The sequence below is a fragment of the Gymnoscopelus braueri genome (genome assembly GCF_963280865.1).
Source record: "Gymnoscopelus braueri genome assembly, chromosome: 12".
Classification (NCBI taxonomy): Eukaryota; Metazoa; Chordata; class Actinopteri; order Myctophiformes; family Myctophidae; genus Gymnoscopelus; species Gymnoscopelus braueri.
In genome coordinates this window covers 3,748,609-3,877,617 of record NC_137614.1, presented here as the reverse complement: position 1 = coordinate 3,877,617, position 129,009 = coordinate 3,748,609, and the positions used below count along the sequence as shown (strand labels likewise).

The window sequence follows — 129,009 nt, the reverse complement described above, 5'->3', positions numbered from 1 at the left end:
CTTCAGAGGAAACCTCCTCTTTACACACAGGGAGGTGCAGGACGTCTGGGGAAAAGATACAATGAACACATCTTTTCTTTTATTTTTCTTTGTGTTACCTCTGGTGTGATAGTTGGAGTAACTTCCGCTGTAAATTAATGCTCCTAAACCATAGATCTATCCTCATTTATCTAAGATATTTGTATATATATCGGCTGCAACCATTCCATTCCACCAATACACTTTGTGGTGGAAATTGAACAGTTTTGTACTGTAATCAAATGTTTTAATCTTTGTGTACACTGCAGCTGTCTATATGTTACGGCCAGTGGACGTAATTATTGTTATTATTGTATTTGATAGGCTATGTTATTATTTGTATTATTGTATTACGCTGTTGCTTTTGTTTGTTAATTCAGCTGGAGTGTTGGTCCATTCTATGAATGGGAGAGGAGAGTGGGGCGTAGGCTTGATTGCCTGATTGAAGTAATTCATTCATGATTCAACACGGAGGCGTTGACCGTCGACTGATCCACACGTGGGGATTGATAAACCCCACGGAAAGGTTGCTTCACTCCGTCTCCATGGCGACAGGGGGCATATGCCCGGTGGGCCGACCAGTAATGGTCAAAAACAATTGCCCCGGTTTTAGGATATTTACGGTAATTTCTGGCCGCGCGGCTGGCGCTCGCCACTGGAAATTACGGTAACCGACGACCGTGGGCTGGGCGGCCCAGAAAGTGAAAGGATCTCATGTCATTGGCCCACTAGCTTGTCTCTCAACTTAATACCTGGCCCAGTGGCCCAATCATATGGGCTACAATGGCCCAGGGGTACCACCCCCACATGTTGCTACACCCCCCCCCCCCCCCCCCCCTCGTCTTTGAGGAGAGATGGTGATGTGAGGAGAAGAGAGAGAGAAAAAAAGAGTTACAAAAATGTAAGAGTTACAAAAATGGAGAAGGAGAAAGGAAAAAAAAGCCCTAGAGGCAGAGGCTGCAACAAGTAAAAAGATCACACAGATAATTTCTGCAGGGCCAGCAGCAGGGGAAGCTGGGCTGAGCACCACGGCTGCAGGTCCATCGCAGCAACAGGTGTTGGTGTCGGGTTACAGCAGCCTGCCGACTCAGTGCGTGTCTGACTCAGAGAGCGAGGCTCCTACCGAGCCCCAGGCCCAGGGGCCCGTGGTGGTACATGATGAGGAGATTGTATTTGTAGTGGAGGAGGATCAGATGATACTTGTTGAGGAAGGCTTGCCACCATCACGTGAAGGAGGAGATGGCGATGTGGTAAGCATGGAGGGGCCTGTTGTATGGCCCTCCAGCAACATCAAGCATGGTGTGTAATAATAATAAATAACATAATCGCGACGCATGATGATTAAAAAAAAATCAATTTTTTGACCGTCACGGTCGAAAAAGTGCATTTTTTTATCAACAAAATGGTTCCGAAATGGTTGCTTAGCTCTATCTATGAACGCAATTGACTCAATAAATACATAGAGAACTGGAAACTCTGTTCTCTGCATGGTGTGGTGTGTGTTGTTGCAACTATGTAGTTATCTAATGTATTAGAAAACAATAATCATATTCATATACAATCCTGATTCATTGATTAGCTGCTTTTAAGCCCCATTTTATACTTTAATCATACAATGTCTCACAACTCGCATGTGTTGTGAACTTGTAGATCTGCTACTTTCACTTTTTTAAATATATATTCTACCTATAATGACATCCTCAGAATCAGGATACCAGTTGTAGCGCTGCCAAATATGTCTAAAAGAGGATTTAGTTTTATAATCTCATTTAAAAGATTATGCCTATATTAAAATAGTCCTTAAAATAACGCCATCTTTAAGGGTAAGGTCCTATCTTTTGTGATGTTATGTTTTGATTTTGTTATTGCTTGGGGGGTTCAAATGTTTATGTTTTCATTTGATGTATTGTGATTGATTGATTGACATTGATTAACGGGTCGGTGAATGACTGTGCGGAAGTTGCCGGCCCTCAGGGGGAAAAAAACTACAGACAAACCGACAGGGAGTCCACGGGAGACCTGGTCCAGTTTCTATTTCTCTAAGCTATAAGTGGAAAATAGCAAAGGGCACACTACTGTCAATAATCACCGTTTTTCTGACGTTTATATTTTGTTTATATCCAGCGTGGATATGTTTGTTCTCTCCGTGGAGATCTGAACGTTTCTTTGGATTATTCCGCTTCTGGAGAGGATTACGTTTTCTTTTGGATTTCTATTGGATTTACTTTTTTCGTGCTGTTTTGGGGGAGCATTTGGGAGACGCTACACGGACCGATATTGGAACAATAGGAGCGTGCGTGCGGCCGTGCACGAGACGCGGACTTTACCGTCGGCCGCTTCACGATCTGCTACATTTGTACAATGCATGTATTATTTTCCTGTCAATGATTTAAGTAGTAGATAAAGGGGTTAAACTTGACCACTACTTTCGTGCTTTATTTCTGGCTGTGTTTATTTGCTGTTTATTTATTGAAGTGCACTGCTTTCAGCCTAATCAATTGTATCTTTAAAGAGATCATTCAGAACCCGTGATTTAAAAAATAGTAATAGTCAAATATATAATATCTGACCGTTACACAGTGTTTAAGTGCCATCATGCACCTTTCTTGATGCCCACAGCCCATATGGGCTTAAAGGACATTGATCAAACAAATTAAATACTGTATGTACAGTACTAGGCTACACATATTGTTTCAATCACAGTGTATTGTTTATTGGCCTTTCAGTTTCAGCATTATCACAGGTTATAGGCCTACAGTTATTAAAACACTGAATTATTCTGCTGTTAGAATAAAACAGCACAAGCATTTCCTCTTATGTCATGTCGCTCTATATAACCTATACAGTATACTGCATATTGAGCTATCAAATACTTTCTAAAATATAACCCAAGTGTTTGTCCAATTCTCAGATCGTTATGTTCTTCTTTTCCATTCATTAGCTAACTAACCAAAGTCCTGATTGCATGCAGACACATTAGTGCATGTAATCATGTTCATACTTCACCCATTCATAACAGTCCTCTACTTCTCATGTCTAGGTTTGTGATAGACCCAGTACATCATCTCCAGTGGAGATGATCTCCTCAGAGTCCCCAACTAACATAATCATCCCAAGCAGCCCAGGGCCAGGCCCAGCACCCGTCCCAACCCAAACACCATTCAGCTGTTTTTTAACTCTCACCCTCGACAAAAGGCAAAGAACCCAGTGGTACAGAGAGCTTTCTCCTGCCAAGATGGCACCAATAGAAAGTGGCTAACATATGATGAAGAAAGTAATAAAGCCTGTTGCTTCGTTTGTTTGGCCTTTGCAAAGCCCACTGACCCCAGCATTTGTATTAGTGGTATGACAGATTGGAGGCGTCCACACCAGCGTGCAAGGGAGCATGAGCAGAGCCATGCACATAGGAGTTGTGCAGAAGCATATTTCTTGCAGGCTTCCAAAGCCAACATAAAGAGTTTGTTGAGTGGGAACCAGATGTCTGCTCACAGAGACCAGGTCAGAAAAAAACGACAGGTTATGGAGTGTATAGTGGATGTAGTGAAGGTTATAGGCAAGAGGGGGCTTAGCTACAGGGGGGCAGAGAATGAGGCAGCCTATGCCCTAGAAGACATTACTAAAGACCTTTTTTTTTAGAGCTCATTTTTCTCCTGGGAAAGTATGATGTGATCCTGAAAGACCATCTCACTAATTGAATTGAGCATCAGTCAGTCTGGGGTAAAACTGTTTGTATGTTTTTTTCACGCAACTCCACAGATAATGTTTATCCTGACATTATCGTCAATGGAAACATTATTAAGGTAGTATCTGAATTTAAATATCTTGGAATCACACTAGACTCAAACTTGACATTTAAAAAACATATTAAAAAAGTAGCCAACACAATCAAATTCAATCTGTCTAATTTCAGGCACATAGGACCATACCTAACAACAGACGCAGCCAAACTCTTCATGCATGCTATGATTTTCTCACACATAACATACTGCTTCACAACCTGGTCACAGACAAATCTAACAACTTTCAAACCCATAGAATCACTTTACAAACAGACATTAAAAACACTTGATCAAAAACCCAACCGTTACCACCATTGCCGTATAGTTCAAAAGTATAATTTATTTAATTTTGATAGCTTTAAACATTTTGCAGATGCTTGTCTCATTTTTAAGGTTTTAAATGGGCTTGCACCTCCACCACTTACACAGTTCATAGAGCAAAGAGAAAGTGGTGACAGAACAACAAGGGCAACTACCAGAGGAGACTGTGAGGTACCATTCAGACAGAGTGTGTTTGGTAAAACAGTCTTCTCTGTCTTCCTACCGAAGTAAGAGAAACCACCAACTATCTAACCTTCAAATTCAACCTTAAAAGATGGCTTAAAGCTAACCAAATTTGTAATCATAGAGTAAATTTCGGCTCCATTAATCACTGTGTCTTCTCATATTTTACTGTAGTTTTGTCTTCTGTACTATGCCTACTTGTTTTGTATTGTTGACGATGTCACCTTTTGTATGGATAACTATACCACTTTTAACAGCCTGCTCAGGGACTACAGATGAAAATTAGCCAACTCTGGCTAACTCTGGCTCATTTACATGGACGTGAATAACTGACATGATCAATGTGCATTGTCCCTGTTAAATAAATAAATAAATAAATAAATAAAGGCAGAGTTTCCCTGTTACATTTATTTAAAAAACAACACAATTCTGTTATAGATACAGTTAAGCAACTGATTCAAGAATTAATTTCCAGTGACATTCAGGATGCTGGGAGGTTCTCAGTCCAAATTGACACAACACAGGACATCACCTCTCCTCTCAGGATCAATGCTCAGTTATTCTGAGACATGTAACTACTGTGGTTAATGAGAGGCTTATTGCAGTGGTCAAGTGCAAGGAGTATACTGGACAGTACTTTGTCCATGCTGACAGAGGTCATCGCCAAGCTGAACATGAACAAGTGTATAGGAAGTGCGACAGATAGAGCATCTGTAATATGCAAGGTCAATACAAAGGCTTCTCTACCCTGTTGTCCGCACAGTCCCCAAATAAGGTACATGTATGGTGCTATGTCCTGAATCTGGTATTGGCCGACACAACCCAGACAGTCATTGAAGGTGTCTCACTGCTTACTCTCCTCAATGACACTGCAGTGTTCATCAGAGAGTCATACAAAAGGATGACTATGTGGGAGAATGAAAGCCAGGACAAGCAACACAGACGGCTTTCTCCATTTGGAGAGACACGGTGGTGGGCCAAGCACGAGGCCCTGAAGAAGGTTTTTGGTTTCTTTGCCAAACTAAAAGTGGTCTCTTAGATGTGATGCTCACATTGTCAGCCATACAGGAACAGGCAACCATGAAGACGACAGTCCGGGTCAAAGCAAGGGGATACATAGAGGCCCTGCTCAGGTATGAGACCAGCACAGGTATTCCTGCAAATATTTGAGGAAACGTCAGCACTGTCAAAGTATCTGCAAACAAAAGGGATGGACATCCTCTTGGCCCATAGAATGGTTCTGACAACACAGGACAAGTTGAAAAAGATGGCAAGAGACTACAAGACAGTCAGGGCAGCTGCAGACACATTTGTGGGATGGGCAAATAAGACATTGCAGGAGCAGGATAAGGAACCTGAATTTGAAGTGGAGGCCACACTGCCGGAGAAAAGGCAAAGAAAGAAAAACATCTTAGCTGGAGAGACGGCTCATGATGAGACACTGTCTGATGCAGACCGAGCATATGAAGTCAATGTGCATAATATAATCAAGTGATGGACACAGCACTTGAGACCATCTACAGAAGGTTTCTGTCTCATGGTACCCTGTATGCTGACTGTATGCCGGACCCAAGCAAATTCTCTAAGCTCAAGACCAGTGCTCTTCCTCAGTCTGCTCTCCAAGAGCTCAGCAAATGTTTGCTGAAGTTTGACAGCAGGGCAACAGTGGAGAACTTACAGAGTGAGCTGAAAAGGTTAGCAGGACAGTGGGATAGATTTAAAGCTTCTCCACTGGCTGAGTACATGTCCAGGGCAGTGGAGGATGGATCTGGTGAAGAGGAAGAGGTTGAAATAGTCAACAAAAAAATATACTTCCTGCGAAGACTGTCCACTGTGCTGCTACCAGCTCCTCAAGGAGTTCAACCTCCTATCGGATGCATACCGTATAATTGGCCTCGCATACAATTTCCTTCTCACTCTGTCCATCACCCAGGTGGCCTGTGAACGGTCATTTTCCACCCTGAAGTTCATTAAAAGCAGACTCAGGAGCTCACTCTCACAGGACCACTTGGAGGCGTTTATGTTGATGGCTACTGAGAAGGACGTCCTTATGAACCTGGACATAGACACTGTGATTGACAGAGTTGCAGAGAAGAGTTCAACGATGACAAACATGCTCATCTGATTGGTTAAGAACATTTTTGTGGTAGTAGTAGTAATAATTAGAGATGGTCCTGGATCGGCCATGGATCGGATAGGCCCGATATCAATGAAAATAATTTGATCGGTCATTCCGATAAATAGGTCAATTAACCGATCCGATCATGACTTATATATGTCAAGAGTTTGATATCACTCCGGATCCGAAGGTGGCGGTGAAACGCTGGCTGAATAACAGCCGCCTTAAAAGAAGGAAGAAGTGTTTGTTATGATCTCGCTGCACTGCTCTGCTGCACGCACGCAGGTTTGAAATGTCCGCGGTGTGGAACTTCTTTACAGTGTGAGACCGATGCGACACACGCTATGAAAAAAACAACGCTGAAATCTGTTGCGCACAGAAAAAAACATTCACTCAGTCTGTGTGTGTGTGTGTGTGTGTGTGTGTGTGTGTGTGTGTGTGTGTGTGTGTGTGTGTGTGTGTGTGTGTGTGTGTGTGTGTGTGTGTGTGTGTGTGTGTGTGTGTGTGCACGCGCGCCCGCTCGTTGTGCCTCGTTAAAAAAAATAATCCAGCAAACACAGCCCAAATAAAGTAGTCCATCGAAGTAGATAGGGACAACACTTATTGTCGAGTTAAGCACAACATTTTAGATCCCTTTAAAGTTTAAAACTATCAATTCCAGCGGAGTTTGGTGTTAGCAGCTAGCACAACGCAATGACATATGGTACTTTTTTGCCTTGAATATTCATGAAAGGCAGAGTGACATGCGTTTTATTTTTGCCTTGAAAACAATGAAAGGCATACAATGTTGCTATACTCAGTATGCCAAAATGGTATGGCTTTCATTCAGACAGTATGGCATACTCCTGGGTCCTGGCACCCACTAACTACATTGAAAACCTAACATCACTGTTACTGCTTAGATCAGGAGTTATTTTGTTGCATTGGAATTGCTGAGGTTTTAGCCATATTTTAGTTTGTTCAAGACAGTATATTTAAATGTAATATTTTGTGGATTTAGTTTACTCGTTTTGAACCAATGCTGCACTCATTTGACTTGTGATTTAAAAAAGCCGTATAAAAAAATAGAAATGTACTTTTACTTTTACTTTTTTAAAAGCATGTACTCTTGAATACTTAAGTACATTTAACAGGGTCCCCACACATTTTTAGCAATGAATTTCCAAAACTTTTCCAAAACCTTTCCAGAATATTTAGCCCAATTTCCAGGCCTATATAACAATCATTCAGCGCAATAATGTGTCTCTTACTCCTATGTAGAATGCCCAAAAATAGGCAGTGTAGCAAAAATAAAGCATAGAATATAGAATAGTACAATTTCATTCAAAATTTCGTGCAAAATCAGGGCATAGCTCACTGGAAGACTCATTATGGCATCCGTATGACTTATTTTATTTAAATAATATATGCCATCACACAGCCCGTTCGGCGAAAAACTACTTATGTTACATATTTCGTGTAATGTTATACATGTTTATGAAAATGTTTTGTATTAACAAAATCAATAGCCAAAAACAATGCATAGCCAAATATTTTTCCAGGACCCTTGATAAATTCCAGGACCTTTGATCAATTCCCAAACTTTTCCAGTACTGGATTATTTTTTTTTCAATTTCAAAATATTTCCAGGAATTTCATGACCGTGGGGACCCTGATTTAAAAGCAAGTACTTTTTTACTCTTACTTGAGTAACATTTTGACTGAGCTACTTTTAGTTGTAGTGGAGTAAATGTAACCAGGAGTACTCTGTACTCTTACTCAAGTACTGGGGTCGAGTACTCTGTCCACCTCTGGGCCTGGACGACCAGCCAATACATGCATGAGTGAATGAATTAATAAATAAAAAAGTTAAATAAAATACAAAAAGTTAAAAAATATATAAAAGATAATATTGCGCAACATGATCGGATCGGTATCGGATGATCAGATTTGAAAATGATCGGAGATCGGTTTCAAAAAACCTGATCGGACCATCTCTATAATAATAATACATGATTATTACTATTAGTAGTACTAGTAGCAGTAGTAGTCTTTTTATCGTGTCCACAAGACAGTCAGTTACAATCTTTTGTCGTTTTGTAGCTTTGTATCTGCAGTTGAAGCTCAGCTCAACTTGGAGCTTTGTAGCTTTGTAGATTTTGCAGCAGCTACAAACGTCAGGTGTAGCTTTGTAACTTCATGTCACTGGCTTCCATTGAAATGAATGGTGGACTGTAGCTTTGTATTTGACAGAGTGAACACAGCATAAATGTTGGTTTCATTTTTGGTTAATTGTCCAGTCCTAGTAGGTAGAGATCTCTGATCTAATGTGAGACCAGCCACCACCTGTCTGTCTGTCTGACTGAATGAACAGTGCGCCAACAGGTGGCTGAACTTGACTTGGCAACATAATAAAATATGAGCACAACCCAAGTGTCAACAAGCAGTTTCTTTAAATGCAAGGTTCAGAGGAGTTCATACAGACATTCATTAAAATGTCCTTAAATTAGGTACCTGTTATTTAAGGAGGCACAGGCATACGTTTGCGTTCAATAACCATCTTGACACTTTACTTGTGTTTCTGAACATACACCCATCTGACGTAGCAACATATATGGGCTGATTGTAGGGCTTTTAGCCTTATTAGATTAGCATGTATAACGTTTTTTTTTATATACCTGAGAGAGTGTTGCAACTGGTCTTCCTATGTAGTAATGTCAATGTTGACACATCAGCCTCTTCCTGTTCCTGTTTAATCTGTGGAGGTAGTGGTTCCTCCTGGACGAGACTGGGGCTCATTTTCTCCTCATGTTCAGATGAAACCTCTTTACACACAGACAGAAGGAGGACAGAAGAGGTAGAATCAGCACCACAACTCAATGTGGGTTACCTGGGTTTCATTTTATAGGCAAATCTTTCCAGATTGGCAACTAAAGTAATCAAAAAAGTCAACCAAAGAACAAAACTTTTGTACAGGATCTCCTCTCTGGTCAGTAAGAATACATTGAGGACTCTAACAGGAGCACTCATCCAAAGTCACTTCGACTATGCATGCACCTCATGGTACCAAAACACCACAAAGACCTTAAAAACAAGGCTCCAGACATCCCGAAACAAACTGGTAAGGCTACTTCTTGGCCTCACATCTAACTCATTTAACCCCTGCTCATTTTTGCTAGGGTGGGATGGCTCAGGGTAGAGGACAGAGTACAGTAATTTGCAATGAGCCTGGTCTACAAGATACACTACACCACAAAGACACCAATGTACCTGTAAAACTACTTCACAAACGTCAATGACGTCCACTATCACAACACCAGAGGGAGCTCCACTAATCACATTTTTTTTTTAAAACACAGATTTAGCCAAACAAGGGGTTAAATTCGTTCTCCTGCTATTCCACAAAAATGTGGAACGTCCTACCAACAGTCATAAGGGAGTGTAAATCCCTACTCTCCTTCAAAACCGCTCTAAAAGAGCAGTTACAGGTGGCTGCAATACGAAACTACCCCCTTACGCACCCCCCCCCCCTCCCTGAACTGTTTACTGTACATATGTTTCTAGTACTGTACTTTTCTTTTTCATTTCTAACTTTTTATATGATGTTTTGCATCGAAGTGTATATTTGTCTGCCATTAAATGTTTTGATGAATTGAGTACAAAAGACCCCAATAGAAACAAGCTATAAGCTGTTTTTTGTTTTGTTTTTTGCGAACTGCTAGTAAAGTATTCAATCAATCAATCAAGTGTAGTTAAACTAGCAGCTTAGCTACTTGTATTGCTTGTGTTGAACGTATGTAAACATGTGTTTGACATGGAGCATGAACCAACCTGCTCTGTGTAGTTTGATGTGTGGCTGTAGCATCACGTCCAGCAGTTTGTTTGTCTCCAGCAGAGTTTCTAGTGTCTCTATCTCTCTCTGGAAGAGGTTGCACATGAACTCTGCAGCCGCACTGAGGCGCTCCAACACAAACACTCTGACATTAAGCTTCACACTACAAACATCAACACCACGCTGTTTTTCCAAAACACACGATATCTCCTCTCCCACCGACGTCATGTGTTCATTTATCTTCAGCCGTACAGACTCCATTTGACTAATTTTACCTCCTTTATGAGACATTTTTACCAAGCTCTCTGTTCCTACTGTAATATACTTATATAATGTGTAAAGCTCTCTGTTCCTACTGTAATATACTTATATAATGTGTAAAGCTCTCTGTTCCTACTGTAATATACTTATATAATGTGTAAAGCTCTCTGTTCCTACTGTAATATACTTATATAATGTGTAAAGCTCCGAAATCCGCCATTACGCTGAAAATAAAAGCTGATTTCCGTGAACAGAGTTCCGTGAGTGGAGACTTCCAGTACTTCCTGGTCAAAGTCAAGATATATCTTATCTTGGTCAAAGTGGGGGGAGCGCTTGAGTCTACAGTACACCCCCTCACGGTAGGTGGATGACTGACAGGGGGCGGGCACGTGAAGTTTTAGCCCTGTCTATAATAATGAAAGTTGAACAACTACGTGTGTTGACGCAGCAGCCATACCAGCAAAGGTCTAGATAGCCTATGGATTAAATACGGAGGAATAAAAGACGCCACACACGCTGCATGTAGTTCACATGACACTAATCTGAGTTCCCAGAAGTTTTTCGCCTCGCATACACTGACTGGATCTCACAAGTGAGCGAGCCGTGATCTCTTCATTAGCACCAGCTGTGTTAGTACAACCCCTACTGATTGTGATTGACAGATGACATTGATATGACGTCAGCATAAGAGCATTCAAGATAACAATGGTTCACAACAGTTCAACACCCCCACTTGATCTTATTCTGACTAAAACCTTTTGACATACATTTACAACTTTTATTATTATTTTTTTTAATTATTTTTTTCATTTTAACCTTCAACACCAAAAATAAAATACACAAACTTTTCAATCATGACCTTTTTTACAGGTTTGGTTAAAATATCAGCCATCATTTCTGTTGTTGGACAGTATTCAATAATAATGTTTCCATCACTAACTGCAGATCGAACAAAATGATATTTGATGTCAACATGTTTACACCTTTGGCAGTGCAATTGCCCCTTGGTTGTCCTCAAAGATTGTTCCTGGTGCATAATCATTTCAGTTCAGTTCAGTTCAGTTTTTTTTATTTTCGGATAATGGGCACAAACACAGTGCCGGCTACAGACAGTAATCAGCAGGGGGGCATTAATTATTCTAAGGGGGGCCACCTGGCACTCATGCACGCGCGCGCAGCGCGTGTGCATGAGTGCCCCGTGCGATTTTTTTTGGTTATTGGGTGGATATTTTACTTTACTTACTTACTTCAAAAACACCCGTCCTTGGTTCTGGTGACTCACCCTGCCCTCCTAATACGCGAGGGGGCCGTGTTTTTTTCGATTACTTTTTTAATTTATTTTTCATATTTTTGGGGGAAAATGAAAAAAAATTCAGTACAATAAAAGTGAGTCACCAGAACCAAGGACGGGTGTTTTTGATGAATCTAACATGTTAAAAATTGAGTTTGAAGTTATAATGGGTTTGTATAGGAAGGGGACGTGTCTGATAAAATGAATATCAAATATCTAAATACTGAATCAAGCAACTTAAAAACGGTCTAGGGGGCTCTCAAAAGCCTGAGTAGACAATAAAATTACCCAAAGTTTTTTTTAAAGTGAAATATCCCTTTAAGTACATTTTGACACCAATCCTTTTGTACTTTTACTCAAGTTAATTTTTTATTCCAGACTTTTACTTATTATTATTTCTACATTGCAGTATTGGTACTTTTACTTAAGTAAAACATTTGAGTACTTTTTCCACCACTGGTGTCTAAAGTGCAAAGGGAATGTAGTGTCTGATGTGTGTACGCACGCATGCAGGTTTTTGTTTGTGTCTAAAGTGCGACAGAGACAGAGTGTGTGTGTGTGTGTGTGTGTGTGTGTGTGTGTGTGTGTGTGTGTGTGTGTGTGTGTGTGTGTGTGTGTGTGTGTGCGTGCGTGCGTGCGTGCGTGCGTGCGTGCGTGCGTGCGTGCGTGCGTGTGTGTGTGTGTGTTCGTGTTCGTGTTCATGCGCGCGCGCGCGCGTGCGTGTGTGTGTGTGTGTGTGTGTGTGTGTGTGTGTGTGTGTTCTTGTGCGTGTGTGTATTCTTGTGTGTGTGTGTGTGTGTGTGTGTGTGTGTGTGTGTGTGTGTGTGTGTGTGTGTGTGTGTGTATGGTGTGTGGTCTTGTGCGTGTGCTTATTTGTGTGTTTTGCTCAGAGCGCTGCAGGGTGATGGAGGTGAACTTCGCTCTGGTGTTCAGTAATGGAGTCTCTCAGCACAGCAGATAGACGCACAGACACACTGACAGCCGTGCAGACCCTCCTATGGCTCCTCTTGTGTATCCCATACTGCACCGGGGCTCCTACAGGTAGGCTTATGAGGAACACGTCGTCTTCTTCATCTTCTTCTTCTTCTTCTTCTTCTTCCAGTTGCCACACTTCGTAGAGGGGTTCAAAGTCCAAGGCTCTATACAGGGGGAAAAAACTAAAAAACAATACCACCCATTGGCTCCCTGGTGGTATTGCCCACTTTGCTTTTTGACCTGTAACTCCTGAACTGTAGGTTCCGGGGATTATAATGGGAAATATTAATATTCCACTCAGGGTGAAGTGTAGACAATTTATTGAAGAAGATTCGAGCATAAAAAAACAGCATTACAGCAGCATAGACCAGCAGGCCTCCTGGCCTGGGCTCCACTCCACTGGAACCCCAGCAGGTTCAAAAGCACCCTGAGGTGTAATCTTGGGCATCTCTTATCAGTGGTGGAAAAAGTACTCAAATATTTTACTTAAGTAAAAGTATCAATGTTACAAGTAAAAGTCCGGAATAAAAAATTTACTTGAGTAAAAGTACAAAAGTATTGGTATCAAAATGTACTTAAAGTACCAAAAGTAAAAGTACTGAAATGTTTGAAAATAGCAGATCTACAAGCTCGCAGCGAAGCGTTGTGAGCTTGTAGATCGGCTATTTTCAAATAGCCTATGTATAAAATAGGGCTAAAGTGGTTAATGTATGTTTTATAATATAATAATGTACAGTATATCTGCAAAGTATCTAGTAACTAAAAGTTTTCAAATAATTGTAGTGGAGTAAAAGGAAATTGGAAATACTCAAGTGAAGTACAAATACCTAAAAATTAGGTAGTTACAGTACTTAAGTAAATGTACTTAGTTACTTTACACCACTGTCTCTTACTGTATACACAGAGATGTTATCTGAATGGTCATTAGGGCTGTGTCACGATTATGAAATATACTTGACGATTAATTGTCATACAAATAATTGCGATTAACGATTTAATTGTGTGGCTTTTGTAAACAAATAGAATACTTGTAACAGAGTATTTCTATATTGCAGTTTACTTATTTAAAAAAAAAATGTGCTAGAGTGTGGGAATTTGGACTGAGAAGGGTGAGCGTGGGAGCCGACGTTTTCTGTTGGCCGCAAAAGTCTCACGTTTAGTCTATATTAGTTTGCTGGGAACTGTTGTAACTTCTGTGTGTTTGTGGAATAAATGGTCAAACTAACTCAAGGATTGGAGTGGACCTGGATTCTTGTGTGTGCGTTGCGTGTCATTACAGCATCTAACTCAAATGTTTAGCAGCTCCTCGCGGCTTTTTTGAACTGCCCAGATTAGAATACAGCCACAATAATGTATTAATGGGTTATTTCATTATTCCTTTCCATCTGTAATTGTTTTAAAAATGTGTATTGACTTCAAATACTAGGCCTCTATGGTGAGCCGCCGGGCAGTGGTGTAAAGTAACTAAGAACATTTACTCAAGTACTGTATTTACTGTAAGTGCAATTTTGAGGTACTTTTACTTTAGTACGTTTTTCCAATGTTCAGTACTTTTACTTCTACTCCACTATATCTCAGAGGCAAATATTGTACTTTTACTCCACTACAATTATTTGAAAACTTTAGTTACTAGTTACTTATTATAAAACATGCATTATCCACTTTAGCCCTATTTTATACCTAGGCTATTTTCCAGCATTTTATTACTTTTACTTTTGGTACTTTAAGTACATTTTGATACCAATACTTTTGTCCAATACTTACATTCTCAAGTTGGAGCTTCACGAGAAACTCTGGGGGAAGTAAGGGAAAAGAGTCAACAGTATCAAAACGTGGAAATACTACAGGGTATAAAAAGACAATAAAAAAAAGACTAAGAACCAGCACAAGATCATACATAAGTAGGCCATGTCTAAGAGGAATCTGGATGGGGCACTCATAACACAATAATGAGACAGACAAGAATTCAGTTTCCTAAGTATGAGAGAGTTTAAAGGTATTAATACAGTGAAGCCAACGTTCACGGCATCAATGGGACATACAAGCTGACTCACTGAGGTCATGTTTTACCTCAGGTGGCCTGTTTCAGACCCACCCCCCCAACACCAAACAACCTTGTTTTTCACATAGAGGTGTTAATTTAATCAACAAGCATGATAACAAAACAAAATAATTTTAATGTTGCATAGGTGCCATCTTCTCTCAAGGAGCAGGGTGGAGTCACACAGACTAAGGGAAACTTAAAAAGCAATACAATTATACATTGGTTTGTTCTTGGAATGTTTACTTTATACATTTCTATGACAGCCCATAAAACAGAATTGTTATGAGTCTAAAATGTGTTTTTTCACCAGTAACCAATAGTTGTACCATGTAAGTGACCTTTCCCATTTGATTCCTGGTGTCAAAAGTATCTGAAAAAGTGGGTTAATTTGTTCATGTCCACATTATGCCCATATACGGAGAACAGGTTTGTGTGCCGCTGCGTGACGTCAGCCCAGAGCTCGATCAGCGAGAGAGAAAAGAGAGACAGATGCCGCGCAGCTCCTCACAATCACCCGGACGCTTCGTCGAGGTCTATCCCCCCTCATGGCCCGTCCTCTGCTCAGGCTTCCCCTCGCTCATCTGACCGTGGGGACGGCTCTGTTGGCTCTGGCCGGCCTACTCTCCTGTCTGCTCCTGTCTCTGCTGTTTCACAAGCAGGAGTCCACGCACACACAATGCACCGCGCGGAACACAACGGTGTCCAACTACCTCCCGTCCGTCAGCGCGTCCGTCCGCCTCGTGCCGGAGCGCTACGTGTGGAGGACGTGCGTCGGCTTCCACTCTGCTCACCGCTACCTCGCCAGCGCCTGTTACTTCGCGCTCTACCGCCGGCGCGTGGCCACTCCGACAGGCAGAGCGCTGGCCGGACTGGCCCTCGTCTGCAGCCTGGCGGAGAACACCGCGTTGCTACTGCTGGCATACGTCTCCTCCGCCGCCGAGACGTACGCCGTCCACGAGAAGTTGGTCGTCGCGTTTAATTTGTACTCTCTGCTCTACATGTCATCGACGTGCGCGCTGTGGCGCTCGATCAGTAGACGGCGCCCCCGTCGACGTCGCGAGGAGGAGGTGACGTCGTACCGCTGGAAGCTGTGTCTCTTCCTGTTCAACGTGTCTTGTTGCCTGGCGGCGGCATACTGGTTCAGACGGCACGCCGTGCTCTGTGAAGCAGGAAGCTACTCCGTCTTTGCCTTGTTCCAGTACATGGTCGTCGTGTCCAACGTGGCCTTCCACATGACGGCATTCTGGGACTTCGGTAAACGAGAAGTACTGGTCGTCTAGAACAGGGGTCTTCAATCCTATCACACATAGATTTTGCGGCCCCCCTGTCGTAACTCTGAGGATCCCCTAGGGGTCCCGGACCCCCTATTGAAGACCCCTGGTCTAGAAGAAGTGGTTTCCAAACGTTCTAGTTGAAGCACAAACAAGAAATGCGATGTCTCTCCGGGACCCAAACTAGTGAAAATAGCCGATCTACAAGTGTTTTTTTGCACACTCGAATTTGTTTTTACTTCATGAAAAACATTTTAATTTAATGATTAAAAAATAAAGGGATATTTACCCACGACCAGGCGGCAAGGAAGCTCTGCCTGGATTTGAAGCCCAGGAAGTGATTATTTTAAGCGTGCAGTTCCCATTAATGGCCCAGTGTAGCAGAGTGGTTCACAACCTCAGCCTGATGGCCTGAAAGTCTAATATCTCCCCCGAGCTATAGGGAATTCCCTTTGGCTTAGATGTTGGCTGCACAACAGGGGCGGCCATAGCTGAGCCAGAGCCCCTGGTTCGATTCCAGGCCAGCAATGTGTCGATGTGTGTCCCTGAGCAGCACTCTTAACCCCTTAATTGCTCCTTGAGCGCCGTAGAATAGTATAGTTTATAGGATGGGTAAATGCAGAGGACAAATTTCACGTAATTATACAGCAAATATACATACAGTGCCAAAAGAAACACCCCAAGGAGTAGGGTCTATTCTAGAAGCATTTACACTCTATTCAAGTGAATGATGTTTTGCCAGACTTTACACTTTATTACCGTAGTAAACATTTTCACGAATACTTTATGTTTTCGATCGCTAGTTTAAAAATTTCAATTATCATGATATGCGTTTAGTTAATTATGGTCTCATATTTTTTTTTATTAATGATAAAGTAGTAGGGTATGTTTCTATGGCTTCTACTGAGTGAAGACCCGCCCTCGCTGCAGTTGCAGCCAATAGCAGACGTTTCTGGTTGCTTTTCGGGAAGGGAAGTTCCACGATGGCGCATTCGAATTGGCTTCAAAACGGGTCTGTAGAAACCAATGGGTGATCACATTTCCCTTTGTCCATAGTTTTTACAGTCTATGCTCGTGTCGTGTATGCTCGTGACCCATAAAGAGTGGTCTGCGAACCAAAAATGGGTCTAGATTGTTTGGGAAACACTGGTCTAGAACAGTGGTTCTCAATGTTTTCCGGATCAGAGGCCACTTGGAAAACTTGAAAGCGGTCCACCCATCTGACCACTTCACAGAAGTGGACAGATGGGTTGGCCCCGCGGGCATTCTAAGAGCATGTTCCTATTTATAGGTGTCACAAGGAAAACACGTTTTTCAAGGTTTTAAAGAAGAAAAAACATGTACTTTTTTTACATTAAATTTTTCTATCATATACTATCATAAAAATCTAGGCTAGAAATATGTTTGCATGCACCTGGCACTTGGAGGAACCAGGCTCTGTGGAGGGCCTCCTGTCCGGGCCCCTCCTTCGTCTCACCATGTAAACTAATTTCCCATGGGATTCGTTTGGCAGCCATCTTGAATTGATGTACATGGCAGTGGCGGAAGCGCAGATGTTCAAAACCTATAAAGACATTTACTAACTTACTACTTTTGACGCCAGGAATCAAATGGAAAGATCACTAGTAACATGGTACAACTATTGATTACTGGTGAAAAAAACATAATTTTAGATTTTCTATAGTCATACTTTAGTGTTATCTTATGCTAGTTCTTAGTCTTTTTTGTTGTCTTTTTATACCCAGTAGTATTTCCATATTTTGATACTGTTGACTCTTCCCTTACTTCCCCCAGAGTGTCTTGTGTAGCTCCAACCCTTTTTTTATATATTGCCTTTGTTATGGAACTAGACCAGGAGACCTGTATGTGCCAGACCCCTAGTGGTTAAATACTCGAGGTGACGTCGAGGTGACGTCATGCCGACATCTGATTGGCTGGGTAGGAAAAGAGGGACAGACTGACAAAGCCTCATGTTCATTTATATATTAGAAGAGCATCGAGCAAGCAGGCCTTCAGTCTGTCTCGTCTCTCCCTACTCTTCCAAAGACCCTTCCACCTGTTACAGAGTCCCCCTTCTAAAGAGAAGTCATACCCCTTGATCCCCTTTAAGGCCCGCATGCTACCAAATGAGGTGATCACCCTATCACGTAAAAGGTGATAGGGTGATCACCTAAATGGTGGTTTTGATACTAGGCGCTTTGATACATAGTCGGGGTGATATCCTTTGGGATTGACCCCGCCTCCCTCTGGTTCAGATGCGCCACCCGTTGGCCTGGGGAGCAACTCACGGACCCGGGGAGGGCACCGCCGACCCGGATCCAATGAGCCCTCCGCTGGCCCTCTGCGACCCACGGTCCCGGATCGGCGGCTGTATTTCGGTCTAAAAACGCAGATCTACAAGGCCGAAAAAGGTTGTTGTTTTTTTCGGCTGGGGGTCCTTTCGGGTGGTCCCCGCGGACCCCGGAGGACCCAACCACCCTCCTGGATACCCGATGGCAACAGTTCCCCGTCTTTCACCGGGGGTAAGATTTCCATGATGGGAGAGGAGAAACAGCAAAACCAAGGGGACCGCCCACCCAACTTCTAGGCCAATCACACTGCCTGGAATTCCGCTCAAGCGAGCCAGCGGTGATAGGGTGATGTCTCGGTCAGTAAAAGCAGAGGGATGTGTCAGGGTGAGTGGTGACGCCGGTGAGTCGCTTATCACCGTGGCTCAGTGACGTCATGTTATAGTTTTCAATCCACCGCCATGATAGGGTGACCACCGAACACTTAACACTCGCGTGACGGCAAAAAGTCCACCTACCACACAGACAGAGTTTCGGTCAAATTGACCTTTTTTTCTGCAATATCATTGGCTACTGTCTCCCCTCTGGGCTCAACACGTCCTAACACCTTCTCCCCCACGCAGCGGGGTTACCGTTGCCTTTTAAATATCGATTGGCTTTAGGCTACACAACATTTCAATCCCACTCACATCTCTCAGGTAGTACGCTTCATTTGGCATAGAGGCAGACAACTAACTCTAATATACAACTTAAGTTACACAGATTAACTTTTCAAAGTTAAATGTATGCCTGCAGAATGTTATATTAAAAACAACATAAAATATATATATAAATGTCACTTGCGCCCTTTGCGCTCCAAGACCCCCCTCACTTGACTTTGTGAAATCTCTCTGTCATAAGCAGGCCTACTATATAAATAACATGTACTTATTCCGCAGATTTGTTTTGGATGTCTGAATGTTATATGTTAAGTTGGCTGTTCAATAAGGACGTTTTTGTTTTAGGAAACTTCATAGAGAAAGCCTGGCAGTTGCGTTGGAGGACGATGTATCCGTAACCCACAGCTTGGACAATCAATATGTTTATGTATTCTGTTTGTGGTGTATCTTGGTGTATGTACATTATTGTGTGAGTGTCTTATAAGCCCGTGCGGGCTGGGCATCTTGTGGTGCAGGACACTATAATAAAAATCTATCTATCTATCTATCTATCTGTCTGTCTGTCTGTCTGTCTGTCTGTCTGTCTGTCTGTCTGTCTGTCTGTCTGTCTGTCTGTCTGTCTATCTATCTATCTATCTATCTATCTATCTATCTATCTATCTATCTATCTGTACTTACCGTACTTAATGATCTGTCCGTGTCTCTCCTCTGTCATTCAGCTCCTGTGTTCGTGAGCAGGGAGGAGGCCAGCAGGGTTCTCCTGCGCTCCCGTCGGGCCAACTACTTCCTGGAGGAGCTGAAGGTAGGAAACCTGGAGAGAGAATGTCTGGAGGAGAAATGCTCCTACGAGGAGGCCAGAGAGATCTTCCTCTTCCCTAAACAACTGGTGAGTATCTTCTGCTGCTACTACTACTATTACTACAGTACAGTGGTGTAAAGTAACTAAGTACATTTACTCAAGTACTGTACTTATTTATGCCTTAAGTACAATTTTGAGGTATTTTTACTTTACTGGAGTATTTCCAATTTCCAGTACTTTTACTTGTCCACTACATCTCAGAGGCACATATTGTACTTTTACTCCACTACTACTACTACTACTTTTACTCCACTATTATTTGAAAACTTTAGTTACTAGTTACTTTGTAGATTGTACTTATTATTACAAAACATATATTAACTACTTCAGCCCTATCTACATTTCGGCTATCTGAAAATAGCAGATCTACAAGCATTGTGGGCTTGTAGATCTGCTATTTTGAAAAGATGTTTACACATTTTATACATTTGAGTACTTTTACTTTTGTACTATATTTTGATACCAATACTTATTGCTTACTTTTACTCAAGTCAATTTTTAATTCCGGACTTTTGCTTTTACGTACTTCTACATTGCAGTATTGATACTTTTACTTAAGTAAAATAATTGAGTCCTTTTTACACCACTGCTACAGTACTACTACTACTACTACTACTACTACTACTACTACTACTACTACTATTACTACTACTAATAATAATAATAATAAAAAAAAGGGGGACACGGCAGTCGGTAGCGTTGTCGCCTCACAGCAAGAAGGTCCTGGGTTCGATTCCCGCCAGGGAAGCTGTGGGCGCTGGGGGCGTGTTCTCTCCTCCGCGTCATCAGTGCCCATACCCTAGGTGGGGTTGGCGAAAGGGCCTACTCTGTGTGGAGTTTGCATGTTCTCCCCGTGTCCCCTAAGGTAGGTACCCTCACAAAAACATGCAGTGTTCCTGGTCTCTATACTGCCTCCCCCTGGTCAGCCGGGGCGCCTGATGGAGGGGAAAGAAACTGGTTGGAATAACGTGTTCCTTCCACGCGCTACGTCTAACCAGGGAAACTCCCCCCTGTCAGGTGAAAAGAAGCGGCTTGCTAGCTCTCATGCATTGAAGGAGGCATGAGCTCGGCTCTCCCTAGGCTGGCAGAGGGAGTGTAGCGCCCAGGATTACATAGGCAATTGGCACTGGGTGAAAAAATGGGTTACAAAAATCGTTAATAATAATAACAATATAACAATAATAAAAATGTATTGTTTAACTGCATAGTTATTTTGATAATGGATTTAGAAAAAGGAATGAATATTCATGAAATTTGAATTAAAGGAGTAGTGCACCCAAACAATGACTTATTTTCTATCAATTTCACACCCCATGAAGCCTTGAATTCATGGATTTTTTTTGTTTTTTGTCGCATTCCTAAGACTCTGCAAGCCTCCTACCGGAGTCCTACTGAAGACTCCGCCAGGTCGTCAAATGATTGGCTCAGGAATGCGACAAACGCAAAACAATCTCCATGAATTCAAGGCTTCATGGGGTGTGTAATTGATAGAAAATAAGTAAATTTTTTTGGGTGAACTACTCCTTTAAACAGTTCAATAACAGTTGGCTATTATGTTTGTCTCTCTCCTACAGAAGGAGTTTTGGAAAACATACTCAGGTAAACAGAGCAATCTACATGTGTGAGTGATGTGTAGATTAGAGCAGGGGTTCTCAACATGTGGGTCGCGAACCCCCGGGGGGTCCCCACATGATTATTGCATCACAAGTAATCGACAATATACAGTAAAAACTGGTCAAACATTGGCCAAATTGTCCAATACTATAAGACAGAGGCACAATTTATGAAAACAGCAGATCTACAAGCACACAACGCGTTAACAACAGTTCATATGATTATTTTTGGGGGGTTGCGGTTTGAGAACCCCTGGATTAGAGGGTAGCATGGGTAAAAAAGAAAGAAAGATTGACCCGTTCAGAAACGGAACTGAGGATAGATCTACGGTCCAAAACGGAACTTGATGGGACCCGTTACTGGACCTGATGCAAAGCCTACATAATAACTATATTTTCAGCAAGGCTTTGTGTAAAACAATGCTCATTTAACCCATTAAGACCGAGAACGCATCTGTTTTGATTTGAGCAAAAAAATAAAAAAGCATTATTTTACACTTTGGCTTTTAAAGAATAGCAGATATATCTTGTATAGCTTCTATTTTTTTAATTAAAAAAACATTGTGCAAATCTGTGAATATATATTATTTTAAAGCGAACATTTTTAACTCAAATCTTTGCTTCTGGGGGGGGGGGGGTCCCTGTAACAAAATATTTTGAGATGGGGGGTCCGTGGCCAAATACATATCATTTTGGGGGTCCTTGACAAGAAAACTGTTAGGATTTAGAAGACATTTGTAGAATCGGCTTCAGGTCTTAATGGGTAAACCATTGAGGGCCCTATTTTCGCCAGTGCCTTACCCATTATCCCTAAACTGCTTTGCCATTTTTTACTATTTTTAAGAACATTTTCAAATAGTTAAAATAGACAATCTACAAGCTCACAACGTGTCGATGTAGATTGGCTAGTTGAACTATTTGAAAATAGTTTTTCAAAGTAGTAAAAAAAAAATGGCAAAGAAGTTTAGGGATAATGGGTAAAAATAGGGCCCTGAGACTACTATCCGTCTGTGACTGTCACCTCCCCCTCCAAGCTACAGCTGAGCCAGGCATACGCCAATGCACCTGGGAGGCAAACTGAAGCAAGTTGCCCAGTTTAAATGTCTACATTTCAATACAGCATTGCATTGATGTATATATATGTTTTTTGTTTTTTTTAAATGACTTTGTAATGTGAACTTTTGAATACTTAAATAGGCCTATTTTAGGCCTATTTTTATAAGCAAGTACTACTCCAGTACTTTAACTCAATTACAAATTTGACAAAACCTTTTCGGTAACAGTTTGCTCATGTTATAATGCTTTAAAATCACCCTCATGATGCATCGTAACCACTGTTAAAATGCATTATAAGTCACTATAAGGGGTCATTTGTTGCTTTAATAGATCATAGAGCAATTATAATAATTGACCTTATAAGTCATTATAGAATGCTTTGTAATTTCTTCCTGTGTTGTGTACTAGTGGACCGGTCGGTGTGAGGGATTATGGGTAATGTAGTTTTCTTCCTGTGTTGCGTAGCAGTGGACCGGTCGGTGTGAAGGATTATCGGTAATGTAGTTTTCTTCCTGTGTCGCGTAGTAGTCGACCCGTGTGCATCCAGACCCTGTAAGAACGGAGCCACCTGCATGCCTCAGGTCAAAGTTTACACCTGTATCTGCCGTCAGGGCTACCAGGGACGCAACTGCGACAAAGGTGATCTGTTTACAAAAATGTTATTTAAAACTGCTATTGTGTATATTATAACAGTGGGCCCGATTCACTAAGCTGTTTACACCCATATTTTCTTCCTCTGACCTTCAGGCAAAAATGAGGAACAACTGTGATCCGCACATATCAGGGATTTACACACCCCTTTGCGAATTGCAAGTAGGTTTTTGCTTAGAGAAAAAGCCTCCTTTAGTCATTTTATTTACACGTTATTTACACTGACATTTACGACCAGCTTAGTGAATCGGGCCCAGTGGTTCCTAAACTGGGGGTCGCCAAATTATTTTGGGGCGTCCCCAGATGATTAGCTTAATGTGCAACATTGTTTTCTCACTCAACAGTAAACAAACCAACATACAGAATAAGTGTATACAGAGTATAGCACATTTATAAAGTGACAATTTAATGTCATTTCATGACTTTTAAGACCTTTTTAACACCAAATTGTCAAATATTACGCAAGAAAGCGGCAAATATTGTGAAAATAGCCGAACTACAAGCTCACAAGGCCTTGCAATGTGAGGCGTTGTGAGCTTGTAGTTCGGCTATTTTCACAATATTTATCTGTGGAACCGACAAACGAGTCAAACTATATGCCTACAATAATAAATAGTCTTATTTTTCTTACTCAATGTCCACTTCATAGTAAAGTTTTCACTACTGTCGTTGTTGCTCTCTTTCTGTATCTCCCCCCGTGTAGCTGTGAGAAGCTCCTACGGTTGTCTCTATAGGAACGGAGGCTGTGAACATTTCTGTAGCAACGTCCTGGAAGCATCAAAGTGTCACTGTGCTCCTGGCTACAGCCTGGCTGATGACAACTCCAGCTGTCTCCCTCAAGGTCTGTTTACTCTGCATACCGTACGGCAGGGGTGGGCAACTTGGATGATGGAGAGGGCCACGATATCTCCACACTCACTCCAGAGGGCCACATTGCATACTGTAGGACACCTCTTACTGTATCTCTGTGTTTTAACTTTTTTCGTAAATTTATGCCGTACTTTGTCACTCAAAAGTAGCAAAAATAGCCGATCTACAAGCTCAAAACGTGTCACAGACAGTGAGACACGTTTTGAGCTTGTAGATCTGTTATTTTTTGCTATTTTTGAATTGGAATCCAGATTTTTTTTTTACTTTTTTTTTATTGGAAACCTGAAAAGTGACATTTGTATTTAATTTCAAATGCCTTTAGTTATACTTATGTTAACTTTATTAACTTAAATACAAATACATTGGACATAAAAAAGACAATAGAATTGTATTACTAGTCAGACTGAAGTAATTGAAGTGGGTCATGTTAATGTTTGGAATTGTAACAGCTGAAATCAATGATATATCAGTATACCGATATTAACCTGCGGGCCGCATTAAGTGAAGGGCCGCATGTTGCCCATGTATGCCGTACGGTTACCAGTAGGCTACACCTCCCGGTTTGTCTACATACTGTACGGTTACCACTGGAATCGCTGGATATAGAAAATTACGTAGATGACTGTACCTTCTTTTATAAAATACCTTGAATTGGCTAGTGACAGCGGCAGACAATTTGATGAATTGAATACAACATGGACCACAACATAAACAAGCCCTTAGGATTTTTTTGTGTTGTCCTTTTAACATCATCGTATAATTGTACCGCTGTACTATTTTGCAAACTGTCAATAGTATTGACAAGTATCCAATCAATCAAAAACAGACAGGATGTTGACTTCCTGTTTCCTCCGGTCCAGTGGCGGTGCCGTGTGGGAGGACAGTCCTACAGCTCCCACCCAGGGTGGTCAACGGAGAGGCCTGTCCCAAAGGACAATCATGTCCCCGGCAGGTAGGACGTACACGCAAACGCAGGGTCGTCAATGGATACATCTGTCCCAAAGGACAATGCCCCTGGCAGGTAGGACACACACGCACACACACACGCACACGCACACGCACACACACACACACACACACACACACACACACACACACACACACACACACACACACACAGACCATCACTGTGGACATAGTCACTCGAGACATACTGTTGGTTCACATGTTCAAATCAAGGGCCCAGCTTCTGAGTTGTAAATTGAGGCTGTATAGGAAGTAACCGTTCATATTTGGCCAGCAGTCTTGCTGTTTCACCCCTGCTGGTGTCAGAAAAAATTACTCTCCATTCAAGCGAATGGGTTTTTGCCGAACTTTACACTTGATTTTTTTACCTTAATAAACAGCTAGTTTAAAGTCTTCTTTCAATCACCATGATATGCGTTTTGGTCAATTATGGTCCCATTTATTTTAAAATCAATGATAAAGCAGGGTATGCTATAGGCGGGGCGTGGCTACCTTGTGATGATTTGATTGGCAAGCTACAAAACCAATAGCATTAATTCCCCACCCCCGCTCTGGTCCCAACCAATAGCATTCATTTCCGTGTTCCAGATATAGAAAGAAGGCGGATTAGAAATTGCTGAAAAATAGGCTTCACTTACGGTCTGTAGAGTCTATGGGCGTAACTTTGTCCATCCTTTTTACTGTCTATGGTTCAAATGCTTCCTAGACTGTCTGTGCGATGGGAGCGCTGAAAAGAAGTGTGAAGCTGATCCCCCCCCCCCCCCCCCCCCCAATGTTTTGCCTCTTTCTTATATTATTTGACAATTTGGCCAATGTTTGACCAGTTTTTATACTATAGTTTGTTGATAACTTTTGATGCAGTCATTTCTTTTAGGTATTAAAAAGGTCTTGAAAGTCCTTAAATTGTCACTTCACTGTCATCTGCCCGGCAGCGAAAATTTGAAGATTGTGGAACAGTCGTTTTACTTGAAATGCTTTTTGGACACTTCCTTCTATCTCTATAGGGCATAGTAGTGGCGGCCATTTTGTGGTTCCACAGATAGAAACCCCATTATTTTTCCCCATAGAGATTTCCGAAAATATGTATATTAATTATTTTAAGCCTGGAACCGAGCCGGTTCCTGGTGAATCCTGACCATAAAACATTGGATTCTGGGTCAATAAATATTTGAATATCTAACTATGTTATATACTATATTTAATAAAAAACCTTTTTTGGGGCGGTTTTAAAATGTTATGGTCATGATTCACTATAGGAGCCTGGATGGCTTGGTTCCAGGCTTAAAATCTCTATGGGAAAAAAAATTGGGGTTTCTATTTGTGGAACCACACAATGGCCGCCACTGCTATGCCCTTTATTCTCTGTCTGTCTGTCTGTCTGTCTGTCTGTCTGTCTGTCTGTCTGTCTGTCTGTCTGTCTGTCTGTCTGTCTGTCTGTCTCTCCAGGCCATGTTATCAGAGCGTGGTAGAAGCACATTGAAGCATGGTAAGCAGCCGGTAAACACCAAAGAAGAAGCACCGTTGAAGTATGTGTGTGGAGCCATCGTTCTGTCCCCCTGGTGGATCCTGACGGCAGCGCACTGCGTCTGGAACAAACCCCCCTCTAGCCTCTACATCACCGTGGGTGAGACCCCCCAACACACAACCAACCCCCTAACACACACACTGTGCGGCCACCCTTTCCAGTCGGTTTACACTAGGTAGTCAGCTTGCATAACGTCTACAGAAGGCTGAACCTTCTTCCATGTGAAGGTCTCTGGACTGAATTTCCACAGACCACTTAAAGGACGACTTCACCCATTTTCAACCTATCTTCATATAATAGGTCCTCACTAATGCTCATGATAAAATGGTACCATTTTTTTCTACTCACTCTGTGTCTCAGAGGAGGGCTGTGGACAGTTCAGAAACCTGGCTACCAGTGACCTCATCGATGGTGAATCCAAGCTAATAGAAACTGCAGGCCTTGTATTCCTGGAAAGTTGCAATGCAATAATAGATTGTTCTCGCGTTAATAAAAAACGAAATAAAAAATTGAAATATTGTTGGGCAAAAAAATCCTGCTTAACGATGATGTCCTTACGTGCTTCTGGAAGAAGATATGCAGAAGGCGTGTTCAGCCAGCAGTTGGTCTCTGCGTCAAACACTCTGGTGTTGTATAGTAAAATCTTGTTGCAGCTCCCAAATACAAACCCATTTGTCCCGATAACGGTGGCAGAGTGAAGTTCTGAAACAGCTGGTGGAGTGCCTCTGGTGTTATTTAAAGACCAGACCATTGTGGTGGTGTCCAACCTGTAGATGTAGTTAGTGTATCCAGCCTGATGGATACAGCCTCAATGTATAAACATGACCGTACCCAAGACACAGCCTGAGTGGCTGATCCTCGCCTCTGGAACAGTCCCAGAAATCCTGGGATTGAACCATCCGTGGGTGTCGAAATCAAATACATAAAGCACGTTGCAGTAACGGACACTCTCCCCAGAAGTAGACAATATCTTCTATCAGCACAGCTGTGTGGCCCCAGCGCCTGGAAGGAGCCTCAAGGGGAAGTTCTCCACTTCCAGTTGTCCCTGGGGGTCAACTTCCCCCAGCGTAAAGACACTGTGTTGAAGATACGCACATCAATCCTATAGCCACTTTGAGGACCACCCCAAAGGAGTACACCTTGTGCTCCACTGCAACATGCAGCATGATCCAATCTCCTAGTTCCTCCATTCAGATGCAGCGTCCAGCAGAGCATTTCTCACACCATAGTTTAATTCTGGCTCTATGAAAGTACTGTCCTGACTAGGGGGCTGTCACAATTACAAATTTAAGTTGACGATTAATTGTCACTCAAATAATTGAGATTAACTATATAAGTGTGTTTGGTGGTTGCACAGGGCAGATTTGACAAGTGGCTGAAATTTACAAAGAAAATATTGACATATTATTCGTAACACGTTGTAAGCTTATAGATCAGCTATTCCTGCTTTTTTAATATTTGAAAATATGTGAAAATCTTTGAACATGGAAACGATTATGACGATTATGCAAAAAATAGTTGTTATTATCTCATATAATTGCGATTAGATGATTATGTAATAATTGTGACAGGCCTAGTCCTGACGTGTGCGCTACCGCTTATATTGGTTCAGTGTCACAAATGTCTCACAACGTTTGACAAATCCACATAATCAGACAAAGTTGGGTTGGCCAATCAAGGAAGCCTATGACTGTTGGATTATAGACCAGACCACTGCCCCGGGGCCGTTGACTACCAGGGGCCCATGGGCAGACTTATGGGCCGCAAGGTTCAATGACATCATCATCATTCTATACGCCACCAAATCTCTGCGAGCAGAATCTCTGTCCGGAACATAACTCAGGGAGCGATAGACCAAATGGTCCCAGATTTGGGGTGTGAGCATCAGATGACTCCCTTGATGGAACGTGCCAAATGGGGGAGGCACAGGATTCAAAACGCAGGTCTGGGAGGAGGCACCGGTCACATCTTGAGTGATAGGCAGGGCTGCGCATGATGTTAGTGAACAGGCCTAATTTGAAGATGGATGTTTATGTGGTTGGCAACACGTGTGTGCCGTGGGTTCATTATTAGCTGAGCTAAGCTTATTGGCTGGATCACAGATATGGCCAATATACATAAATGGCCCGGGGCCACTGTGAGTCTTAATCCATCCCTGTTGATAGTGAATCGATGGTCAGAGTAAATCCCAGTCCAAGCAAGTAGAGGTAATTCTCCTCCAGCACTTTCGAAACATTTATTTGAGCACATGACTTTCACTCCCAGCTATTTCAAATACAATTATTTTACATTTGACTACATTTCTAGGAAGGGACTCTTGGGACCCAAACTTACTTAGTTTGTACATGCTATTGTGCTATTTTCACTATTTTTTACAATTTCAGAATTTCTTCTTTTTTACCTTTACCTGTTTATTGTCTTCATAAACATTGAGTTCATGTTTACCCTGCGTATGCCAATCCGTGTTTACTCTGCTTACGCTGATCTCTCACTTGTACGTCGTTCTATAGTGTCTGCTAAATACATGCATTGTAATTGTAAATGCAATAATAAATGCAACTATATAATATCCAATGTACTAGACAAGTATAACAATCTAACAACTAAAATAAATCCTCTCCTCTCCTCTCCTCTCCTCTCCTCTCCCCTCCCCTCCCCTCCCCTCTCCTCTCCTCTCCTCTCCTCCCCTCCCCTCCCCTCCCCTCCCCTCTCCTCTCCTCTCCTCTACTCTCCTCTCCTCTTTTCCAAGGAGAACACGATCGCACCGTTGACGAGCGCACAGAGAACACCAGTCTGGTTTCCACGGTGTTCGTCCATCCGTCGTATAACGTCTCCACGTCCGACGGCGACCTGGCCCTCCTGAGGCTCGGCCACGCCGTGCCGCTAGGCCCCTACGTGGTGCCCGTCTGTCTGCCCTCCTCCAACGGCACCTTCGCCCGCACGCTGGCCGCCATGCGCCTGTCCACGGTGAGCGGGTGGGGTCGCCTGGCGCAGGTGGGACCCCCCGCCAACATCCTCCAACGCCTGGAGATCCCCAGGGTCCCCATGCAGGTAGGGATGGGGGATCGAACCCCGGGTTTCTGCCCATGGTTTAGTTTCGAACGGAATTCTGGGAACTCACAGTTCTAACTGTCACACTACTAACCGTCTGTGTCCCCCAAAAATCTTCTCAAACATGGGTAAAATGCATTCTACTATGCTGCCCCTGTAGCAATCACACGCCGAGATCATAACTTCAGCATGGTACAGGACGTAATATTCCATAAATCATATAAATATAATTTATGAATTATTACAATATATATATTGATATATATACTGAAACTTACGTCACTGTAACAGTAACGTGAGTTCTTGTCAGACTTGCAATAAATATCCCAATAGTATTACTGTAAACAGAGAAAAATGAATGACACACGCCTTCTTAATAAAAATAGTCTCAGAAATTTATTAATGAAAATAAATGCACACAAATGATCAGAAATGCCACTGCATTTCGTTGTACGTCATAACTAGGTGATCTTTCATTCAACGTTTAATGACAGGCTGGTGCTGTCCTCAAAGGTCATGACTTAGACCTATGTAGGTTTCCATCGTAGGCCATATTTTGAGGGAGGCCGGCATGTAACGCCATGCTCTCCATCAATATATGCTAACTACTAGGGCACCAGTTAAATAACTTAGAACCAAAAGGAATGTATTAGTTCCCCCACTCAAATGAGGGCTTAAATGTTAGTAGATAAGGTAAAACATAGGATATCGTGTGTGGAAAGAAATGAACAGATACTTAAATGACCCAACGCTATCTGGACATGAGAAAGGGGGAAAGAATGGATCATGAAGCCTTAGGGAGGAAGAGACCGAACCATACATACAGCATATCGTTAGATGTTGCCACAATTCACATGTTCTAGACTCATACGACCTGGTTGAGAGGCTTTTCATGACAGTCCTTTTTTTCAAAGTCCAGAGAGCGGTCAGAGTTCTGTCAGGGTACGGTGGGAGAGATAGAGTGCAAGGGGGCTGCGCCCCTCACCCCTTCTCCCACCCCCCCTTTGGTCCTTTGGGATCAGAGAAGAGAAGAGCTGGTGGTCTGGTGTTCTGGTGCAGGAAGAGAGTGAGTGCGGGGGTCTCTCTGTCTTTATAGAAAGGGGGCCGGTTGACCGACGGTGAGGGAGGCCCCCCACCTTCCTAGGGAGGCGGCCTCCAGTTCTTAGTGTAGATCTCATGTTGACACACATCATCCAGTGAATGATATTGACATATTGTTCGTTCCTTGATGACGCATCGTCACTGAGTCTTTTTGGGCTTCTTATTGTACGTGAAATCACAAATGCAATTCAGGCATATCTTTGCATCATATACATTTAGGTTAGGTTTGTTAGTAAATGACTCAAAACAGTGTGGGCTCTATTCCCATTTATAGGTGACACACACAACATATTCAATAGTTCCTTTCTTCACCCGACTGGGGCTAGGCTTGTAGGCATTTGATTTAAGGACATAATATTTGTAATACAATGTCTTTGTCCCATTGTCCTAGTGGGAATGAGAGGGAGAGAGAGTGGGTGTGTGTGTGTGTGTGTGTGTGTGTGTGTGTGTGTGTGTGTGTGTGTGTGTGTGTGTGTGTGTGTGTGTGTGTGTGTGTGAGAGTGTGATGTCATCTCTCTCTTTCTTGAGTCCATTTCCTGCATGTCATAAATAACTTTGGGCTCCCCCCATTCACTTCCAAAGAGTGGAGGGAAGCTGGAGACAGGGAGAGAGTGGCTTGGTGTGTAATCGGAGCTCAAGCTGGCAGAGGCAAACTGCATTCCTTCTTTATCCTTATCTTTATGGCCCTGCAAGGGCCTCGCCTCAGAGTCCCGGGGGTCGCCAGAACCAGATTTCTCTTTAATATCCAAAAATGCACGTATAAGTCCAATTTTGGGGATGGCCTTGCGTTCATATCACTACAGACCCCCCTGTTCATGGTTGAGGGATCCTTGATGTCATCAAGGGTTCATCAGTCTATGAAGAAAAAGAGAAACAGCAGGGCAAAAACCCAAAAATTGGACACGGCCCAGAGACTTTCCGGCCTCTGTGATCGGTAATCATCTTAACATGTCATTATGGCAACACTACTAAAGCCACACATTCGAGACATACACACCAAGGTTGAAAAGTGCAGAGGTGAAAAGAAAGAGGGTGCCTAGACCAGAGTATAGGGGTCTCTATACCCATTTATGGTATACCTTTCTACTTTCTTTATTCAGAGTACAGGCTGCTTTGAGTGGTGAGCAGCTGGTTTAAGGGCCATGATAATAGGGGACACACACAAGGGGGCATGCATAGTACTCGTGTCTATGGTGTTGCTTCTGAGAGCAACATCAAAACTTGTAGTGGAGGGATGAAGCAAAACAGATGTCTACGCCTATCACTTCTACACTCGAGGACCAAATGACCTTTCCTGACTTTAAGGGAAAAGGGCAGGGGGTAGCATGCCGTCAGAGTGGCTCTTTGTGAAAGTGAGCCTACTTCTATGAGTTTTTTCTTAAGGAAAACAAATAAAAACAAACACAAACAAAACGGCTCTTATCCCATTCCTAATATTGTGTGGGAGAGAGTTTTTGGTTTTTAATACCCTATTGGTATTTGTCTTGGATCTATGTAAAAAAAACAGACAAGCAACAAAATAAAACAAAACAAAAGAAACCTTGAAAGTATTATTGAACTCATCAAATGAGTCCTAACACTTGACTTGTCATGCAAGGATGGTCTTCTCTGAATGTCTAAATGACGTTGTTAGTTTCCGATCCGATTAGTGTTCAGCAACCTTTGTTAGGTTTGTCTTAACCAATGGCCTAGCTGGGGCAGGGCACTAAGTAGCTGTGACTTATATAGCACATTTTCACTTGTTTAGGGAGAGGTCGGAGATTTTGTTTCAGTGTGTTAACTGCCACTTTACCACAGCAAAGAACTACAAACATGGTGACCTCTACTTAGTTACCTAAAGTCAATATGTCTATTTGGGCACCATGCTGTCATGGCTTTTGAGCCTTGGTCCATTGTCAAATAGGTTTAGTTAGATAATAACTTACACGTGTTCTTGGGGTCACCCTGGGGTTACCTCAAGCTATCATTAGATAGGCTGGAATGAGCACCTGGTGCCAGCATTCGGCACTGCTGTCCCTGAATTGTGTCTAACAGACTTGGTCAACAGTTGGCAATCTTAGGGTGATATCATTGTTTATGACTGACCCCCCTTATGAGGAGTTGATTAGTCAACAAGGCTTGTCGCAGTGATTGATCAGCGCCGCATTATAATGTCACACCTGAAATTGCCAAGTTTTGTATCACATAAGGGTTGGGGTCTGTGAAGTGGCTTAGCATAGCGAGCCACGAGGTAGACTATATGGGCGGGAAATCGAGTTCCAGCGGTCAGGGTGTCTGTGTAGACATGGTGGGTCCATTGAGGGCCCCAAGTGTAGTTAGTAATAGCAAATGGCACGGGCTTCAGGAGCCACGTGGAAAATGTCAAATGTGCCTAATCTATTCGAGCTGCAACCATTCATTAAGCTTTTGACCCATAAGGAGAAGAGCTTTATTGACAGGAGCCACAAAACATTATAGTAGCACTAATGCATGGGTCCAATCTTAATTGGACATAGTAACACTTTGATTACACCTGGTACCCTTAGCATAGGTCGTCAGTATCATTGACAGCGCCTAATCCTAGGAAAAACAGTGTGTAACAGTGTATATAGTAGATTATAGGTACGTTCTTAGTTACAATTGATTATGAAAATAATTTCAATACATTGTAAAACTACATAGCCGAGAGTTTCTTACAACCGTCAACTTATTGTGTCGTTTTAAAGGAGAAAGAAAAACTTTTCAACACCGCATGGGCCTGAAGTTGAATCAAGCAGTTAACTATTAACACCTATGGGGTTTGGGTGATTACTATATTGGTTTGTATGGGGCGGTTTCATACACGTTCGAAGTGTGCTTTCTCATACTACGCGTGCAAACCATATGCCCGCCCTACAATTACAAGATATAGCAGACCACATAAGTTATTGATTTTTAGGCAGTGCCCAAAAATATATCACACAACTCCAACACTTATAAGTTCCGTCCGGGGACTTGCATAAACCAAAAGGTAATAGGAATTGTTTAAACGACCCTGATGATCATGGTTAGTTCAGCCGCAGTGGTTTACATGAGTTTAAAGAATACGCCCATCATTAAATGACCCAGAGGTGTGTCTTGGTTAGATAGCCATCATGGGGCGGTAGGCTTACGTCACTTCTGTGTGAAAATATACTACAAGCGTCAACCTCATGTCTGTTGCTATGACTACTAGTCATGCGTCATGGGCAGGACTGGTTTCTGGGAGGGTGCATTGCGCGCCTCACACAGAAACATGGCCCATACGTCTCATGACATGACCTTTTGAAATAGACAAAAAATGTTTCGCACAGGTTGCTTGTAATGCACACAAAATTAAGGGTCCCCCCTACAGCATTTGGCTAGGGTAGGACACAAAACTAGAAGGAGTGGTACATGCAGCAAAAACTGGTGAAGTACTAGTGGAATTGTACTTGGTAGGCCGTGTGGAAATGAGACAAGGTTTCCCTGATAATTATTTTGAGGTGTTTCAGCTTTGTTCGAGACCAAAAAAAATTTAAGAGGGATTATTAGTCCCAGGTTCCTTAGTTTAGTTTATTTATTTTTCAAATAAACGTTTATTTGATTCGGATAGTAAAGTATCTTTGATTAAAAGAAAAGTCTTTGAAGGTTCCTTTGGGTTTTCCCAAAATAACTGAGATTCAAAAGAGGAAACAAAATGTTTAAATTTGGAAAAACTAATCAGAGAGAAGTGAACAAAAATGTATGCGAAAAAAAAAAAATCTAATTTGAAAAATTAATTCCAAATATATATATATATTTTTTTTTTTTAAACCTTAACTAAATTCAATCTCCAAAAATTAATCCCAAAAAAAAAATTAATTAAAAAGAATTTCTTTTTCAATTTTTTTTTTTTTTTTAAATTAAACTTTTAATAATTTTAACCAATTATAAGAACCTCAGAATAAACGTGAACAATCTGCAAAGTATCTTTGGCGACCGAAACGTTGAAAAACTGACGGTATTATAACCGAAAATACTTTGCAACTGTCAAGATTTATTGTGTTTGTTTCACAAAAGGAAAAAATAATCTGTTTTCAAATTTGAACTAAGATTAACTTTCCGAATTAAGCAGTTAACTTATTAACCCTTTACTTTAAAATGAGTTCAAACAAAAATTAGCTAAAAACCTCTTAAGTACAATCCTGGATCCTAGTCTGTCTCCACACAACTCGCCACCTACAGATCTTTATCTCAAGTGAATGTCTCACTGGAGCTCAACTGTAGTGGGGGGAGGAGTTCTTAGCTCCACAAAGCCGTTGCACGTGCTGTGACGTTATAAACGGGAGGGGCGTGTTGACGTAATTCAAAATGGCGCTAACTGAAATGTCACGGAAGGACCAGACCGCAGTCGCCAGGCTGTACGTGCCTGCTGGGTTTGTGTTGAAAACACGGCTTTCCTTCCGGACAGCAATTTCGCACTCAAAGTTAGATTACGGGTCAGTTTGAAGAGGACAGCATTTGGCTAGGGTAGGACGCGCATTGGTTTTCCATGCGGTCTGTCTATCAAACCGTGACGCGACCTTGATTGTGGGGAATCTGACTATACTGCTGTGTAGGGAGGTGCTAAGATACGGTTAGCGCTAACCATATGAGACCTCATACACTCACAAAGTATAGTAGGTCACCGTTATGTAATTTGTAAATTTTGTTGTGATTTTTGGCGGAGACAAAACCAATGTCTATATATATAGCTCCCACAACTGTATCACCATCATCTGTCCGGGGGAAACTAGCAGATCAAAACTGCTCGTCCCCCCCATAGGAAAGCACAGAGGAGACACATGTAGCGTTGGGGCCAGGGTCTGTAGACGCTTTGAAGACATTTGTTTCACGTAAGAGCATGCAACCTTGCAGCTACTCTTTAGTTACTCACAGAGTATCATTCTTGACTGATACACAAACACAGGTAAACTACGTCCCTTGAACTATGGCTGCTTATAAAAATCGCCATACCAACTGTTCTGGCTGTTACAGAGTATAGGGCATGACTCTATTTCTCTTGTGACAGGAGGGGACTTCTTATAGCTCCAGTTGTACAGGTCTGTTGAAGCAACCTGATCTCTACACCTTTTTGAAACGGTGGAGTCATGGCTCTCAACTCAACTCAATACAGCCCACCTAGTCTTTTCTCAGTGCATTAATCACCTCGTGCTGGACAAAATGTCTTTGTTTGGGCACTCTCCTTTTTTTTCGGAGTGGTCAAAACAAACAAAATTGATGCCTCAATATATACTGCATGGGCCGGCAACGTAAACACTGTATCACTGAGAGGATACTCTAGTGTATACGGAATTCTATTGAATGATCGTGATACTGTTATTGGATTTTTAACACTTGAGCGCTTGGTGAGTATGACTAGATTGCAAAAATTGCGTACGAGTGGCATACAATCAAATACTTTTAGTTAATTTCAGTATGCAGTAGCAGTGTGCAGTGACATCGTTTTCTCATTTAACTGGGAGTAAACAGGATTGAAGTGAAATGCAATTTCAGTCCAATCTTCCCAGAGAAATCGGAGGCCCGGATTAACCGGAACAAATAGCATGGAACTACTCTCATACACACTTAGGACTATGGGCCTAGTTCCGAATGGTAGTATAAAAGAAACTGGGTTTCTTAGGGAAAAAGGCAAAATGTTCGAGCTTACTCAAAACAAGCACTATTTTGATCAGGATTTTGCCAAACTTTGACCTATACCATTGTTTTGTCCTTAATTTGAATTGAGGCGGAAACCTTAAACCAATTATACTTAGGCTCCCATCAAATCATGGTGAAATTAGCAGTGGTCACCTACATTCCTTTCTTTAAAGTCCCTTTTGAACTTGCAAGGCCTCACAGCATGGCACTGGAGGTAAAATAATAGGTGCTGTAATTTCTCAAACCGGGTTACATCCGGTACGTATAGTTATTCTGTCTCTTCTTCGTAATATACCTACATATGGGATAACATATGCCAGTATACCACTTTGAAGATAAGAAAACTGGGCTTACATATGTACCCTCTAGTCATCCTGTCTCCTCTTCGTAATACCCTTACATATGTTATCCCATATGCAAGTACATTACGCTGAAGACAAGAAAACTGGGGCCACACACGTAACCTTTAGTTTTAATCGTCTGGTAACAGACTCTCATCATTTAATAGCCTAAGATTGTTTCCTAAATAGACGAACATAACTTTGAAATCATCAGGATAAAAATTTGAGGACTTAAAGTACATTAAAATTTGAATCCTTATTTGAAAAGTTAAAAATGTTAACAGCAATTTAGCATGTAATTGTTTAAAATCTTCAAAAAAAAAATAATTATCACCATAAAATGATGACTTCACGTTGAAATCCAATTCGATTCAGTCAGAGTTTTGTCATAATTAAACCATCGTATGTAGTTGTTCTCTTAACAATCAACAAATCATGGCTTTGGATCGACAGAATAAGAATCATGAATTCAAAATCAAATTAAGTGAACTCATAGGTAAAATTTGGAATAATCAAACAATCACACCAAGTATTTGCATGTCATTCATTTCAGAATTTTGGCTCATTTGAAAGCCATGTAGCCACAGTAGGCTAGTATAAATCCAAGTTTGTCCTGATCAACGTTTATTAACTCAGCTGTGTTGGGACCAGCGGCTGAGATTAATTGAGATAAATTGGGAACTTGAATAGAATTTATTCAATAAAAGTTCCTATGCTTGTCTTAAATTTAGGAGTAAGTCAACAACATTTAAACTGACCGGTACACCTCTCAGTCTTAGTACTCTACAAACAAGTATCACAGTATCACAATATTCAACAGACATGCCCACGTCGAGCACAAGCTGTGAGGAGGAGGAGGGGTGATTTCTTGTCACTCTTTCCACGCCTGAATAAACATTTGGGTTGGAAGCCACAAAAGCTGAGTGGCAGGGCCCTCACATGAAGGTTGTAAAACTTCCCCCCCAATCCATGTTGGATTCAGTTAGAAACAACACCAGAGCAAGATATTTTGAGTGGGACAACAAACACCCGCTACCTCCTAAAATAGTAGCCTAATGCTACCCAAATGCACTTTGCTGGAAAATATCTCATGACGGAGGGAGCCTTGTAGTTCCCTCAGGTTAAAAGAGGGGGGCCTCCCTCACCGTCCAAAGTGCTTACGTCACAGGGGCTTACCTATTAGTCCATAAAATTCAAGAGGGCTGTTTACTCTTTGTCTTGAACTTTTATGAATGAATAGGTGTTTTATTGGAGCCATGTGACAGTGTCTGAGATTTCACCCTGTAGGCTCTTGTTAGCCGGTCAAGATGAAATCTTGCAGACACGCTCTGCAAGACATAGACAAGCCAAAACATCTCTAACGTCTAGTCTCACAGAGCCCTATGGTTTTCAGCTGTCTGGTTTAGTCAGAACCAGGCTACTGTCCTTTTTCTCAGAGAGAGAGGATACAACCCCCACCTCCAGTAATCAAGTTACTCAGGGAAACGAAGACCCATAAACTTAGTTTCCTGGTTCAGTGGTCAGAACAGAATTTCCATTCCGCTCTGTACCACTGGGGTTTGAAATTGGGAATCTGAGGATAGGAATAAAATAAAACCATTCCAAATCAAAAGTTTCAACCTGTTATTTTTTTCAAACACGGTCTGTAAGCTTTTAATGGGATTCTGCGAGGAGGAAGCGTCACAGTTGCTATCCTTTCAGTAATCCCCTCCTTTTAAGGTAGTTAAAACTATCTAAAAGGTTTCCTAGAGACCATAACAGCTTTACTAAAGTTATAAATCTCAGTCCAGTTTAGACGTCATTTACACTTGGTTTTGCTTAGATTTTTGTTATCCAATAACTATCTTTCTCTTTTCATTCATAAAAAAAAAAACCATTGTAAATTAGTCAGGATTTAAAAGGGAAAGGCTCTTTCTAAGTAGCTAGTTTAAAAAGAATATTTTTCAACCTTTTGAGTGCCGGACTCACATTAAAACATTTCTTAATTTGTTTCCCGGGGGGGAGACAAAAACTCTTTTTACTGTGTCTCCTTCGTTCTGCCGAACGCTTTTGAAACAGTTTTAAAAGGGCGGATCAACTTGCATTCAGCGGTTATCAGCAGCAACCCCTTTTATGCTTTTTTTAAACTCAATATTTCCAACAACTGCTTAAAAACAGTTCTTAAAAATCTTGAGGCTCTTACTTCTGCTCTTTACTCACACACTTATGGGCAACAAAAGTGCTACTGTCTATTCAACTCAGCTGTCGTCCGTCCACTGGGGACAGCAGACAGAATTGCTTCAGCACAGATATCCACAGTTATGATCAACTTAATTCACTAAAATTGATTACGAGAAAAAAATAAAGAAAACAACAACAATAATTGGCCTATTATTATTCTTATTTTTACCAGAAAAAAAATTTTTTTTTTCTTTTATCAAAAATATGATTTTTGATATCTCGGTGTTTACAGTACGTACAGTATTGGGATAAGAGTCTGCCGAAACGCGGGGCACCACCTGTAGCAATCACACGCCGAGATCATAACTTCAGCATGGTACAGGACGTAATATTCCATAAATCATATAAATATAATTTATGAATTATTACAATATATATATTGATATATATACTGAAACTTACGTCACTGTAACAGTAACGTGAGTTCTTGTCAGACTTGCAATAAATATCCCAATAGTATTACTGTAAACAGAGAAAAATGAATGACACACGCCTTCTTAATAAAAATAGTCTCAGAAATGTATTAATGAAAATAAATGCACACAAATGATCAGAAATGCCACTGCATTTCGTTGTACGTCATAACTAGGTGATCTTTCATTCAACGTTTAATGACAGGCTGGTGCTGTCCTCAAAGGTCATGACTTAGACCTATGTAGGTTTCCATCGTAGGCCATATTTTGAGGGAGGCCGGCATGTAACGCCATGCTCTCCATCAATATATGCTAACTACTAGGGCACCAGTTAAATAACTTAGAACCAAAAGGAATGTATTAGTTCCCCCACTCAAATGAGGGCTTAAATGTTAGTAGATAAGGTAAAACATAGGATATCGTGTGTGGAAAGAAATGAACAGATACTTAAATGACCCAACGCTATCTGGACATGAGAAAGGGGGAAAGAATGGATCATGAAGCCTTAGGGAGGAAGAGACCGAACCATACATACAGCATATCGTTAGATGTTGCCACAATTCACATGTTCTAGACTCATACGACCTGGTTGGGAGGCTTTTCACGACAGTCCTTTTTTTCAAAGTCCAGAGAGCGGTCAGAGTTCTGTCAGGGTACGGTGGGAGAGATAGAGTGCAAGGGGGCTGCGCCCCTCATGTCATCTCTCTCTTTCTTGAGTCCATTTCCTGCATGTCATAAATAACTTTGGGCTCCCCCCATTCACTTCCAAAGAGTGGAGGGAAGCTGGAGACAGGGAGAGAGTGGCTTGGTGTGTAATCGGAGCTCAAGCTGGCAGAGGCAAACTGCATTCCTTCTTTATCCTTATCTTTATGGCCCTGCAAGGGCCTCGCCTCAGAGTCCCGGGGGTCGCCAGAACCAGATTTCTCTTTAATATCCAAAAATGCACGTATAAGTCCAATTTTGGGGATGGCCTTGCGTTCATATCACTACACCACCAACATGTGGAACGACCAAGCCCCCAGAACCCAGGGGTTGCATTGCAGCGCATTGGACATGCTGGCCATTCATAGGTACTGCAGCTCAAAACGACTGCAGCTCAAAACGACTGGGGTTTCGAATGGGCTCGACTCACGAGCTTGCGCACGAGCTTGCGCACAAGCTTGCGCACAAGCTTGCGCACGGGGCTGCGCATCGAGGTGATGCAAAACTTGTCACTGATGTGACGCAAAACGTGTCACAGTGGCCCCAAAACGCCCATCACACTTCACAACCCCGAAGAAGGGGTGAATTTGCCTCATGCGCTGGGTGAGCAACTCAATGCAAGTGGATGGGAGGCGATATCTGGTGCCCTCTCTATTATTTTTAACTCTATGGGAATGAGCTACCAAAAGACATAAAGGTTCTCGACTCCTATACCCAAACTCAAAACTGATCTTAACTCCTTGAACATCTTATTTTTTTAATATAATGTTTTGACTTTTCTGCCTTTATTTTTGATAATATACAGTAGACTGACAGGAAATGGGAAGAGAGAGAGAGAGAAGTGGGAGCGACACGCAGCCGACACAATGCGTCGCATCGCGACACATTGTGAGCTTGCAGATCTGCTATTTTCAAAAGATTGTTATACATTTTATACATTTGAAGACTTGTGAAACGAGACATTCTGTATAATGAGTACTTTCTACATTTGGTGCTTTAAGTACATTTTGATACCAATACTTTTGTTGTGAAATGGGACATTCTGCATAACAAGTCATGGTTATGCTTACATTTAGATTTCCAGACTTTTACTTGTAACAGAGTATTTCTATATTGCAGTATTGATACTTTTACTTAAAGGTAGCATTTTCGTTTCAGTTTCAGTTTCATTTCCAATTTTATCCAATCAGGATAGAGAACTCAATCAGGATATAGATTAAACAAGTGAAATTGGAAGTGATGACACTAAGAAATTAGACAAAATTAGAACTGGAACACTATAAAAACTAGACGGGTCGCAATTCTGGGAAATTGCAAAGTGTGGTTGCGCCGTCGCCGGTCGCAGGTTGCCGCCGCCCGGACTTGAGGAATATGCTTGGAGGAATACCGTCGGAGGTCGCGTGACGTGCCATTCGAATTTGGTGCTGATTGGATCCTGTGTTCGTGATACATGGCGTTTTGATTTGAAGAAATAGGCCCCTCCCACTAAAATAAATAAGCCCCTCCCACAAATGTAGCGGGCCAATGACATCGTCATCGTCATGTAAAATGATGCGGTTTTCATTGAACAAACAAAAAGACATTGAAGTATTAACCAAAAATAGATATATCTGTTTTCAATACAAACGTCATTTTACTAATTTAAAAAGAAGAAGTTAGCGAAATATATAACAGCAATAATAATAATAATAATAATAATAATAAACAAAACAAAAAAAAAACACAGAAGCCAGTTACATTACAAATTTTGTTTTCATAGACATATATTGTAATATGTATTTAACAATGAATATCAATTAATCAATTATATCAATATTGCAATTGTAGAAACACACAAATATACTTAAAGTACCAGAAGTAAAAGTAGTAATTATTTTAAGTTTTCAAATGCATAAAATGCATAAAAAATTTATCATTAGAAAATAGCAGATCTACAAGCACACAACGCATCAGGCACTAGGGATAGCTGGGCACCAAAACCAGCTTGGCACTAGGGACATGAGGGCACTAGCGACACGTGGGCAGTGGGTACTAGGGAAAAGTGGGCACCCATGGTCAACTGGGAACTGGGCACTTGGGACATGTGGGCACCTGGACGGGTGGACACCTGAATTAGGATTTATTTATTTTTTACTTTATTTTACATGTGGTTTTTGCACCCTGTCTGTCTGTCTTGTCTGTCTGTCTGTCCGTCCGTCCGTCCGTCCGTCCGTGTGTCCTTCACCCCCTCCGTCTGTGAACAGCTGTTAGCACTGTTAGCTTGATCATAGCGAAAGTGTGCACACACACTCCCTGGATGCCAATTCTGAACCCCAAATCACATAGGCCTGTTTTAGCGCCACCAGGAGGCAGCTTTTTGCAAAACCATTTTTTATGACAGTACTCCTACAGATTTGATCCAAACATCACATAAATTGGGACACAGTATCTCTATAGTCATTAAACGAAACAGGTCTTTCAGATTTTTCATAATTCCATCGTGATTGGCTAAGAATGGCTTCCAAAGTCTCTGTTTTGAACAAAATGCCTCAAATCATTGACACAGCATGCAATCATAACGTAACCTCACTCCTGAGATCACTTGCTATTAGTTTTGAGAGAACTGATCCCCTCAAAAATCATGTTTTTGCATCGAACGGTTACGTTTTGCGCAAAAGTAAAAGTACTAAAATGTTTGAAAACAGCAGATCTACAGGCTCACAACGCGTCGCATTTGATTTGAGGAAATAGGCCCCTCCCATTAAAGAAACAGGCCCCTGCCAAAAATGTAACGGCCCAATTATATAGTCACGTCACTCCTGAGATCACTTGCGTTTTCTTTGTGAGAGGATTGATCCCCCCCAAAAGCATGTTTTTGCATCAAACGGTTACATTTAGCGCATTTGTGGCGCCCCCTATGGATCAAAGTGGAAATGCTTTTGGGGATTCCTTGAGTAAACCACCCTCGACATGTGATTCAAATTTGGGATTGATTGGACGTTTCGTTCGGGATTTCTGGCATTTTTCGTAAAACGGGCCCCTCCCACTAACTTTGGAAGCCATTTACGGACGAACGGTAAGGACTATCAAAATGCCGTTTGGATATGTTTATCGCATGGGTCCAGAGATCATGTGTACCGATTTTTGTTAGATTTGGACAAAATATATGGGAGGAGGAGCTAAAAGTGTGTTTTGAAGAAAATTCAAAATGGCGGAAAATCTATCCTGACGCAAATGGGCGTGGCCTATATGGGGAGATGCGTCGTGACCCAAGGAATCCAGGGGAAAAGAAATTTTGATTTTACAACCTACGGTTCAAGAGTTATAGGCCAAAACGTAAAGGGGGCTGTTATAGCGCCACCATGTGGCCGATTAGTGTAATTATTATATCAATAATTTCCGACTAAATTAGGAACCTCCCCTCCAAATCTGGTAACTCTAGCTCTTACGGTTTCTGAGAAAAAAATACTTGAATTTGAGTTTTTGCACTTTTCCATTAAAGTGGATGGGGAAATTTAATGCACTAATAAATCAATATCAATAAAACTATGCAACCAATCTCTTAGCCTTATACAAGCACACGATTCCCGGTGAGGCCGGTCATTTTGACATATGGCACTAAATTGGGAAAAATAAACTGTGGGAGGAGAGACGATCTAAACTATTGTTTATCTCCATTAATAATAAAAAGAATAATAATAAAGTGTGAGGATTACTATAGTCTGGTTGCCCTGTTAGGGCAACCACACTAATAAAGCTTAAAAATGGGTACTTTCTCCTGATTGGCTGAGATTTTGACACCTACCAGAAAATGTATTTTCTGTTTATTAAAGAGCTGGAGAGACGGGGAGACTCTTGTTACTGAACAAACACTCTCTAGCAATGATTACTATCAGAATATAGTGCTTAAACCTTTTTAAAAAATACTTTTTGTTTTAACCCAAAAATATCACTTACCCTACCTTTAAGAAAAGATTTGAGTACTTTTTCCACCACATAACCTTTGACTGCACTACTTGTACTGCTGATAACCGAACCATGTTAGTAAAGTATCCTCCCTCCCTGTAGGAGTGCAGGGCCCACACCCACCTGCCCATGACCAGGAACATGATGTGCGCCGGGGTCCGCCAGGGGGGCCGGGATGCCTGCCAGGGTGACAGCGGGGGTCCCCTGGTCACCCGTTACAAGAAGACCTGGTTCCTGACGGGCGTGGTCAGCTGGGGGCGAGGCTGCGCCCAGCAGGACCTGTACGGCGTCTACGTCCGTGTCACCAACTTCCTGGGCTGGCTGGAGCGTACCATGATGTCCACGGGGACGGGGTAGAATGACCGTTCCACAGCACTGTATACCCTGTATACTATTTAAACCCATTAAAACCCGGGAACGCATCTGTGTAACCACTTTACCTACCTTTACCTATCCACTTCGTGCCTTGTGGCACATAAGGCCACGAAGGCTATTATTTTATAGCTTGGCTATTCAAAAATAGCAGATCTACAAGCTCATAGCGCGGCACCGAGTGCTGCGCTACGAGCTTGTAGATCTGCTATTTTTTTTTGAATCGTGAACATTTCTGTAAATCATTGAATATATATATATATATTTTTTAAAGCGAACATTTTTAACAAAGATTTGAGTTAAAAATGTTTGCTTAACAAATATATATATTCAAAGATTTGAAAAATGTTCATGAAAAAAAAAAAAAACAAGCTCATGAGCTTGTATATCTGCTATTTTTGTACAGCCAAATAAATCTAAAATGACAGAGATGGGTTCCCGGATGGAATGGGTTAAGAAAGAAAAAGTTATTAGTCGATGGAATAATGGCTGAGAGAAATGATCAACAGTTGCAGCCATAAATGCTGTTTATGTCGTTGTCATGTTGAGTGCGTTTACATGCACACAAATATAATCTAACTATATGCATTTGCTTTTCTTTCTTGGATTTCTTTGGGGTTTCTTGAAGCTACAATCCAGGACTTATTTTAAAATAAATAACATGTTATTTTAACCAATGTGTAGAATCATTTTCTTTTTTTTTAAAGCAGTTGGAACTACTTGTCCTTATTAACTTTAGTTACAGTGCTGTAGTTTAGTCAGTTAGTCCTATATTGCGCTGATCAGAGCAATTATCACCGAGTTATGGCCATTTGAAGTGTTAAACACCGCTGTAACACTATTGTTGTCTATATATGGTTATGTCTGTTGTTCATATATGGTAATGTCCATTGTCTATATATATATGGTTATTTCTACTGTCTATATATGGCTTTGTCTTTTCTATAATGGTTTATAGTTTGTGAGATTTCGCTGCAGTCAGACGAAACAGACTGAAGCAATAAAACATTCTCTGAAGAAACGGATAACGACAAAAGCGACGTGGTGGACCCGAGAATCCAGGCGGAGCTGGAGAAACTCAACCAGTCTTCTGCCGACATCAACAGACGCGAGACACAGCTGCAGGATGCCCGGCAGAGCTTTCGCCGGGCGCTGGAAGAGGCCACGGCCGAGCTGGTGGAGCTGAGGAAGAAGACCGGCGGCAAGGCCGTGGAGAAGTCCAAACCCTACTGGGAGGCCTGCAGTGCGGCCACGCAGGCTCAGCTGGAAGCCCACAACGCCACCCAGGACTTCGAGAAGGCCACGGACGTTCTGCAGACGGTGAGGGACATGATCTCCTCCGCACTACAGCTGAGGGACGACAACCAGCAAGAGCTCGACTCGGCCGCCTGGCAGGAGATGCTGGACCACGCCAACCAGAGGCTGACGGAGGCGGAGTGGACCAAGGCGAGCAGCGAGCTGATCCACCAGGAGATGGTGGCCAAGTCCACATCGGCCATGAGCCGCGCGAAACATCTGGAGAAGAAGCTCAAACGCGCCGTCAAGAAGTCCAAGCCTTACTTTGAGCTGAAGGCAAAGTACTACGTGCAGCTGGACGCCCTGGAGAGGAACAAGGACGAGCTCCAGGCCAGGCTGTCCCGGGACAAAGACGAGTACAGGACGGCCCTTGGGAACCTGGAGACGATCTCGGAGCAGATCCACGAGCAGCGTCGCCGCAGTTCCGCCGTCAGCCCTCATGTGGCGGCTCTGTTCTACTACAAGAACTGATCGTCCTCCATGGGGGGTCCGTCCCTGTGTTCCCCAAGTTCTATGTTCCCCATTTACCTTAGGACATTGGTTCTTCCTTGGGGGGGTAACAGGCCCAGGGGTCCCCAGCAAAATTAGTTAATAAAGCGTCACAATCATTTTAACCCCTTTATCCATATTTTATACATTGGCTATTCATAAATAGCAGATCTTCAAGCTCATAGCGCTATGAGCTTGTAGATCTGCTCTTTTTGAAAAATCTTGAAAATGTGTGAACATTTTTGAATATATATATTTTTAAAGTGAACATTTGTAACTCAAATATTTGCTTCTGGGGGTCCCTGGAACTAAATATTTTGAGATGGGTGTCCGCGGCCAAATACATATCATTTTGGGGGTCCTTGACATTTGAAAAAGTTTGAGAACCACTGCCTCTGCCTTAGGGTTAAGTTTAGGGGTTAGGTTTAAGGTTAAGTTTAGGGATAGGTTTAGGATTAGGTAAGCGGGAAACATAGAATCCTAGGGAACATAGAACCCTGCTTGGGGATGTGGTTAGAACCCTCCCTGAAGTTCTCGGAACGCAGAACTCAAACTCGGCACACACATCGCAGAGGAACCCGAAGGCTCGAGTGCGTTGACGGGCGTCACAGTCGTCGGATAGGCGTTTGTCCAGAACCGAGTCGGTCGGATAGGCGGTTGGTTGTCCAGACCCAACCGCACATCCGTCAGATATCCAGGTGTCCCAGACTGACTCCAAACTCGCCGAGTAGGAAGTCGGTCAGATCAACATGTCACAAAAACAATATCCATAAAACCACAAATCCCTATATAAAAATATTGATAAAACTGCAAATCCCCATATATGGAGTATACCAATAATAGTACTGATGTCATGGACCGGCCAATATTTGTGCAAGTGTGACACGGAACTCCATGTCGGGTGGAAACCTTGTAAGTCCAAAACCGTTCCTTTTTTATGATTATTAAAAAAAAAGGAAAATGATGAAAATAGCTGAGTATAAGTAGGGCATTTATTTAAATGTTTATTTAGATACATGGTTTCTGCCTGCTTAGCTAACCATCTTTGTGCCTCACCTATTCAGCAGCTGTATGGGCCAACATTCATTCCTGTACCTGCAACAGATGCATGGAATGATCTACCCACAAGCATTAAGACCACTGGCCCTATGGCTAGTTTTAAGTCCTCCCTTAAGAGATGGCTCATCACCAGCTCGACCTGAAGGTACATTTTATTAGGGTTCTTATCCCCCCCACCCCACCCCCCACGCCCACGCATGCACGCACGCAGACACACATGCATTCACGCACACAGGCACACACACATGCACGCATACGCACACAGGCACACACATGCACGCATACACATACACAGGCTCACACATGCATGCATACACACACACACACACAGGCACACACAGGCACACACAGGCATGCATACACGCACACAGGCACACACAGGCATGCATACGCGCACACTGGCACACACACACACATGCACGCATACACGCACACAGGCACACACACACACACATGCACGCATACACGCACACAGGCACACGCACGTGCACGCATACACGCACACAGGCACACTAGGCGTGAGGGGTTCCCTCGACAGTCCACAAGATGGCGCCCTAAAACCAATGCTGTGCCTTTCCTTGGCAGTGTGGTGGGGCCGCACAAGGGACTTTATTTCCTTTTAAGAAAGGTTGTAAGGCCAGCCTACCTGCTTTCAGTGGTGTAAAGTAACTAAGTACATTAAACTCAAGTACTGTACTTAAGTACAATTTTGAGGTGCTTTTACGTAACTGGGGTATTTCCAATTGTCTACACTTTTACTTCTACTCCACTACATCTCAGAGGCAAATATTGTACTTTTACTCCACTACAATTATTTGAAAACAATTACTTACTACAGTAGTTACTTTGCAGATATAAATTATTACATTATAAAACTTACATTAACCACTTCAGCCCTATTTTATACATAGGTTATTTGAAAATAGCCGATCTAGAAGCTCACAACGCATTTACTTGAGTAAAAGTAAAACATTTTGGTATCAAATGTACTTAAAGTACCAAAAGTAAAAGTAGTCATTATGCAAATGTCCCATTTCACAAGTTTTCAAATGCATAACATGTATAAGTATCATTTGAAAATAGCAGATCTACAAGCTCACAATGCGTCGCATCGCGACGCATTGTGAGCTTATAGATCGGCTATTTTCAAAAGGCCAAAATGTATGTACAGAGCTGAAGTGGTTAATGTAGCTATGTTTTGTAATAATAATCAAAATCTACAAAGTAACTAGTGACTAAAGTTTTCAAATAATTGTAGAGGAGTAGTACACTATTTGCCTCTGAGATGTAGTGGAGTAGAAGTAAAAGTACTGAATTGGAAATACTCCAGTAAAGTAAAAAATACCTCAAACTTGTACTTAAGTACAGTACTTGAGTAGGCCTAAATGTACTTAGTTACTTTACACCACTGTGTACTACTACTACATAATATGCTGTTAACAACCTTGTTAATATTCAGTCAGTCAGTCAGTCAGTCAGTCAGTCATAGCGCGGCACCAAGTGCCGCCCTATGAGCTTGTAGATCTGCTATTTTTTTTAAATCTTGAAAATGTGTGCATATCTTTGAATATATATATATTTTAAAGCGAACATTTCCAACTCAAATCTTTGCTTCTGGGGGTTCCTGGCACAAAACATTTTCAGATGGGGGTCCGCGGCCAAATGGATATGAATTTAGGGGTCCTAGGCATGAAAAAGGTTGAAAACCACTGATGTAGACAGATGCCAGGTTCATGTGTAGACCTGGCATCCTGTAGTGCATTCATTGGTTCTCAAAGTGGGGTCCGGGGACCCCCAGGGGTCCTTGAGGGAGTTCCAGGGGGTCCCCAGCTAAATGATGGATAGTTAGGAACCAAATGGACCCTTATGGGTCTGTAACTCTGATAGTGTACAAATGGAACGGTTGATTTGGTTGATTTGTACACTATCAGAGTTAAATTAACATTGATTTTACAATATAAAGAGGGGGCCCAGTGAAATAAATGCTATTAAATGGGGGTCCGTAGCCTAATGCATGTCAAACTGGGGGTCCTTGAAATTAAAATGGTTGAGAATCACTGCTAGAGCCTTAAAAATCTTCTCTTATGGGTCCCTGGCATATCTTTTCAAATGGGGGTCCGCGGGCTAATAAGTGTCAATTTGGGGGTCCTTGACAGGACAAAGTTTGAGAATCACTGCTGTGTGTATTGATTGATTGATTGATTGATGTACTTTATTTAGTAAGACATGAGAACATCAGTACATGGAAGTACAAATTCACAATACAAGGTCTACTAAACTGGAAGACTCATTAAGCACTGAGCTTGTTTAAGATGAGATCCCCATGCACACAAATCATGATGACATTATAAGAGACAGACAGATATACACACTACTATACAGAATATCATACAATCAGCTTACAGGTTACTGGTATGAAGAGTGAAATTATTAGGTTAGGTTAAGACTTAGACAGGGGCCATTTTCGAATTGCAGCCTCCTGAAGGTGTATAGGGCAGTTTTGAAAGTGAGTAGGGTTTTACACTCCTTTACTCCTTTTGGTAGGGCATTCCACATTTTTGATGAATAGCATGAGAACGAGTTCATTCCCTTTGTTGAGCCAAATCTGGGTTGAACATGATTCGATGTACAGATATATTTACCTATGACCCTAGATTACCATTTCTATGCATTTGATGTATAACCTTGTGTTTACTTTGCTTAGTGTAAATCACTCTGGATTAAGTGTAAGTGCTAAATGCCTACATTGTAAATTGTAAATCATGCATTATTTTAAAAAAAAAGCCTGTAACGAAAAGGCATGAAATACAAAATTAAATGTTCTTAAAAGTTACTGAATTACTAGAGCAATCAAGAACAAAGCACCTTAAAAAAACTCCTTATCAGTCACATTTTCAGGGAAATAAATTACCTTACGTTATTATTATTACGGGGCCAGAGCTCTCAGCTCTGGACCTGTTTTAATGTCGGTAGCTTTTTTCTTCCGCCACTTTTGGCAGTTCTGGCTGAACCGTGCATACGCTTTTTACGAAACTTGGCCATATGGTAGATGGTCATGAAAAACTATCAAGAAATAATTCTCACAATCTTTCGTCAAAAGGTGGCGCTATAGCAAAATGCCAACTTTGAACAGGTACAACTCATGCCCTGTTTGACCTACAGCCATGAAACTTCAATATACATATGCGTCTACTCATGATCAACAACTTTCACACTCTGACTTTTGACCTCTGACCTTTAGATCTCCCACCATTTTGAATAATATGAAAAACAGTTAAAACCTATCTCCTCCTGGGATTTTTTAGTAATCTGCACGAAACGTTTTACACATGAACTTTGAACCTATGCCGAAAAACTGATGCAAAAGATTTTCCATAAGTGAAAAAATGAAGCTTTAATGAGCCAATGAATATTGCAGTTTTATGACAATTATTCATCTGCCCCTAACACATACATGCAGACTCACATTTCTTTGAAACTTTGCGGTAATGTTGAGGGTCATTCCAAATATCACTGAAACCAATCTTACTCCAATTGGTCAAAGGGGGGCGCTATAGCGATTTTTTTTAAATGCAAACTTTAAACAGGCAAAAGTCATGCCTCGTTTGGCCGACAGCCATTAAACCTACTTACACATGTGCCTTGACTCATGAGGAACACATGTATCACGTTAACCAGTAAGCTCCGCCCTTAGATTGTCTGCAATTTTGAGCAGTTTGAAAAACACTTAAACCCAGGATTTTCAGCTATTTGCGTGAAACTGTATCATCTGTGTGATCTCCTTTTTCACAGGTTCTTGTCTGTTGGTCCAATGGCTTCTCCCTTAAGCGAGTGCCTCACGACCGCAAGGTTGCCGGTTCAAGCCTCACTTGATGCAGACTCATTTAAGTTGAATTGCAAAAAATATGACTGTATCAATGAATACATATGCAAACGGTAAAGATAACATGAAATGCTTATTTGAGAGTATGTTTTTTCAATGTATGACGTACTTCATTGTGAAAATATCCGATCTACAATCTCACAACTTTTCAGATAGCAACGTTTTGTGAGCTTGTAGATCGGCTGCTTTCACTGGTTTCGGTTTCGAGGAGACATACAATTTCTCTATTGGTAAATGGTTTGTGAACGAGTGATCTTAGTGTTAGTGAAACAGGGGCTTGGTTCATGACAGAAGGCAAAAGTGTATGATCTTCAACAGACAACTTCAGCCTGGATGAAGCTATAGCACTACTTGTAGTGTCTCATTCTGTGAGTCCGAAGGTTGAGAGTTTGATTCCTGTCAATGGCAATAGGTTGAGCTGTCTGTTTCTCTCACTCTGTCTGTCTATCTGGCTCTGTCTGTAGGTGGGTCATTCCACTTTTCAATTGCATCGCACAAAACATGACTGCATCAAATAATGCATGTGCAATTTTTTAAGACATTACAATCTAATATTTAATTCAGACACTGTGAAACCACATGTTGCTTTTCACTTGGCAGGATGTAAAATGTCATCTCTCTCTCTCTCTCTCTCTCTCTCTCTCTCTCTCTCTCTCTCTCTCTCTCTCTCTCTCTCTCTCTCTCTCTCTCTCTCTCTCTCTCTCTCTCTCTCTCTCTCTCTCTCTCTCTCTCTCTCTCTCTCTCTCTCTCTCTCTCTCTCTCTCTCTCTCTCTCTCTCTCTCTCTCTCTTTCTCATTCACCAGGTCAGGTCTGTTGGTCCAATGGCTTCTCGCTTAAGTGTGTGCCTTAGAACCTCAAGGTTGCCAGTTCAAGCCCCACTTGATGCAGACTTCATTTAAGTTGCATTGCACACAACATGATTGTGTCAATTAATGCAAGTGCAATTGTTAAAGATAACCTGAAATGCTTATTTGAGAGTATGTCTTTTCAATGTATGACATAGTTCATTCTGAAAATAGCCGATCTACAATCTCAAAACTTTTCAGATAGCAACGTGTTTCTGAGCTTGTAGATCGGCTGCTTTCACTGGTTCACTTCTATCTTCAACAGACAACCTCAGCCTGTACAAAGCTATAGCACTATAGGTAGTGTTGCAGCTTGTCAATCCGAAGGTTCAGGGTTCGATTCCTGTTAATGGCAATAGGTTGAGATGTCAATTCCACTTCCATCTCTCTTCAATCTATTATGTTTCCAAGTCTCTCTCTCTCTCTTCAATCTATTCCGTTTCCATGTCTCTCTCGCTCTCTCCCTCTCTCCCTTCAATCTATTCCGTTTCCATGTCTCTCTCTCTCTTCAATCTATTCCGTTTCCATGTCTCTCTCTCTCTTCAATCTATTCCGTTTCCATGTCTCTCTCTCTCTCTCTCTCTCTCTCTCTCTCTCTCTCTCTCTCTCTCTCTCTCTCTCTCTCTCTCTCTCTCTCTCTCTCTCTCTCTCTCTCTCTCTCTCTCTCTCATTCACCAGGTCAGGTCTGTTGGTCCAATGGCTTCTCGCTTAAGTGTGTGCCTTAGAACCTCAAGGTTGCCAGTTCAAGCCCCACTTGATGCAGACTTCATTTAAGTTGCATTGCACACAACATGATTGTGTCAATTAATGCAAGTGCAATTGTTAAAGATAACCTGAAATGCTTATTTGAGAGTATGTCTTTTCAATGTATGACTTAGTTCATTCTGAAAATAGCCGATCTACAATCTCAAAACTTTTCAGATAGCAACGTGTTTCTGAGCTTGTAGATCGGCTGCTTTCACTGGTTCACTTTTATCTTCAACAGACAACCTCAGCCTGTACAAAGCTATAGCACTATAGGTAGTGTTGCAGCTTGTCAATCCGAAGGTTCAGGGTTCGATTCCTGTTAATGGCAATAGGTTGAGATGTCAATTCCGCTTCCATCTCTCTTCAATCTATTATGTTTCCAAGTCTCTCTCTCTCTCTTCAATCTATTCCGTTTCCATGTCTCTCTCGCTCTCTCCCTCTCTCCCTTCAATCTATTCCGTTTCCATGTCTCTCTCTCTCTTCAATCTATTCCGTTTCCATGTCTCTCTCTCTCTTCAATCTATTCCGTTTCCATGTCTCTCTCTCTCTCTCTCTCTCTCTCTCTCTCTCTCTCTCTCTCTCTCTCTCTCTCTCTCTCTCTCTCTCTCGCTCTCTCTCTCTCTCTCTCTCTCATTCACCAGGTCAGGTCTGTTGGTCCAATGGCTTCTCGCTTAAGTGTGTGCCTTAGAACCTCAAGGTTGCCAGTTCAAGCCCCACTTGATGCAGACTTCATTTAAGTTGCATTGCACACAACATGATTGTGTCAATTAATGCAAGTGCAATTGTTAAAGATAACCTGAAATGCTTATTTGAGAGTATGTCTTTTCAATGTATGACATAGTTCATTCTGAAAATAGCCGATCTACAATCTCAAAACTTTTCAGATAGCAACGTGTTTCTGAGCTTGTAGATCGGCTGCTTTCACTGGTTCACTTTTATCTTCAACAGACAACCTCAGCCTGTACAAAGCTATAGCACTATAGGTAGTGTTGCAGCTTGTCAATCCGAAGGTTCAGGGTTCGATTCCTGTTAATGGCAATAGGTTGAGATGTCAATTCCGCTTCCATCTCTCTTCAATCTATTATGTTTCCAAGTGTCTCTCTCTCTCTTCAATCTATTCCGTTTCCATGTCTCTCTCGCTCTCTCCCTCTCTCCCTTCAATCTATTCCGTTTCCATGTCTCTCTCTCTCTTCAATCTATTCCGTTTCCATGTCTCTCTCTCTCTTCAATCTATTCCGTTTCCATGTCTCTCTCTCTCTCTCTCTCTCTCTCTCTCTCTCGCTCTCTCTCGCTCTCTCTCGCTCTCTCTCTCTCTCTCTCTCTCATTCACCAGGTCAGGTCTGTTGGTCCAATGGCTTCTCGCTTAAGTGTGTGCCTTAGAACCTCAAGGTTGCCAGTTCAAGCCCCACTTGATGCAGACTTCATTTAAGTTGCATTGCACACAACATGATTGTGTCAATTAATGCAAGTGCAATTGTTAAAGATAACCTGAAATGCTTATTTGAGAGTATGTCTTTTCAATGTATGACATAGTTCATTCTGAAAATAGCCGATCTACAATCTCAAAACTTTTCAGATAGCAACGTGTTTCTGAGCTTGTAGATCGGCTGCTTTCACTGGTTCACTTTTATCTTCAACAGACAACCTGAGCCTGTACAAAGCTATAGCACTATAGGTAGTGTTGCAGCTTGTCAATCCGAAGGTTCAGGGTTCGATTCCTGTTAATGGCAATAGGTTGAGATGTCAATTCCGCTTCCATCTCTCTTCAATCTATTATGTTTCCAAGTCTCTCTCTCTTCAATCTATTCCGTTTCCATGTCTCTCTCGCTCTCTCCCTCTCTCCCTTCAATCTATTCCGTTTCCATGTCTCTCTCTCTCTTCAATCTATTCCGTTTCCATGTCTCTCTCTCTCTTCAATCTATTCCATTTCCATGTCTGTCTCTCTCTCTCTCTCTCTCTCTCTCTCTCTCTCTCTCTCTCTCTCTCTCTCTCTCTCTCTTCAATCTATTCCGTTTCCATGTCTCTTTCTCTCTCTCTCTCTTCAATCTATTCCGTTTCCATGTCTCTCTCTCTCTTCAATCTATTCCGTTTCCATGTCTCTCTCTCTCTCTCTCTCTCTCTCTTTCTCTTCAATCTATTCCGTTTCTCTCTCTCTCTCTTTCTCTTCAATCTATTCCGTTTCTCTCTCTCTCTCTCTTCAATCTATTCCGTCTCTCTCTCTCTCTCTCTTCAATCTATTCCGTCTCTCTCTCTCTTCAATCTAATCCGTCTCTCTCTCTCTCTCTCTCTCTCTCTCTCTCTCTCTCTCTCTCTCTCTCTCTCTCTCTCTCTCTCTCTCTCTCTCTCTCTCTCTCTATTCACTGGCCCCGTATTATCGCTGCTTGCAGCTATATTTATTTATTATGTCTGTTGGTAGGAGGGAGGGAGCAGACTGGGGGTCAATTCACGTTCTCAGGTTGTCACATTCGGTCTGTCAGCGTCTAGAGCGGATACGGAAACGGTGCGTGCATATATATGTGCTGTGCTCATTTTTAACTCTATGGCTTTGCTGTGCAAAATAACCGGATACAGTAAGGTAGGCGGAACTCTGGACCGGATGTGGCATTTGGGAGCAGAAGCCGCCACGCAGCCTTCCCATTCCACTCGAGGTTTAGGTTAGTGTTGCCATGTCTGCGGATTATAAGCGACTTTTGCTTGTTTTTCTGTAAAGTTGTTTGTAAATATTGTCTTTTGGACTTGTTTCTAAAGTGTAGTTGCTTTTTTAATACGTTTATATGTTTTATATGTTAATGAATTGAATACGCTAGGACCCTGCAAAACTGCAAGGACGTTTTTGGTGTGAGTGTTTGACTGTTCTCGTGCTGTTTTTACATTTCTGTCTAATAAAATATTCAATCAATCAATCAATATTTAGGCTTGTTTCACAATTGTTTTATTATTTACATTTTTAACCAGTGGTTCTCAAATATTTTCATGTCATGGACCCCCAAAATAATATGTATTTATCCCTATAACCCCCATCTGAAAATATTTTGTGCCAGGGGGCCCGTACCAGATTTGTATTGTTAGAATTGTATCAAAACAATATTCCAAATATTCTACATTTTATTTCAAGATTTTTTGAAAATAGCAGATAGATCTGCTATTTTCAAATGGCTGAAATGTATATACACTGTAGGGCTGAAGTGGTTAATGCATGTTTTGTAATAATAATGAAAATCTACAAAGTAACTAGTAACTAAAGTTTTCAAATAATTATAGTGGAGTAAAAGTATAATATTTCTCTCTGAGATGTAGTAGAGTAGAAGTAAAAGAAAATTGGAAATACTCCAGTAAAAAAAATACCTCAAAACTGTACTTGAGTACACTACTTGAGTAAATGTACTTAGTTACTTTACCCCACTGCTCATAATGGCCTAGTTGCTTGTTTTGGGCTTGTTTCCTAGACCTGCTTTGTTTATTTCTCTCACCAAATCTGGCAACGCTGGCCTAGGTGGGTGGGGCCAGCGTGATGATGACGTTACACCAGAGTGACGTACACCGGAGATCTACAAGCTCACGAAGCGTGGCATACTCGACGCCCTGTGAGCTTGTAGATCTGCTGTCCTCAGTAACGGCGGCTAGCAGAGAGAGCAGACAGCAGTAGAGATGCGGAGCAGCAGTAGAATAGTGGAGGAATCACCAACAAGCTAATACATGGTTTAACTCTTATTTACTTATTAAACACAGAGACATGGCGGGGTACCTTAAGAAGCAGATACTGAAGCATTTATCCAGGTAGGATTTAGCTGTATTATTATTATTGTTATGAATTATTATTATTATTAAATTCCCTTTTTATTCATGTGTGTGTGAGTGTTAGCCAGCTATTATTATTATATTTGCTCCCCAGCTGGGCTTCATTGTAATGATTGACAACACAGCAGTTATGTCTACTTAATATGATCCCAGCTGGTTTCAGGTCAGTTTAGCTGCTTCATAATGTGAGATAAACAACAACATGGGGTTACAGGATAGCTGGGCACTAGGCACATCTGGGCACCTCCATGTAAAATTGGCTATTTTGTCCAAAATGTAAAAAAAACCAAATATATATATATACATTTGAAAATGCTTAAACATTTGACAATTAAGGTCTTAATATTTTCTACAAATTGCTACACAACCTGTATATCCAGTCATTTTGGGGGCAAAAACAAGAAGTTGAAGGATGAAAATAAGTCTGATAATGATGTGCAGTGCATGTTCACCTCATGTATACTTTACATTACATTACATTTAAATAGCCAATTTTACATGCTGGTGCCCACATGTCTCTAGTGCCCACCTATCCTGTATCCCAACAACAAGGACATGCCTGGATGGTGACACTGTTAAATGATTGATTGATTGATTGATTGATTGATTGATTGATTTGACTTTTATTCATCGATTTCAGTCATTTTACAGTGTACATTAGGGGTCCCCAGAAAAAGAAAAAGTGGTGTAATGCTTATCAAACTGGGGGTCCTTGTTGAGAGTCATCTTGACAGCAGCCATGCTGCCATCCTGACCTGACATAGATCAGGTTCATGCAATGTTGACATAATATTAAAACGTCCTACTTTCAGCAGCACAGTAACATATAGGAAGGACACAGTGTTTTTGTACCATTGTGTGTTCTACTTAAAGTTCACCGGCCCTAATTTACCCCCTGTCACCTTTACTGCATAGTTTATTATTTATTGGCAAATATAGAAAGAGCGGTTCTCAAAGTGGAGTCGGGGGACTCCCCTGGGGGTCCTTGAGAGGGTTCCACCGGGGTCCCAAACAAAATGAGTTAACCCATTAAGACCGGGAACGCATCTGTGTCATTTTAGATTTATTTGGCTATTCAAAAATAGCAGATCTACAAGCTCGTAGCGCGGCGCGAGTGCCGCGCCACGTTATCTTGTCAAGCCTGCTTGCTCAGGGGATAAATCGAATCTTGACCATCAGGTCAAAATTCGTGTCATAAATGGATAAACCTGAACCCTAGCGCACATATTCTGGGCATATTCTGGTCAACTTTGATAACTTTTGACTTCATAATTCAGACGGCTCAAACATTGCTTGGCATTGATGGGCAGGTTACAAGATTTAGTTTGGCATGGATTTGCTTCTCCTGAGCCAGGCCCAGATACAATAATAATAATAATATTAATAATAATAATAATAATAATAATAATAATTATTATTATTATTATTATTATTATTATTATTATTATTATTATTATTATTATTATTATTACTAATAACAATACAAAAATACATCTGAAGTTAACGTCCAAATATCTGTTTTACTGTCAGAAGCGTGCTGTGGCGGTCAGACAAAAAGCAAGAATCCTCCAACATGCACCAGAGTCTCCTGCTAAAACCAATTTGCTAAAATGTTTAGACATAATTATCTTTCATTTGTCGTAATTCGAAAGAGATTCTGAAGTCATTCAAAATCAGAGGGTCTTGTTCAGGACTTGATTAGTTTGTCTTTAATCATCTGTCAACTCAATTTGTCGGTCCAGTAGACGATTGCATGTAAGAACCAACAAAGTGGAGACTCTTAGGGTTCCTATTCTAAGGCCCTGTTTAGACTGGCAGCCAAATCCAGTCTACATTGGAACATTTTCCATGTCTGAAAATGTATGAAAATCTTTCAACATGGAATTATTATGCAAAATTATTTTTGATTACCGGTATCTCAAATAATTGCAATTAGACGCTTACCACTGAACAATGCAATTTCTTCTTCTTCTTTTTTTGCCCTCACATACATATACAGCGTTCATCTACTAACATGAACACAAAAAGACTTTAAACTTAACATGCAGACTACTTGGCAATGGGTTTCACTTAACAACTCTTCCTCAGGCTGCAATTAATTGCTGAAGGCATTAAAACACTTCTCCCTTCCTCATCGGTTTTTGTTTTACACGTAAGAGGCACTACCTCAGCACTTTAAATTCTTCTGATTCATTGTGATCCCTCACTATACAATTACCTAGCCTTAGATTAAGACTCTCGTAGATGTATTTTCTCGATTCTGACATTTTCAATCTACGAGAGTCTTAGCTACCCCCCGCCCCCCCCAGTTTCCACTGGATTGTCAGCTCCAAAGCCCTTAGATCTCCAAACATGTACAAATGCAAAATATAGGGTGCTTACCCGCGTGCCCCAAATGTTAACTCGCCCTACGGGGTATTTGTGCAACATATTAGTCCATATTTTCAATAAATACGTGTTTTAATCCAGTCTGTCTCTCCCCGCCTCGTTAACTTCCTGTTTACATTGAGTGTAATTCCGGTTGAGCTTCGTCACTATCGCCCAATGGGAATTTCCGACAGAATCGACCACAGACGGGATTAAAACACCTTATATTTTGCATTTGTACGTGCTTGGAGATCTACGGGCTTTGGAGCTGACAATCCAGTGGAAACTGGGGGTGGTGGTAGCTAAGAGACTCTCGTAGATTGAAAATGTCAGAATCGATAAAATACATCTACGAGAGTCTTAATCTAAGGCTAATGATTACCATATTATTATTATTAGTACTGTCATGGCACTCTTAGCATTGCTCTTATGAATATAATAATCTTTGAATATGCTTATTGCTTCACACATTGCTCCCACACCGATGCTTGCGGTTTTGAATACTAGACCGGTCCCATCCTGTCTGCTAGAGTCACTTACTTGGTTATACTCTGAGCGAAGACAGATATACTCGTTTTCTAATTGGTTTCTATAGAGTGGATATTCATGATCTTCAGCCCGGGATCAATGGATGTATTTTTAGCGCTGCTGTTTATAATGTTGTGTGACTGAGTTAGCATGATGCTACAGTTAGACTGTACAGTACACACTGTAGCAAATCACTTTCACACATGGAAAACGTTGCAGATGTTTAGAGCGTGGGTCTTCAACAGGGGGTCCTCAGAGTTTTTTTTTTCTTCTTTTTTTACATTAACCACTTGAACCCTAGAATCCCTATTCTGTGGGGAACATTCGCCAAAACTAGCAGATCTACAAGCTCACAGCGCTTCGAGCTTGTAGAGGTTTCGTGTAGAGGGGGAAAAAAGAGCAGACTTAAGTACAGAGCCAATGGTCAAGTTAAAGTAAGTATTGAGGGTTTAAGTGATTAAATGTCTGAAAATACACGTTAACTTGAAACCACCCTATTCATTCAGATAATGTGTAATGATGATAGCGCTGTCAAACAAGTCTATAAAGCTATCTATGACATCTATGAACATTTTAAATCTGCAACGCAATTTTCTACAATATACTGTATGTAGTGGGGGTCCCCACTTCAGTCTGTATTAGAGGTGTGCATTGGCACTGCCCTCACGATTCAATTTGATTACGATTCACCAGGATTCGATTCTACGATGCAACCTTTCTATATTACTGCACAACATGGCAAATTTTTCATCAGTCAATACAAGCATCAGATATACTGAACAACATATTTTATCTAGAATTATATTATATATAATATTATATACAGTATTATATATAAGAGAATAAGCGCCATAACAGCTCATGTCTCACGTCTGTCTTATAGACGCCATTTATACTCCATCATAGGACGGTGTCGGTGCCTACTTTCCGAGACAAATGTATTATCTCAGTGAAATCTTCCTGCTCGGTGTGTTGTCGGCCTGATGAAGACTACGTTTTCACCTGCCTGAGTCTTGTTTGTCTGTAAGCACCAAGGGGCCAGCTTTGAGGCTACATAGGAAGTGACAGTTCAGAAAGAATTAGGCTCCATTCAAGCGGATGCGTTTTTGTCGAACTTTACACTTGATTTTATTACCTTAATAAACATTGTCATAAATACTATATGCTTCCAGTCGCTACTAGTTTAACCCATTTAAGACCTGAGGCGATTCTTTAAAAAAATCTAAATCCTAACAGATTTTGGATATATATATATATTTTCAAGATTTTTCAAAAATAGCAGATCTACAAGCTCATAGCGCGGCACTCGGTGCCGCGCTATGAGCTTGTATATCTGCTATTTTTGAATAGCCAAAGAAATCTAAAGTGACACAAATGCGTTCCAGGGCTTAATGCTTCCAGTCGCTACTACTTTAAAGTCTTCTTATACCGGATATAGAGGGTGGAAATTGCTGAAAAATAGGCTTCATTTACGGTCTGTAGAGTCTATGGGTGTAACTTTGTCCATTCTTTTTACTGTCTATGGTGAGCAGCTAATGTCGGACACCGCTGGACCGAAACTTTGCACTCACACTCCCAGCAGGCCAAAGGAAGAATCTCCACCTCCTTCGTGTGTGTGTGTGTGTGTGTGTGTGTGTGTGTGTGTGTGTGTGTGTGTGTGTGTGTGTGTGTGTGTGCGTGTGCGCGTGTGTGTGTGGGGACTTATTTCTGGATATAATAGAGCAGGTGCATTTCCTCTGAATGCTTCTTTGAGCGGCGGGTGTTCGGCTGCAGGAACCAGCTGTTTTTTAAAAGTGTGTTGAGTCATTGTTAGAATCTGAAGGACGTGTTCAAATCTGCATAATTAACCACATGAACCCCACTGTCCTCATTCTGGGGTCAAACATTTGGTGACATGCAGGATTTTCTCTCTTCTAGGAAGCTGTTGTGAGAATGTTACATCTTTGAACGGTGGCATTCAGCCAGCAGTCTTGTGGTCAGGACCCGTCACATTATATTACTGCTTTGTTTAGGCAGAATGACCAACTCAAATTCAAAGGCATAGTGTGTAACTTTGCCCTTTGTTTACATATATATATTTTTTTTTTTTAACCAATCATTTCTCTCTATACCAGCAGTTATCAGCCACTGGAGTAGTGTGGTGGTGTTTACCTGCAGTCTGCAGACATGTTTGTTTGCGTACCATCATAGCGCAATGGCCACTCCGTGCTGCACTATGAGCTTATAGGTGTGCTATTTTTGAAAAATCATGAAAATCTGTGAAAAAGTTTGGATATAAATAAATACTTTTTAAGAACATTTTTAACTCAAATATTTGCTTTTGGGGGTCCCTGGAACAAAATATTTGGGGGTCTGCAGCTTTTGGGGTTCCTTGACATGAAAAGGTTTGAGCACCACTGATATTATGGCAACAGTTTTTCAGAAAACTGTTAGGATTTAGAAGACATTTTTAAAATGGGCCTCAGGCCTTAATAGGTTAACATTGCTAGTCTATTCATTTGTATTTATCTCTGATAGCCACCGTCTGAACCCTGGCCTGGCTGGTATTTCTCCAGCAGTCTTGTTGTTGAGATGTTTTGGGTCTGTGTCACATTACATTACTGCTTTCTTTGGGCTGAATGATCCACTCTAATTCAATCATCGTCTCAAAGGACACATTTAACAAAGGAAACAACCCCATACACTGACAGTCATACAGCACGATACAGTACAGTATATATGTGCAGCGGTAGTTCTCAAACGTTTTCGCGTCAAGGCGCCGTGGACCCCCCATCTGAAAATGCTTTGTGCCAGGGACCCCCAGAAGAGAAGATTTGTGGGTTTTTTTAAAGAAAAAAAAAAGGGCTGTGAGCTTGTATATCTGCTATCTTTTTAAATAGCCACGGTAACACATTTTGCTGTCCTGCTACTCTCAGCTGTAGCGTTGCATATTTGAACACACACACACACACACACACACACACACACACACACACACACACACACACACACACACACACACACACACACACACACACACACAATGCATGCAGTTGCAGTATATAACCCTTGTAATCCTTGGATTTGACTTTGACTGCTGAACCAGTCGAGGCACATAGTTATAGGCTACAGTACTTGAAGTAAAACCCAGCCATTCTTGTGCTCTTCCAGGCCAAAGGTTTGCTCAATCAATCACTTCTGTTTAGGTTGTGGCATTTTTTCAGACTCCTTAAAACCACTGAGATCAGGTCAGGTCATGGCAAACATGCTTGTTAACTCTTTGACTGCCAGAAATAAAACATCGTTTGCTAAGCCACTGCCAGCGATTTCCGAGTGTTTTCACTAACCTTTGAAACATCGTAGAATATTATTCCTCACAACGATCCACCCGCCAATCGCTTTAAAAGACGTAGGGGGGTCTCGTAAAATTGGATATATATATATATATATATATATATATATATATATATATATATATATATAGTTGAATGTGGGTTGTTTTCGCCAAAAAGCAACAGAAAGCAGAGAAAAAGCATTTGTTCCAAACCCATTAACATGGAAGTGAATGTGACTGGGTGTTTTTTGCGATCACGTGATTTGCTGCTTCATTGCTTTACTGGGAGTCAAATGGTGACTCATAGGTTACCGAACAGCGCCAGCTAGCGTAAAACCACTGAAAACACGACGCCTCGTCATTCTCGTCATTTGCAGTCTGCGCCTTAGCAAAATATGACAAGAAATCTCGTCATTGGCATGGACTGACCTACAGTACAGTGAGTATACCAGTGATTCTGAACCTCTTCACAGAATCAGAACCATTTCAAGGAGGACCCCGTGTTTGATATCGTCGTTGTCGGGCAAAAACCTCTTATCTCCATATTATTATTATTATTATTATTATTATCATATAACTTTTTATAAATGAACGCCCTACTTGATCATACTACAGCGTCACACAAAAGCATCAAAAGTAGCAGATCCACAATCAAATCAATCCTGAAAAGTAACAGTTTCGGACATATGAGGTTTCCACCCGACAGAGACAATAATGCATAATATCTGAATGAGCCCTACAGTCGATTATTTTTGGACTCGATCGATGACTGTGGTCTTTGACAGTGTCAGGGACCAGAGTTGGTTGGCAAGAGAGACACCAGGAGACTTGTGCAGTTTCTTTAAAATTTAATTTTCTTCGTCTTTTATTTTCCCCAAAAAAACATGACAATAAATAATTCTAGGCCCAAAATAAATGAGGACAAACTGAACATGGCATCAAGACTGAGCTAACCACATTGAGACAGGAGGGGAACATAATATAGTGGGTGATTACAATGCACCCTGATAAGTACTTGGAATGTAGGAGTTGAGGCATTACATTTAGTTTGACTCAGTTCCACAGCATTGCGAGGCGTTGTGAGCTTGTAGATCAGCTATATACAGTATATATTTTTTGCCTCTTTTTATATTATTTGACAATTTGGCCAATGTTTGATCAGTTTTTATAGTGTAGTTTGTTGATTACTTTTGATGCAGTAATGGTCTTTTTCTTTTCTTTCTTTTTTAGGTTTTAAAAGTCCCTAAATTGCCTCTCACCCCCTCAAAATCATGTGGAGACCCCTCTGTGGGTCCCGACCCACAGGTTTAGAACCACTGCTTTATTTGACATCTAAAACTCCAGTACTCAGCCGAACTGATAACAAAACCAAATAAACTTAAATGCAATGAAATGACTCCTGATAAAAAACAACTTGACCTTGACAAAAGAACTTGATGGATGTACGCTCCAGACTCCACTTTATCACCAAACTTGCAATAAACAGTGTGTCATTTAACCAGTTCTGTGTAGTCCTTTTATGCATGTACAGTAGTATGTAGTGCTGAAAATAAATGTAAACTAAATTAATAAACCAAAAAAGACAAGTGTCCACCATATTTTACCAACTTTGTGTGGCTGCTGGTGTGGCCATTACTAATCTCTCAAGAACAGATTCTGCTCTGCGTTGGAATCTGTCGTGAAGGCTTGTCATAACATGTACGCACTGGGCTACAAATGGGCGTGCCTTCAGATCAGGAAGCAGGCCGCGCTTTACCCAATCAAATGTAGTGGGCGGGATTCACGTGTCCGTCGATCTTTCCCCCTCGAAACAAACCCAAACTAATTTAACAATAGCGTCCGCGGAGCAGACAAAACCACGGAAAGATATTCACATTTTAACTTACTCTTTCATCATAGAAACAAGTGGGCTTATAACCAAAACGATCCATGTTCTCTGGGAGAAGTGGTGTTAGTGTTCCGTGTAGAAATATTGTTAGTGGGAATGAAAACATAGTGGCACCACCGGAAGTGAAAGCTGAAGGTAGACCAAAACCCCGGTTTCCTTTGCGCACGGGTGCTACGTCGCCATTGTCCCAGAGCCAAGTAAGATAGTACAAACAGCAGAGGGCTCTGTTTTTCATTCTTATTTGGTTCTGGGTTCCCAGATTGGGCCATTACAAACAAGACTAGAGGAGTATGGTGGGTTTATGCCTTTCACATGAGACGGGCCTGGCTTTCGCCCAGTTGAACATCTGCTTGAATAATGATTAGTGGGACAACAGGCTGGGTATTGTGTATCTGACATCAGGAGGGTTAGGGCAGTGTTGTGGTGGAGCTGTTCACCACATTAACCACTTAAAGCAGTTCCATACAGTACTGTATGTCTTCTGAACATAACGTTTCAACAGTAGACTAGAGGAGCAGCTTTTGGTATTACATAGTATACGGCACGCCCAGGAATCCCAGCACCAACAACACATTTCTCAAACTGTTATATATATATATACTGTAGGCCAAGAGCACTTTGGAATTCTCTGCCCAAAAAACATCTTATCTACAATCCTGTGACTAATTCATTGTGTGACAATTAACTCTTTAACTGCCAGAGTAATAGTGTAATAGTGGGACACTACTGCCAGCGAAAACGAGCGATTTTACTGACCTTTGAAAAATCATGAAATGTTATCCGTGATCGCCGTCCTCACGGAGATCGCCTCATTACACGCACACAAATTATTCCGCTCGCGGTTATCCGTTGCACAGCTGTAGCCAGTTGAATGTGTCTTGTTTTTGCCGTAAAGCAAGAGGAACAGAGATATAGCCATTTTCCCACAGGAAATAAACAGGAAGTAAAAGAGCCGTTTACATTTTTATTTATGTCTGATCCGGGTCTGTCGTCATCTGGCAGTGAAAGCATCATTCAAATCTCGTCGTGGCGGGCAAAGAGTTAAACTCATTCACTGCCAAGGACGACTTTGACGACTTTTTAAGTTTTTGGGTGTTTCCACTAGATGGCGCTCTTCGCTAACACATGAGTGACCATTTCATCCCCAGATGCACACAGAACGAGGAGATCACGTGATCCCAAGATTTACTGCTCCATTCACTTCCTGGTCAACATATTTGGTATTCTCAGGGGTGCACATAACTGGTGCGCATGCGCACCCAAAATAAATAATGCGTGGCACATCAGACGACGCGAGGCGCTTTTGCATACCAACAGCTGGGACAGGAATTTCCAAGCTTTTATTTTTTAGCAAAACTAAAAAATAAAAGCCTGGAGATCGAGGCTAGGAATTTACTTCCTGAAGCCACACTCACACATTCACGTTAAAGCACGCGTCGGCCCCATGTATAGCCATAGGCGCAGGGGGAGAGGACGCATGCTGCACGTGATTGTGTGAGTGTCTCGCATCGCCTCGGCTCGCATTGCCTCGCTGCGTGCACGCAGCCAGCAGCGGCTGTTGCTATTTTCGAGGCACTCGTCACCGATGATGAACGCACCGTAATGGTGCAAAAATTACCGTGAACGTCCCAATCTGACGGATAAAAACAGCGCAGCACAGGGCACCAACCTTGGGGGCTTCACCAAACGGCGTGAGAGAAAAAGAAACGGCGAAAATCGGCGGAATTTGGAAGCAGAGCGTCCTTTTCTCTCGTGCAAGCACCCCCCCCCCCCCCCCCCCCCGTTGACAAAACTGTGCTGAATCCCCCCCCCCCCCCCCCCCCGTTGACAAAACGGCACGGGACCATTTATTTTGTGCGCACCAAGTCACATCTCCAGGTGCTCTTCTGAGTACTAGACCTACAAAGTTATGTGCACCCCTGGGTATTCTGGTTACCTGTATCTCGCCTCCTGTGTTTCACTATGTATTTTTTCGCGAGACATGCTATTTTCAACTGCCAATAACAAGCAAACGGGAGGTCGCAATGACATTTCTGTTTTTTTCACGGAAGCACAGTGAAACCCTCCCTGATTAGCAACCATCAGGGGATCGATCATACTGTAGATAAATATTCTGTGACTACTTAAAAAAGTAAGAAAATCAAAAAATCGCTGGCAGTGGATGATTTATTTATGTAGTAGGGCTGTCACGATTATGACATTTTACATGACGTTTAATAGCGCACAATATTGCAGTTTTGAATATTGATTGCATTGATTGAATACCTTTTTTTTGGTCAGAAACAGCACGAGGTACAGACATTAATAAGGCTAAAAGGATAACGCAAACGAGTAATGCGGTTATTACGACAACCCTACCTGGGATGTGAAAAGGTCAAAGCCAGACTTGGCGGCCTGCTGTGAGCTACTGGCTCAGAGAGGCTGATACAGCTGCTACAGCATGACTCACTCAATTACTGACAATTAGTGCACAACTGCCTCCAAATGCAATTTGGCAATTTGTCTCAGACAAACATTGACTCACTCTACGGTGGAGTCTATTTGGGGCAGAGACTTCAGCAGTGGAGGAGAAAGTACTCAAATGTTGTGCTTTGTACTTCAATACTGCAATGTAGAATCACTCCATTACAAGTAAAAGTATGGAATTCTAAATTTGCTAGAGTATAAAAGTATTGGCATAAAAAATGTACTTAACCCTTTAAGACCGGGAACACATCTGTGTCATTTTAAGATTTCTTTGGCTATTCAAAAACAGCAGATATACAAGCTCATAGCGCGGCACCAAGTGCCGCTCTATGAGCTTGTAGATCTGCATTTTTTTTTTTAATCTTGAAAATGTGTGAAAATCTTTGTATATATATATTTTTTTTTTTAACCGAACATTTGTAAAATGTTTTGTTCCAGGAACCCCTCCCCAGAAGAAAAGATTTGAGTTACAGGCATATATTCAAAGATGTGCACACATTTTCCACGATTTTTCAACAATGGCAGATCTACAAGCTCATAGGTGCCGTGCTATGAGCTTGTATATCTGCTATTTTTGAATAGCCAAAGAAATCTAAAATGACACAGATGCGTTCCCGGTCTTAAAGGGTTAAAGTACCAAAAGTAAAAGTACTCATTAAGTAGAATGTCCCATTTCACAAGTAAAAAAAAACAAACAATGAAAATAGCAGATCTACAAGCCCACAATGCGTCCCATCTCGACGCATTGTGAGCTTGTAGATCGGCTATTTTCAAATGGCCAAAATGTATATAGGGCTGAAGTGGTTAATGTATGTTTTGTAATAATAATCAAAATCTACAAAGTAACTAGAAATTGAAGTTTTCAAATAATTGTAGTGGAGTAGAAGTGCAATATTTGCCTCTGAGATGTAGTGGAGTAGAAGTAAAAGTACTGAAAATCGGAATACTCCAGTGAAGTAAAAAATACCTAAAAAACGTACTTAAGTACAGTACTTGAGTAAATCAGTACTCAGTTACTTTACACCACTGGACTTCAGTGAGTCAGTGTGTGTTTTTTGTGCGACGTTTTTTTCTTCTTCTTCTCAGCGTCCCTCCCTGAATGCTGTTCTCTCTCTCTTGTCATTCCTCCTCTCACCACCAGGTTCACAAAGAACCTGTCTCCAGACAAGATCAACCTGAGCACGCTGAAAGGGGAGGGGCAGCTGTCCAACCTGGAGCTGGACGAGGAGGTTCTGCAGAACATGTTGGACCTGCCCACCTGGCTGGCCGTCACCAGGGTATTCTGCAACAAAGCTGCTATCAGGGTAAGTTCACCAGAACCTAACCTACCTGGCTGGCTGTCACTCACTAAAGGGCAGTGGTGGAAAAAGTACTCAAATATTTTTACCATTAACCCATTAAGACCTGAGGTTCGATTCTACAAATTATTTTGATTTTTTATTTTTATTTAAAAATAATATATTTATATATATTCAAAGATTTGCACAATTTTTTCAAAAATAGCAGATCTACAAGCTCGTAGCGCGGCACTCGGTGCCGTGCTATGAGCTTGTATATCTGCTATTTTTGAATAGCCAAAGAAATCTAAAAATGACACAGATGCGTTCCCGGTCTCAATGGGTTAAGACCGGGAACACATACTGTGTGATTTTAGGTTTTAGCTATAACCATTATTTTATACTTTGGGCTATTCAAAAATAGTAGATTAAACAAGCTTGGCGCCCCCAGTGTTCTCTCCTCCGCGTCATCAGTGCCCATACCCTAGGTGGGGTTGGCGAAAGGGCCTCTCTGTGTGGAGTTTGCATGTTCTCCCCGTGTTGGTACCCTCACAAAAACATGCAGTAATCCTGGTCACTATAGACCATATTCACACGGAGGCCATTTTGGAATTGAAAGTGCCACCCCGTTGCCGTGGCAACCGTGGTGGCACTTTCAATTCATTCACTTCATTGACTTAACTCATTCAGTGCAAGTAAATAAATTAATAATTCCCAATAGTGCCAGCAATGTTTCGTTTTTCTTACCTTTTTTTCAAGTAGTCACAGAATATTTATCTCCAGTACGATCGATCCCCTCGATCGTTGCTAAACACGGAGGGTTTCTCTCTGCTTCAGCAAAGCACAGAGACCCGCCTTTCGCTAGTTATTGGCCGTTGAACATGGCATGTCTCGCCAAAAGTGCAGAGGAAAACACAGGAGGCGAGATACAGTCGTTTTCCCAAATACGTAATAATCATCATCACATTTGATTCTGTGTCAAAAAATATTTGAATATTTAATAAATACCCTTTTTTGCGGTTTTCAAAAATATCTTAGAACTAGAATAAAAAATGTTAAACCCCTTCAATATTGTATTTATTTTTAGAAATGGTTCATCTTTTACTCAAGGGAGACGACACCCGTCGCAAGTTGATGATGTCATTTGTCCATGTGTAAAAAAAATATAAAAAACTTTCGAGGGTGAGCCTCGATTTCATCCCAGATGTCCTGATGGATTTGGAATGGCTGTTAACGTTATTGTCGTTTATGAAATCGCTCAGAGGGTGGTCCAAAACGATATCGTCCACGACTATTAGTTGTGGTCAGAGTTGTGGTGTGCACTGCACGCTGCCATCCACTTGAGTTAGATTGATTTTTAACCTAGTCTAACCGGGAACGCATCTGTGTAACCACTTTATCCATATTTTATACTTTGGCCTTACAAAAATAGCAGATCTACAAGCTCATAGCGCAGCACCGAGTGCCGCACTATGAGCTTGTAGATCTGCAATTTATATTTTTTTAATCTTGAACATTTGTGCAAATCTTTGAATATACACTGCTCAAAAAAATAAAGGGAACACTTTGATCCCTTAATTCTTTTGAGTTTTTTCATGAACTGTGTACATAATGCTAACAAAAACTGCTCAAAATAATTAAGGGATCAAAGTGTTCCCTTTATTTTTTTGAGCAGTGTATATGTTTTAAAGCGAACATTTTTAGCTAAAATCTTTACTTCATGGGGGTCCCTGGAACTAAATATTTTGAGATGGGGGTCGCCGGCCAAATACTAATAATTTTGTGGGTCCTAGACATGAAAAGGTTTGAGAACCACTGATATAGAAACATAGATTTGTAGAACCCCCTAGAAGCAAAGATTTGAGTTCACAAATGTTTGCTTTAAAAATATATATTCAAAGATTTGCACACATTTTCACAATTTTAAATAAATCAAAAATTGACAGATACTTTCCCTGTCTAAATGGGTTAAAACCTATTTATAGTTATCGTGGTCGTGCTCGTGCTTTAGAGGAAGGTCACTAAAATCAACCCCAACACCACCGCTTTACTCTCCTCCTGGTATCACTTACAATAGCACTCTGAATATTACTTTTCACATATCGTGTGTGCAAGTGGATATCCTGAATGTCAGGTGGAAATCCAAATGTCCAAAATGTCTCCTATTTTATTATTATTTAAAAAAAAAAACATTACAAAATTGTGAAAATTGCCCGATCTACAAGCTCACCAGAAGAGAGCAAGAAGAGAATATCTTATTATTGAGCTGTGGGGCATTAATTTACAAAAGGAAGAAACAAACAAACATAAAAAGTTGAAATATGGAGTTACAAGGTTTCTGCCTGACAGCCAGGGGGCTGTGTCACGATTACAACATTTAAGTTGACGATTAATTGTCATACAAATAATTGTGATGAACTATTTAATTGTGCTTTTGAAGTTGGAACGTTGGAACGTATGAATGAATACAATTTCTGTTTTGTCATTTAGGCTTCACAATAGAAACATTGCACAGGGCAGATATAACTTAAAATACTGACATATTTCAAATATTAGTTTTTGGAGGTTCCTGGCACAACATATTTTTTGAGATGATGGGGGGGGGGGGGGTCCACAGCCAAATACATACCAATTTAGGGGTCCTTGACATGGAAAGGTTTGAGAACCCACTGCACTAGATTTCTCAAACTAGGTTCTCAAACTTTTTCATGTCAAGGACCCCCAAAATGATGTTTGGCCACGGACCCCCATTTCAAAATATTTTGTTCCAGGGACCCGATTTGAGTTACAAATGTTCGCTTTAAAAATATATATATTGAAAGGTTTGCACACATTTTCACGATTTTTCCAAAAATATTAGATCTACTGTACAAGCTCATAGCGCGGCACTATGAGCTTGTAGATCTGCTATTTTTGAATAGCCAAAGTATAAAAAGTTCAAATGATTGTGATGCTATATTAATGCATTTTGCTGGGGACCCCCTGGAACCGCCCCACGGACCCCTGGGGGTCCCCGGACCCCACTTTGAGAACCGATGCACTAGACTAGCAGGGATAAAAATATCCCTCAATGTGAACGTGATGCAAGCCCTCCATGTAGATAACGCTGACACACACACAGGGCCAGAGGGGAGGAAGATTTGGACCGCTTCGTATTGGCTATCATCATCAGTGGGGGAAAAAAGTACTCACATTTTTTACTTAAGTAAAAGTATCAATACTGCAATGTAGAAAAACTCTGTTACAAGTAAAAATCCGGAATTCTAAATTTACTTGAGTAAAAGTACAAAAGTATTGGTATCAAAATGTACTTAACCCATTAAGACCTGAGGCGAATCTTAAACATGTTTTCTAAATCCTAACAGTTTTTTGGAAAAAAAAATCATTTTTTTTCAAAAATAGCAGATCTGCTAGCTCTATGAGCTTGTATATCTGCTATTTTTGAATTGCCAAAGAAATCTAAAGTGACACAGATGCGTTCCAGGTCTTAATGGGTTAAAGTACCAAAAGTAGAAAATACTCATGCAGAATGTCCCAATGTCTCACAAGTTTTCAAATGCATAAAATCTCACAATATGTCGCGTCGCCGACGCATTGTGAGCTTGTAGATCGGCTATTTTCAAATGGCCAAAATGTATATAGGGCTGAAGTGGTTAATGTATGTTTTGTAATAATAATCCAAATCTACAAAGTAACTAAAGTACAATAGTAAAAGTACAATATTTGCCTCTGGGATGTAGAAGTAAGAGTACTGAAAGTTGGAAATTCTCCAGTAAAGTAAAAATACCTCAAAATTGTACCATTGTACTCAGTTACTTAACACCACTGGCTATCATCATGTGCCTGTTATGTTTCATCTGTCAGCTGATCATCTGCTTGAACAAGTCACAGCTGTTACAGCAAGGCTCAAATCCCACTGATCTCTAAGTCCTCATCATCAATAGGCCCGTCACAATGATTACATTATCGCCTAATTGCAATTATTTGGCATAATCGTCATAATCGTTTCCATGTTGAAAGATTTTCATCCATTTTCATATGTCGTTGCTGTCGTGGGCAGAAACCTCTTCTCTCCATATTCAAACCTTTTGTGTTTTTTTCGTAAATCAACGCCCCTTGGGCCCTACTTGGTCATACTACAGCGTCACACAAAAAGCATCAAAAGTAGCAGCTCTACGAGCTTGTTTTGAGCTTGTAGATCTGCTACGTTTGCTATTTTTGAATTTGAATCCTGAAAAGTAACAGTTTTGGAAGATATCCTATCCTATATTAACTCATTCAATCCGGGAACGCATCTGTGTCATTTTAGATTTCTTTGGCTATTCAAAAATAGCAGATGATAATTGTGCAAATCTTTGAATATACAGTATATATATATTTTTTAAAGCGAACATTTGTAACCCAAATCTTTGCATCTGGGGCGGATGGGGGTCCCTGGAACAAAAATATTTTACAAATGTTCGCTTAAAAAAAATACACTTTTCACGATTTTTCAAAAATAGCAGATCTACAAGCTCATAGCCCGGCATCGAGTGCCGCGCTATGAGCTTGTAGATCTGCTATTTTTGAATAGCCAAAGGAATCTTAATGGATTAAAATTGGCTTATGGGTTGACTGGCGGGCGGGTCACTATGACTCAGACATAACCATGCCCATATATGTCTCTATATATGGGCATATACTGATGATATCAGGATCCAAATATGGGAATGTCGGTGGGATCGGCAGTGCGACGTAGGTGTGAAAACTTGAGTTTTAGCCGAAATAGTCGATCTACAAGCTTACAACGTGCTGTGATGCAACGCCTTGTAAACTTGCAGATCGTCTATTTCAGCTATTGTTAAATTACTTTGAAAGTATAGTTATTAAATATGTCATTTCTTTGTATATTTCAGTTATTTCTCATATTTACCCTGTGCAGTTTCTGTTAACAAAGCCTAAAATGCAAACACAAATGACATTTTTATTAATTATGTTCCCATGTTCAATGCCAAAAACACAATCGTTAATTGCAATTATTTGTATGGCAATGAATGTCGTCAAGTAAAATGTCATGATTGTGACATATCTTCTCCTTCAGCCCTTGTCCTGGTAGTTCAACATTTTGACTCTGTCTGTCTGTCTGTCTGTCAAGTAATGAGGGCTGTAATGGTATTTAACTCTTTAAGACCGGGAAAGCATCATTTGTGTCATTTTAAGATTTCTTTGGCTATTCAAAAATAGCAGATATACAAGCTCATAGCGCGGCACCGAGCTATGAGCTTGTAGATCTGCTATTTTAGAAAAATCTTGAACGTTTGTGCAAATCTTGGAATATATATATATTTTTAAAGTGAACATTTGTAAAATATTTTGTACCAGGGACCCCCAGAAGCAAAGATTGGAGTTACAAATGGAAAAATGGAAAAACTCAAATATTTGCACTAATGTTCATGATTTTCCAAAAATAGTAGATCTACATGCTGCTATTTTTGAATAGCCCAAAGAAATCTAAAATGACAGAGATGCGTCCCCGGATTGAATGAGTTAATTGTCTTCAATAGGTTTACATTACATTGTGGTTTGCAGCTGAAGGAACAACCATGGAAGCTACACAGCCAGCAGCTAAAGCTCTTCACAGGTCCTAAATGACTGACCCGAAGCCCAATGGACCTGCAATTTATTTTCCAAATTCCGATTGGTTCAGCCATTTTATCATTCGCCCGGAGATCTTATTTGTTCCGAGTTATTACAGAACCGACTTGGACTGTTGGATATCATGTTGTGGACGTGTCAAATCTAATCATTTTAATTGCTGGCCAAAAAAATGCTTTGCTACCAGCAGATGCCAGTTATAGACTACTCCGTGATAGAATCTAGCAGTTATGTAGCAGCCTACAATAAGAGACAATTAAATAATAATTGATTATTGATAAAACAGACCCGAGATAATAGTATCTGAACCCAACCGACCCAATTGACCTTAATAAAACACGGACCCGTGAAGACCTCTAGCAGCAAACCCAAGACATTGTTGAAGACCTAAGTGTCGAAACCATAGAGTTATAATATATCTAGAGGGCGGATTGCCCCGTCCCCAGCTATTCATTTCTATTAAAGTGCTCAGTGGCGTTTTGAAGCACCCGGAAGTAAGAATAGGAACCAATATGGAACCAATATGAACCAATGGAATGGATCCATGGGTCGTGACGCGTCGTGAGCATGCGCACAAAACGGAGACGCACGCGCAGTAGCATTTAATTGCATTCTCAGATTTGACCACCAGGCTTGGCCGCTTCACTGATCTACCGTAATTCTGGGGGCTTGGTCGAAACGTGTCGGTCAGCTGTTGCCTTGCTCATCTGCTAACATAAATTAATATATTTTTTCACCTGAAGACGGAGCGCCTCAGTAATTTTTCCCTAGTCTGCCTCACCACAAGCAGAACTTTGGTTTCCTTTGCACCTCTGGCAGCAGCTACCTACCCCCACATTGTCTTTATTTAGCTGCTACTTATCATTCAGACGGCACTATTAAAGCTTTCCTAATCATCTCTCCTGGGGTAAACATCATCATGACATAGCAGTAATAGCAGGCGGCCAGCAGTCCTCCCAAAGTGACAACGTGAGGTTCTGCCGTGCTGTGGTAGAATGCTGAGGTATAATATACCTCATAAGGGTCTGTTGGCTTGATTCCCTGATTTCACCCTCATGTTCTAATGTCTTGTCTCGTTGCCAGATACAATGGACCAAGTTGAAAACAAGCCCCATCTGCCTGGTAAGGATACGTCTGTTTGTTCACCCAGTCTGTTTTCATGTCTGTTCTCTACTCCAACTGCCCCTCTCAGTGTTGCAGATCTACAAGCTCATAGTGCGGCACCGAGTGCCAAACTCAACTCAACTTAAACTAACATGACTTAACTGTCACACGTTCACAGGTGTAAAAGAAACGCTGACATTCTTTGGTAGCTACACATCAGTTTTTACAATTCAAATAAGAATATGAGAGTTCCTTAGTTTTCAAATAAAAGATACCAACTAGGACTATATGTACTGTACACAGTAGTACATACATAATGATAGTATCCGTTATCTCTATTGTTACATGCTTTTGTTTACATTATATTCAGGTTATGTGCGTTTTTCCGCTGTGTTATCAGCCCATAACTGTGTCCCAAATCACTCCTTTACTCACTACATCAGTGGTTCTCAACATGTGGGTTCACGTTGTGAACTTGTAGATCTACTATCTCCAGCATTAGATCTACAAGCGGGAGATTGTAGATCTACTATCTTGTAGCTTGTAGCGTGAGCTTGTAGATCTACTTCAGCTGAAATAGCAGATCTGCAAGCTCACAACATCCCATAGATAGCTTCATAGACTATCAGTGTTGTGTGAATTCATGTTTTTTGTTTATTTCAGACATTTAACCACTTAAACCCTCAATACTAGATCTACTATTTTCACAATATTTATCTGTTGAACCGAGTAAAACTAAATGTAATGCCTCAACTCCTACATTCCAAGTGTTTTTCAGGGTGGGGGGTCCCCAGTTCAAATATGATTATTTTGGGGGGGTCCCCAGTTCAAATATGATTAGTTTGGGGGTCCCCAGTTTAAATATGATTATTTTTGGGGGTCCCCAGTTCAAATATGATTATTTTGGGGGGGTCCCCAGTTCAAATATGATTATTTTGGGGGGTCCCCAGTTCAAATATGATTAGTTTGGGGGTCCCCAGTTTAAATATGATTATTTTTGGGGGTCCCCAGTTCAAATATGATTATTTTGGGGGGTCCCCGGTTCAAATATGATTATTTTGGGGGGTCCCCAGTTCAAATATGATTATTTTGGGGGGTTCCCAGTTCAAATATGATTATTTTTGGGGGGTTCCCAGTTCAAATATGACTATTTTGGGGGGTCCCCACTTCAAATATGACTATTTTGGGGGGTCCCTAGTTCAAATATGATTATTTTGGGGGGTCCCTAGTTCAAATATGATTATTTTGGGGGGTCACGGCCTGAAAAGGTCGAGAACCACTGTTATTATTTTCTTTAATTAAAAACCGTTTCATTGTGATACCAATAAACAGGAACTTAAAGTTATAATACGTTAGTTTCATCAATCCAACGATCCATTGATCCATCATTAAAATAAACATGGCTCTGAAAATGAACGTGGCCCACCCAGTGCCCACCTGACCACTGGTCAGGTGGGCACTGGGTGGGCCACTGGGTGGGCTGCGAACGCTTTAAAGATTAGTAAACGGGTGTAAATGCCCTCTGTTCCTTCCATGCAGTACCTGGACAAGGTGGAGGTGGAGATGAGGACGTGTGAAGAGCCACGCCCACCCAACGGCCCCTCCCCCATCGCCACCTCAGCAGGCCAGAGGTGAGCCTGGTTAAAGGGGCATTTCACCATTTTTTTTAACCCCTGCCTACATTAACCCTTTAAGACCGGGAACGCATCTGTGTCACTCATTTTAAGACGTCTTTGGCTATTCAAAAAATAGCAGATCTACAAGCTCATAGCGCGGCACCGAGTGCCACACTATGAACTTATAGATCTGCTTTTTTTTTTTATCATGAAAAATGTGTGCAAATCTTTGAATATATATTTTTCAAAGCGAACACTTGTAAAATGTTTTGTTCCAGGGACTCCCCAGAAGCAAAGATTTGAGTTACCAATGTTGGCTTTAAAACATATATATTCAAAGATTTGCACAAATTTTTCGTTATAAAAAAAGCTCATAGTGTGTCACTCTTGTGCCGCTCTGTGAGCTTGTAGATCTGCTATTTTTGAAAAGCCAAAGAAATCTTAAAATGAGTGACACAGATGCGTTCCCGGTCTTAACACATTGATTGCCAAGGTTTTAAACATAGTTTTCTATCCCCGTGCCGACGTATAATTACCTCATTTTGATGATATTTGAAACGCCGTGGAACCGACATTGTGTAAAAAAGAAACACTGAAAACGTTCCTGTGGCTAGGCAGAAGGATCTGTGTATCCATGGGAACGACAAGTTTCCAACCGCGATCCGCCATTTTGGAGCTTTGGTCCGCTGAAAACGGGTGGTTTTCAATGGAAAAAAATAAACTGAGTTACAGACGTTTTTCTGAAAATCCCATCATTGGGGCGGGTGGAAGTGACGTTTTTTGGAATGACGTCACATCCACATTTTTCTTCTCTGAGAGACGATCGATCATTCCAAAGCTGTGTTAGGTCACCCCTTGTGGAATTTTCCCCCAAAAATGCAAGAACGAGTTAATTTGATCTAGGCAATCAAGCGATGGATTTGAAAAACGAGTTAGTTCGATCTAGGCAATCAATGTGTTAATGGGTTAAACACATCAACACAGTGGGAAGACTTCTGATATTTTAGTTCTTCATTCATATTATTTGTAATTTTTCGTACTTTATTTCATTCCATTTTGCAGCCACATTATGCCACTTGCACTTTTTTCTTTAATGTTCTTTTGCTTTTATAATGACTTCAATATTCTTGTTGTATTTTAATGCTGGTGTTTAAGTGGCTAAGAACAATGCCTCGCCTGCATGACCGGAACGACGGGATTCAGGGTAAAAATAACCCAGCAGAGTGAGTTGACCCTGAAGCCTTTCAGTTTGTCTTTGCGTCACAAAGACGGTGACACACTGACTGACAGCCTCGCTCTGACGTGCTGGTGTTTCTAGAACGCACACGGCAATACAGGTTTAAAATAAAGAGCGCTTACCTTTCTGCATCTCTGCAACTCATTTAGGAGGAGGGTCCATCCGCGCTCTGAAAGTCAAGTCAACGCGATTTGAGGTGACCACCCGACCAGTGTTAGATTGGACAGCACGTTTGGATTTGAATATTTTAGTCATCTGAAATGTTTTACTTTTAGTCCAGTTTAAGTTTACTAAATATAAAAAAGATTTTAGTCAACTAAATCTACAGTTGACTAAAATGTATTTTGTCAGGCAGCGATGGCGTCGTAATGCCGATCTACGCGTTGTGAGCTTCTAGATCGCCTATTTTTTTAGCCTGACACCCACGCACAACCAAGCATAAAATGGTCTTAGTTGTACTGGATCTCTACTCCACTAGTCTCTCCCTAACATTTTAGTCTAGTTTTTTATTTGTAGACAGTATTTAGTCTCAGTTTTAGTCCTCACTCTCTGAGTTACACACCCGCAAGGGGCCATTTGGAACCCCCTCAAGGAACCATGAGGGTCCCTGGACCACACTGGTGTAGCAGATTGTTTCCAGTGAGCCAACATGCACAATATCAGCACCATGAATCTTTTTTTGAAGAGGCACACTTTATTTCCAACATGGCTGCTGTGCATGGAGCCTTTTGAAATAGGGGGTTTCCATCTATCTGACATTGTATTGTTGTCCACCCTGTGCCTCTGCGTTATGCAGTGAGTACGGCTTTGCGGAGAAGGTGGTGGAGGGCATGTCTGTGGTGATCAACACCATCACCATTAAGGTCCAGGCCCGGGCCTTCCACGCCTCCTTTGAGCTCTGGCAGCTCCAGGGGAACAGCCTCAACCCCAAATGGCAGCGTAGCGACCTGCGCTTCACCCGCGTCACCGACCCCAAGAGAGGAGAGGTAAGCAACCAGCGGCATGCACGGCGCACGCACGCACGCACGCACGCACGCACGCACGCACGCACGCACACACACACACACACACACACACCCACCCACACACACACACACACACACACACACACACACACACACACACACACACACACACACACACACACACACACACACACACACACACACACACACACACACCCCAGTGGTGGAAAAAGTACTCACATTTCTTACTTAAGTGAAAGTATCAATACTGCAATGTAGAAATACTCTGTAGTCCAGAATCCCGAATTGACTTCAGTAAAAGTACAAAAGTGTTGGCATCAAAATGTTCTTAAAGTACCAAAAGTAAAAGTACTCATTATGCAGAAATCTTCCATTTCATGTTTTCAAAATGCATACAATCTTTTGAAAATAGCCGATCTACAAGCTCACAACTCGTCTGCAGTACGGAGTTATGAGTTGCAGTAGAGATGAGTCCTCTTATGACTTATCTATGACATAATGACAGGTGACAGGGTTTCAGCCAAACCACATCTGCCATGCTTACACTCTCAGAGTTACACACCCTTAAGGGGCCATTTGGAACCCCCTCAAGGAACCATGAGGGTCCCTGGACCACACTTTGAGACCCACTGGTGTAGCAGAGTGTTTCCAGTGAGCCAACACCCTGACTCTGTTTGACCAGAATGGAACAGAGCCTTCTTTAGCATCATTGGTAACCGGTGGTGTAAAGTAACTTAAGTACATTTACTCAAGTACTGTACTTAAGTACAATTTTGAGGTATTTTTTTACTTTACTGGATTATTTTAAAATTTCTGTACTATTACTTCTACTCCACTACATCTCAGAGGCAAATATTGTACTTTTACTCCACTACACTTATTTGAAAACTTTAGTTACTTTGCGGATATAAATTATTACATTATAAAACATAAATTAACCCTATTTTATACAGAGGCTATTTGAAAATAGCCGATCTACAAGCTCACAACGCGTCGCAACTGCTGGGTTATTTTTACCCTGACGCGTTGTGAGCTTGTAGATCTGCTATTTTCAAACATTTTAGTACTTTTACTTTTGGTACTTTAAGTATATTTTGATGCCAATACTTTTGTACTTTTACTCAAGTAACATTTTGAACACAGCCTTTTACTTGTATCAGAGTATGTTTATATTGTGGTATTGCTACTTTTACTTAAATAAAAAAACTGTTGGTAACACCCGTGAAGGAAGTAAGGAAGCGGCCCAATTTCTTTCCAATATGGCTGCTGTGCTTAGAGCCTTTTGCAGCAGCACATGTGCTTCTATACTATAATGTGAACATCAAAGAGTGGCTATAGTGTCATGTGCTCATCATGTCCTGATATAAAATGATTTGTTTTAATGAGGCCAAACATTCACCATATCCAACCTCTCTCTGTTTAAAGACATCTCATGACCCAGTTCATGGAGAAAATCTTGCGTTTGAATACCAGATGACAGCTGTTTGATTCAAAGCATTTGCCTTGACGTGGTAATAGTCGTGGCATCTTATGTGTGTGTGTGTGTGTGTGTGTGTGCGTGCGTGCGTGCGTGTGTGTGTGTGTGTGTGTGTGTGTGTGTGTGTGTGTGTGTGTGTGTGTGTGCCCCTTATCCGATCCATGTCACTCGGCCTGCCACAATTATTACATAATCGCCTGATCGCAAATTATTTGCGGCCCACTCGGGTCAGGGGCCACGCAAGACTGGAAAACGATGCAAGTTGGGAATGCGTGCCCCCACCTGGTTATGCAATAGGTACCCAGTAACATGAGACCTATTTTCCTACATGCAAACCATCGTCTCAATGCATGGACTAATCCATTAAGACCGGGAACGCATCTGTGCCATTTTCAGATTTCTTTGGCTATTCAAAAAATAGCAGATCTATAAGCTCATGTGCCACACTATGAGCTTGTAGATCTGCAATTATTTTTTAAACTTGAAATTTGTGCAAATCTTTGAATATACATATTTTTTTTAAAGGAAACATTTGTAACTCAAACCTAAATCCTAACAGTTTTTATGAAAAAATGTATTTTTATGCTATAATATCAGTGGTTCTCAAACTTTTTTTTATTTTTCAAAGATTTGCACACATTTTCACGATTAAAAAAAAAAATATATATATAGCAGATCTACAAGCTCTCAATGCTTGTGAATTGGCTATTTTTGGTTAGTTTTTAAATTTGAAGTGGTCAAACTAGCGATATATTAAAACCCTAATGGTCATGGATATACTGTAAAAGCAATGGTTAAAGCCTCACAATCTGTGATTTATTCACCTGGTTGGCTGTGTGTAGAACAGCAGGAACAATATTACTGAAACATCCTCATTTTACATATTGTGTTAATTGTGTAGGAACAAGCGGGGGGGGGGGGTAGGGAGAGATTGGGGGTGGTGGGGGGGGGGGGTCCTTTGACACTGTTTCACCAATCACACCATACAAGATGTTGTGTGATTGTATTAATTATCATAATAATACCTGGTCTCTCCTCTCCTCCGTGCAGGTGTTGACCTTCAAGGAGATCAACTGGCAGAGTTTAAGGATCGAGATGGACGCCATAGAGAGCGACGACGCCGACCTGGGCAGCACGCCGCTACGCCTCATCACCAACCAGGGACGCATACGCATCGCTCTGAAACGCAGGGTAGGACCGATGCACACACCACTGCACCGCCATATCATGTTTCACTGCTGACGATTAACCCATTAAGACAGGGAATGCATCCGTGTCATTTTAAGATTCCTTTGGCTATTCAAAAATAGCTGATCTACAAGCTCATATGAGCTTGTAGACAGCTTGTAGACAGTGCAGCGGCCTATCCTCCGCTGAAGCATAAGGAGGCGGATGAAAAGCTACCAGCTCAACCGGTGTCTGGGTCACCACTCCGGTCTTGGGAACAAACGCCATGTTGGGCTTAAGCAAAACCCTGCTGTCGTCTCCCAAGAGCCTCATGCACTCCGAACTCACTGAGAGCGCATGTATGTCGCTGACCCGTTTAGCTGTAGTTAAAGCAACCAAAATAACCGTTTTGAGACCAACGATCTTCAGATCCACAGACTCAAAAGGCTCGAACGGTGGGAGGCAAAGCGCCCCCAGCACCACCGCCAGGTCCCAGGCCGGGAACAGAGGCCTAGAGACCGGCCTGGCCCGCCTGGCACCGTTCATACAACTACGCACCAGCGGGTGTCGGCCACCCGTCATGCCATCGAAACCCGCGTGACAAGCGGAAATGGCCGCCTGGTACACCTTAACCGTCGAGAAAGCCAGACCTTGACTCAACCTGTCTTGCAAGAAAATGAGGATGCTGCGTACCGGGGCCTGGAAGGCCTCCACCGGCGGTGACTGACCCAGACACCACGACACGAACATGTTCCATCTGTCGTCGTACGCAGCCCTCGTGGAAACGGCCCTCGCACCCTGGATGGTAGCTACCACCTCAGGGGGCAGGCCATAAGAAGTCAAGGTCTCCCCCTCACGGGCCAAGCCCACTGGTCTAGGTCCTGAGGTTGCTTGTGGAAAATCCCGACCCCTGCCTGCCGTAGCAGATCTCTGATCGGGGGGAGGGGCCAGGGCTCGTCGTAGAGGAGAGGATTATTCCTGACCTCCACGCGCCCCACGCCAGTGCCACCAGTGGCACTGACAGTCTATGGAGTCTGACCCTCTCCAAGTTGAGAGGACCAACTCCAGTGACGGGAACGCATAAAGCAGTTCAGTCGGCCAACCTGGCGTTATCTCCGGAGGAGAGGCCAATCTGCGTACCAAAAATTGCCCCTGGACAACAGAGTCGCTCCGCTGTTCAGGAGGCCCGGTACATGTGAGGCTCTGGTTGACGCAAGGTGCGCGTCGCACCACAGCGTCAGATCGCCAGCTAGCTTGTCCAACACTGGAGAGGCCAGGCCTCCCTGCTTTTTGACATAGCACATGGTCGTGGTGTTGTTGGTTCTGATCAGGACATGACAACCTCGAAACCGAGCCTTGCAAAGTCTGACCGTCAGAAAAAGACCGTCATCAGCTCCAGGTAGTTGATGTGGGCCGTCTGTAGACTGGGACCCCACACCCCCCTGGCCGAGCGGCTCTCGTGGACGGCACCCCTCCTGTGAGGCTGGCGTCCGTGGTAATGACCTTCCGCGAGACCACAGCACCCATTCTGACCCCTTGGACAGAAGGGCTGCGTCTGACCACGATCTAAGCGTGTCCACGCACCGTGGGGATACCCGGACCTTCCGATAACCTCAGGTGGACGAGGCTCCAAGAGCCCGCATCCACCTCCGGGAAAAAAACGTCACATGTGGGGCTTGTCCAAACGAAGGTGTAAGGCCGAAGTCATGAGACCCGTCGCCTGCATGCATAGCCTGTATGTGACTTGTCGCCTCACGCGAGAAGACCATAGGCCGAAACGCTGTCTATCCCGCCCGGGACAGACGCGCCGTGAGCCTGGTCTAGCCCAGCGAGATCCCCTATGAAGGTGGTCTGCTGAGACGGGACCAAGACACTCGACGGACGGTGATGGTGAAAAACCCTGCGACGTCAAGTGGGGAAACGGCCACGTCTGTGTGCCGCGCCACCTCCTGACTGTGGTGGATAGAAAGGAACGCGGAAATAAGCATCCTTGAAGTCAATGCTGGTCCACCAATCTCCTTGACGCACCGTCCGCAGAGAGGGTCATACGCCCCCCCCCCCCCCTCATTTCCACCAGAAAAAGTTATGAATAGAAGCCCAGTTGGTTCTGATTCATAGATAATTTCCTGGTAGCGCCCTTGCTCAGGAGAGAGAACCTCCTCTCTCAGAGACATGGCCGCATTACCTTCCGCATGAGAGAAACCACACTGTGTCTGACATAGGAGGTTTATGCATGAAGGCATGTGGAAAACACACCAGTACAACCACAGTGTGTTGTTGTTGATCAGGGGAGCTGACCAGTACAACCACAGTGTGTCACTGCTGTACTGAAAAAAACCCGTACACACACAGTGTACCACTGATGTACCGGGATAGTAAACAGTTCCGGACTGCAAACTCCAACAAGCTGCGCACTCAGCAAGCGAGTTAGGAGGGGGCTCTGATGTCACCCAGTGTGGAAAACGCGCACGTTTCCAACGGGACTGGTGATGTCGTCACGTGATCCAGCGGACCCGCACGTGCGGCGCCCGTTAGAGACCGTGGAAGGGTAGCGGTGGTAGGTGGCCACCGTGGTGTTGCTTTAGCGGGGCTGGCTATGCGCTGCACCAAAAAACAACACTGCAATGTGTTGTTGTTAGTGAGGCCAGTTAGCCGCCAAGTGAAGCAACAGTAGCCTGACTGGAGGTTATGCAAACCTAGCAGCTAACAAGCTAGTCAAGGCTAAATCACCATGAGCCAAGAAACGTTGAAGTCCGTTTCTAAGGGAACCGGAGATGTCGTCACGTGAACCCCGAAGAGACCGTGGAAGGATTTGTCCCCCTCCAGCGGCGAACGAGGCCTTGTGCCTGTGAGGCGGTACGGCAGAGGGGTCATCTGTCCCTCCAAAATGGCGGTGACAGAAGTCTGCTCTTTCTGACCCAAGTACTTCCAGTTCACAGTGGAGCTTGGGCACTTCCTGTGGGACGGAAGGCAAAACCGGCGTGACGCCATTCCACTGGCGCTTTTGCGCCCTCTGGCGGACAGGGGTGATGTCGGTTTTTATATTACCTTCATATGATCCAAAACATGCACAGATGTTATCCAACAATGTCTGGAACACCGGAATTCGGGTGTACCAGGCATTGTGGGCTTATGAAATGAGAACGTTGATTCATTACATGCACAGATGTTATCCCAGCAATGTCTGGGACACCGGAGTTCGGGCGTCCCAGGCATTGTGGGCTTATACAAAGAGAGCATTGGAGCAGAGATGCCCTCGGTACAGGGGACTCCACTGCTCCGCTGCTCTAGGACATGTGGAATAACGAGCTGGTTTGTAACATGTAACACATTTATTTTCTTTGGCAGAAAAAATTGTACTTTTAAACACGCATTCGTTTTCTTTAAACAAGGTCTTTTGGCAGTCGAGGAGCCGTCCATCTTGTCCTTCGAGGCCTGAAAAGCCACTGTCCTCTTCCCCAGCAAGAAACGGCCGGGGGGAGGGGGGGCTGAACCGGTCTGTGCACCGGTGAGAGTCTGCTAATGTGCTTTATGTACTTGGAACATGTGAAATGAAACAAGAGTAGGCACAGAAACCGTAAACAGCATGAAACGTTTTAACATATTCTTATGACAAAAACAACATGTGTCCCAATGGCGCCCGATGAGCCTGTCCAAGGTCTTCAGAAGCCCCTGAACGGGGTTGCTCGTTACACAGAGTGAGAAGGCTAACAAGCTGGTGTTGTCCTAGCGAGGCAAGCTAGGCTAGAACAGCGCTGCTAATAACCTGTTGCTTAGTGAAGCTAGCTGGGTGTTAAGCCAACAAAAACACTGCCTGACTAAGGCGACGTTAAACTAGCAAAGCAGCTAACGTAGCTAGTCTGGGCTAACTCACTCACGAGCTTCTACCTCGTTCTCCCCCTCGTCCATGCTGCCGTCGCCGGAGCCCTTTCGTTGTCCTCTGGCGACGCACCGCTGTCCCGGTACGCCTGCTGTGGCAGTGGAGTAGACGGCTGGGAAGAGGGGGAGGAAGTGCCGCTAGTTGGCTGCACCCGGGTGGTTCCCCCAGACACAGCGCTGCCGCTAGTGTAGCAGCCTGGAGGTGCTGCGAGTGGTGGCTAGCGCCGCTCGAGGGCGCCGGGGCTGCTGGAGGGCCCATGGTGATCTGAGGACGCACGTGGTGGGCTCCACCACTCACGTTCTCTGGGCCGGTGATGCGGGGTGTTGCTGGAGCCCCGACGATCGGGGACGAGCCGTCGCTGCTTCCCGCAGCAAGGGCGCTGGCCCTGGCTAGGGGGCTATCGAGGTGCAGCGTGGAGAACAGAGCGCAGTCCTCGCAGCGTCCCGGTGCATCTGGGAAATGCCTCGCCGCAAAGGCATGCTGGAGGCCGAGGCAAGATATGCAAAAACCCATGAGGGTCGTCCCCGACGATCATCAGACGGCAGAGCAGCAAGCCGCAGAAACGTGGAACCTCCATGTTGAGCTAGTTGTTAGCTTTTAGCCGCTAGGCTAAGAGCGGCTAACTCGTAGAAAGGAGGAATACTTTTTTAGAAGAAAAGAATGGAAATAGAAGATAGCCGCGGGAGCGGAACAATATATATATATATATATTTTTTTTTTATAATAACGGAGGAAAACCCGTAGGTAGGTACAAGTACCACCGCAGTGGGCTAAAGCTGGTTTCTGTCCGTTGAGATTATTTACGTTGTTTTACTGTTCTGGTAAGTCTTTAAGCTGTATGCATCTGCCATGCAGAGAAGCAAAAGAGGGGATGAGCCACGTCACGCGAGAGGCTTTATACCTCTTCCGGTCTACCGGACACGTGACATACCCTTCTCAGCCAATGAATGGCCCGGGAGTTTATGGTATGTAGCTCTGTTGCATCGCCTGGAGGCGCTGATATCCCATAGTGAGTATGTTACGGAGAATTTGCCAGAGAATTTGCCAAGCTCATAGCGCGGCACCGAGTGCCGCACTATGAGCTTGTAGATCTGCTATTTTTGAATAGCCAAAGCAATCTTAAAATGACACACAGATGTGCTCCCGGTCTTAATGGGTTAAAAGTGCTCCAGAATGAGACTCGCTGCGCTCACTCGCCATCTCCATCTTCCAATATGCGTATGGAACTTGGACCCGTCACAGCAGATGAGAAGAGAAGAGAATACAGATAATGGAGGTGAAGGGACAGTACAGAATTGTATTTGAGTCATTTAGGTCTGGATAAGTATGGAAAAAGGGAAAAAGTGTATAGAAACATTTAAACATCTAAAAAATAAATTGATTGACTGCATCGGTTAGTTTACTTTTCTTCCTCTTTGGACAGAGTGACTACATTGACTATTTATGCACAGTGTTTGTTTACAAGTATGTTATTATGTTTTACACCATAAACAGCCAATGGCGCAAAGTCAGTGGACTTAAGTTCTCTTTTCTAGTTCACTGGTGAATTTAGACCGGGAAAGAATCTGTCATTTTTAGATTTCTTTGGCTATTCAAAAATAGCAGATCTACAAGCTCATAGCTCGGTGCCGTGCTATGAGCTTGTAGATCTGCTATTTTTTGAAAAATCGTGGCAATTTGTGCAAATCTTTAAATATATTTTTAAAGCGAACATTTGTAAAATATTTTATTCCAGGGACCCCCCCCCCCCCCCTCAGAAGCAAAGATTTGAGTTACAAATGTTAGCTTTAAAATATATATTTATTCAAAGATTTTCAAAAATAGCAGATCTACAAGCTCATAGCGCGGCACTCGGTGTCGCGCTATGAGCTTGTAGATCTGCTGTTTTTGAATAGCCAAAGGAATCTAAAATGACAGAGATGCGTTCCCGGATTGAATGGCTTAAGTTCTCTTTTCTAGTTCACTGGTGAATTGTGTATTAAAACCACTTACTGTTACTGTCGGGGTTGAATGCGTACAGTTACTATAATTTACATGACAAAAACTCAATAACATTCATTTCTCTATTGAATTAGCATTGCCTGAGTTTGGTGTTAACCACATTCCACCTAGCATCCCTATTCTGGGCCGTGTCATTATATGCAAAGATGTTCAACTTATCTTTTGAATAACTGATCCAACGGTTGCATTGCGTCCCGTTGTGTGCTTGTAGATTGGCTCATAGCAAGCATAGCCGACAGTCAGAATGTAACATACATGTTAACAGGGTTTTAAAATAATTTGTTTACGTAATAAATATATCTAGCCATCTGTACTCAGATGCCGAATATGGTCTGAAACAAAAATACAGATGCATATATGCTGGAAAATTATGGTATTTAACATTTTTACATGAGTAGGAAACTCTGAGATGCTACAGATCTCCTACACCCAACATATCACTAATGAGGAAGTCCAGCAAAAGATCAGCCAGCGTTGTGAGCTTGTAGATCAGCTATTTCCGGCACACAGTTAAGTATAAATCAGGCATTATGATGCCATCATGGCTCACTAAAGTACATTTTAGTCAACTAAATCCACTGTAGATTTAGTCGACTAAAATCTTGTGATATTTAGTCGACTAATAGAGACTATAACTAAAACAAAATAAAAATGTTTTGTCAAAATTAACACTGAGGATGAGGGAGACAGATGAAAAGCTGGGACGATTACATGGGAGTATGGTGGACTCACTTGAAACTCAGTGAGACAATGAGAGCTGGCCAGGCTAGACAGAGAGCGATGGAGAGAGATGCTCAAGTCAACACGTCGTCTGTGGTGCCCCAAAGATCCTCTGGGGTGATGGTATAGGATAGGATAGGATGATAATATGTCGACAAATATCTTTCTCACACATTTTCTCATGGCACAAAATATTTTCAATATTCTATTTTGCGGGACTAACAAAGGTCTCCCTTCCATGTCAGTTTGGGGGTCCTTGATGTGAAAATATATGAGAACCACTGCTCTATTGTAAGTGTATATGATTAGTGTGTATGTGTTTAGGTGAAGGACTGTAACATTCTAATTAGTGGTTGTGTAGTGTGTGTATAAGTGTGTAGAATTAGTGTTAATGTGTTAGTTGAAGGACTGTAACATTCTAAGTGTGTATAATTAGTGTTTACGTGTGTTTAGGTAAAGGACTGTAACATTCTAATTAGTGGTTGTATATAAGCGTTTATAATTAGTTTGTGTATGTGTTTAGGTGAAGGACCGTAACATTCTAATTAGTGGTTGTATATAAGCGTTTATAATTAGTTTGTGTATGTGTTTAGGTAAAGGACTGTAACATTCTAATTAGTGGTTGTATATAAGCGTTTATAATTAGTTTGTGTATGTGTTTAGGTAAAGGACTGTAACATTCTAATTAGTGGTTGTATATAAGCGTTTATAATTAGTTTGTGTATGTGTTTAGGTGAAGGACTGTAACATTCTAATTAGTGGTTGTGTGTATAATAAGTATGTATAATTAGTGTGTGCATGTGTTTAGGTGAAGGACTGTAACGTTCTGGCCTCCAAGCTGCTCTTCATTCTGGACGACCTGCTGTGGGTTCTGACCGACTCTCAGCTCAAAGCCATCATCCATTATGCCAAGTCTCTGAGTGAAGGCATGGAGAAGTCTGCTCAACAGAGGAAGAACATGACACACGACTCCCTGCAGGTAAAACACATATTATTATTATTATTAGTATTATGATAGAATGTTAGCCATAACCTTAAAGGTGCTGTGAGTGATATCGTTTTGGTTAAAACAAAAAGTATAGAGTGTTTGTTCAGTAACAGGGGTCTCCCTGTTTCTATAGCTCTTTTTACCCGCTTGTACAGCAAGCTGGTCTAGAAACACAGAAAAAGGGGGATGCTGTTTTGATTGGTTTGAATGACAGGCTTCTTTTCCCATCGTCCGCTATTGCTTATCCATGCTCCGGAGGGGCGGTCACAGATTCCATGCTCTGGAGGAGCAAGAGTTATGACAATATACTTTTTATGACATACATTTTTCTTTTGTGTCATCACTTCCATCCTAGCCTGAAAAAAGGTAACGGTAAGAAGGAGCTGACATGTTGTGTTGTGTTGCAGACTTCTCCTCCATCTCCCGGCATCCACACCCTGTGGTCAGACTCCGCCTCCAGCGGCCCCGCCGGTAACCCTAGCAACCTGAGTCAGTACTTTGACCAGTACGACGTCAAAGAGTCTTCATACCACACCTTCATCTCCCGCCTGGACCTGCACATCTGTAACGACAGCTCCTCTGTGGACCAAGGTTAGTGCACATCTGTAACGACAGCTCCTCTGTGGACCAAGGTTAGTGCACATCTGTAATGACAGCTCCTCTATGGACCAAGGTTAGTGCACATCTGTAACGACAGCTCCTCTGTGGACCAAGGTTAGTGCACATCTGTAATGACAGCTCCTCTATGGACCAAGGTTAGTGCACATCTGTAATGACAGCTCCTCTATGGACCAAGGTTAGTGCACATCTGTAACGACAGCTCCTCTATGGACCAAGGTTAGTGCACATCTGTAATGACAGCTCCTCTATGGACCAAGGTTAGTGCACATCTGTAACGACAGCTCCTCTATGGACCAAGGTTAGTGCACATCTGTAACGACAGCTCCTCTATGGACCAAGGTTAGTGCACATCTGTAACAACACCTCTATGGACCAAGGTTAGTGCACATCTGTAACGACAGCTCCTCTATGGACCAAGGTTAGTGCACATCTGTAATGACAGCTCCTCTATGGACCAAGGTTAGTGCACATCTGTAACGACAGCTCCTCTATGGACCAAGGTTAGTGCACATCTGTAACGACACCTCCTCTATGGACCAAGGTTAGTGCACATCTGTAACAACACCTCTATGGACCAAGGTTAGTGCACATCTGTAACGACAGCTCCTCTATGGACCAAGGTTATTAGAGTTTGGCATTTTTCATTGCTTATTCTCAACCTTTTTCATGTCAAGGACCACCATTTTGATATGCAGTAGGCCAGTGGTTCTCAACCTGTGGGTCGGGACCCCCAGGGGGGTCTCCACATGAATTCCGGGGGGGGGGGGGGGACCAGAAAGAGGCCATTATTGTCAAAATAGCCGATCTACAGATGTGCTATTTTCTCACACTATGTATCTGTGGAACCGTGTCAGGCTAAATGTAATGCCTCAACTCCTACAAAAGTGCTTGTCAGGGCGGGGGTCCCCAGTTCAAATTTGATTATTTTGGCGGGTCCCCAGTTCAAATATCATTATTACCCAGTTCAAATATGATTATTTTGGGGGGTCCCCAGTTCAAATATCATTATTTTGGGGGGTCCCTAGTTCAAATATCATTATTTTTGGGGGTCGCGGCCTGAAAAGGTTGAGAACTACTGCATTAGGCCACAGACCCCTGTTTATTACCATTTTCTGTACTATTCACTTTTCTGTTTTCGAGTTTGTCGATCTGCTATTTTCTGCGAAAGTTTTCCCAGAATATGGATGCTGGGGTATTTACTGCAGATATGCTGTTTTACTTTGAACAGATGGACATAACTGGACTTTTGATGTCAGTATTTTTTTAATCAAAATGCTGCTGTAGTCTGGGTAAAGGGGGGGTGCTTGGATTCCGAAATCAGGGAAAGGGGGAACTGAAGCCAAAACAACTGCTAAATACTATGTTATTGTTGACTCAGCTCTGTGGTGTGTGTGTGTGTGTGTGTGTGTGTGTGTGTGTGTGTGTGTAATCCATCAGTGGTGCATTATAAAAGCTTTTGAACCATTAGTTAACCCAAGATTTACTAATATTGTTTGTAATGTGATTGGCCTCTTCCTAGATGCCCCTCTCCCTCCGGGCTCCCAGGGTGCCATGCAGCTGACCTTCAGGAAGCTGGGCTTCGACTACTATCCCACCCACAGACCTGGTGAGTCTCTAAATGACTTCATGACTTCTCCGATTCTACAAAATGTCTTCTAAATCCTAACAGTTTTTTGAAAAAACTTATGTTGCTATGTCAGTGGTTTTCAAACTTTTTTGAAAACCACCGTTTGGCCACGGACCCCCATCTCAAAATATGTTGTTCCAGGGACCTCCAGAAGCAAAGATTTGAGTTACAAATGTTTGCTTTAAAAATATATATATTCAAAGATTTTCACAAATCTTCTCGAATAAACTAGTACTTATACTCGATTCAGCATTTAAATGGGGATTGGGGAAACTAACAGGGGGAACCAAAACAAAGCGACACTAAAAAACAGAACCAGCAACCGGAACCACCGTATTTTTTCTTTTTTTCTTTCAGTAAGCGTGGTCTAGACCGGATAACACGGGCCAGTTTGGAACGAATACCAGGCTTTCCTCAGAGGTGGAAAGTCTGGTGACGCGAGGTTACCTCCACCCAAACAGGTTTCTGTTTTAGCTCAAAAGGAGAAATGTTGGCGCTTGCACAGTACAGAAAGGGATGTTTGATATCAGATCAAAGAAAGAGGGCCCCACACTGTCTGGAACGTGCAGACAATAATCTCGCTGTAGAAATGTTGGCGTTTGAATGGGTACTCTGGGTACGACATAAAAGTTATGATTGCAGCTTTAAAAGACCACTTCACCCATTTTATTATTATTATTTTTATATAATTGGTCCTCACTAATACTCATTATAATATAGCCCCATTTCTGTCTACTGTCTCATTGGTGCTAGCTATGTTAGTGCACGACAGTAACTAACATATTCCCCAATTGGGCGGGCGCCTGGGCGGGGCTTCTTTCCTCTACATTAGAAGAGTTGGGAACGGTGGGCGTAGTCACATTCTAATACAGCGTGAATACCCAATCTCAGCACCGGCCTCAGTGGCGCACCTCGCTAATAATTAGACCCCCAACCCACTACTAATGGGAGTATGGGTTTGTCTCCCGCTTGAAACATCACTTTTTCAAACAACCGCAGACTACTTTTTTTCGCCGATAAAGTATAGTTTTGGACCGGACCGCGACGGAGGGGCGCAGTCTCAAGCGAACTTTAGCCACGAGAGGCCCCACCAAGTGCGCTAAAGATAAAGATAAAGATAAAGAAAACTTTATTGTCCATTAAATTGACATAAAATGGAAATTTGTCTTTGGCACACCAGCAGTCAGTTACAACAATAAAACATTACAAAAATACACAGGTGCATTAAAATACTATATAAAAATGCACTCACATTAACACAACAACAGTGGTCATGAGCAGTGGCGATTAGACTATTTAAACATTTTCTTATTTAAAATGTCCACAGCAGTTGGCACGAAAGACGTTTTGTAACCCTTCTTTTTTGCTAATTTTGCCCTAAGCCTCCTGCCCGATGGCAACAAGTCAAATTCAAAAACAGGATGGGTAGAATCATTGTAAATCTGAATAGCTTTTTTGGTTATGGAGCGGTTGTATATGTCCTGAAGTTGCAATTGTTTGTCTCCAATGATCTTACTTGCCTGGTTGACTACCTGGGTGAGCTTGTTTTTATCTCTAACTGAGAGGTTCCCAAACCAGGACACGATGTTAAAAGTGAGAACACTCTCAGTGAGTGATCTATAGACCATGGTCAGGGTGTGTTTACTGGCATTAAAACTTCTCAGTTTCCTGAGAAGATAAAGCCGCTGCCTTGCCTTTTTGTAGATGTTGTCTGCATTGGTCTGAAAGGTGAGTTTATTGTCTATGGTCGTTCCCAGATATTTAAAGTCACTGACCTGCTCCACTTCCTCCCCACTCATAGTAACAGGCCTAAAGATGGACCCTGAGCCCTCTGCTCTTGACCCCCCTCCCAAGCACAGTTCCTTGGTCTTAGTGACATTAAGGTCAAGGAAACTGCTGTCAAACCAGGTGGCAATACGGTCGATGTGCTGGGAGTAGGAGGGACTGGAAACGTCCTGCAGGCAGGCAACCAGGGCCATGTCGTCCGCGTACTTTATGAGAGAGAAGTCTTTGTTGTTTTATTTCAACTTATTTGTGTATAGGGAGAATAACGGAGGGGATAAAACGCACCCCTGTGGCACGCCAGTGTTTAGGACAAGGCAGTCAGACAGAGTGTTATTAATACAGACTCGCTGGGGTCTCTCTCTCAGGAACTCCCTATTCCACAAAATGAGATTGCTACTGACGTTCAGGTCACACAGGCGTTTTAGGAGAAGATGGGGTTGGACCGTATTAAAAGCAGAGGAGAAGTCCATAAAAAGGACACGGACGTATGTTTTGGGTTGCCGCATGAGTTGCCGTGCCGAACGTTGCGAAGTTCGCTTGTGCCTACTCAGCCCTGTCCGAGTTATGTACCGATAGGCACAGAATCTTAAATGATGTTGTGGGGACTGCGTTTGCCCCAACTGCCACTCAAAGTGACTACTGGCCAATCACAGCGCGTCTTTGCTGGGACTTCCCCAACTCTCAACTTCCGGTCCCCAACTCCCGTGCACTAACATGGCTCGCCTCATTGGTGGGGCTGTGGACAGTTCAGAAACCCGCCTACCTCATTGTATCGTCATTGATGGGGAATCTAAGCTAATAGAAGCTGAAATAGAAGCCGTTATTCTCGCATGAATAAAACATTGAATTGAAAAATTAAAATATTGTTTGAAATGACCAAGCTGCTTACAGATGATGTCACTGGTAGGCAGGTTTCTGAACTGTCCACAGCCCTCCTCTGAGACACAGAGTGAGTTAGACAGAAATGTTGGCATCTTAGAACAAGCAGTGAGGACCAATTACATGAAGATTGGATGAAAACGGGTGATGTGGTCACTTACTCATATGTTGTTGTTTTTTTTGTTGTTTTTTAATGGCCGATGTACAAACTCTGAGCTTGTAGATCTGCTATTTATTAACGTTTTCTTTGAAGATTCTTGCCTATATAATGACGTACCCAAAATAGAGACGGTGGGTTTTAATGTGGTTAACTGCCGTCGAGCCCCAGGCCCTTAAACACATAACTCACTCCCACTAAACTGCTAGTATGGAGGACGGCTGTTGAAGCAGACTAATGTCCTGCCCACTGGGATTACTCTCCAGTGGAATTCCTGCCGTGTAGAATGTGGAACAACCATAGAAATGCCTCCACTAGCTCACTGGCTGGCTCCTCTGTGTAGTTTTAACCCATTCAAAACCGGGAACGCATCGGTGTCATTATAGATTTCTTTGGCTATTCAAAAATCGTGAAAATGTGTGCAAATCTTTATATATATATATATTTATTTAAAGCGACTTTTTTTAACTCAAATCTTTGCTTCATGGGGGTCCATGGAACAAAATATTTTGAGATGGGGGTCCGCGGCCAAATATTTATAATTCCGGGGGTCCTTGACATGAAAAGGTTTGAGCACCACTGATATTATAGTTAGGATTTAGAAGTCTTTGTAGAATCCCCCAGAAGCAAAGATTTGTGTTAAACATGTTCGCTTTAAAAATATATATATATTCAAAGATTTGCACAAATTCTCCACGATTAAAAAAAAATAGCAAATAAATCTTAAAATCGGTCTAAATGGTTTAAGGTGCCGTGTGTGTCCACACCAAGCCTTTTATGAGCGGAGGAGAAGGAATCGCTTTGGATAGAATCATGTCTGGAGAGCTCGCATGCAGCGTCTATTGAAGCACCGCAACGTTCAAAGCTATCGTCCTTTTCTGTGCTCCAACATTGTGCCGTCTGCATGCAGAATTCCACAAGAGTGTTGCTCAAAAGTAGTGAAAATAGCAGCTCTTTTCACTATAAAAAAAAAAAGTAAACCCATTCAATGCGGGAACGCATCTGTGTTATTTTAGATTTCTTTGGCTATTCAAAAATAGCAGATATACAAGTTCATAGCTCGGCACCAAGTGCTATGAGCTTGTACATCTGCTATTTTCTTTTTTTAATTGTAAAAATGTGTGCAAATTCTTTGAATATATATATGTATACATTTTTAACTCAAATCTTTGCTTCTGGGGGTCCCTGGAACAAAACATTTTGAGATGGGGGGGGGGGGGGGGGTCCGTGGACAAATACATATCATTTTGGGGGTCTTTGACATGAAAAAAGTTTGAGAACCACTGATATTATAGCAACATACGTTAAAAAAAAAAAGAAGAAAAAAAAAAAACTGTTAGGATTTAGAATACCTGTAGAATCCCCCAGAAACAAAGATTTGAGTTAAAAATGTAAAAAATGATATACATTCAAAGATTTGCACCCATTTTCACGATAAAAAAAACAAACAGCAGATCAAGCTTGTAGCGCTATGTATCAGCTTGTAGATCTATGCTAGCAGATCTGAAATCCCAGAATGTCCTTCCAAAGTATAAAACTGTTCTTAAAGGAGAGATCCGCCCCTTTTTAAGTGTTATCTTTGATGTGTCGCAAATCACTCACCATCATTGAAAGGGACGTTGAGTTATTCCAGAGAGTCCCCTGTCGTCCAGTCTGTCGACCCCCTCCGTTGGCATAATGGGAGCCCGTGTAAGAGTGAAAATCGTCTATTATAACCGATGCAAAGTTAGTTTTTTCTCTACTACTGCTCATCGTGGAGTCTCATGATACTCAAACGTGCACTGAATGTCGCGAACGAGCTATCGTTCGTGCAGAAAGAGATGATGCTGGTTGCTTGTTTCTTCCACAGAACCTGGCGTCTGTGGAAGAAATAAGCAACCAACATCGTGATTAGCGACACATCAAAGATAACACTTAAAATGGGCGGATCTCTCCTTTAAATCATGGCTTCGGTTCAAATACTAATTGGACTTCGATGAACTCATCCCCTGGCTGGACCGTCCCTTGGATACCGCAGATAAATGTAGCTGCCAGAGCCTGCACATTTTATGATGTTTTCTATGGTCTTTTATTGTTTTGTATTTGTCTTGTTTTTGTGTTGTTGCCCCCTGACATCTCTTCCCCAAAAGGATGTTCAATCAATTCAATACAAAAGAGAAAAAGAAAGGAAGAAATCGTTTTAATTTCCATTTTGATTACAATATTTGATCATTATATATTATTTTATCTACCAAATGTGAGCTGGGAGAAAATGTATTAAATACTCAAGTTTGATATTAACCCATTCTATCCTGGAACGCATCTGTGTCATTTGACGATGTCTTTGGCTATTCAAAAATAGCAGATATACAAGCTCATAACGCGGCACCGAGTGCCACTCTATGAGCTTGTAGATCTGCTATTTGTTTTAAAAAATCGCGAATATGTGTGCAAATCTTTAAATACAAAAGCAAACATTTGTAAAATATTTTGTTCCAGGGACCCCCCCAGAAGCAAAGATTTGAGTTACAAATGTTCACTTTCAAAAATATATATATTCAAAGATTTGCACAAATTTTCACAGTAAAAACAAAATAGCAGATCTACTAGCTCATACTCTGCCATTTTTGAATAGCCAAAGAAATCTAAAATGACAGAGATGCGTCCCCCGGAATGAATGATTTTAAATGACAAAACACTAACGTCCTTGGTTGATTTCTTGTTTCTCCTCCATCCAGCTGATGGCTGTGGCCACTGGGAGCGCCACAACGGAGCCATGGAGGCCCAGGCCCAGTGGGCGGCCAAGCTGCTGCACCACTTCCATAGGAGAGCAGCCAGCTCGGGCTTCCCTGGACCGGAAACACACACTGAACACACCCAGAACCCACAGGGTAGGTTTTAACACATTAAAACCGGGAAAGCATCCGTGTCATTTTAGATCTCAGCGCGGGCTATTCAAAAATAGCAGATGTACAAGCTCGTAAGCTTGTACATCTGCTATTTTTTTTTTACATTTTTGAAAAATCTTGAAAGTGTGAGAAATACTGATTTAGAAGGCATTCGTAGAATCGGCCTCAGATCTTTATGGGTTTTAATAGTATACTGAATGTACAAATGGGGCCAGAGGACCCACAATGACAAACTAGGAGTAGAAATGAGTACAGTGAATGAGCATACAGTACATACGTTTGATATGGTTTGTTTTTTTATCATTCTTGTGTGTTTGCACCAGTGTTGATTTCGTCGACTAAAACTATAACGAACATTTTTCGTCGACTATCTTTTTTTCACTGACGAAATAAAAACTAAGCTATGATGACTAAATATATTGACAATTTTGTCAACTAGACTAAAATGTTAGTGAGGGACTAGTGGAGAAGAGATCCAGTAGAACTAAAAGTCATTTTATGTGGTCATTTTTGCGCTCGGGTTTTGGGCTCTGAAAATAGCCGATCTACAAGCTCACAACGCGTCGCAGCGCGATGCGTTGTGAGCTTGTAGATAGACTATTTTCAGCTTGCAACCAAGTGTAAAATCAGCCAATACGACGCCATCAAGGCACCGCCCAAAATACATTACAGTCGACTAAATCACCTGTAGATTTAGTCGACTAAAATCTGACGATACGGCCTGGGCCGTAGCGTGGCGGTCCAGACACCCTCTAGGCTGCAATGCCAGCCTGACAGCGTGTCGCGGGTTCGACTCCCGTTCCCGACGCCCTTCGCTGCGTGTCACCCCCCCATCTCTCTCCCCATTTCCTGTCAGCCTACTCTCCCTATCCCTCTCTAAATAAAGGAATAAAAAGCTGCCAAATAAAATATGACTAAAACTAAATGGAATTTGATTCAAAAGACTATGACTCAAACTGAATCAAAATTTGCTGTCAAAATCAACACTGGTTTGCAGATGGAGGGTCCAGTGTGAAGTCCAACCCTGCTGACAGGGACCCGACCTCCAGGAGGAACTCTACCGCCTCGTCCACTTCAGGGCCTCCTCCAGGGACCACCTCGTCCACTTCGGGGCCTCCAGCAGGGACCACCCCGTCCACTGCGGGGCCTCCTCCAGGGACCACCGGCCTGAAGAGGCTGAGGTCCAGCTGTGTGGTCATCAGGATGGACGACTTGGATATTCACCAGGTAAAGATCTCCATCCACCATCCACTAGAACTAGTGGTTCTCAAGCAGTGGTCCGGGGACCACCAGGGGTCCTTGGGGGGGGGGAGGGGGTACCAGGGGGTCCCCAGCGAAATTAGTTAACATAGCGAGTGCTGCGCTATGAGCTTGTATATCTGCTATTTTTGAAAAATCTTGAGAATGTGTGCATATCTTTGAATATATATATTTTTTTAAAGCGAACATTTTGAACTAAAATCTTTGCTTCTGGGGGGTCCCTGGCACAAAACATTTTCAGATGGGGGTCCGCGGCCAAATGTATATCAATTTAGGGGTCCTTGGCATGAAAAAGGTTGAAAACCACTGCACTAGAGCAGTGGGTCTCCAAAGTTTTTTGTCTCAGATCACCCCTGTAAATCACTGTTGTTTTTTTCATCCATGGCACCCCTGAGTTACTTTATATTACCTTATACTTATGACATATTACGCTATGTAAATAATATGTCAATCTTTCCCGCTAAGATAGAGTATGTTACAAGGAAAACTAAACGTTTTCTTTAGGACTATAGGAAAATAACTTTATACTTCACATTTAACCACTTGAATCCCAGCATCCCTATTCTGGGGGTTGCAACGTGTTGTGAGCTTGTAGATCGTAGTGTTTATTTTGACAGCAAACTTTGATTCAGTTTTAGTCATAGTCTTTTGAATCAAATTCTGTTTAGTTTTAGTCATATTTTAGTCATCTGAAATGTTTTAGTTTTTGTCTAGTTTTAGTCAACATAATGTATTTTGACGGTGCCTTGATGGCTGATTTTACACTTGGTTGCATAATTGTAGCAACCATGAATGGATTAGGAGAACTACCAACACCAGAATCTTTTTAAATAATACTAAAAATAATATTAGAATAACGTAATAACGATTAGAATAATCAACGTTGATGTAGAGTGGTCGAATAGTGGTTTGATATTCGAATATTCGACTATTCTGTGAATGCCCTAATCTGCATTGGTTGCTGTGGTAATCATGCAACGACATAGGCCAGTCTAAACATAGCCAAAGTGTGTGATATAATAAAACACTAGATTATAAAAAAACAAATACCTCAGTGAGTCTAGAATGAATAGAATCCTCCTCATCACACTGGAGAAAACCCCCTGTGAGAGAAACCTCTGCCACTTCTTCTTTTTTTTACACCTTTTTCACAGTGTTTGCTTTGCTGGTGAAAGTGGGACATTACCCAGGTTATTTATAAAAGAAGAGGCTCATACATAATTATGTATTTATACTAGTGTCTGTGTTTGATAGAAGAACAGAAACAAGGAAGCGGTTCATTCCACTTCTGTTCTATTATGAAACTTCAGTTCAGTAACACCTGAAGAAAGACACTCTTTGTCTTTATTCAGGTATCTAGAGGTTATACTATATATTGTTGTCTTTATTCAGGTATCTACAGGTTATATTATATATTGTTGTCTTTATTCAGGTATATAGAGGTTATATTATATATTGTTGTCTTTATTCAGGTATATAGAGGTTATATTATATATTGTTGTCTTTATTCAGGTATATAGAGGTTATATTATATATTGTTTTGTTTTTTCATGCATCTAGAGGTTATATTATATATTGTTGTCTTTATTCATGTATATAGAGGTTATATTATATATTGTTGTCTTTATTCAGGTATGTAGAGATTATATTATATATTGTTGTCTTTATTCAGGTATATAGAGGTTATACTATATATTGTTGTCTTTATTCAGGTATATAGAGGTTATACTATATATTGTTGTCTTTATTCAGGTATATAGAGGTTATATTATATATTGTTGTCTTTATTCAGGTATATAGAGGTTATATTATATATTGTTGTCTTTATTCAGGTATACAGTATAGAGGTTATATTATATAATGTTGTCTTTATTCAGGTATCTAGAGGTTATATTATATATTGTTGTCTTTCTCCAGGTGTCCACAGGGGGGCGTCGCAGTAAGAAGACTCAGTCCTTGATGTCGTGTAACCGCAAAGCTCAGCGTTTACCGGACAACGTGCCGGTCATCCACCTGCAGTTCACCGAATACTACTTCCCTGACAACCCTGGCTTTCCTGGTATGTTAATAACATCATTTATAAAGCACTACGCGCGCACACACGCACGCACACGCACGCACATAGTTACTTTGCAGATATAAAACATACATTAACCACTTCAGCCCTAATTTATACATAGGCTATTTGAAAATAGCAGTTCTACAAGCTCACAGTGAGCTTGTAGATCTGCTATTTTCAAACATTCTTGAACTTTTACTTTTGGTACTTTTAAGTATGTTTTGATGCCAATACTTTTGTACTTTTACTCAAGTAACATTTTAAACACAGGCCTTTTACTTTTTTATATATTTTTATATTGTGGTATTGCTACTTTTACTTAAGTAAAATATCTGAGTACTTTTATGGAATCCTAAATGTATAACTTGAAGCCTTGTTGCTTTTGCTTCGCCGTTCCGCAGTGCCCACGTCCAACCTGTACGGCCAGCTGAACGGGCTGCAGGTGTGCGTGGACGTGGCCAGCGTGCTGTGGATCAACGTGTTCGCCAGGGGTCTGCTGCGGACCCTGGACCAGGTCAAAGCCTTCTACCACCTCCAGGACAGCAGCAAGCCCGACGAACACCTGGACATCCGGCTGGACGCAGCACAGCTTAAGGTGTGTGTGTGTCGGCCCGTTAAGACCGGGGAACGCATCTGTGTGTCATTTTTTTCTTTTGGTTTCTTTGGCTATTCAAAAATAGCAGATATACAAGCTCATATCTGCAAAAAAAAAATGTCTGGAAAATGTGTGCAAATCTTTGAATATATGTATTTTTAAAGTGAACATTTTTAACTCAAATCTTATTGCTTCTGGGGATTCTACAAATGTCTTCTAAATCCTAACAGTTAATTTTTTGTTGAAAAAACGTATGTTGCTATAATATCAGTGGTTCTCAAACTTTTTCATGTCAAGGACCACCCAAAATGATATGTATTTGGCTGCGGACCCCCATCTCAAAACGTGTTGTTCCAGGGACCCCCCAGAAGCAAAGATTTGAGTTAGAAAATATAAATCAAAGATTTCAACACATTTTCACGATTATTCAAAAATAGCAGATCTACAAGTTCATATGAGCTTGTATATCTGCTATTTTTGAATAGCCAAAGAAATCTAAAATGACACAGATGTGTTCCCGGTTTGAATGGGTTAACCACATCACATCAACCCCTTAATTTCCTACTCTGGGATGCAGGCAAACGTTTGGCAAAAAAACATGAAAATAGCAGCTCTACAAGCTCACATGTTTTGAGCTTGTAGATCAGCAATTTTTTTGGAGGGAAACCCCTGATGGGTGGAAACCTTTTGAGTTTAAAAAAATCTTGTAGATTTTATATTTGTGCTACTTTTGTGTGACACTGTAGTATGTTGAAGTACAACATTAATTTACAAAAAAAAAACATAAAAAGTTGAAATGAACTGAGATATGAGGGGTTCTGCCTGGCAACAACGTCATCGTATCAACCAACCAAAAGGCTTGTCTCTTTCTCCTACCAGCATAAATGCATCGATGTGGTCTTGTCTCTCCGGTACAGGTGGTCTTCCCTCTGGACTCTTCCATCCTGGACCACCCGGAGCGTCCCCAGTCCCTCAGCGTCCTCGTCCCCCAGCTGACCGTCAGCAACACCCGCCACTGTCCCCACGGCACCCGGTCCGACCTCAGCGGTATGTCGTTGGAATTCGGGATCAATCAGTTTAATTGTTTTAGGCAAGAGGAGTCAGAGACAATATTCTAGGGTGTTGATGCTTATGCTTTAGAACATTTACTGATTCACTGCCAATCACGTAGATCTATGCGAACCGCTTTAAAGCCGCCACGTGCCAATCGCGTAGATCTACGTGAAGTGAATTTTTTTTTTTTTTTTTTTTTTTTTAAATGTTATTTTTTTCCAATTTCACCCAAAGACCAAGGAGATATGATTAGTTGAAGATCTAGACTCCTATCCACTTCCTTGTTAACTTAAAACTTTAAAATGCTGTATTTCGGCTCCTGAGTACTTTTTTTTTCCAATGAAAAACTCTGGCACTGGCTAAAAAAATATGAAAATACCTCTGGCAGTTAATGTGTTAAGATCGGGAACACATCTGTGTCATTTTATATTTCTTTTGCTATTCAAAAATAGCAGATCTACAAGCTTATAGCGTGGCATAAGTGCCGCGCTATGAGCTTGTAGATCTGCTATTTTTTTTTTAAACATGAAAATGTGTGCAAATCTTTGCTTCAGGGGGATTCTACAAATTTCTTATAAATCCTAACAGTTTTTTAAAAACGTATGTTATAATATCGGCGGTTCTCAAACTTTTTCATGTCAAGGACCCCCAAAATGTATTTGGCCACGGACCCCCCATCTCAAAATATGTTGTTCCAGGGACCCCCCAGAAGCAAAGATTTGAGTTACAAATGTTCGCTTAAAAAATATATATATATTCAAGGATTTGCACAAATTTTCACAAATTTTCAAAAATAGCAGATCTACATGCTCATAGAGTGCCACGCTATGAGCTTGTAGATCTGCTATTTTTGAATAGCCCAATGCATAAAATAATGGTTATAGTTATAAGTGAAGGTTAGATAATAAAGGTTGGATATAAACAACCATAAATAACAATATAATACCACTATTCTTCTTATAATACCACTATTCTTCCTCAGGGACCTACGGCAGCTTCTCCGCCCGCCCCTTCTTCCGCCTCGCCCCTGCCAAGCCCCGCCCCTTCCCCCGTGACCGCAGTGCCTTGAACCCGCTGCCCTTCGCCTTCCTGCAGCACACGCAAGAGGAGGGGGCGGAGCCTCAGGCCCTCCCCGACGGCGACGGCAGCGGGCCGCCGCGGCGCCGCGACGTTTGGTCGGTCAGTCTGTCCCGCGTCACGCTAGGCTTCGACGGAGCGCGCCGCGGCCCCCGAGGCAAGACGCAGCCCTTCGTGGAACCCTTCGCCCTGTCGCTGTGGATGTGCCGCCCGGACGCCTTTCACCGCAGCACGCCCACGTCCTCCTCCACCGCAGGTAGGTGGTGCTTGGAAAGTAACTTGCTTTTAGAGTTGTTCAGATACCAATACCCAGTTATTGGAAAAGCTGCCGATACTACCTAAAATGGCGGTATCGGTGAGTATGCCAGTCTATGCGGAATGCTGGGGTTTCTTTTTTTTTATTTCTTTTTTTTATCCCGCGATTTTTGTAACCCATTTTTTTCACCCGGTGCCAATTTCCTAAGTGATCCTGGGCGCTACACCAGCCCTACACCAGCACTACACCAGTCCCCCACAGTAGGGAGGCCAGGGCCGAGCTCATGCTTCCTTCAGGCATGAGAGCCAACTGACTTCTTGTCACCTGACAGGGGGGAGTTTCCCTGGTTGGACGTAGCGCGTGGAAGGAACACATTATTCCAACCAGTTCCCTTCCCCTCCATCAGGCGCCCCGGCTGTCATGGGGGAGGCAGTATAGTGACCAGGATTACTACATGTTTTTGTGAGGGTATTAACTACCCTAGGAGACACGGGGAGAACATGCAAACTCCACACAGAGTAGGCCCTTTCGCCAACCCCACCTAGGGTATGGGCGCTGATGACGCGGAGGAGAAGACACGCCCCCAGCGCCCACAGCGTCCCCCGGCGGGAATCGAACCGAGGACCTTCTAGCTGTGAGGCGACAGCGCTACCGACTGCGCCACCGTGCCTCGGAATGCTGGGGTTTCATTTAAGTAAAGGCAGGCAGGCAGCCTCTGTGGATAGTTTTAAAGCACAGGTCAAGACCTATTTCTTCACTCTTGCTTTTGGTTGATTTTTAAATCTCTGTGTTGTTATTCATGTCCTCACTGTTTTGCCTGATTCACTGCCTTTTTGCTATTATTTTAATGTTGTTTTATGCTTTTCCTTTTCTTTTTTTGCTTCATTGTTAAATTAGTTGCATTTCATGTGTACAAATACAGTTTATTATTATTAAAACAAATAAAACTGTATACTTCCTCCGCTGCCTGCAGATCCCGACACTGTCCTCCAGCAGTCCTCCTCACAGCCACTAGGGGGCGAAGTCTCCTCCTCCGGCCCGGATGGCGGTGGGGAGCAGCAGGTTTCGGAGGCGTCCGTCCACCTCCTGGTGCAGAGCATCACACCGCTGAGGGCGTGGCTCAACCACTACCAGTACGTGGCCCTGCTGAGGATGAAGGACGCCATGTCCCGCCTGGGGGCGGAGCTGGGGGCGGGGCCGGGCCAGGAGGAGGAGGAGGAGCAGGGAGGTGGGGGAGGGGCCTCCTCCCTCCCCACCGTATGCGTGGCGCTCCTGGTGGATTCTGTGGAGCTGGGCCTCCTGCTGCCTCCCTCCTCTACGGAGCCAGAGGAGGAGGTGCCTCACACCCCAGGTAACTCCACCCCCACCCCCTAGCACTCACCTCTTCAGACTCCACCCCACCCCCCTAGCACTCACCTCTTCAGACTCCACCTCACCCCCTAGCACTCACCTCTTCAGACTCCACCTCACCCCCTAGCACTCACCTCTTCAGACTCCACCTCACCCCCTAGCACTCACCTCTTCAGACTCCACCTCACCCCTTAGCTCTCACCTCTTCAGACTCCACCTCACCCCTTAGTACTCACCTCTTCAGACTCCACCCCACCCCCCTAGCACTCACCACTTCAGACTCCACCCCACCCCCCTAGCATTCACCTCTTCAGACTCCACCTCACCCCCTTGCATTCACCTCTTCAGACTCCACCTCACCCCCTAGCACTCACCTCTTCAGACTCCACCTCACCCCCTAGCACTCACCTCTTCAGACTCCACCTCACCCCCTAGCATTCACCTCTTCAGACTTTGTTTTTGACCGTTAGTTGTTGTGCCGGTGAGGTAAGAAACCCTATGGGAGCTTATGCGAGAACCTCACCATTTTACATTATGTATAATTTGAAAAGCATATGATAAAGAAAATAGGACAAACAATAAATATAAAAAGTACATACTGAGCAGAAGAGACAAAAACAAAAAAATGTTTTGAACAAAGCAAAGACATGATGCTACTATATAGTCATGTGAAAAATAATAAAGATTAGAAAATCCATACGTGACAATATAATGGAAGTCTATCATCTAGTTCAATGGGAATACCACTCATTTTCAACATTGAACCATGTCATAATATACAAAGAGTACACCTTCCGTATGTCACTGATCACATGACCTCAACAATCGATTCCCCAGTTCTAGGTGACATAGAAGGGGGGGGGTTCCTTATTTCCACACAACAGCTCTAAGGTATATTATGACATGTTGAAAATTAGTGGTATTCCCCTTTAATTCAATTTACGTATTAGGTTTGGGTTCCAAATGTGATGGAACCCATTCCGGTTCCTATGACTAAGCGCTAAATGTCTCCATTGTAACTTTACAGAGACAGACAGTCAGAGCATGACGGACTCAGACGTGTCCCCCGCCCATCATTCCAGTCATCAGTCTGTCCTGGAGGACTGTGGCGTAGTGAACGGCGTGGCCGCCGATGGCTTCGAGCAGGAGGGACCCGATGGGTAAGCCCCCCCCACCCCACCCCTCCACAATTATTACACAATCACCTGAATACAATTATTTGAGCTAACAGGTCATTATTTTGCATAATCATTAATCAAATCAAATCATAAGATCAAACTTTATTTATAAAGCACATTTAAAACAACAGAAGCTGACCAAAGTGCTGTACAAGGTTGAGACAAACAAAGCATCAACGCATCAATAAGCGCCCATTGGCGCACAGACAAATACAGTGCATTATAGAGTACAGAAGTCGTTCATCCCCTGGTTCGTAAGGTAATTTCTCTATGGAGAATAACATTGGGTCATCTTAGAATCGTCTCATATAAGAATTGTGGTCCAAAAATAAACAAACTGTCTCTGCGATATTGTCAGGGAGGAGGTTCTGTATCGTTTATGATTGTCAGTCATTTGATACAGTCTGTTTCTGGTGAAAATTTAACTAATTCGGCGGAAGTAACATTAGCTTTTTCTCACCGTCAGTTCATGCTTCATATCCATAAGAGTCAAACCGCCGGGATCATTCGTTTATTTTTGGAACACAGTTCTTATTTGACGCGATATTAAACACGTCTATGGGAATTCAGAACGGGGGTGGAAAACCTCGAACCAGGTAGGATGTGTAAATTACGTCAGACTTCGGTGCTCTATTAGTATAGGACACAATAGCAGCAGATTAAGGGCAATTAAAAGCCAAAGAGAATAGGTGGGTTTTTAGGAGGGATCTGAAAACCCCAATGGACTGGGCAGAACGGATGGGGAGAAGGAGGTCGTTCCAAAGCGTGGGGCCGGCAGCAGCAAAAGCGCGGCCACCCCTGGTCCTTATATTGGTCTTTGGGACGATCAGTAGCGACTGATCAGCAGACCTTAGGGCCCTGGCTGGAGTATATGGATCTATGAGCTCAGCGAGGTATAGTGGAGTAAGCCCGTTTTGAGATTTAAAAGCAAATAAAAGGACGTCTTTTTGTGCCGGTGAGAAGGCGGGCCGCAGCATTTTGGACCAGCTGTAGGCGCCTGACAGATGACTGCTCTAAGCCGGTGTAGAGGGAATTGCAATAATCGAGTCGTGAGGAAATGAAGGCATGAATGGCTATTTCTAGTTGTTGTCGGGGGAGATAGGCCTTAACCATTAGAATCGTTTATGCCAGTGGTTCTCAAACTTTTTCGTGTCAAGGACCCCCAAAATGATATGTATTTGGCCGCGGACCCCCATCTCAAAATATTTAGTTCCAGGGACCCCCAGAAGCAAAGACTTTACAATTGTTCGCTTTAAAAACATATATATATATATATTCAAAGATTTGCACAAGTTTTCACAATTTTTCAAAAATAGCAGATCTACAAGCTCATAGCCGCCACTCGGCACTCGGTGCCGCGCTATGAGCTTGTAGATCTGCTATTTTTGAATAGCCAAACCATAAAGTATGGTTAAAGTGGTTAAAATGATTGTGACACTATAGTAACTCATTTTGCTGGGGACCCCCTGGTACCCCTCCAAGGACCCTGGAGGTCCCCGGACCCCACTTTGAGAACTAATGGTTTATGCATTACTATGTGCTCCCGATGCATTCTGGAAAAATCCATCAGAATTTGCCTTTTCTTCTTTTCTTTTTTTTTAATGATTGATTGAATACTTTAATAAAACTTCCAAAAGTACATAGTTACAGTCAAACATTTGGGCTAAAAAAAACCTTGGGGACTTTTTTCCATTGTGGACCTATGCAGGTTTCCGTTAGCCGGTATTTACCAGCCATTGACCGCAATTTCTTTTTAATTGGCCGTTAATTATAAAGATCACCGGTCACCGTGGCCGATTGGGAAAATGCTTTTATTAGGCTATTTTATCATTTAAGCCTATTATTAATATTATTATTTAGATAAAGTAACACAACATTGCATTGCAATACGTAGTATACAACCAGCCCGTATTCGAAATGTACTTGAGTAAAAGTACAAAAGGCATCGGCATCAAAATATACTAGTACTAAAAGTAATCGTTATGCACAATGCCCATTTCACAAGTTTCCAAATGTATAAAATCCTTTGAAAATAGCAGATCTGCAAGCTCACAACGCGTCGCTTTGCGACGCGTTGTGAGGTTGTAGATCTGCTATTTTCAAATGGCCAAAGTATATATAGGGCAATGTATGTTTTACAAAGTAACTAGTAACTGAAGTTTACAAATAATTGTAGTGGAGTAAAAGTATAATATTTGCCTCTGAGATGTAGTGGAGTAGAAGTAAAAGTACAGACACTTGGAAACACACAAGTAAAGTAAAACAAATACAGCAAAATGTTACCTAAGTACAGTACTTGAGTAAATGTACTTAGTTACTTTACACCACTGCAATTAGGTAATTCATCACCATTATTTGTCTCGACGTGATGGTGACAGGCCTGCTGACGGGGTGGTCGTGGAGGAGGCCTGTGAGGCCGTGGAGGAGCTGGAGGACGGGGCGACAGAAGGAGGGGACGGGCTGGGGCCTCAGGAGGGCGCTCTGGTGCTCTCGCCCTCCCTCTCCCCTCCCGGCGGTCTCTCCCGGGACCCTTCCACCTTCAGCCTGGAGGGGGAGCTGTCCAGCGCCCTCAACGTCACCAAGGACGTCACCAAGGACGCCCTGAACGTCTCCCTGGACCTGACCAAGGGGGCGCTGTCCATCACCAAGGACGCCTTCAGCATGTTCAGCCGCGGCTCCGGCATAAGCAAGCTGTTCACCCCACAGCTAAAGTAAGTCCTATGTTAAAACCACGAATGTACATTTAATTTGAATTCAATGAAGCTGTTCACCCCACAGCTAGACTGCCCCAACCCTCCTGATTTCTTGTATAGAGGGGCGGGTGTATAGAGCCGGCGAGAGATTGCGCCTGATCCTAATTGGTTCACCGATCTGTCCGTCAACCCCCGCCCCGTTAACACAACATTACGAGCGACGCCCACTGCACTCTGGTTGGTTGGGAAATGAAACACTTCCTCATACCGAGTCCACCGACTCGCTGGGCCAGGCTTTTATTTTTTAGCAAAACTAAACAATAAAAGCCTGGAGATCGAGGCTACCCCACAGCTAAAGTAAGTCCTATGTTAAAACCATGAATGTACAACTTATTCATTTAATTTGAATTCAATGAAGCTGTTCACCCCACAGCTAAAGTAAGTCCTGTTAAAACCATTAAGACCGGGTACGCATCTGTGTCATTTTAAGATTTCTTTGGCTATTCAAAAATAGCAGATCTACAAGCTCATAGCGTTGCACTGAGTGCCATGCTACAAGCTTGTAGATCTGCTAATTTTTTTTTAACGTGAAAATGTGTGCAAATCTTTACAGATGTCCTCTAAATCCTAAGTTTTTTAGTAAAACGTATGTTGCTATAATATCAGTGGTACTCAAACTTTTTCATCTCAAGGACCACCCAAAATTATATGTATTTGGCCGCGGACCCCATCAAAATATGTTGTTCCAGGGACCCCCCCCAGAAGCAAAGATGTTAGTTAAAAATGTTGTTTAAAAATAAAATATATATATTCAAAGATTTGCACAAGTGCTCAAGATCTTTCTAAAATAGCAGATCTACAAGCTCTGAGCCTGTATATCTGCTATTTTTTAATAGCCAAAGTATAAAATAATGGTTAAGGTGGTTAAAATCTAAAATGACAGATGCTTTCCCGGTCTTAATGGGTTAATGTACAACTTATTCATTTAATTTTAATTCAGTACAACTTGCACCCTGTCCGTGTGTCCGTCCGTCCGTGTGTCCGTCCGTCCGTCCGTCTGCGAGCAGCTAATGTCCGCCACTGTTGGCCCGATCGCGCAAAACTGTGGGCACACACTCCCTTTGTATCCTGCAAATCGGTACAAATGATCTCTGTCGTCAAGTGATCAAGACGGAGCTGTCCAATTTTTCATATTGCGTCCTGTTTGGCGAATTCCGAGCATTGCTGGCTACCTGACCTGGCGGAGACCTGTGCTCCAAGGAGCACTTTTTCAAGTTTGTTACTGACTTATTACAGGTATAAGCTGCAAAATGTTGTTGGGAGTTATCCCGCAGATTATGCAGATGCACAAAGCAGCAGGATCAATCAAATATGCAAGTGTCACGTACAAAGCTTGAGCAGAATTTCTCAAAGAAAGAACCAGTGATCAAGCATAGAGACTGTGTACACTTTTGAGGTATTTGTACTTTACAATTTACAACGTAATTTTCAATACTTTTACTTCTACTCCACTACATCTCAGAGGCAAATATTGTACTTTTACTCCACTACAATTATTTGAAAACGTTAGTTACTAGTTACTTTTTTGTTTTTGATTATTATTACAAAACATACATTAACCAACCCTATACATTTCGGCCATTTGAAAATAGCTGATCTACAAGCTCACAATGCGTCGCGAGTACTTGTACTTTCGGTACGTTAAGTATATTTTGATAAATTTAGAATTCCGGGCTTTCACTTGTAATGGATTATTTCTCCATTGCAGTATTGATACTTTTACTTAAGTACAGAATTTTAGTACTTTTTCCACCACTGCTTTTTTTATAATGAGCAAACTGTCCACTGTACAGTTAAAGTAAGCCGCATGTGTCAGTCGGGGACCTCGTATGCCTAAAACTGTTACTTTTAACGCGTTGCATCGCGGCACGTTGTGAGCTTGTAGATCGGCTATTTCTGCAACGTTTGTGTGACACGGTAGAATGACGAAGTAGGGCTTTAATTTACAGGGAAAAAAAGAAGAAGAAACACAAAAAGGATAGGTTTCTGCCCGACCACAACATATTCCTATACAGGTGCAGCAGTTAATATACCTAATCAATTGTAATAGAAGTGGGGGTTCAGTGGCTTGCTCAAGGGCACATAAGCGGTGTTGGGAGGAGGGGTAAGTGGTGGCCATTCACTTCCCCCATCCAGATTGTTTCTGCCGGTACGGGGAATCAAACCGGGAACCTTTTTGGTTACAAGCCCACTCCTCTAACCGTTAGGCCATTGGTTCTCAAAGTGGGGTCCTGGGACCCCAGATATCTTGAATATGTGTGCACATCTTTATTCTTTTAAAGGTGAACATTTTTAACCCAAATCTTTGCTTCTGGGGGTCCCTGGCACAACATATTTTCAGGTGGGGCTCCGCGGCCACACACATATCAATTTGGGGGTCCTTGGCACAGAGACGTTTGAGAACCACTGCTTTAGGCCACCTTAGTGCCTGTAACTTTTGATTGTATCTACTGCTGTAACTGTCAGAGCAACCCGATATCACCCCAACACAGTGAAATAACACGGATTGACAATTCCATAACTAGACGACTAGAAAAACCCCAAAAGCTGTGCATAGCTGCCGCGATTTGCGGCTGCTATGCACAGGTTTTCTATTTTTTTTTTTTGGAGTTGCTGTTGGTAGTCATGGCTCTCAGTTCCCACCTGATGTCGTGAGGGAGTTCAGACTGCTCCACACCGTACTGAATGACTGCTAGCTTACATAACGTCTTCAGGCTAGGACTCAAGTCTAGGATAGACAGGTCATAAGTACGTCCGGTGTAATCTTGGCATTCCCCAAAGAGGATGATACGATCTCCCATAATGCAACAGCTCATGCGATACATTTGAGCTGGTCCGTTCCCCTTGGGCTGAACCTTCTTCCAGGAGAAGGTCTCTGGATTGAATTTCCACAGATCATTGAAGTATTGAAGGTTAGCTGCGCGGCGACCACCAATTATGTACAGCTCTCCATTGTAGGCAAAGGCTGAATGATCCCTGCGTCCTGCTGCAAGAAGCTGTGCAGAAGGTGTGCTCAGCCAGCTGTTGGTCTCTGTGTCAAACACACTCATGTAGTTGTAGTACTGACCCCCCCTGGGGTCAGTACTACGGCCTCCAAATATAAACATCTTTGTCCCGATGATGGTGGCAGAGTGAGCCCGTGGAACAGGTGGTGGAGTACCTCTGGTGTTAACTAAAGCCCAGACCATCGTGGTGGTGTCCAACTTGTAGGTGTCATTTGTGAATGACGTCTGGGTTAATCCTCCATAGATATACATGACCTTCCCCAAGACACAGGCTGAGTGGTAGCACCTCCCCTCTGGAACAGTCCCAGACACCCTGGGTTTGAACCATCTGTGGGTGTCAACATCAAATGCATAAAGCATGTTGCAGTGAGGAGAACGCCCTCCGCAGATGTAGACGATATCTTCTATCAGCACAGCTATGTGGCCCTTAGGACAGGCGTGAGCCTCAAGGTGGCGTTGTCTTTCTGTTGTCACCAGGTTTAACTTCCTCCAGCGTAAAGACACTGTGTTGAAAACTTGGTCATCAATCTGAATCATGTTGTCATAGTGAAATAATCCAAAGGCGTACACCTTGTGCTCCACTGCAACAGCAGAATAATAGCATCCATCTGGTCCTCCATTCAGATGTACCGTCCAGAACATTTCTCACACTGTAGATCTGATTGGATTTGTTAAGTATTCATCTGAATATGAATATGGCAAAATTGAATCCCCCGTTCTACACGGCAGACAGTGTGTTCAGATACACAACAGTGTGTTCAGATACACAGAAGACAGTGTGTTCAGTTACACAACAGTGTGTTCGGTTACACAGCAGACAGTGTGTTCAGATACAAAGAAGACATTGTGTTCAGCTACACAGACAAACATTTTTTCAGCTACACAGCAGACAGTGTGTTCAGCTAAACATCAGACAGTGTGTTCAGCTACGCAGCAGACAGTGTGTTCAGTTAAACAGCAGACAGTGTGTTCAGCTAAACAGCAGACAGTATGTTCAGCTAAACAGCAGACAGTGTGTTCAGCTACACAGCAGACAGTGTGTTCAGCTAAACAGCAGACAGTGTGTTCAGATACACAGCAGACAGTGGCCCTCATTTATCAACGCGGTGCAGCCCAAATAATGGGCGTACGGCGAGATCACAGCACCTTTCGGCATTTATCAATATATCCTGACATGGGCTTCATCCTACTGTAAGCTGAAATCTCACGTCTGGTCGGGACCAGTTGTTGACTTTGGCTGCGCCCGTTTATTCCATTGTAGACCTGCGGAGCAGCATTGTCTGACTGTCTGACAGGCATCTGGACACATAATCCACTCCTAAATGTATATCTACACTAATAAATAATCCCTGTGAAAATATAACATTTTATAAAGTAATTTAAACAAACTGCTTTAATAGTCATTCGGTAAGCTTGCAGATCTGGCTGCATTGGCTATTTGAAAATAGCAGATCTACAAGCTCACAACAGGTCGCATCGCGACGCGTTGTGAGCTTGTAGATCTGCTATTTTCAAAATATACGAGTGCAGCAGCGCTTCTGCAAGAGAATTTTCGGGAGTCCCGACCATCTTTTCATGCACAGTGAGGTCTACAAACTTACAGTAGCTTGTCCTATGTTATGGAGTTATGTCATAGAGAGTTATGTAGGCTACACAACCTGGCTGGGTTAAGGATATAAACCCGACGCTCCAATATTAACGTGGCGGCACGGGATCACTGCATTCCGCCCGAGTCTCATGACTGCTTTATTTAGTGTAACTCGAACACGCACTGCTCGGTATGGGTTAAATAAATGGGTATACAAACGTATTCCATTCATGGCGATGTGATTGGTATCATAATATGTCATTCATGTAGGCTACAAGCCTGCCTATGTGACAACAAAGATTGTACCGCTACGCTACGGATTACATGAAAGACAAAGTTGGGCGGGCGTGTGTGTGTGTGTGTGTGTGTGTGTGAGTGAGAGAGAGAGAGAGAGGCGTGTGCGTGTGTGTGGCGAGGCGAGCGGGGGGAACTCTTTCTTATTGGATTTTCATGCTTTTTTTGGGTCGTATTCTGGTTCTTCATGTCGTGAAGTCGGGCGTTTTATGAATATTTAAGGGCGTGTTATTTAAATGACGCTCGTTTTCAGACGTGAGATTTATCAAAGCTCCGACCTGATATACGCTAGGATCAGCTGTATAGGATCCTTTGATAAATGTGACTTCGACGTTGGTGTACGGCCGAATATATGGAAAAATATAAATATAAATTGATAAATGAGGGCCACTGTGTTGTAGCTACGCAGCAGACAGTGTGTTCAGCTAAACAGCAGACAGTGTGTTCAGCTACACAGCAGACAGTGTGTTCAGCTACACAGCAGACAGTGTGTTCAGCTAAACAGCAGACAGTGTGTTCAGCTACACAGCAGACAGTGTGTTCAGATACACAGCAGACAGTGGCCCTCATTTATCAACGGAGCGTAAAAAACGGCTTATATTTTTCCATAAATTCGGCCGTACACCAACGTCCAAGTCACATTTATTAAGTGATCCTATACAGCCAATCCTAGTGTACATTTGGTCGGAGCCTTGATAAATGTCACGGCTGAAACCGAGCGTCATTTAAATAACACGCCCTTAAATATTCTCGAAAAGCCCAGATTTTACGACATGAAGAACCAGAATACGACCAAACAACGCATGGAAAGCCAATAAGAAAGAGTTTCCCCCGCTCGCCTCGCCACACACACACACGCCCAACTGTGTCTTTCATGTAATCCATAACGGTACAATCTTTGTATTGGGTCGGGTTTATATATCCTTAACCCAGCCAGGTTGTAGCCTACTGCCTACATAAGTCCACACCATAGGACACGCTACTGTAAGTTTGTAGACCTCACTGTCCATGAAAAGATGGTCGGGAGTCCCGACTCCCGAAAATGCTCTCGCAAAAGCGCTCGTATATTTTGAAAATAGCAGATCTACAAGCTCACAACGCGTCGCGATGCGACACTTGTGAGTTGTAGATCTGCTATTTTCAATGCAGCCATATCTGCAATCTTATCTGAATGACAGTTAAGCAGTTAAAGCAGTTTGTTTAAATTACTTTATAAAATGTTATATTTTCACGGGATTATTTATTTGTGTGTTAGATATACATTGTGGAGTGGATATATGTGTCCAGATGCCTGTCAGACAGTCAGACAATGCTGCTCCGCAGGTCTACAATGGAACAAACAGGTGCAGCCAATGTCAACAAATGCTCTCGACCAGACGTGAGATCTGAACGTGCCAACGTCAGGATATAAATGCCGAAAGTTGCGGTGATCTCGCCGTACGCCCATTATTTGGTCTGTACCGCGTTGATAAATGAGGGCCAGTGTGTTCAGCTACACAGCAGACAAAGACTAATCGCGATGCTGACATGGACGATTATGAATCGATTCACACATGTCAAAAAACGATTATTATAAAATAATGTGTATGTATGTATAAAATAGGGTATAATATAACAATTTATATCTGCAAAGTAACTAGTGAAGTTTTCAAATAATTGTATTGGAGTAAAAGTACAATATTTACCTCTGAGATGTAGTGGAGTAGAAGTAAAAGTACAGAAATGTTTAAATAATCCAGTAAATTAAAAATACCTCAAAATTGTAAAAGTATAGTACTTGAGTAAATGTATTGAGTAAATGTACTTAGTTACTTTACACCACTGGTGTTCAGCACTGTTAACAACTAATATTCAGAAGTTACTACAAGCAGCTGGATTTGTTGGTAAAAGTTGCTGAATGATGTTTTGTTCATTTGTCATTTCATTTTAAAGGGACTGGTTGTGAGGTCATTGAATGATGATGTCATTTAGTAGATTACCCTATGACGTATCTCCAGCTGGACCGCCTTTGCATGCCAACAGAACATCAACCCTGACATCCCTGTTATGGGCATTTCATTTTATATCAAGAAAAAAACTATTTGTACACATTTTCAAAGCTAGCAGAGGACTTCAAAATCCCATCCAATATCAAGCTTCCTTAACCCGTTCAATCCGGGAACGCATCTGTGTTTTTAGATGTCTTTGGCTATTCCAAAATAGCAGATCTACAAGCTTGAGTTACAAACGTTCGCTTTAAAAAGCTTTAAAGCGAACATTTGTAACTCAAATCTTTGCTTCTGGGGGATTCTACAGAATGTCTTCTAAATCTTTGAAAAAACGTATGTTGCTATAATATCAGTGGTGCGACGCGTTGTCAGCTTGTAGATCTGCTATTTTTTGGCTTAAGACTTATGGTTACAAATGCAGAAAAAAAGGAAAAAAAACATTCATAAAATGATCCTAAAATGTTGATATCCTCACAAGTATAGCGATACAAACCTGTGTGTGTGTGTGTGTGTGTGTGTGTGTAGGGACGCCCAGCGCTCAGATGACTCCTCCCCCTCCCTGGCTTCACGCCTACAGTCCATGAAAAACTCACCTTCCCAGAATTCCTTGGACAGCTCCATCATGGACGGAAGTCTGCCTGACGACCACCTGTCATTGGACGGTGACATCGGTGACTTCGTTGTTCTCATGGATTCAGGTACTTAAAAAAAAAAAAAATATATATATATATATATATATATATATATATATATATATATATATATATATATATATATATATATACACACATTACATTACATTACGGTCATTTAGCAGACGCTTTTATCCAAAGCGACTTACAATAAGCGCATTCAACATAGGTAGGCAAGAAAACTACTAATTACCGGAAGTGCATTCTCTTCTAAAACAAGCAACTAAGAGTATACCTAGCGCTAAGGTAAAAGTGCACTATATCAGCTACCTACTTTTTTTCATAAGCAGATGAGACAAATAGGAAAATAAAATGAGCAAGCGCTAAAACCAATAAGTGTATCAAATAAACAAGATCCAATAAAACAAGAGCTCGCACAAACAATTGACACACACACACACACACACACACACACACACACACACACACACACACACACACACACACACACACACACACACACACACACACACACACACACACACACACACACACACACACACACACACACACACACACACACACACACACACACACACACACACACACACACACACACACACACACACGTACACTTCAACCCTAGTGTCCCATGGGTGGCCATAGCTGAATGGTTAGAGAGACCAGACAGCTTGGGAAGCCGAAGGTCCCAGGTTTGATTCCAGGCCCCAGCAAAGTGTTGGAAGTGTCCATGAGCAAGTACAGAGACCAAATACAACCGCCACAGTGTTAGTTATATTGTACGATTCTACAAAATGTCTGAACAGTGTTCTGAAAAACCTATGTCGCTTTATCAGTGGCTCTCAAACTGTTTCATGTCAAGGACCCCCAAAATGATATGTATTTGGCCGCCGACCCCCCATCTCAAAATGTGTTGTTCCAGGGACCCCCACCCAGAAGCAAAGATTTGAGTTAAAAATGTTCGCTTTAAAATAATATATATCGTCTGTGTTTTTATAAATCAACGCTATTGAACACCCTTTACGACTGTGTAAAAAATCTAAACATTTGAACCAATGAAAAGTATTGAAAAGCGCCTCTGACAAAAACTCCCAACTCCATTGGATCCTCAAACTGTCAAAAACAAACAACTCCCGTCCCCCCTCTCCTCTCCAGTGCTGCTTTTTAACAGCATGAGCAGAGTGCGCTGCGCAGTGAGCGAGGAGGAGGAACACGTAAACAAGCTCCCCGTAGTCTGTTAAAACTATACAGTGTACCTGTTTATCAAACTTAGCACTGACGCTAATGTTATGAAAACAAGTCATTATATTTCTAAAATCTATGAAGTGTTTAATGAGGAGAGCAATGTGACAAGAAGAAAGGCGTTCATAGCATTTAGGTCGCACTAGTTCTACTACCTCTTTGCAGAAGTTATTGTAATATTTAAAGTCCTGTTTATTATTGTAGGCCTATATAATAAGTGTCATGAAGCATCAGGGCATTAATTCACACGTTGTTGTGATGCATTGTGAGCTTGGAGATCCATTGTTAGCTTTTGGGAATTTGTACCCTTTTGAAACCTCTTCCTCAGCAGCGAGTGGAGCTATTGTTGTTTGGACACCTAACTCCATTTCAGCTTGATTTCTGCTCGTCTGAAACTACTAACTCCACTTGCGCTGGATTTGGGTAAAGTGTCGATAATATTATAATGGCACATGCAAGTATCTGACAATATATAAAGTCACTATACCAACTTTGATGAGGCAGTATTGCTTTGTTTTAAAAATATAAGGTTTTCTTCATTTCCTGAAAAATGTATATTTTGTTTTTTCGTTTCCTGAACAATGAGCGTTTTGGAGTTAGCAGGTTCGCGCTGGACAGCAGAGATATACGGGTATTCAAAGATTTGCAAAGATTTTCAAGATTTAAAACAAATAGCAGATCTGCAAGCACGAGCTTGTAGATCTGCTATTTTTTAATAGCCAAAGTATAAAATAATGCTTTTTAGCTCGAAACTGAAATGACGCAGATGTGTCCCCGGTTTTAATGGGTTAAACATACTCTACCACATTGATTTGTCAAAATAAGGTTTTATTCTCACAGAAAAGGCAGCTTTAATATGCTGTTAATACAGGTAAAAGAAAAAAGATGCTATAGGTCTTGTCTTGACCACTTTTATCAGGGAGGATTGTTCACACATTTTTCAGCAATTCTCTAATGATATGAATGTTTGGGAACGCTGTGCTTGTTGGTTGTGGTTCCAGAGTCGGGTATCGAGTCCATGCGTCCCAGCAACACGTCCGTATCGATGTCCGGCCACGGCACAGAGGGGGGCTCGTCCAATGATCTCAGCAGCTCCCTGTCCCAAAGCACCGAGGACATGGTACCTGATATGGTGGGTATTACTATATGCCGTCCCAAAGTACTGAGGACATGTCTGATAGGGATGGGATGATAATCGTTAATGTTGTTTATCGTGATAAAAAACGCTCACATTAATCGTATCGCAGAGATTTTAATTTATCGGGAAATTGTCCTCTGTCATACACTAGGATGAATTGGCTTTAGTTGAGCTGAAAATTCAGTCCCACTTAAACCCTCTATACTTGATAAAACAGACCTGTAAAGAGCGCATTTGGTACGCTCGTATTTCACTCTACACAATAACTAATCTAATCGAAAGCAGATCTTCAAGGCAAACGTTCCCTCCAGAATAGGGATGCTGGGGGTCCAAGTGGTTTAATAAAAGTGGCATTGTAAGTTTTAAGCATATTTTGATTATCGCGATGATATCGATCAATAATCTTGACATGTAATTTTCATATGGTCCCATCCCTCGTCTGATATGGTGGGTGGATATACTCGCATCAATCCATTGGTTCAATCACACATTAAACCTGGTGTCCATATTTACAGTATGTCATTATTGCTGAGATTTATCAAACATCGTTGACTATAGACCATATTCACACGGCGGCCATGTTTCTATGAAGTCAATGAAAGTAGCCACCCCGGGTGGCGGCACTTTCAATGTTAAATTCCAATATGGCCGGCGTGTGAATATGGTCTATAGCCCAGTCTACAAGCTCACGGTTGTAGTCTTCATATTGTATTGTGGTTGTTGTAGTCCTCATATAATTGTGGTTGTTGTAGTCCTCATGTTGTATTGTGGTTGTTGTAGTCCTCATGTTGTATTGTGGTTGTTGTAGTCCTCATGTTGCATTGTGGTTGTTCTAGTCCTCATTATTGCATTGTGGTTGTTGTAGTCATCATGTTGCATTGTGGTTGTTGTAGTCATCATGTTGTATTGTGGTTGTTGTAGTCCTCATGTTGCATTGTGGTTGTTGTAGTCCTTGTGTTGCATTGTGGTTGATGTAGTTTTCATGTTGCATCGTGGTCGTTGTAGTCCTCATGTTGTATTGTGGTTGTTGTAGTCCTCATGTTGTATTGTGGTCGTTGTAGTCCTCATGTTGCATTGTGGTTATTGTAGTCCTCAGTGGTGGTGCTGGTCCTGGGCGGGGTCTCCTGCGTGCTGGAGATGAAGGGAGAAGATCAGCTGGTGGCTCTGGAGGTCCAGAACATCAACCTGGTCCAGATGGGCAACGTCAGGCCCTCTGACCTCCAGGCGGGTCTCATACAAGGTAAGGGAACCTTCTCAATCCTTTTTTTTTTTTAAGAAGATTTTTTAGGCTTTTATGCCTTTTATTGATAGGATAGTAGTCTGACAGGAAATGGGGAGAGCTATGGGGAGTGACACGCAGCAAAGGCCGTCAGGATCGGGACTCGAACCTGTGATGCGGTGTCAGAAACATGGAGACCTTGGTGCTCATCTCTGGCAGCTGGTCTATACAATATCTGTATATGTATATTTTAGGTGATAAACATACCATACAGTTGCTCATTCTTTTGTAATTCCACATCCACATCTACTAGTTTAAAACTTTGTTTTCAATATTCAGTTAAGTTCCATTGAGTTATTATTGAACTCTGTCTCAGTCATTCGCACGACCGCCTCTCACAGGGTCTGTAATCTCTCAAGAACAGATTCTGCACTGCGTTGGAATCTGTCGGGGAGGTTCGTCATAACGTGTGCGCATTCAGATCAGGAAGCAGGCCGCGCTTTACCCAATCAAATGTAGTGGGCGGGATTCACATGTCCGTCGATCTTTCCCCCTCGAAACAAACCCAAACTAATTTAACAATAGCGTCCGCGGAGCAGACAAAACCACGGAAAGATATTCACATTTTAACTTACTCTTTCATCATAGAAACAAGTGGGCTTATAACCAAAACGATCCATGTTCTCTGGGAGAAGTGGTGTTAGTGTTCCGTGTAGAAATATTGTTAGTGGGAATGAAAACATAGTGGCACCCACCGGAAGTGAAAGCTGAAGGCAGACCTAAACCCCGGTTTCCTTGCGCACTGGTGTTACGTTTTCTTCCGCCCAGAGCCAACAGACATAGAACAAACAGCAGAGGTCACTGTTTTTCATTTTCAGTTGGATTTGGGTTCCCAGATTGCAGGGTCTGTAACTCTGAAAGGGTACAAATGGAACCAAATGGACCCTTACAGGTCTGTAACTCTGAGAGTAAACAAATGGACCCTCAGGTCTGTAACTCTGAGAGTGTACACATGGAACCAAATGGACCCTTACAGGTCTGTAACTCTTGAGAGTGTACAAATGGAACCAAATGGACCCTTACAGGTCTGTAACTCTGAGAGTGTACAAATGGAACCAAATGGACCTAGCCTGGCTCCACCCCCTGAATCGTTTGCCTCGCATTCAGGGTCTGGTGACGCTGTCGAAGGCGGGTGTTTCTCTGTTGAAAATCTGTACAACGAATCGGGAGCGGGATAATCCAGTATGAACCAATCAGCAAAGAGTCTTTGAAAAAAAAACGTTGGCCACGCCCCCATCTCAGAAATCAGGGCTTTCAGACTGAATAATGGAGTGAAACTAAATGAAAATTCAGGCTGAGTGTCAGGCTAAAATGGACCGGTTCCATTTGTACATTCTCAGAGTTGAAGTAAGGTCTGAGGTTCTTACAGTATAGATTGTTTTCCCAGAGATTTAAAAAAAATTGTATCAAATAGGGGTCCATGGCCTTATGCAGTGGTTCTCAATCCTTTCAGGCCTTGACCCCCCAGATGAGTCATATTTGAACTGGGGACCCCCCACCCTGACAAGCACTTGAAATTGTAGGAGTTGAAGGAATTATATTTAGTTTCACTCGCTTCCACAGAGGCGTTGTGAGCTTGTAGATCAGCTGTTTTCACAATGTTTGCCTCGTTCTTATATTATTTGACAATTTGTCCAGTTCTTATCGTATAGTTTGCTGATTACTTTTGATGCAGTAATGGTCTTTTTTCATTTAATTTAATTTATTTTCTTGTTTTAAGGTATTAAAAAGGTCTTAAAATTCCTTAACCCATTTTGGGGCGGGAACCCCCATTTGTTACTATACCTTTCAAGACAGAGCCCCTTTTGGGGTTCCTGTTGCTATGTACAGTATATAGCAACATACTTTTGTTGTAATTTTTGAAGAATCTGAAGTTTTTCAGAAAACTTAGGTCAGGATTTAGAAGGCGTTTTTGTAGAATCGGCCTCAGGTCTAAATGGGTTAAATTGTCACTTTACTGTCCCCCTCAAAATGATGCGGGGACCACTGGCCTAATGCGTACCAAAGTGGGGGTCCTTGAAATGACAAAAGGTTTAGAGTGACTGAAATGGACGTCTCTCTCTCTCCTTCTATGTCCAGTCCCAGTCGGAGCTGCTCAGTCTCCAGACGGCCAGGGGGGTCCCGGCAGGGGGGGGTCCCCGGTGGTCTGCATGCGTGCAGAGATGGGACCCTCCACGGCCCCCCAGGGCTTCATGGAGGTGGCGGTGCGGGGCTGCCAGCTGGAGCTGCTGGGCTCCACCGTCGCTAACCTGGGGCCTTTCCTGGAGGACGAGCTGAGCGCCGAGGAGGGTCCACCCATGAAGGTCCACCTGAGCAACATCACCATCACCATGAAGGTAGGTCCACCCATGAAGCAGTGTTGATTTCGTCGACTAAAACTATGACGAAAAATGTTTGTCAACTACCTTTGCCATTATGACTAAAACTAGACTAAATGTATTTGACAATTTTGTCAACAAATAAAAACTGGACTAAAATGTTAGTGGAGAAGAGATCCAGTAGAACTAAAAGACTAGTCATTTTATGTTTGGTTGTGCTCGGGTGTTGCGCTCTGAAAATAGCAGATCTACAAGCTCACAACGTGTCGCAGCGCAAACTTTGTTGTCAGAATCAACACTACCATGAAGACTCACCTCTTCAGACTCCACCTTAGCCCGTAAGTAAGTAAGCCTTGCCGAGCCCTGAGGCCCATAAGGGCAGGAGCCCTGAGGCCCATAAGGGCAGGAGCCCTGAGGCCCATAAGGGCAGGAGCCTATCTCCTGTTTCCTTAGCGTGAGGCGGCTTGATGTACAAGTACACCCCCTGGACATGACGGTAGTATGTCGCAGGGACTTACCCCAAGCCGACCCTTGATGCTGAGTGCCAAGCAGGGAGGCATTGGGTCCCGTTATTAGAGTCTTTGGTATGACCCGGCCGGTGATCGAACCCCGACCTCCCAGTCTCAGGGCGGACACTCTAACCCAGGGGTGGGCAACTTTGATGATGGAGAGGGCCACTATATTTCCGCACTCACTCCAGAGGGCCACATTGCATATACTGTCTGACAGACACCTTATCTCCCTATTTTAACTTTTTTCTCCATTCTATGTCACACAAAAGTAGCAAAAATAGCTGATCTACAAGCTCAAAACGTGTTGCGCTGCGACGCGCTTTTTGCTATTTTTGAATTGGAATCCAGATTTCTTTTTTGCTATTTTTGAATTGGAATCCTGAAAAGTATTTTTTTAAATTTAATTTCAAATGCATTTGTATGAACTTAAATACAAATACAGTGGACATAAAAAAGACAATAGAATTTTAATACTAGTCATTAAGCTACTAATATAGAGAAGTAATTAAAGCGGGTCATGTTTGCATGTTTGGAATTGTAACAGCTGAAATCAATAATATATCAGTATTCTCATTAACCTGCGGGCCGCATTAAGTGAAGGTGGGGGCCGTATGTGGCCCCCGGGCCGCCAGTTGCCCATGTATGCTCTAACCACAAGGCCATTGAGCCGGCACTGACTTTGCCTGTAGCACTTGCTAAAAAGAACTTGGTTTACCTCAGACTGCACTGTGTCTCTTCATTTGATGTATGTGTTGTCCTTGCTTACTGTAAGTCACTCTGCATAAGAGAGTCTGCTAAATACCTAAATTGTAAGTTGCTGTCACATCATTTATAGTGAATTCAGCATCCATAGTAGAGTTGTAATTCACTGTTCAGTTTGAGCTGCAACTTAAACAATGCTGATAAGACTATATCCTTAACCATTAAAAACCCTACTGTATTTTATTAGATGTTACTATAGTTTGGCTATTCAAAAACTTTATTATAGGTTGGCTAATCAAAAACTATGTACTATACTTTGGATATTTTCAAACTTTGCTTTACTTGGGCATTTTGAAAACTTTGCTATACTGTGGTGTGTTCAAAAGTTCATTATACTTTAAATATTAAACTATTTTTGGAACAAAAAGTTTGAATAATTGTGACAATTCTTATACTTTTAATAAGTATTATGACATGCCCAAAACATGGAGAACAGGTTAAAAGTTGGTTAATAATAATAATGAGATTGTCCTTGTTTTATAGGACGATGGTCCCAGGATCTACCCCACGGCCCCCCAGCCCGTCCCCGCTACGTTCGTCCTAGACCAGGTGGTCCTGGAGCGAGGAGACGATGGCGTCCTCAGGGTCAAAGGTGAAAACGCACTGCAATGACATCATCTGGCACTGCCCTAACACACTTATAGGAACATTTTAGCTTTCCCCCACATCATGTCCATCAGCATCAGAATCAACTTTATTGTCACATTTACAGGTTGTAAAGAACTGGGTGAAATGTGTGTTTGTGCAAAGCTTCATCATTTTTGTTGTTTTCAGGAAGAGAGCATATAAGCTCTTATATGGAAGGTGTATATAAGGTCAGATACAAAGGTAGTAGCACTTCGGCAGGTCCACATAGCAGCAGGTATTCCCCTGACGTACGCGTGTGTGTGTGTGTACGTATGTGTGTACGTCTGTGTGTGTGTGTACGTGTGTGTGTGTGTGTGTGTGTGTGTGTGTGTGTGTGTGTGTGTGTGTGTGTGTGTGTGTGTGTGCGCCAACCAAGTACAATCTGGTATTCTGACATCCGTAGTCCACTCTATATAAACAGTCATGATTATGAACAACATCTAGAATCCATTGCACCCATGGATGTAGTGCATATAAAAACTTGTACATTGCTCGCCACAACCGTATTGTTGACATAGTGTCTGATGCTGTTAAAAAGCTGTATGCCATCCAGTGCAGCAATGTATAGACATTCAAGAGTGTTACCAGATTATGCTTAGTTGTGATGTCTTTGCTAGCATCCCCAAAACACCAGATGTCGTTTTTTTTGTCGACACCAGTCACAGGGGAGGTCCTGATTTTGGAGGTGGGCTGTGTCTTTGATTTTATACATGGACCAGGCTTTCCAAGATAAGCATTCGAAGTATCAACCGCTATTGAGAATCATAACAAACTTTGGGTACAGATGTCGATTCTCCATGCTCATATTTGGAAGCCTGTGCCATGTATATAAAACGACCACGAGTGGCCTAGCAATCGCTGGCATGACAAAGAGCAAGCCAAACAACTCGCTAAATATTGCTCTGTTTCAGCTGTTATAGGCAGTTTGTCTGTGTGGAGGAGAAGGTGCTGTATGTTTCCTTAGGCGCCATGAACTATCAACCCTGTTACATTTGTTTCCCTGCAAATTAATTGTAATTTGTGGATTCAAATCAGTGTTAATTTTCACATCAAATTTTGATTTAGTTTTAGTCATTGTCTTTTGAATAAAATTCCATTTAGTTTTAGTATTTATATATATTTTAGTTTTTGTCTAGTTTTAGTCGACTAAATAGCATAAGATTATAGTCAACTAAATCTACAGTTGATTTAATCGACTAAAATGTATTTTGGCAATGGCTGATTTTACTCTTGGTTGCATCGTTGTGAGCTTGTAGATCTGCTATTTTCAGAGCGCAACACCGAGCACAATCAAACAAAATGACTTGTCTTTTAGTTCTACTGGATCTCTTCTCCTCTAGTCACTCACTAACATTTTAGTCTAGTTTTTATTTGTTGACGAAACTGTCAATATATTTAGTCTTAGTTTTAGCCATCGTGGTTTTTTTAGTCGACGGAATCAACACTGATTCAAATAAAGAATTAAAATGTGTGTTTGTGTGTTTGTGTGTGTGTGTTCCAGGTGCAGACGGGGTGGGGGTCCCTAACACGTCAGGGGGCTCAGGCTGCCTTCACAATCCAACCACTTCCTGTTCTGATCCTCAGCAACATGACCAGGTGGGAGGAGCCAACAGACACACACTGCTCTGCTTCCGATGAGCATCTACTCTGACATCGTGACAGACCTATATGTTAACCTCTTGACGAGCTTACAATTTACAATTTAGGCATTTAGCATACACCAAGAACCTAGAAGAAGAAAAAGTGGGACAAATGGGACAGTGACATGAACCCTGGTCAACAAACCACAGGGTAAAAACAAGAGCTACCAAAACAATAAATGAAACAGGAGAGGAACAAAAAAACAATTAAGTTGTACAAAGTAACCAGGATACCAGGTAAACATGACACCTAGTGTCTGTGTGCACAGCCTAATCATTTATAATTCATAAGTAACATCCTCTACGTCAGTAAGGATGTCCAGTATTGTAATTAAACCCAGCACTAAGATAACAATCTGATCTACCCACAGTGTTTACCTAAAGCTAAACGCTGTCTTGGGTTTTGATTAAGGCCAAGATCCTGTATACTTTGCTGCACACAGTGTCGCGCACAGAAACTTGCAGATCTACAAGCTTGTAGGTGTGTGACACGCATAATGCTGTCACGATTACAAATTTAAGTTGACGATTAATTGTCACACAAATAATTGCAATAAAGGATTTAGTTGTGTTTTTGACGTTGAGCATTGGAACATATGAATACACATATTAATGTAGGCTTTGTGATAAAAAATTGCACAGGGCAGATATGACAGATAACTATATACAAAGAAATGACTGACACATGACTTAAAAAACATGTACGTTGCGGAAATAGCTGATCTACAAGCTTACAACACGTCACTTGGTGACTTATTGTAAGGTTGTAGATCTGCTATTTCTGCTATACTAAAAAATTCAACATGGAAACGATTATGACAATTATGCAAAATAATTGCGATTAGGTGATTATGTAATAATTGTGACAAGCCTAGACACACAGCGTGCAACTTTATTGTGACATCACATGATTAATTTGGAACTACAATTTAGGCATTTAGGAGACGCTCTTTATCCAGAGACAAGATAAACACATACATCAAATGCAGAGAGACATAATTCTAATTCCTTTTTTTAACAGGTCGTTCAATTAAGTCCTTGCGGTCTTGTTTCCAATGAGAACCTGTGAGCAATTAGGGTTTAAGAGTCTTGCTCAGGGACAAATTTCATTTCATCGACACATATGCTGGCATGGCCTGGAATCGAACCTGGGGCAACCAGGGCCTCTGGCTCCCTAGGCGGGCTCACTAACCACTCAGCTATGGCCGCCCCTAAAGTGTAGTGTCTCAGTAAACTAGGATCACAGGTAAACCTAGCATCAGTCTAAACAATATACTATCACAAAATAATATGTACAGTACATTGAAACTATAGAAACTATAGGATGCCGGGTAAACAAATGAACCTACAGTCCCATCTGTCTAAATAACGTGCTAAATCTAAATTACATTTGAACCTTTCGATACTAAACTAACCAGGCCGGTCATCTTGGTTCCAGGTCCAGCAGCTGAGTGACGTCCAGACCGCTCTCTCCCAGGCCCTCGGCGACAGAGAGCGCCTCCTTCAGGAGGTCAGGAAGTATGACCCCACGTTTATTCTCTGAGGGTGATTTTTTTTGTTCTTTTTTTAACTTAAAAATGTTCCTGTTTTCCTGTTGTGGTTCCGTCCGTCCGTCCGGCCGTCCCGGTTTGCCTGAGAGGACATGGGGTGGGGGGGGGGGGGGGGGGGGGGAGCGGACCACTGGACATGTCCGTCTGTCCGTCCGGATCGTGGATTGGTTTGAAAAGATGATGAACACAGCTTGTATTTGGTAGCCTGGAATAGGGCATAGCAGTAGCGGCCATTTTCTGGTTCCATCTTTCCAGACCCATTTTTCCCATAGAGATTTCCAAAAATATTTATATCAATTAATTTAAGCCTAGAATCAAGCCATCCAGGATCCTGGTGAATCATGACCATAAAACATTTGATTTTGTGAAGATTTTTTTTGGTGAATATTTAATTATATGATATACTTAATAAATACCCTTTGTTTTGCGGTTTTCAATTTAATTTTTTCACAGAATCAAATGTTTTATGGTCATGAATCACCAGGATCCTGGATGGCTTGATTCTAGGCTTAAAATAATTGATATAAATATTTTTGGAAATCTCTATGGGAAAAACATTAATGGGGTCTAGAACGATGGAACCAGAAAATGGCCGCCACTGCTATGCCCTATACAGACTCGTTCAGAGTTTTTTTGGTATTATTTTGTTTTGTTTGTTTTTTCGTTTTTCACTTCGCCTTTCAGTCTAGCTGATTCGTTGAGCACTATCCAATCAGCAATGACATTACCTACGTAAAGAGGTGGCGTTTGGTAAATCAGGCTCATAAGAAGACGGACGGATTGACGAGCAGGGTGAAACAATGGCCTCTGGTCTGGAGTCCAGGCTACTGTTAAGTATTTTGGGATCGCCTCACTAGTTGAATCACACCGTTTTATTTATTTTTGTAATGTTTTGTTTCAAGTGTCTTGGATTCCTTAGGATTCCCTTTAATGTTATAAAAAGTGCACCTAACTTTAATCCATTAAGACCGAGGAACGCATCCGTGTCATTTTAAGATTTATTTGGCTATTAAAAAATAGCAGATCTACAAGCTCATAGCGCGGCACCGAGTGCCGCACTATGAGCTTGTAGATCTGCTATTTTAGAAAAATCACGATTTTTTTTTTGTGCAAATATTTGAATATATGTATTATTTAAAGGGATTTTTTTGTACTTAAATCTTTGCTCCATGGGGTCCCTATTACACAATATTTTGAGATGGGGGTCCGCAGCCAAATACACATGAAAACGTTTGAGAACCACTGATATAGATAGTTTAAAAAAAAAAAACTGTTAGGATTTGGAAGACATTTGTAGAACCCCCCAGAAGCAAAGACTTGAGTTAAAAAAAATAATGCTTTAAATCTACAAGCTCGTAGTGCGGCACTGCGCTACGAGCTTGTATATCTGCTATTTTTGAATAGTCAAAGAAATCTTAAAAATGACACTGATTCTTTCCCGGTCTAAATTGGTTAACAATGGGTGCGTTCGGAAATTACGCACCGGAGCACACTCGCCTATTAGTTTGTATTGGCCAGTGCGCTCAGTGCTGTATTTTCGAACGCGCCCTTAACTAACTCATGTACTCATGTACTGTTTTGGGTAATAATCCTCATCTAAGCCACTGTAGACGGCTGATGTGGGGTCCGTTCTTATTCTCTAAATGGTTACACGGTATTAAGCCTTAATTCCAACACGCCAACATGCCAAAACCTGAACGTGAACAAAAAGGCTCATTTGTACTTCCTCCCACGACACTTTGACAT

The 129,009-nt window shown here is 42.2% G+C and overlaps 4 protein-coding genes across 4 annotated transcripts; all 4 read left to right on the top strand.

The window, feature by feature from the left end:
- Positions 1-15,347: 15,347 nt before the first annotated feature.
- On the top strand, positions 15,348-16,082 carry LOC308097427 (post-GPI attachment to proteins factor 2-like; the record flags this gene model as incomplete). Its single annotated transcript, XM_080445187.1, has 1 exon — positions 15,348-16,082. One exon carries the CDS (start codon positions 15,348-15,350, stop codon positions 16,080-16,082), a length of 735 nt encoding a protein of 244 aa, XP_080301313.1.
- A 1,391-nt stretch (positions 16,083-17,473) lies between these two features.
- LOC308097426 (coagulation factor VII-like) lies at positions 17,474-44,348 on the top strand (the record flags this gene model as incomplete). Its single annotated transcript, XM_080445186.1, has 11 exons — positions 17,474-17,553; positions 18,120-18,204; positions 18,329-18,443; positions 19,740-19,906; positions 22,957-22,963; positions 23,074-23,187; positions 23,903-24,040; positions 24,930-25,090; positions 26,482-26,659; positions 29,310-29,611; positions 44,094-44,348. 11 exons carry the CDS (start codon positions 17,474-17,476, stop codon positions 44,346-44,348), a joined length of 1,602 nt encoding a protein of 533 aa, XP_080301312.1.
- Positions 44,349-44,904: 556 nt separating this feature from the next.
- On the top strand, positions 44,905-46,130 carry LOC308097425 (SH3 domain-binding protein 5-like; the record flags this gene model as incomplete). Its single annotated transcript, XM_080445185.1, has 2 exons — positions 44,905-44,911; positions 45,382-46,130. 2 exons carry the CDS (start codon positions 44,905-44,907, stop codon positions 46,128-46,130), a joined length of 756 nt encoding a protein of 251 aa, XP_080301311.1.
- A 10,201-nt stretch (positions 46,131-56,331) lies between these two features.
- bltp3a (bridge-like lipid transfer protein family member 3A) lies at positions 56,332-127,334 on the top strand. The gene is made up of 25 exons (XM_080444787.1): positions 56,332-56,459; positions 68,184-68,346; positions 75,037-75,075; positions 76,597-76,688; positions 78,707-78,896; positions 81,424-81,564; positions 88,950-89,120; positions 89,537-89,720; positions 91,270-91,356; positions 96,916-97,068; positions 98,084-98,313; positions 100,264-100,405; positions 100,807-101,000; positions 101,918-102,047; positions 103,036-103,386; positions 104,360-104,737; positions 105,764-105,896; positions 108,293-108,625; positions 116,068-116,240; positions 118,439-118,569; positions 119,665-119,815; positions 121,934-122,190; positions 123,930-124,038; positions 125,575-125,669; positions 127,152-127,334. The coding sequence occupies exons 1-25, from the start codon at positions 56,416-56,418 to the stop codon at positions 127,254-127,256; spliced, it is 4,176 nt and encodes a 1,391-aa protein (XP_080300913.1). The 5' UTR covers positions 56,332-56,415; the 3' UTR covers positions 127,257-127,334.
- Positions 127,335-129,009: the final 1,675 nt, after the last annotated feature.

What these genes read in the sequence shown, in the direction of transcription:
- bltp3a (XM_080444787.1), top strand. Translation starts at nt 56,416, where the DNA reads ATGGCGGGGTACCTTAAGAAGCAGATACTGAAGCATTTATCCAG. An exon ending in TGGACGCAGCACAGCTTAAG is followed by an intron (nt 101,001 to 101,917) that starts GTGTGTGTGTGT and finishes TCTCCGGTACAG; the next exon opens with GTGGTCTTCCCTCTGGACTC. An exon ending in GGAGGTGCCTCACACCCCAG is followed by an intron (nt 104,738 to 105,763) that starts GTAACTCCACCC and finishes GTAACTTTACAG; the next exon opens with AGACAGACAGTCAGAGCATG.